The sequence below is a fragment of the Pteronotus mesoamericanus genome, unplaced genomic scaffold (assembly GCF_021234165.1).
Source record: "Pteronotus mesoamericanus isolate MK-2021 breed Mesoamerican mustached bat unplaced genomic scaffold, CSHL_Meso_final scaffold_45, whole genome shotgun sequence".
Taxonomy (NCBI): Eukaryota; Metazoa; Chordata; class Mammalia; order Chiroptera; family Mormoopidae; genus Pteronotus; species Pteronotus mesoamericanus.
Window position 1 is genome coordinate 300,101 of NW_026555317.1, and position 144,179 is coordinate 444,279.

Genomic DNA, 144,179 nt, shown 5'->3' on the forward strand with positions numbered 1-144,179 from the left:
TAAGAGTAAACCCTTGGTCAAGGGACAGATTTTATTGTTCTGGGGTAGGCATAAACTATAATTGACCCAAGAACAGAGATGTGAAGTCTAATGCAGATAGACAACTAAAGAAGGCTCTTTGGTGATGATGATGATGATAATGATGTTGATTGGTTTTTTTGTTTTTTTTTTACTTTCCCAGTGATCAATATGTTTACCCTTGGACATGGTCTTGATTACTATGGCTTCATAGTATTAGGATAATATAGGAACTCCAACCTGTCTTTTCCAAAATTGTTTTGTCTAATCTAGGTTGTTTGTATTTCCATGTACATATTACAGGAAACTTGGAAGTTTTGATAGAAAATGCATTAAAAGTAAACATGGAACATCTCTCCATTTATTTATAACTTCTTTAAAGTTGCTCAGTAACATTTTGTAGTTTTTATGTTCTGTGCTTTGTATGTTAAATGCATTCCATTTCAAATGGATTTTTAAAAATTTATTATCAAGTTGTGTTGCTAAGATTTTGAAATTCAATTTATTTTTGTATATTGACCCTGACTCCTGCAACCTTGATAAATCTGTTTATTGGTTCTAGTAGTTTTTTTTTCCTTTAAGTTTTATACATATGGAATCATGTCAGCTGTAAATAAAGACGATTATGTTTTTTCAAATCCAATCTTTATGTCATCAACTTTTTCCCTCTTACTGCACTGTCTAGAACCTCCAGTAAAATGTTGAATAGAAACGGTAAGTGTGGACATCCTCACTTTGTACCCCCACCACCAGTCCCAATTTAGCAAAGAACATCTTTGACAAAAATGTAAGTTGAGTGTTCCATTTCCTCATTTTTGTAACAAGTTTTATATCACATGATACACTTTGTGTGGAATCAATTTTCTTGCTTGTACTCTCTGCTCAATAAAATCTGCTTTTTCACTTCACACCATGCCTTGATCTAGAATTCTTTCTTGCATGAAGCGAAAAACCTCTTGGCTTGGGGCTCAAGCCCCTACTCGGGACTCACCCCTCTGGCATCAGAAATATGAGGAAGAAAATTCCCATAGATTTTAAATTGAAATTTTATTCATATTTAAGTAATTCAAATTTCTATAGGTCAGAGTAGTATATATATATATATATATATATATATATAATTCTGAGATGTGCAGTTTAGCTGCCTCAATATAAATAGAATGTGTATTCTGACTTTTAAAGAATTTGTATAACCAAACTAAATATTTTTACAAACAATGAATATAGTTAAGTGACTTTTCCCTAAAACAACTATGAGAGCTAAAAAAATATTAATACTTTTCCTCCCATCATTTAAGTTCTTCTGGCTGGGTCAATAACCAAATTCCCAGAGACAGATTAACAGAAGAAAATCAAGGTTTAATACATGCATGGGGAATTCGCATAGACATGATAAATCCATGAAAATTCCCGAAGACAGTGAGGCAACATTGGGTATACAAGATATTGAGAACAAAGGAGAATGGGGAAGGTAAGAGGATATTAGATTTCAGAAATGAGAATGAGTGATCTATAGACAACTAAGGATAGCAGAGCACACTTGGTAGGAAAATCTTTACTGGGTGACTAAGAAACAATGGGACACAGGGGATATTAGCTAATCTGAAATTCTCTTGTTTACCCCACTTAATTAAATTAAACTAAGGCAGCATCCTAAAACCTCCTTCCTAAAGCGGGTTACCCTGTCTGAATCTCTTGGACAAGAAATGGGAGAGGATCAAAGTCTCCGAGTCCTCTGTTTGTTAATAAACAGCTTAAAAGTCAATATCCAAAAAGGCAACTTTAGGGTGACAGCATTTTGGTCTACTAAATAAACCTATCTTTAATTTGCCTCTAGTGTATGGTATATATAAAAATGTCATTACTAATTTGAAAGTGACATTTCTTCTTAACATGTTTCTCCTCCCTCCCGAGGAAATAATAGAATAATAGTGATTAGATTTTTCTAGTATAATTAAGAATAATAAGGGAAAAGTCAAAAAGAAAAATTGTGAAATAAAGAAGTTTATATAACAAGTTATAAAAGGTATTAAATATATCAAAGAATAATATATTCAAATTTGGCTAAAATATACTCTGTCATATTAAAAATGTCTTTCTAAGTAACAAAAGAAATAGTATACTCTCTCATATGAAAAAGAATCACAGGATATTATGAAGAGATAGTCAAAAATGCCTCAAAAATATCAATACCATTTTATTTTAAGGGAAATTTATTTCAAAGCATATGAAAAATTCCCATTTGACATGGGTTTTTTTAGGCTATAAATGGTTAAGCATTCCCAGATAATTTTTACAATGTAACAACTTTTAATATCAACACCGAATAAAGGCCACCCTCCCCCAAACATGTGCCTTTTACCTCAAGGTGAATGTGAAAGAGGCAGGCCAGCTTTCCAACCTGCCCGACCACTCCTGACTTGATAGTTCTCTGCTTAATCAAACCTCCCATTTTGCATGATAGACATCTGGGACCAGCCACAATAGCCAAGGGGCAGGCTGACCTGCACTTGGGAACAGTCCGGCCCTTTATCTAACCCATTGTCCTGACTCACATCTTGAAACCTTTAGACGACAGTCCAGAAGAACAAAGAGACTAACCCCTCCCTTATTCCCTCACGACCCAACACATTTCTTTTAAAAACCCTGTTCCTGGCCTCCCTCCACTGCTGCAGTCTGTTTGGACTCAACCCATCAGATTGCAGTGTCTCCCCTTGAATAAAAGCCCTGAATTGAACTTTTCTACTCCCGGTCCTTTCTGAGCCACCTGAGCTTCCTAACAGAATGATAACCTGGATTTAGATACAATAATCACGATCATACAGCTACTCGTGGTCCAAACTGAGTCTTGTTCTTAGATTTTTAGAAACTCAGACTCGTAACTTAAAATTTCAAATGCCTCCACTGAGTAGTTATACATTTTAAATTTAAAGAGAGAAATGAATGCGAACAAAAATAAATTCCATAAATGGAATAAACATGGTTGGGGACATGGACACAACAGGCTATTTTCAACATTTACATGGGTAAATGTTTCTGTCATTTGGGGGATAGGATCAAAGAACTAGTAGAGCAATGAGAGTCAATACTGGAGGGCCATGGCACTTACACTGAAAATGTTTAGTAAATGATGGAGTTTGATTGTTGATAGTAAAATCGGTTGAACTGTAAGCCCCAATGAATAGTAGCATTATTACAGCTTATTACTCTAATTTCCAGGGATATTTTATTTTTAAAAATGAGAGTTTTAGAAAGTTCAGTGTCTTGAGCTCAAGGATTTTATCCTCAATGTGCAATTGCAGGAACTGTGTCAAAAAATGGATGAAATCCTTTTTAGCATAGATCTTTCCTGATTGCCTCTTAACTACACTTATTTATATGACTTCCTAATCTACGTACAACTAAGATTGCCTTGCTTTGGCTTTTATATGTCAGAGTAAATTTTCTGAATCTTCATTTGGTTCTATTTATGAGCCTACATTAGGCCATTTTTGATGTTTATTATGACAATTCAAATAGTCTATGAAGTAAACTTGATTAAATATAATGTCCACCTTTAATCATGTAGGTGACAAAAGATAAGTTGATGAATGATAAAGCAACTGGAAAATATTGGAGACACAAAAAGTAGCAGATCTGAAAATTTGTTAAATTTAGAGTTATTTCTCTCATTACCATATGAAAACACTTAGCATAAATGGAGGCCTGGTAGCTGTATTCGCATGCAAACCCAGTTTATTGGTGATCCTTTCTCATGAAATAGAATGGCTCTAGGTAAGGCGGGGTGGGGGGGGCGGTGAAAGTTGTGGGTTCAGGGCAAAATAGGGAAAGGGCGGTGAAAGCAAGGGTGGAAAGGCCCTGGCGGCAAGTGCTCCTGAGGCCAAGGCTGGGTGGCCTGAGGCCAGGTGGTCATACAGACAGTCTTTTGTTCTGGGGGCTTACATAGTGGGAGGGATGGAGGTAAAGAACTTACATATTGGTTGACAGGTAAAAGTGGCAGAGCTTTCCTTGGGGAGAGGCAGCAGGAGGGAGAGGGGTAAGGGGTGGCGCGAATACCCAGAGGTCCTTTGGGCACTGTGGGCCCTTTCTAGACTTTCAGGCCTTGGGATCAAAGCACAATTTCAAAGCGTTTCTCTCCTAGATAGTAGAGACAATACATAGGCAACACGTAGAATTCCAAGAACTGCACTCCTCCCATGTTAGCATGGTGTTTTCTCGTGGTTGTTGTAACACCTGGCAATATTATTGGACCAGGCTCAGGACTGCTGGGTTAGTGGGTGAGGCATGTCTCCCTCTTCCTCCCTGCCTCGGTTTGCTATCTATCCTACCTAACAGTTGTTACTTCATCTTGTTAAGAGATTTGTATAAGTAAAACATTGGAAGAAAGTTACTAGTAATTTCCCTTCTATTTCATGATTATTTGTGCAAATTCATTTTGGTAGAGCATTTTTCCTTCCCTTCATTATGCAAACACAGACACACACCAACTACGCTCTAGTAATCACAATTTGTTTTTTACATTTTATTATGAGCTTCCCGTAGCCTAAATGCTCTGAAAAATTAATGTATAAATATTTTTATGGTTTACTGTAAAGTCATTAAGGTGTTAAAGTACTTCAAACTATAGTCCACAGAAGGGCATTTTGAATTTCATATTGTGTTAAACATCACAATACAAAACAGAATGTAACATGGATTTAAAAATGTCAGTGATTTTTATGTAGCATCAGAATTAACCTAAACACGTAAAATTGGCTTTCATGTAATACACAACAAAACAAAAACCTGTTTATTTGTTCCTTCCTTATTATTTAACTTTAGTTCTGGCTCTTTTAAGCACCAATTGATTCACAGTACTAACTAGAGTTAAGGTCATCTGGGCATTTACAATACATAATAAGATATTAAATGTCAGAAGAGATGTTGCTGGAGGAAATAGGATCCTTCTACTGTATTGCAGGACATGCATTTCAGGGATACATGCATAGGAGCATTTGAAGTATAATGGAAACGATTTACTGGAATATAAACAAAGGACTGCTCCAGGTCCACCATGCTCAATGTCTCATCCGTGCCCAAGTGCCTCAGCTTTTTCTCATTTTTGAAGAAATCCAACTTCGGGGGCCACAGGCCTACATTTGTCCCTACCAAGCCCAGGAGAAGGGCCGGGACACAGAGCGCCCTGTGATCAGCCCAGCACCCAAGGCTTCCGTAGCCCCGCAACATCTCTGTTCTCCTCCGGCTTGTAACAGGTACTGTGCTTTGGCTTTCACGGCTGCTGAAGAGAGACACTGAGAGCACCGCGGGCTTTTGTTAAAATTTGATTATATTTCCTTGGGCTAAGGATAGAGTAGGCTTTCTTTTAAGCTATCCAATCCCTTTCTTGGATCTTCTGAGGTTTCACGCCCTTATCCTATATGGTTTTTCTATCAGATTTTCCCAGGCTAGACTTCTCCCCTTTACGGTCACCATTTTGGCTTCTCCTGCACATGCTTCAGCAGAGGAATTTCCCCCTCACTGTTTACCCTCTCCTCCTTAATTTGGGGAAACGGGCTGGTTGTTCCCTGGGGAGATTGGAAAGCTGATCTCGTCTCTCCAGCCTACTTGGTGGTTCCGTTTGGCGGATGATATCGCTGGTCTCCGGAGTGTAAGTGAAGCTGTTGTTTCCTAGTTAATCTGTCTTAATTAGATGTCTGGCTCTTTTTTCTTTTGTTTAGTATCTAACTTCCTACTGTAACAGAGATGATCATTGATAAGATTTATGTCTGCATCGGTATGTGTATTTGAAATTTTCAATTTTTAATTAGGTTTTTTATTTTCTTAGGTTTTTCTATTATTCTTTGCATTCACTTTGTCTTCTGTATATTTTTGGTGTTACTATTGCATGAAATTAATTCAATCATGATTGAATAAGGTAAAAACTAATTATTAAAAATTGACAAGATGCTTTAGGTTAGTTAAATATTTACTTTCATCCTTTACATAATTCTAAAATATTGTAGAAACCCCCAGTTAAATTATGCAACTCCAAGCCTTATCTTTGCCATCAACCTGATGCCCACTACTATTTATATAGATAATGATGCATGAACTATTGGAATGGGACAAATTTTCAGATCAGGTAGATCTGAATTTTATACATTTCTTAACTTGGAGACTCAATTTACTTTCCTCCAAAAAGACTCACTAGATCTTTCATTTTAACCGGTAAAATGAAGAGAATAATTTGATTTCAGCAACATTGAAAAGTACAATAATACTCTGCAAAAAAGGAATGCTGAAAAAATGCAACAATTTAAAACATATGTTGCAGAGTTCAACAACATCAACAACAAAAAATGTACTTGTATATGAGGTGGGTGATTTTCAGGATTACAAGTGAATGGAGTGCTCTCAGACACCATGGGAGACCTTTCCCGTGACTCTATGGGCAACTGAATGTGGAATATAAACTCTGTGAACAGGAGCTGTAAAATTATTAATCAGCAGCAAACAGAGACTCAAAGCCAAGATCTTCAAGCAGGACTAGAAAAACTCTTAGAAAATGGAAGCAGGAATGAAATGTCTTAACCTGGTAAAGGACATCTATAAAATCTACAATTAATGTCATACTTAATGTTAAAAGACTAAATGTTTTCCCTTTAATAGCAGGAACGTGATTTTCACCATGGACGTAGCAATATAGTGAGTTCAAAGCGTGATATGACAAATAAAAAAAATGTACAATGCATACAACATAGAAAAGAAGAAATAAAACTTCATTTATAATCAGCATAATTCCCTATATAGAACTATCCCCAAAAAATATACAGGAAAGACATGAAAACTAATATTTTGTTAGCAAAGTTGTAGGCTACAAAGTTTATATGCAAAATGTTTTATGCTTTCATATATGCATAACAATGAACAATTGGCAGCTGAAATGAAAATTAGTACCATTTAAAATAGCACATAAATTATACTTAAGTATTAAGTCTAGCAAAATATATGTTGTATCTGTATCTTAAATTTCACAAATAACTTGGGCAAAAAAACAAAGATTACCTCAATCAATGGGGAGATATGCGTGTATGTTGTACATGTGTTGGAAAAATCAATATTGTTAAAATGTTAATTCTTCTCAAAATTATTTATAGATTGATCACAATTCCAATTGAAATCAGAAAATGATTTATTCATAGAAATCAGCAAGCTGATTCAAAATTAACGTGGAAAGGTAGAAGAATAAGAATAATCTAAATGATTTTGAAATACTTACAAAGATACAAAACTCTTACTACCCAAATTTAAGACTGACTCTAATTATGATAGTGAATACAATGGTATTGGCTAAAGGAGCTATAACAGCAATGAAACAGAATAGTGTAGGTATATACCCACACATAAGTAGTTAATTGACTTTCCTTATACATACAAAAGAAGTCAAATGAAGAAAAAATATTTTCAGCAAATGATGATGGAACATTTGGATATCCAAATGAAAAACTAAAACAAAAGCTTTAATACCTCACCTCTATAAAAATTAATTTCAAAAAAATTATAGACCTAAAATAATTCCTAGAACACTAAAACTTTTGGAGAAACATAGGGAAAAATCTTTGTAACTTTGAGATGATTAAGTATTTTTTGCATGTAACAACAAACATAGAACTCATAGCTGGAAAAAATATGGCATTGGGTTTCATCAAAATTATAAACTGTTGCTCTTCAAAAGATTATGTTAAGAGAATAAAGACACAAGACATGAGCTGGTAAAAAATATTCTCATTATTTATATGTGATAAAGGAGTTGTAACAAGAAATATAAAGAAATCTCAAAACAATAAAAAATGTTCAAATAAATAAAAAAATGGCAAAATATTTGAAAAAAGCAGCAGAGACCCTATTCAGATGGCAAATAAGCACAGAAAAAGATGCTCAGTATTGTCAGTCATTAGAGAAATGCAAATTAAAACCATGAGATATAATTGTACATATTTTAGAATGGGTAATAAAAAACAACCAAGTCATTAGGGAAATGCAAATTAAAACTATGAGATATAATTGTGCATTTCTTAGAATGGGTAATAAAAAACAACCAACATAAATTTACAAGCAAAAAAAAAAATAATCAAAACACAAGTAAAATAAAACAAAACAAAATTGTCCCACCAAGTACTAGCACGTATGTAGAAGAACTAGAATTCCCATACACTTTTGATGGCAATGTCACATGTTACAGCCATTTGGAAAACACTGTGGTGATTTCTTATCACATTAAATATCAACTAATACCCTAATAGGTAGGCTTGAAATTTTAGCCCCTTTCTCTGAGTGCAGTAACTGGTCAAGTTGGAGTCAGGAAAACATGGGTTTTGCTTGGAAATAAAAATTGTTAAATCTAAGAAGCATAATTCATACTAGATGAAGTAGAATGAATGAATAAGGATTAATCAATGAGCATTTTTAAAAAGCATGAGTCAAGTAATTATATCTATCAAGTACTTGAAAATACATAATTAAAAAATATTAGAATAGTTTAAAAGAGCTCAAATATGAGTACATAGCAGAAGGAACATAGCCAAAGATTGAATTGGTATGCTGTAATGTCAAAATGAGAAGCTGTACTATAGGTATACTAGAGTGCTAACCAGTGTGGCCCAGTTGGTTGGGCATTGTTCCTCAAGGTGAAGGGTGGTTGGTTCAATTCTGATCAGGGCACATGCCTGGGTTATGGGTTTGGTTCCCAACATCAGGGCATGTATGAGGGGCAATCAGTCTATGTTCTTCTCTCACATCAATGTTTCTCCCCTTCTCTCTACCCCTCCCTTCCCGTCTCTCTAAAAATAAATAAAATATTTAAAAATATTAAAACATTTAAAAAAATAAAAATTTAAGGTACATGATAGGAAGATTATAAATCTAAATCTAATAATAAGAAAAATTAAAAAGGAAGATAGATCTGAAACAATGATGGCCATGAATTTTCTAAATGCAAAGAAATATGAAGTAAATGGGGGCAAAATATTCATAGATTGACACTCAAGGGAAAAAAAATTCAAATGTTTATATTTTATAATGAAATGTAAGAACAACAAAATCAAAAGTGAATTTGCTAAAATTTTCTAAAAGGAAAGCAGACAACAAAAACAGTAATTAAAATAACAAAATTTCTTAATAAAAGTTTTAGTGAAAGAAGAAAACAAAGTAGTATTTTTAAAGTTTTCTTTTTAAATAAAGTTTTGAAGGAAATGAGTTGTATCTTATAATTACATCTGGTTTATTGTATTCAAAATGAAAAAATGAAATACAGTATTTCAGATATAAAGAGATGGCCTAAGAACAATGAGAAGGGGAAAAAAAGAAATCTAATAAGGAACTATGCACCAATTTCTCACTATGTTCTCATACATATGCAGAACTAAAATTCCATAAGCTATCAATAAGGGCAGGGAAACAATGAGGTGAGAGTATGCTAAGGGGCATTTTTATTTAGGGAAATATTATAAATATTTAAAAATAGGTAGAGGACAAACACATGTAAGTATGATAATTAGGGGAAACATCAGATGAATAGAGATTAACTGAATTATTTTTAGCCCAGCAATTGCAGTTTATTGTATTTAATTGAAGGCAGTAAAGAAAAAAAAGTAAATTAAAATTTGCAAAATATCAAGCATAAACTAAAAAGGCAGATATATAGCAATACAGAAATAATCCCTAGAAGTTAAATAGAGCATACTTTACCAAAGTGGAGATATTCCTAGAATAGACAATTATATGAGATCCAACATTTTGCAGCTTAAACAAACTGGTTTTAAATGAAAATTATTTAGGAAAAATTAAAATAGAATATTAGAAAAGGAAGCTGAATAACAAATTTAATTTAAGATGAAAACTTTACTTGTGATCATACTATTAAGATAAATAAAATAAAAATGATGAAGACAGTATTGCAATGATGTCTCTAAGATATGGAGAGAAATACATATATTAACATTTAGGTTGTAGTTTCAAATTTATGTTGTAGTTTCAATCATTGTTACAATAAAAGATCAAGCAAAAAAAGGAAAGATGTGTATGTGTGTGTTTGTGTGTGTGTGTATGATGTATATATAAAACAATAAGGTCCTATGAATGGAGGCAGATACAGATGACAGATAGATAGATAGATAGATCGATCGATCTTAAGTGAAATGTAAAAAAAGCACGATCATTTTGAGCCATAAGGATCATTCATAAATTCATCAATGTAACAAATATCAGAGTGTACTCAGAACAACAGATGTTATTTATTTTTATTTTGAATTTATGGAAATGGCATTCTTTGTTGAGAGTATTTATTCTAAGAGTATGACATACACACAACTTTTATAACAAACATTGGCATAAATAATAAGACATGTATTTTGGGAGTCAAAGACTTTCATAAATCTATTTAGGTAACGTAATGGTTTTCTATCTGTATAAGCAAGGTCAGTATTGCCATCCCATCTAATAACAACCTCCTTCCTGAGTTTGCATGGGAACAGTGTGACGGAGCCACCTTCTCCAGGGCTGAGTGAGTAGGCTTCCCTTCTGGCCTCTGCCTGCTCAGGGAAGTAGGTCCTTGAGCAGCGCACAAAGGTCTGAGGCGCGTCTGGGTTTAGGAACGGTCTGCAAATCTTTAGGAGCCCCACCACCAGAGAGAGTCGTGTCACCCTACTGTCACCTCCCTGAGTGCCCATACCTTTCTCTGAGTGTCATCGGGTAGGATGGAGTGGCCAGGCCAGCCCACAGGGACCCTGGAAAATAAACAAACAAAGAAACTCATTCCAGGTTATGACAACTCAATTTTGTCTATGCGTTATTTCATGCAGTATAAATAGAACACACATCACAGGACACATTTTACAACAGTTTCTATACTTTGCTTTATGTAGAATGATAAAAAATATTCAATTACTACATATTAATAACTATTCTGAACTATTAGTCACTTAGCTCGTGAGGGTTATTCTATTAAGTGTGAGTTTATTTTATATAAGCAAACAAAATGCTTATATTTATACAGTAAGAAGGAAAATATACAAAGACAAGGAAGATTATATTCATGTTTCAATTGAATGTGAGTTCTGTCACTGAATGTAGAGGTGGTAAGAGAAATAAATTGTCTATATGCTATGCTAAGAGATGAGCTTTGTTACTCTCAATAAAGCCATAGGAGATCAAATTTAAATGGTTGTTATTACAGATCAAAATGTGCTCATCCATTGCAGGGAATTCACCTAAGATCCAGTAACAGCGAGTTTCTTCTTACAGATTTGCAATTGAAACTAACGAGAGAGAGAGAGAGAGAGAGAGAGAGAGAGAGAGAGAGAGAGAGAGAGAGAGAGAGGAGTCTGATGAGCAGGATAGCACGCAGTTTGATCATGAAGTCTAGAAATTGTATGTAAGAATATTTAGCATTTTGGAGGGGCTTGGTAGTGTTGCACTATATTTGGAGAGTAAGTTCATTGTTCTCAGAGCAAACCTCATGGTTTGAGCTTTGGAGATTGTTTCTGAGACAAGCCAAAGAGAGCAAGGAACCAGAAAGGACATGACAGAGACTAGCATCGGGCAATTACAGGTGCAGTACAAGGAAGGATATTTAAAATTCTGTCTGTGAGGTCAACTCTGCCATTACCTGGTGTGTACCACACAAAGGATGCTGTTGTTATTGTTTCTCAAAGAAGGGCACTTCAGCTTGAAAATTTATCAACCATGTATTAGTACTACAGGTCACAGAGTAGCTCTTTAAAATTCTGGCTTATTAAGAAGAGAGGACGTTTTCATTTATGCAAGTAGATATTTTTGTGGTTTCAACTGGTGCTGATATTATGCGATGTATTGATACTTTATGTGCTCTGTTAGTTGGTGGAATTATTTCCTTGCTTAATAATCAGAAACAAGTGGCTTGCCTTCTGAGTTGAAGGCTAGTGCAGGAATATATATTCTGACTCTTAAAATTTTTTCATGTTCATGTCCCTTTTTTTCCTAACAAAGTGGAAGAAATGACAGCCTCATCTATATTTAGGAAAGAGATTAAACAGCCTCCATAGTCCATTCCAGGATTTACTAACCATATCTGATAAGCATCTTCTTTTAATTAACCCTAATGACAACTCCACTGTCTTCGTTTCAGTGATGCAGAATAACCATTCAGTATCCTTCAGTCTTTGTTTTTCTGATTTAATAATTAAGGTTCTTATAGTTTATTACTGCAGCTTGCAGGGAATATTTTACCCTAAAAATCCAGAGGAAACATTTGCAACTTAATATACAATTTAGAAGTTATTTTTTCTTCAGTGATGCATTTTTAAAGTAATTTAATCTGATTAACTGAGTATATAATTTCAGCTAGTTTTTATAATTTTGTCAGTTAGACTAAAACTAAATCAACTGCATAAAAATGTAACAAGGATTAAAAAACACTTCATCTAAAATGAAAAAATATCAGTTTTATGGTTTGTCCTCGAGAAGCAGAATAAATTAAAGTATTCTAATGACCACTATAAGACACAGAAGAAAGTTGAATAGAAAATTCTAGTCCTTACAAATCAAAAAAATCTAGCAAAATTGAAAATTTAGCTTAAGTTTATATTGTTACTTAAAAATGTAGCATTATTTTGTATAACTGGTATGTTTGCTTTCATTCTCCTATACCCCAGTAGGGGGTTATGAGTAGGTATTTAAACTTTTCACTCAATGAAAAATTAGTGACACCAGTGTAAATATTCCTTTAACCTGAAATCTTTCCCTTTTTGATAAATAGAAATGAAGTTCTCCAACAGAGTTCATCTTTCTTCCCTCTCTTCTCTCGCATCATGGTTCCCGGTTGTCGTGGAAATGAATCTTCTTAGTGACTCTTGGCAGGGAAGAGGAGGTACAAACTCGACCTTTCCCTGTGGGGTTCCAGTGGAGCTGCTGTAGCTCTAACACAAGGCAGCAGCCTCTGCCCACACTGACCCTATTTGTGACATACCAGGTCCTGCCTGGCCTTTGGGTATGCTGTTGATGATTGACTATATGCTAATCTCTTATTATCTCTTTTCAATGTGATTACCACACAGAGCAACCTCCTCTTTCCAACCACAAGTCCCTGACAGTCTTTTCCACATTTCTGTTTTTCGCTGTGGGGATAAAAGGAAAAGACCTGTGCCTCGCATACTGTGAATAGGCCATGGAGGAGAAGCACCATTCTCTCATCTGATGTATTTCACCAATCTCCTTCGCCAAACATGCCCTATTGCTCTGGCACCATTTTAAACACATTATTAAGTGTATATGGGACTTTTCCTAAGACTCGTATCCCACTTACACTCTAGGCAAGGCCAAGAACAATAGGATATTAGCTTAGATATTATACATATATCTGGGTACTTCTAGTAGTTACAATTCCTCACTTCTCCTTTCCACAGTCTCTAGGGGTTAAGAGGTGAAATGTTTGCCTTTATACAATATTAGCACTTAAATGTTTATGTTCACTTATTATCACCTGTCTTCATAGTAGCTTTTCTTAATCCTTACTGTGCAGCAGAATCACCTGGAGGGCCTGATGAGCCAGATGGGTGTGCCCTGCTCTCAGAGCTTCTTCTTGAATAGTTTTGGGAAGCAGCCCAAGGTTTTCCTTTTCTAACATGCTACAGGATAATACTAATGCTACGCTTTGAGAAGCACTGTCTAATGAGAAAAAAATAACATTAAGTTCATAAACTTTGCTTTTTAAAACAACTTTACTGAGGTATAATTGACAAATAAAATTGCATATATTTACTTTATACAATTTGTTGAATTTGAAAATATGCATGTACCCGTAAAACTATTGCCATATCAAGGTAATACACATAGTACCTCCAAAAGTTCCCTTGTGCCCCCCCTTTTTTGGTAATAAAAACATTAAGCATATGATCTATCCTCTTAACATATTTTAAGTCCACAATACAGTCCTGCTAACTACAGCTGTTACAGTAACCAGCCTATGCAGTTCTGAATCAGACATGCGGGCCCAATTGCCCACAACCAAGAATGCCAGAGTTTGGTGAAAATCAAAGGAATTGTTTATTTTAAAGTTATACAGATTTAGAATAATGGTGGAATTCTGCTATCAAGCCCCATGCCCTTTAAAATACCCACAAACACGCGCACACATTCCTGCCTCTCTTTTGCCAAATCAGGCGAGTTTCAGAATATGCTAGTCACAAGTACCATCTTCCAGGAAAACACAAAGCAAAACAAAACAAAACAAAACAAAAGTCTGCAGCTTACTATTCCCCCAGTCTCGGCATTCCTACCTTCTCCCAGGAATCCGTGCTTCCCAGCATCATCGTCATCCATGTTGCTGTATTCCCCAGTTCTTAATCCAAAATGCACCCTTTCAACATGCATGTACAAGAGAGCAAATGCCTTCTGCACCTAGTTTAAATCCTGGCCCAAGCTTCTGGCTTGATCCCATTTCCAGCTCCCCCCACAATCAGATACATTTTGCCAGTCTTCTGGTATCTTACATTCACTCAGCTGTTATTCCCAGGCCAGGCAAGTATCTCCCCTTGACGCACCGGAACCGCCCCCAAGCTCTTGCGCCGGCACTGCAAGCGCACCCCGCCCCAGGTCACAGGTTAAAGTCAGGCCCATCATGCCCGTTGAACAACTCCCTGCTTTCCCTTCCTTGCCCATCCCCTGGCAACTACCATTGCAGTCCCTGCTTCTCTGAGCTTGACTATTTTAGGTTCCTCATATTACTGGAACTGTGTAATATATAAACATTCCTCTTGATAGGTTAATGGTAGCTCAAGGAATTTGTAAAATGTTACAGAAATAATAATAAAAAAAAAAAACACCCAAAGTTTGGCTTTCAAAATTATTGCCTTGCAAGGAGTAAAGATGAAATAATAACGTTGAGGAATTATTCTGTTTCTGAGGTTGGCATTTCATCCTTCCCTTACAGCTTTGAAGCCCATTGATTCAGGGACAGGGAAGCCAGAGGGCAAGAGGATTTTCAAGACAAGAAATATTTCAAAAAAAACATCATTCCATCTAAAAAATGAACAAAAAATAAGATGGAAACTAGCAAACAATACTTACATTACTGAAACTAAGTAAGGGTCACAGACTTATGCTATTTTTTTTAAAGTGGTGGCCAGGGAGAGAGCGAAAGCACAGCAATAATAAAGTTTTTGTTTCTACCTCAGCCTTCCCAGAAGCAGTGAAGAGAAACAATTGAGACGTGATCTCAAAAATGCTTCACATTTGGAGAAAAGCAGACTGAGAAGATGATTAGGCAGCCAATAAGAAAGACCTGAAAATCCCTGGGGAAAAGAAGTCTGTCACAATCACTGCAGAGTTCATCAGGCAGAGACATTTCCATGATTTGGGATTTGTTTTTCCCATTCTGTGAGGAAAATGGGAGAGAGACACTCAGTGTCACTGTGATCTTTCAGAGATAATTATTTCTGCCAAAGCCAGGATGAGTACATAGAAGAGAAACAAGATGTTTTCTGTTTCCCAAATTTTCAGGTTTCCCTTTGTCTTTTTTCCCTTCTTAGGTTGCTGACAGGAAAAAAGTAAAGTTGTGAAACAAGGTTTGAAAAGCTACAGAAGAATAGTGTATTAATTTTGTGTTGCTGTGTAATAAAATTGCCACAACCCTAGCAGTTATATCCAAGTAAATCAGTAAACTTTGGTTCAGTAAATCAAGAGCGTGGACATGCTGTGCTGGGCCTTTTGATCACAGTTGGTCTCACAGTCTGCAAGGCAGATGTTGTCTGGGCTACGTTCTCATCTAGAGGCTCAAATGAGGAAACATCTATTTCCAAAGTCATTCAGTTATCGGCAGATTGATTTCCTTGCTGCTATATGACTGAGGGCTCTAGTTTTTTGCTAGCTGTTGACTGGAGTTAACTTTTAGGTGCCCATAGTCTCATGCCACATGGACTTTCTCAAATGTCCCCTTACTTCATTAAGCCAGTAAGGATTGTTTCCAGCTCCAGTGAACTAAGATAAAATCATACATAACAAACCAAGTAGGAGAGTGACAGCCTCTCACCTTTGTCATTCCATTGGAGGCTAGTCACAGGTCTGTCCAAACTCGCAGGAAAAGAATTTCACCAAGGTATGAGTATGAAGAAGGGAAAATGATTGCAAGTCACATTAGCATATGTTTGCCACAACTAGTTTTGTTAAAAAAGTTTTCAGTACTCCACAAACATTGGGTAAATAATACCAGCCTAAGTGTAGGATCCTAATTTTCTAAAAAAAAATAAAATAAAATAAAATAATTCCACATTGTTTTATCCCTGGTATGAGATTTTTAAAGAAATTGAGAGTCATATCAAGCAATTATAACCATCAAAGGTCCAGCTGAACTTTCCCTTAATTACCCACTCACTCCCCTCTCTCGGACACCACAAAGGTAGATATAGCAAATGATACTTAGCTTCTAACCTGAAGCCCTACCTAAGGAGGAAGAAAACACGACACGCAGTAACATGGAGTGGAAAGAACGAGGTTCAGATACACTATATTGAGGCCAAAAGAAGGTCTAGAAAATCAAGGGTCTGCTCTAAAAAAAAGTCCCCAAAAACAAAACAAAATTTGACATAATGGAGATTTTGCCCTATGGGAGATTTGACAGAGAACACTTGTAGGGTAAAAGAAGTGAAGCAGAGAGACAAAGACTAGAGCAGCACTTCTCAAACTTGAGGAAGCATCTAGAAGCACCAAGGGAACTTGGGAAAACAAGTTTTGAATTTAGTAGGTCTAGAATGGGACATAATAATATGCATTTCTATTAAGTTCCCTCATGATGCCGACACTGCTGATTCAGGAGGGCCGGATTTTGAAAACCTTTAGGCTAGGAGAGGTTTATATTTTTCAGAATTGAATTCTATACTTGAAATAAGACAGATCTAATATCAATTTTCTGTCTCCTATATAAACCTGGTTCTGTAAGCTGTAGGTCATTTGAAATACCATGCTTGCTGTGGGTTCTGTTCTTGGTCATTTTTAAATGTTTTTCACCACATTACATTGAGTATAACAAAGGTACCTGAGTTACTAGAAAGGCTTAAATGAGAATGTATACATGTGTACTTAGTACAATGCCTACCATTCATAGACACTTGTAAGTGCTACTTTATTTACTTTTTACCCCATTGAAAGGATAAACATTATATTGATCTGATGCCAGTAATTACAAACTTTATCCTTCTACAATTGTATCAATATTTAAAACTTAGATATCATGATGTATAAAAAATTTGCTGAAACATTTTCTCTACAGATATGTACCTTTTGCTTAAAACACTTTTTGATGTTCTTTTCTGATTAAATATGTTGGACGGAAGTCCAATTAGCATTATGTGTCAGAAAATGTGTCAGTGTAAGTAAAATGACTTAACGGCCAATTTACCCATTAAGACTTTATGATAAATCTTATTTTGGCTTATCCTTGCTTGTCCATCATCTTTTCTGATACCTTTTCACCGCGATTATGTAATATTCTCTGCCATTTCTCAAACGAAAGTCACATCAGAATCAGCACTACCATCAAGCTGTTATTTTAAAGTAACAAATTAAAAGATAAAAGTTTATAAGGGGTAATACAGCAAAGTAATGAAAGTTTTCCCATGGACATCATTATACCATTGTTTCTTCTGTTCTTGTTTGAGAAAATTGGTTGAGAGTGAAGGCAGTGACGATAAGGAAAGGAGCTTAATGGTGCTTAAGACTTCTAGGAGTCTATAGAATGGGGATAAGGAGACCTGCACCTGCCTTACTGGATTTTTGTGAGGATCAAATAAATTATGTGTACAGAAGCTCTCTGGAAAATGTTAATGTTTGATTTTTAAATAATTACTCCTAGAATGAACAAGGGATTCTCTGTATTCTCCAGGTGGGACTAAAGAATTTCTCAATTTAAAAGACTGATATAACATGCAGAGTAAAAGAAGAAAAAAAAGTCAGAGTAAAAAAAAAAATAGATGCATAGAATTAAAAACATTTAAAAATTGATAAAATGTGAATACAAAGGTAATAATGTAGAATGAACTAACTTAGGCCAAACACATACAATCAAGCTACAATTGTTTATGACTAAACTCTCTAATTTTTTTAAAAAAATGGACTTTTGTAAAGCAAAGTGAATGTGTTCTGTAAGAGACACTTCTCTCATAGAGTGAAGTCCACAGTGAATGGATGGACAAATATAGACCAAGTAAACTAAAGCTAGAAGGAGGACACTGAAGTCACCATACCATCAGAGGAAAGCAGAATTCTAGGTAGCATACATCAAAAAGGAATGAGTCATTTTATACATGAGGAGTGCTATGCATTTGTTTTAGTCTTCTATTGATGCTAAAAGAAATTTCCATAAATTTAGAGTCTTACAACAACCCAGTATATTATCTTACATTTTTGTAAATCAGAATTCTGAAAATGGGTTTTATAAGGCTAAGATCAACATGTCAGCAAGGCTGTGTTCTTCCTGGAAGTTCTAGGGGAGACTCTGTTCTTATGCCTTTTTCAGCCTTTAGGAGTCTTCTGCATTCTTTGAATTTGGCTCCGTCTTCCATCCTCAAAGCCAGCCTAGTAGCATCTTCCCATCTTCTGCTCTGATTTCTATGACTGTTGTTACATCTCCCTCTGCCTCTGAAACATCTGTATCATACCTGGGAATAATCTGTGTTAATGTCTCATTTAACATACTAATACAGTCTTATCTTGGTACTCATCAGCTTCAGAACTTCTCAGACACTGTGCTCGTTGCATTATGACCAGAAAAAAAAAAATGTTTCAGCATTCGGCGCTTACTTGGGACTCATCACACTTGCTAGACCTTGTATGAGTCACACAGCCGCCCTGCAAGAGAAAGTCCTTCATCATTCTATACTCGGTTTCAGAACTCATCTTGCGTTCTGGAATGAATTAATGAAAAGTACCAATGTACCACTGTACTTAATTGCTTCTGTATTATCCCTTCTGCCCTGTAAAGTAACATAGTCACAGGTTCCTGGGGATAAAGATGTAGACATCATTAATGGGCCATTTTTCATGTACCTTAGTGTGATAGATAGAAGCTATTTGAATGTTCCTCTCATTCTCTGCACATATTCTGAAAATCTTGTTCCATACGGACAGTTGTTTTGGAAACTGTCTTAAGTGCTATGGAAAGTCACTTGTTTATATGTTCATAATTGCAGCCACTCTGGGTAAAGGACTCAATTCAAATAAATAAGTAAGTGCTATAAAGTTTTTAATATCAAATGATTAACAACTTTTTATTGATTTGTGAAAAGCAAATGATGGAAATACAAAATGTGGTTCATGAAAAGGCTAAACATCTCAATTCATGGTTCTCATCCATTAATAGAATAAAAACAATAAGTAATTCAAATAGTAAAAATAAGAATAAATAATATTTGCTATGCTATCAATACCAAGGTAATAGAAAGAGGGACAGGCCAGGGCAAGGCCAGGTTGGGGGCGGGCTACCATAGACAGTGTCAACAGCTCAGAAGTAACAGAAATAAAGCCAATGAGAATCACTGAAGTCGTTATTAGTAAAAGTTTTTTGTGCACATACCAAAAGGACAGTTTGCAAACAGGAAGCATTCAAACCAAAACATGAAATGCCCAGGGTGGGGCAGAATAGGTTTACAGGTGTTCATATGAAAAATAATACAATAATTAACAAATAATAATACAAGAATAAACTCTATGTTTTGTGTCATATCTGTAAATGTACTTTTGCCTCATATTTTTAGAGACCAGTTTATACAGTGAGAAACAGTGACTATTTATTTTTTACAGTGATGGGTTATAATATTAAAATTTTCAGTGGTTACCTCCTATCAACTTTGGGAAAAAAGTACAAGACTTTCTTATGATATCCAGAGGCATAAACAAGAAATGACCCAAGTGATTCTTGCAAAATAAGCTATATTAAGCTTTATTTGTCTGACTAAACTGGTTTTGTCTGCTCAGGGAATTTTCAAGGCTGGTCTCTGTTCATTTCAGATTTTTAACAACAGATTTTTAAGATATGGTCTCTCCCAGGAGGTGACATTTGATAAAAGTTCTAAAAATATCTGAGAGAGCAAATCAGGTAAATATATGAATGCTGTGAAGCAAGCATTTTCCAGACATAGTAAACAGCAAAGATAAGGCCATTATGGAGAACAGTCTCGCTTTATTTGAGGAACAGGTAGGCCTGAGTAGCTAACACAATGAGCAACAAATAAATATTAAGGAAGGTCATGAGCAACCTTATAAGGTGTACTTTTTTTCCCCTAGTCTTATAAGGAGCCACAAGGGAGCATTAAGGGAGCACTAAGTGAAAGAGTGTGAAAGAAGTATACCAACTAAGGACCCTAAACACTGTTCTTCTAAAATATTGCAGTATGAGAACAACTCTAAGACAAAGTGTTCTGGGTGAGAATGGAGCTTAAAATTATTATAAATTATATTGGAAAAACTCATAGTTCAGTTTCTTTGAGTGTTTTGTTAGCATTCAAATTCTCGGAAGGTATTGGGAAATTTATGTTAAGCTAATAATGGGGCAGAATGTATCAACAGAACCATTAAGACCAGGATTCTTGTTTCTTACCTATTGATTGGACAATTTGGGTTTAGTCAGAATGGTGGACAGAAATAATTGGGGACTAAGGTCCAGTAAGGTCTACTGTGAAAAACCATTAGTCTTTCAGAAACTTTCACAGGTGAGACACCAGTTACTTTATATTTCAAAAGGATCTTTTTCTTGGATAATTAATTGAAGACATCAGAGTGAAAGAGAGACATTAATTAGGAGACTTCTTTAATGGTCCAACTAAGAAGTAATTGTGGCTTTGGCTAGACAGCACCAAAGCAATGAGTGCAATGGAAGAGCTATCCTTGCTAATTGCTGTTAACTTATATTTCTTTTACAAATAAAACCAAAACTAAAACATATGACCATATGAAAATATTGCTAGGGCCCTCCCAGGACCTTGACAGGGGCTGATAAAAGCACAGGCCCTGGTACTTATAATTTAGTAGTTTTACTGCATATCCTTCTCTGTTGAGAATAGTTTAGTAATGTGGTTGGGATAAAAGCTCAATTAAGTTGAGAAGAGAACATAGGAAAGGAAAAGGAGTAACAAATTCTCTGGAGGACCTTACCTCAGAGGGAGCAAAGCAATGGATTGTTGGTTAGGTGGATGGCGACATTGACATAGTAAGCTTTTGCTTTTTTATAATATGATTGGAAATCAAAAGATATGTTTACATGCTTTTGTAAATGATCCAGTAAAAAAGAAGAATTTGATAAAGTGGTAGAAAAAGACATGTTTTGGGTACCAAACCTTTCACTAGAGGAAGAGGATAGACTGTCATTAAAGAGCAGCAGGTATGTACATTTGTTGCTCTATGAGAGAAGGCAGAGGTACATGGGCTTCATGAAGTCAGGAGGTTGCTGCATGTGGTAGAGTTAAGATGAAGAAGTTCTTTTCAAAATGTTCCCGTTTTCTCAGTAAAACACTCATATTTGAGATAATCTCCTGAGATGTTTGAAGACCAAATGTTATGAAATTGCTCTTTTGAAGACTGACAGAATGAACTGATACAGAAAACATAATAGAACCACTGAAAATATTGAGAGCTTACTAGATGTCTATGGACATAGATTTAAAGTGAGATCTATTGTCTTGGCTTTAGCATTGCTCTGGATAGATTCAGCTGCTTGTGTACAATCCCAGAATTAAAAAAAGAGACAGGTTTAATCATGCTTTAGATTTTACCATGTGAATACATTGGATAAAAATGTGTGAAAGGGAGCTGAGAGAGTATGTGAGGAAAAAATTAGAGAGATGAGCCACAGCCTCTAAGTTGGGTAAAGAGAGGAGTGAATTTTCAAGCAGCTGACGAACAATAAAAAACACAGTAGGAAGTCATCAGTGAGATAAATTTTGAATGTGACTTTATGAATAATCATGATAGATATAGAAGATTGATAGACTGTCAGCATGTCTGTCAAACTTTGTACCTGACAAAAGTCATATGAAATATTCTTCATACTTATCAAGTATTTAAAAAGACATTCATGTATAAGTCATAAAGAAAACCTAAACAAATTGTGAAATTAAAGAATTGGACATTACAGATTCTCTAAAGTAATGCATTAAAATAGAAAAGAAGGAAAAAATTTAAAATACAAAGAATGAACTCCACTGAAATTGTGACTTGTCATTTACAATTGCTTAAAAAGTTTTGAACTTTACCACCACATTTTGAGGGTTATCTTTGCTGTATCCTGAATTTATGTAATTAACTGGATGGGAGGAAAAATGAATGAATGAATGAATGAATGAGACACAACCCCCTGCATTTCCATTTCATTCACCATATTCATTATCAGAGTGCATGTCTGCGACTAAGGCTATGCCAATCAGATATACGTACATATGGAGCTCATTTACTTTGATGTGGGAAAATATTATTTGAGGAAAATCAGGCATGGAGGAGATTATTAATTTTATGGTTATTTTCTACAATCAGAAGCAGCAATGGCAGTTCCAGCTTTGAGACATAGTCTGTATCACGGGAGCCTTATCCCACACCAACACCATTCTAATGAGAGGAGAAACAGCAATCTCTCAAATCAGTTCTGTGATAAAGTTCTAAGAATCGTTCCTTCATAAGTTTAGATTAGAGCTCATTTCTTTATCCATTCCAGTACTTCTATGAGATTTATTTGTTTATATGTCCTTTCCCCTCTAAAACTAGCTAAACTAGATTCTGTTGTTTACAGACAATAATTTTAGCCAATACACCTCTATTTGGACTTTCATACACTTAAAGAGAGTTTCCAGAAAAAACACAGGAGAAAAAACAATAAATATGAAGAAGATAAGAAGATAAGGATAATTAAAATATAGTATATCATAATATATTAGAAAGTGAGCACATTTCTTCTTCAGAGGCAAATGCATAATTTTAAGTACTTTAATTCTTAAAATAAAAAGAACAAAAATCCATATGCCTATTGCTTGTTTTGGAGAACTTTTTTCTCTACAGAATGAGTTGAGAAGTAAAATGAAATAATGTGTGCAAATTATTTTACACATGGTAAGAAAATAAGAGATCATCCAAAAAAAAAATAGCATCTATGACTCTTAGTGAAAATACTAATACCACATGACCATATAAACAAGTTAAACCTAAAAAATTCTTTATTTTTTCATCAACTAATGGAAAGTGAATAGCACACAAAGTAAAATGTATCTATAGTAATATTAGAAAGTAATTTATAGGCATGTAGATGAGATAAGAAAAAAACTACAGAGAAATGTAAATAATTTCTAACAGTTGTAGGATTATAAGACCATTTTCTTCATTCTTTTGTTTTTAATCAATTTTATTAAAGTATAGTTAAATACAATAAAGTGTACAGCGTTTAATATACAGTTCATTGAGTTTTAGCAAATGTATCCATTGATGAAACCACCAGACAATTGAAATAAAGCATATTTCCATAAAATAAGTGTTCAGGCATCTCATTTATTCAAAAACTATTTGATTCTTTCTGTTATTGGATTGTAGAAGTTCTTTAACTGGGTGTTAGTCTTTTGTTAGCAATATTTATTGTGAATATCTCCTCTAGTCTTTGGCTTATTTTAAAAAAATTATTTAGTACTGTCTTTTGAACAGAAATTTTTGTTTTTGATGAGGTCTTATTTATAACATTTAGTTTTATGCTTAGTTTTCTGTCCTAAAAAACCTTTACCAATCTCATGGTTTCATATGTGTTTTTCCTATGTTTTTTTTCTGGACTCTTTATTGTGTTAATGTTTATGTACATGGTTTATCCTCCACTAATATTTCTGTAGGGTGTTAGGGAGGGTGAAGGATTATTCCTTACAACTTCAAACAGAAAAGTTGTTATATCACTATTTGTTGAACAGACTATTCTTTCCCCATTAAATTAAATGTTGATTCTTTTTCTGCTATGCACTTGATATATTTATTTCTCTTTACCTCAATACCACATTGTTTTCATTTTCTTCATATGTCTGTGGGTCATCTGTATGTCCTCTTTGGAGAAGTGTCTATTCAGGTCCTTTACCTAGTTTTTAATTGGATTTTGTCTTCCTGGTGTTGAGTTGTATGAGTTCTTTACATATTTTGGATATTAAACTTGTGTCTAATATATTATTGGCAAATATGTTCTCCCATACAGTCAGTTCCCTTTTCATTTTGATGATAATTTCTTTAGCTATGCAGAAGATTTTCAATTTGATATAGCCCCATTTGTTTATTTTTTTCCTCTCTTTTCCTTGCCCCAAGAGATATATTGGCAAAAATATCATTACATGAGAAATCTGAAATTTTGCTGCCTATATTTTCCCCTAAGATTTTTATGTTATCATGACATATTTAAGTCTTTTATACATTTTAAGTTTATTTTGGTGTATGGTATAAGATGATGGTCTAATTTTATTCTTTCTTTTTTTTTTCCCCACATACTAGTCCAGTTCTCTCAACACCATTTATTAAAGACACACCATTTATTAAAGACTGTCTTTATTCCATTGTATGCTCTTGTCTCTTTTGTCAAATATTAATTGACCATGAAAACATGGGTTTATTTCTGGGCTCTCTATTCTGTTCCATTCACCTGTGTGTCTGTTCTTACATCAGTACTAGACTGTTTTGATTACAGTGGCCTTGTAGTATAATTTGATATCAGGTTTTGTGATGCCTCTAACTTTCTTCTTCTTCAGGGTCTTTTTCCATTCCATATACATTTTTGAAATATTTGTTCTAGATCTGTGATATAAATGCTCAACATTGCCAGCCATCAGAGAGGTGTAAATTAAAACCACAATGGGATATCACCTCACACCTGCTAAAATGGCTATTACTAATAAATCAAGAAACAACAAGTGCTGGCGAAGACATGAAGAAAAGGGAACCCTAGTGCACTAATGGTGGGAATTAAGACTTGCAGCCACTATGGAAAACAGTATGAGATTTCCTCAAAAATTAAAAGTGAAACTGCCTTTTGACATAGTGATTCTACTGCTAGGAATGAATTAGTGCAAGTCCTTTAATTTTGCTGTTTTAAAAATTCTTTGGCTTTTTATATATTTTTCCTATAAATTTTAGATTCACTGTCAATTTCTAAAAAAAAAAAACAACAAAAACCTTTAGGGTTTTGATTGGAAGAGAGTTTAACTTATTAATAAATTTGAGGAGAATTGTTTTTGTAATAGGATTGAGTATTCCAATTCATAAACACAGTATATTTCTTTCTTTATTTAGAGTTCCCTTATTTACCTTCTGTACTGTTTTGTATTTTTCTGTGTTCAGATTTTATACATCTTTTATTAAATTAATTACTAAATGTTTTATGTTCAATACTTATTTAAATGGTAATTAAAAAAATTTCCTTTTCATATTGTTTATTGCTAACATATAGAAATGTAATTGAATTTTTAATACTGACTTCTTGACAGATTCATAAATTCACTTAACAATTCTAGGATTTAAAATTTTTTTTTGTTTTTTCTACTAAAATGATTCCACATTCATATAGAGACAGTTTTAATGTTTTTTCTCTCCTTTTATGATTTATTCATTTCATTTCTTCCTTAAATTATTATATCAGCTAGGGCCTCTAGTATAATATTAAAATGAAAGTGGGGAGAGTAGACATTCTATTTCTTTTCCTGACCTTAAAAAAAGTGTTCTGTCTTTTACACTTACGTGAGGCCCAGTACAAAGTAAAAATATGCCTCATGTTCAAAATTATTATTTCACAATAGTAGTAGCAATAGAGTTTTGTAAATTCTTTTTTATTAAAATATAGTCAATGTACAATATTACATAAGTTTCAGATGCACACATAGTTATTCAACATTCATGTACCTAAGTGATCACCATAATAAGTCTAGTAACCATCTGAAACCATATAAGCATTATTGACTATATTCCCTTTGCCATACATTACATTTCCAAGACTTATTTATATTATAACTGGAAATTTGTATCTCTTATTCTTCATGTTTTTCACTCTTCCTGCCCCTTACTCTCTTCCCCTCTGGCAACCATCAGTTTGTTCTCTATACCATGAATCTGTTTCTGTTTTGTTTTGTTTGTTTGTTTTTTAGGTTCCATATATAAGTGCTGTGTTGGTGGCATTATAGTACAGCCACTATGGAAAACAGTAAGAAGCTTCCTCAAAAAATTAAAAATACAACTACATATTTCACTTCTCAGTATCTTACTAAAGAAAACAAAGACAGTAATTCAAAAAGATAGATGCAACTCCACATTGTTTGCAGCATTATTTACAATAGCCAGATATGGGAGCAACCTAAGTGTCCATTAATAGATGAATGGATAAAGAATATGTTATACAAACACACACAATGGGATATCACTCAATTATACAAAAGAATGAAATCTTGCCCTTTGCAACAACATGGATAGGCCTAGAGGGTATTAGGCTAAATGACGTAAGTCAGACAGAGAAAGACAAATACCATATGATTTCACTTACATGTAATTTCTTTTTTGTGATGGCTGCCTAATTTTGGTATCATGGTTATTCTGGTCTCATAAAAGGAGTTGGGATGAGTTTCCTCTACTTTTTGAAAGAGTGTGCATAAGGTTGGTATAATTTACATGTGAAAAGTTTAATAGAACTCATCAATGAATCAATCCTGGACTGTAATATCTTTGGAGGAAATTTCATAAAATTAATATTGCTATGATTTAACTGCTTTAACAGATATAAGGCTATTCAGGTGTTCTATTTTTCATGATTTCAGACTGGTAAATTGTGTTTTTCAAGGAATTTACACTATTCAATCAAAGAGTCAACCTTTCTCCCAACAGAGCTTTGGCATTCTAATTCTGAAATTCTAAGATCTCTGTTTTTCAGCTTAGATCCCAAAACCCACTCAGCCAAAGGGCTGGAATTAATCTTTTCAGAAGCTGAATTCAGCAGAGATTTGGTTAGAGCTCCCATAATTCAATTTTGGCTTTAGATACTGTGAAGATAAAACCAGGATTTCTCCCCCTTCAGCTGAGCCCTGAGACTAAATACTTCTAGGTTGTTGGGGCCTGAAACTACACGTAATGAAGTCTGCTAGACCTCTTACTATCGGCCAGTTACACAGACACTCCAATAATGGGAGTTCTCTCTCAGCTTCTTAGCTTGCCTCTGTTTACTCTGTAAAATACCCGTGGAAAATAATTACTTATTAGAGAAAGTTATTTTTGCCTATAAGGAAATGATGAAAAACAATGGCAGATTCTTTTTTTTTCCCTGATGATATAAAGAAATTTAGTCATGTACAGGACAGAAACAGAATCAAGATAAATAGTAGTTACTTCACTTTATCACTACTTGTTAAATCATTTCAGAAATCTTTCTTATTGTGAAATCACTAAACATAAAGACAGTGGCAAGAACACATTTAAATGATTTAAAGTAAAAATATCCTACTTAATAAAGATTTATTTTTCATACAGTTGCATATATCTATTTACTTTCATATTTTAACATGACTATACATTTGTATCCAAAAATTTTTTAGACTAATTTATAAAATGATCCTCTATTCCATCTGTTGTAATAAAGTAAATATCAACTTTTATTATGCATTTATAGTAGCTAATGCTTTCTAAATCTTCATGGTGCACAAATTTAAATTTCTCTCTTTAAAATTTTCAATCTACATCTTTCATTATTATGATAGTAATAATGTATTTAATTTTATGAATTCCCATTTTATTAAGATGTTTTATATGATACTAAAACTAGAGTTTTCTGTTTTGCATTCCTTATTAAATTTATGTAATTCTTTACAATGCAAGTTTTCTCTTATGTATCTGAAATAAAAAGAATGTGTGTCTCTACTGTCTTTCCACTTGCTTTCTTTATTATAACTTGTGTGTAGGTTTTGTAAATCTACAGAGACTGGAATAATTAGGCTTCCTGGACAGTTACAATACTAAACTTTCCATAAACTGTTAGTGAAAAGATTGCTTCAGAGCACTTCTTTTATTTTTCTTGTAATTTCACCTTACAGCTTTCTATGAATCCCTCTGTAAATCACATGGGTTCTGCAATTCTTTAGCCCTTGCTGTTTTTCCCCATTGTTTAGTAAAACTGCCAGCCACAGTGTTTCTCAAAATGCAGTGAATAGAGGAAACAATTCCAGGTATGAATACAAAACAGTTTGGGCTCTCAGCACTCTGGATGACCAGGTGGACCTAAGGAATCTTTGATACGTTGTCATGCAGAGTGGGGCCCTTGCCACCATTGTGTGAGGGAAAAACAAGCAGATGGTCCATTCAGCTAAAGCTCCACGTGTTGTAGTTGTCAGCCAGGCCCCAGAAACATCACAGCCAAGGTGATGTAAATTACCATTGTTGCAAATAACCTTGAACATTCTATTATGTGGGAATGTTTATAGGCAAGTGCTGTATTTATTCCATCATAAAGTAATATTAGGTTGACACCTTAAAAATATAGTTAAGTTACTACAAACTTCTAACTTCAATGATATCACATCTTATAATAAAGATGAGAAGTAGAAGAAAAGGTTGTGTTTTCATTAAATTTTATTTATTTATATATAGAGAGAAGGAAAGGGAGGAGAGAAACATTGATGTGTGAGAGAAATATCGATCAGTTTTCTCTTGCGTGATCCCAGCCAAGGATCTGGACCACACAGAGGGCATGTGCCCTGACCGGGAATTGAACCAATGACCTTTTGGTTTGTAGGACAACAGCTAACCCACTGAACCACACCTGTCAGGATGAACAAAAGGTTGTTTTCAAAGTCCAGTAGTTGTTTTTCTATTGGAATTGTAGGATATTGTAGTAGTACAGAGAACAGCAGTCTGCAGTGAGATAAAAATAAGGATTTAATAACAAAGATAGAGTAAGGAAAAGATTTGATGATTGAGTTCTACATTGAACATTTAAATTTATTTCCAATCTGATATTTCTTGCTTTTTGGTGGGCTTCATACTAACCTCTGAGAACATATCCATGTTCTAACCCCTGAAATGTATACCATATATTAAATAAAATGTGATTATGTAAAGGTTCTTGCAGTGGGGAGGTTATCCTGGATTATCTGGGTGGGTCTTAAATTCAATCACTATATCCTTAGAAGAGGGATTCAGAGAGAGATTTAACAAGAAAAAGATGAGAAGGAAATTGACCAGACTGCAAGCTATGAATTCTGACAGCCATCAGAAGCTGCAAGATGCAGGGAACAGATTCTTCTTTAGAGCATCCTGGAGGTGCACACCTCTGCCAATATCTTGATTTCTTTTCAGTGAAACTAATTTCACATTTTTGTCCTCCAGAATTGTGTGAGAGAATAAATTTCTGTTGTTTTAAATTATAAAGTTTGTGGTAAGTTGTTACAGCATTGATAGAAAACTACTACTATTCTTACTATCAATATGGATCTCTCCTTTTGCTGATTTCTCCTTTCTATAAAGTTACAAATAGGCAGAAAGGGTGAGAAAGAGGAAGGATATTGTTATTTGTTAAGTAAAACCCTGTGCCTGTTGCAATGCAAGACAATTAAATTACCTTGTCTCATTCCCTCACTTTCGCTGCACACTTGTTAAAATGACAAAGCAGTGAACATGGAAATACATAGTTCTTCAGATCATTGTGCTAGCATGATGACATCATTAGTATTATTCAATGGCTATTCAGAGCCCCATGCAGGGAATACAATCTGTTGGCCTTTGAGTAAATCTAGCAGAAGAGGAATTATGTTGGCTAGAATGTATTTTAAATTCATTTGAACTTGGAGAATTTTTGGCAAGAAATGATCTTAATCTCCAGTCCTTCACAGTTTCTGCTGCTCAATACTGATTACCACTGCTAACTTCACAAAATCAGATTTCTTCTCTGGTCTCTGAAGACATTTCAGTATGTGATTTTGACCTGAATAATACAGCCCACAGTCCTAAAGATGCCATAACACTTCTTTTATGGTTTGTCCCTAATTGCTAATATCATATCTTTTCCTTCTTATACTTTCTTTATCCTTTGTTTTTCCTATTAAGTAGCTTTTAGTTTATTTTTCAGCTTTATTGAGGTATGATTGGCAAATAAAACTGGTATATATTTAAGGTGTACAAAGTAATGTTTTGACTTATGTATACACTGTGAAATGATTACCATAATCAAACTAATTAACACATTACCTCACAAGGTTACCTTTTTTGTGGCAAAAATAAAGTAAGATCAATCTCCTAGTAAATTTCAAGTATACAAGATATTATTAACTATAGTCACCATGATATACATTCTGTCTTTTATAACCTATCAATCTTATAATTGAAAGTTTGTATATTTTGATCTAAGCCTTCCCAATTCTTCCACCCCACTTCCCTAGTAATGATGATCTTATTCTCTGTTTCTATGTGTTCACTTTTTTTTTATTCCCTATGTAAGTGAGATCATGCTATATTTTTCTTCCTTTATCTGGCTTATTTCAGTAGCATAATATCCTGTAGGTATATCCATGTTGTAGTAGATGGCAGGATTTTCTTTTTGTATGGCTTAATAAAATATATATTTCAATATCACATTTTCTTTATTCATTGATCTGTTAAAAGATATTTACATTGTTTCTAATTCTTGGCTATTGTAAATAATGCCCCAGCAAATATGGAGTTATCTCTTTGATACTGATTTCATTTCCTTTAGTTGTATACCCAGAAGTGGGATTGCTGGATCATATAATAGTCTGATATATAATATATTGTATATTTATTAATAATATTTATACTTTTATTATATAGCAAATAGATATTCATTTATTAATATTTATTTATTACATATTATATATAATATATGTATTTATATATTAAGTTTTATATATATATATATAGTCTGTCCAGAAAAAATCCAGACATTGTTAATATAATGAGAACAGTTTGTGTGACATTGTTGTAACCTGGCAGCCAAGGAGAGTGGACTGAAATGATGACCTCTCTGTACTAGTCAGTGGGAGCAGTAAATGTCCTTGAGTGAGCATGTGTACTGTGTGGCCATTTCATTTAAAATGGCTGAGTGATTAGAGCAATGAATCTGCATTAAATTTTGCATTAAGCTTGAACATTCCTCCACAAAAACTATTTGGATGGTTCAGAAGGTCGCAGCTATGGGAAGCTGGTGATTGGCAGTGTCATTATGACAACACACCCACTCACTCATCACACCTCGTACAGAGTGTTTTGGTGAAATATCAAATCACCCAGGTGACTCAGCCCCTCTAGAGCCCAGATTTGGCACTCTGTGACTTCTGAATTTTCCCAAAAATAAAATCTCCATTGAAAGGGAAGAGATTTCAGATCCTTGATGAGATTCAGGAAAATGTGAAAGGTCAGCTGATGGCAACTGGGAAAACTGCGTGAGGTCCCAAGGTGGTATTTTGAAGGAGAATGAGGCATCATTGTGGTATGTGCAGTGTTTCTTGTATCTTGTATCTTCTTCAATATATGTCTCCATTTTTCATATTACATGGCTGGATACCTTCTGGATACACACACACACAAATGTTTTTTTGTGTATACATATAGATGTAGATGGGCATACACGCACACATACATATATGAATGGTTTCTTTTTCTGGGCTGTTTATTCTGTTACACTGGTCCATGTGCCTATGTTTATGCCAGTACCATACTGTCTTGAGTACTATAGCTTTATAATGTAAATTGAAATTAAAAAGTGATATGTCCCAACCTATGTTATTCTTAGTAAAAATTGCTTTAGCCCTTTGGTGTCTTTTGTGGTTCTATAAAAATTTTAGTTTTATTATTATTTTTTTCTATTTCAATGAGAAATGTCATAAGGATTTTGACAGGGTTTGCACTGGGTGTATGGATTGCCTTGGATAACAAAACCAATTCTTCAGATCTCTGAATGTGGAATATCTTTTCATTTATTCGTTTCTTTTCGATTTTTAAGAAATATTTTGCAGTTTTCAGTGTACAGACGTTTCACCACCTTGGTTAATTCTATTCCTAAGCGTTTTTTTTGTTTGTTTGTTTGTTTTTTACTCAGATGTTATTATAAATGAGATAGTTTTCTTAATTTCTTTCTCAGATACTTCATTGTCTGTGTATAAAAATGCAAGAGATTGTTGTATGTTAATTTTGTGTTTTGCAAATATGTTATTTATCAGTTTTAACAATTTTTTTAGTAAACTCTTTAGAATTTTCTCTATATAATATTGTCATTTGCAAGTAGAGACAATTTTAATTTTTTCTTTCTGATTGGATTTCTTGTTTTTCTTGTTTAATTACTCTGGCTGTGATTTCTAATATTGTGTTGAACAGAAGTGGCAAGAGTGGACATTCTTGTCTTCTTTCCGATTTTAGAGGAAAACCATTCAGCTTTTCTCCATTGAATATGATGTTAGTTGTGGACTTGTCATAGATGGTCTTAATTATTTTGAGTTACATTTCTTCTGTCCCTAAATTGTTGAGAGTATTTATCATAAACAGATATTGATTTTTAAGTGATTGTTCTGCATTTATTGGAATAATTATTTTTTATTTTGCATTGTGTTAATGTAGTATATTACATTTATTGATTTCCATATGCTGAAATATCATTGTATCTCAGGAAGTCCCCCTTAATCATAATGTATGATTCTTTCAATCATACAATCTGTTTTATATGGTTTGCTAGTATTTTACTGGGAATTTTTTAATCTATATTCATCAATGAGACTGACCTATAATATTATTTTTTTGTAGTGTTCTTATCTGACTTTGGGATCAGGATAATGCTCTCCTTGAAATTTGGGTTTGGAAGTGCTTCTTTCCCTTCAGATATTTGGAAGTGCTTGAAAAAATTAGAATTGATTTTTTTTTTTTTTTTTTGTTAGAGTTCATTTGTGTCACCATCAGGTTTTGGGTTTTCTTTGTTGGAAAATTTTTGAGTAGTGTCTGAGTCTTCTTATTGGTTGTTGGTCTGTTTAGACTTTATATTTCTTTACAATATACTCTTGGAAGGTTGTATGGTTATAGGAATTTACCATTTATTCTAGGTTATCTAAATTTTTGGTGTATATTTGCTCATAATTGTCTCTTATGATCTCTTGTGTTTTCATGGTATCACCTATAATGTCTTTTTTTTTCATTTATGATTTTACTTGAGTCCTCTCTCTTTTTTTCTTAGATAATCTAGCTAAAGACTTGTCAATTTTATCTTTTCAAAAAACCAATTCTTAGTTTTGAAAATCGTTTCCACTGTTTTCTGGTTTCTTATTTTTTTGTATTAGTATTAGTTATTTTTTTTCCTTCTGCTAATTTGGGCATAGCTTGTCTTTTTCTCATTCATTGAAATGTAACATTAGGTGGTTTAATTGAGATTTTTTCTTAATGTAGATATTTATTATTATAAACATTATTTTATCTGCTTTCCATAAGTTTTCATATGTTGTGTTTTCATTTTGCTTGTCTCAAAATATTTTCTGACTTTTTATTTTCTCTTTGACACATTGGTTGTTGAGCAGTGTGCTGCTTAACTTCCACAAATTGTGTATTTTCCAGTTTTCTTCCTATTATTGATTTAGTTTAATAACACTCCACAGGAGCACACTCAGGGAGGAGATTGTAAGAGGGGGCAAATGGGAAGCATGTGAAAAGTTTGGAGGCACCTAAGTGCAATTCGGGAGGTTCTTTAGGTGAGACATCCCATGTGGCGTACAGGTGGGGGTCTTGATCACTGGAGTCCATGAAACTTTTAGTAGGATTGGTGGCCTTCTGTTGAGTTTGGAGTTATGATTGATGCTGTGAGTCCCCACTTCTTTTCCGTGGTTCCAGTCTCTCCCAGCCCCTGAGGTTGTTGATCCCCTTGGTATTTTGAGTGAGGTGAGAAAGATGTAGGCTTCTTAGACTTCATTCTGTACAATGAGTGGGTGTTGCCAGGTACTCACTCTTTTCACTTTTCCTCATGAGTAAAGTCGCAGAGCAAGGAGATTCTCTTGGCACTGAGCTGTGCCGCATTAGAGATGGGATAATGCAGGTAAACTAAAACTATTCTTGCTTTCTTTAATGCATCTATTCTTGGGCTTTTGCTCCGATGGTATTCTGGAACTTATCTTCTGGACTCTTGAATTTCCACAAAGCTCTTCTAGTCCATGAGTGGTTGTCAAAACTGAAGTTTTATTGGGGAGGGAGGGTGTGTGTGTGTGTGTGTGTGTGTGTGTGTGTGTGTGTGATTTCAGCATAATGGCTGAAAACTCCTAACCTGTCATCTACTGCCCTCTAGTACTTTCAGTTCAATATTTCTTTTTTGTCTATACAAAACCCACACATTTTTGGCTCTTCTCCACAATATCCAACATATTGCTCCAATGACATAGAATATCTTATTTGCTCCTGATTCCAGTTCATCTCAGGATTCAGTTTAAATTTTATCTGTACTATAAAACCTTACTCTGCCAGCTTTCACCTAACACATGTGTCCCTTTTATATGTTTTCATATAATATATCACTATAATTCTTAGCATTAATATAGTATATAATAATTATATGTAGTAACAAAAACTAGTCAATTAAAATAAGGATTACATATTACTTGAATTACTAACACATGGCATAGTGCCTAAAGTTAGGCATGATATATATTGAAATTGACTGAATAATTTTTATCTACATAAACTCCATATAAATTAGATATGATGTTCACTTTGTATATGGAAATGTTTCTATTTGGGACATGCAGTGCACTAAACTCAGTAAATCTCATGCACTCTTTAGTGACTGATTTGGATTTCTATTTCTAATGGTTAATTGTATATTTTGTGTGGAAATGTAAGCAGTCATCATGGAAATTTACGCTTCTCCAGATCTTTAAAGAAATTGGAACATTCCAACTTCAAAATATCTTCCCTGGGCTTTTAAGTGTCCTCAGGGTAACACAGGGAACTAAGCCATATCCTCCAAGTCGTTGCCCCAGGAGCTGTGGCTGTGGAGAGTGGGAGGAGGAGAGGAGCACTCTGGTAATTTTTATAATCAAGATTTAGAAACAAGTATATACTAAAATTGAAGCCCTGAAGAAATTAGGCTACAAGAGCAAGCAGTTGTGTGGATGACAGGAGATTTAAGTCTATTTAGGGAATTCCCAGAAGTGTAAAACAAAGATGGACTGATGTCTTGTCTCTTGGCAGAGAATGATGGCCACTTAATGTATTTAGGTTTGTCTGAAGAACATCCAGATTAAACACAGTAAAGCATTTTTAGAGTCAGTGTTGTGATACTGGCTACACAATCAATGGCTTCTCTAGTTTTTATACCATTTTTAAAAATTTGATACCAAAAACCTAATGGCTCTTTTAATTATCAGGTTGATTGCTTCATATATATTAATTCTATTTCCAGATCACTTTTATAAGGAAAAGGTCATTCATTTTGTTTTTCACAGAGTGTCTAAAGGTATTAATTTTTCCCCCAAAATAGTGACTCTTTAAATTTTTGTTGTTACATAGTCTTCATAATAAAATGTATATGAGTTGTAAAAAAGTTATTTCGTTTAAGTAATAGTCTGCAGGTCTACATTTCTGTGCATAAAATAAAGAATACCTATATCTGGTCTAGAAATTAGATAAGGGTACATTGTTAAGACACAAAAATTAGTATAATTATTAAGGTAAAATTAAGGTGGAACAAATTGGAGATATAAGCAGTTCATGAGCCAATGTATATTAAAAAATAGGGGGATACTTTACCAGAAATGCAAAAAGTAACCCTAAATTCAGGGTGACAAAGATTTAGATGATTGGGTATCCATGAATGGATAAAGAGTGAAAACAAGCAAAAACAAATTATTCTAAACAGGTTGATTAGAAAAATCCCACAACTAAATTTCATAGTCAAATTTTTCATGTTTACAGAAAATGAAGCAGAAAAAACACTGCAATCATATAATTAAAAAAAAAGATCAATTTACTTACTGAAATAAAGTTAATGTTCAAAATTTTCTACAACATTATGTTAAAAAATGTTGAAAAATATTTACAAGTGCTTTATGGAAACAAGTTCACAAATAGATAAAAAAAATATAAGGCCAGTTTATAATTTTTGTACAGAGTAAAGTATAGAAATTTTTGACGTGCAAGCATTCCACATATCTTCAAGTGATTCTTATGTTGGAAAAATAAATGAGATTATGAGTAAGATATGGTCTAAAAGAAGCAAAATCAGAAATACTGCTTAAAAAATTGTGTTACTATGGTTATAAAATAATACAAATATCAAACTTATTTAAATAAGAAAAATGTATGTCATAAAGATTAGCAGTGTTGATTGAAACATTTAGTTGTTCAGAAAATATGGAAAATTGATAGATAAAATGATAACTAAGCCTGCAAAATATATTTTACTGAAGAATGATACAGTATGATAATCATTATATAATTTTATAGTCTTGGTATTTTGATAAAGAACATTAATTTCAGCTATTTCTTTTTTAAATTCTCACCTGAGGATATTCGTGTTGATTTTAGAGAGAGGAGAAGGGAGGGAGAGAGAGGGGGAGAAGAACATCAATGTGAGAGAGAAACATCGATTGGTTGCCTCCCATATGTCCCTTGTCCAGGGACCAAACCTACAACTAGGCATGTGCGCTGACTGGGAATCGAGCCTGCAACCTTTCATTTTACAGAACCACACCAGAAAGGGCAGATTCAGCTATCCTTACTTCAGGTTCACCACAGTAGAATAACATAAAGTGTATAATATTGGCTTTACTTAAGAATAAAATTCATTTGTCCAAATTGTGTGGTTATAAACTCCCAAAATATTTGTTAGTCAAAGTAGAAATAAAATATGCATATAGAGAACAGAAAATACAAATAAAACAATACTGTACACCTAAAATTATAGAATGGATGACAGCCAGAATAGTAGGCACAAATAATTCATAAAAATAAAATGTTTTAATATTCATCAAAGAGAGTGATAAAATAAAAAATCAAATGATCTAATGAAACTGAAATAAAAAAAACTAAAAATAGATTAATTAGGCCCTGGCTGGGTCTAATCAAATGGCTAATCAAATGGCTAGGTCATTTGATTAGAGCATTGTCCTGATATGCCAAGGTCGTGGCTTTGATTCCTGGTCATGGCACATACAAGAATCAACCAATGAGTGCATAAATAAGTGGAACAACCAATCGATCACACTCTCTTTATCTCCCTTCCTTACTCTCTCTAAAACAAATAAATAAAAAAGATTTAAATGAATGAATTATTTATTAAGAAAAATGTGGAAGGGCCTATGTAAGATTTGATTCTCTTATTCATAAAAAATATTATAGAAATCTTTCAAAAAACTAAGCAAGAAAAAAAATGAGTCAACATTAATCTCAGATCACAACATATGGAACACAACATATTGTACTCCTTTCCCATATCAAGAATTTTCCCTTGCTAGAAAGTTTTCTCTTCTCTACCCTCTTCATATACAATGCAAAAGAGTATATTTCTGAGAAAAAAATGAAATGAAATTTTCCTAGAGTATAAAATATTCCTGCAATGAATCACTCACAGAACCAGATGACTAATTCATTATGTGTCTTCACAATTGTTAGGCTTATAATTTAAATTTATTACATGGTTAATGATTTCATCTTCACATGTTTGCCCAATTTTCTTGTTATTTACATTTTTTCATATTGATTTGTAAGACTAAATACATATTTAGACTGATTGTTTGCCAATTTTATTTATAGCAAGTGTCTTTTCCCAGATTGATAGTTCTTAATTTATATATTTTATGACCAAAAGTTCTTCTTCAAAAAAAACCAAATATATCAGTATTTTCCTTATGATTTTGCTTTTGTTGACTTTAAGCAAACTTTGTTGCCCAAAAGAATGAACAACATTCACCTATACAAATTTTTAAAATGTTCAGTTTTCCTTTTTACATTTAAATATTTTTCCATTGAAAATTGACAAAATAAAATTTATGACAAAGGACACCATTGTGAAATGTCAGAACAACAATAAAGAAAAGGCTTAAATATATTTAGAGAATATTTTTTAAAAGATAAACAAATGACATAAAGGAAACTGCACTAAAAATAGTGTGCAACACCTGAACATCAATTCAGGATGCAAAACAAATTGTGGAGCAATGCTTCAAAATTACTAGAACAAATAATTTTCAATCATTTATTTTTTTCTCATCTAAGCTATCAAATATGTGTTTAGAATAAAGGAATTGACAGGCATTCAAGGACTAAAAACAGTATCTACTGCATACTATTTCTTAGAATGCTGTGGGAACATATGTTTCAACAAGATGAAAGTCTGAATTAAGACAAAGGAGGATATAGAATCCAAGGAACATATTATTTAACACAAAGAAGTGTTGAGAAATCCCAGGATGATTACCATTTATCAGTCTTAGGGAGCAACCAGTACAAATTAGAGAAGGTAAATGAAAGCTGTGAGAGGATGATTTATATCAAAATTCAAAATGAAAACTGTATACTATAACCTTAACATTTATCAAATATATACCCAAGATTTTGTTAGATTGGTTGAAATATTTGGATGTGTTAGCAGTAGGTATGTGGAAAGCTAATCAGATTTCATCCTAAAAAGTTGAAATAGTAAACTTCAATAATTTTTAAAATACAGAAAACACCACAATATGGTCTACTACTTTGTATAGAAATGCATTTTACTCAAGATAAGTATTACTAGTTTAAACAATTTTTCATATTTAGAAGATGGAGGAGTGTATCAGCTCAGGTTCAGCTAGAGAAATAGAACATGAAGGAAATATCTATATTTAGATATGTATGCCTGTGTTTATGTCTATGTTTATGTGTATGTCTATATCTATATCTATAAATCTCTATACTTATATCTCTATCTGTACCCATACCTATATCTCTATACTTATACTCTATATCTACATTTTACGTCTATCTATCACCTATCTGTAATCTATCACCTAGCTATCACCATCTTTCATTTATCATCTATCACTTTTACAGAGATGCATTTCAGGAACTTGGCTTACATTACTGTGGAGGCCAATAAGACAATTCCAAAGTGTGTAGGGGGCTAGTAAGACAAATTCAAAGTACATGAGAAGGGGCAGGTTGGAACTCTTGGCTACTAGCTGAAGCTTCTATTTACAGACAGATTTTTTTTTTTCTTTTTCAGGGAATCCTGAGTGTTCAACTGATTTGACTTATGCCCACCCAAATTATCTAGAATCTTTCTTTACTTAAAATCATTGATTGCAGAATTTCATAACTACACAGTACTCTCAAAGAAACTGTGGGCTGTACGTTAGCCATGTTGACATATAAACTGATAATCATAAGGGAGTAAATATTCAACTGCAATAAGAATTCAATACATAATGGTGGAAACTATTATTTAAGAAATATCTGAATCAGAAAATGTAATGCCCCCCTCAGTAAAGTTGCAGGATAAGTAAATTTATAAAAAAAAAAACCCCACTCATATTTCTTGACATTAATAATAAACTAAGAAAAATTATTAACACAAGTTTATTTATTTAAAATTGCATCAAAAAAATAAATACCTAAGAATAAATTTAACCATGGAGGTGAAAGATCTGTGCATTAAAAACTGTAATACATTGATAAAAGAAATTGAAAAAGACACAAATAAATGGAAAGATATTCTGTGTTCTAGATTAGAAGGATTAGAAGAATTAATGTTGTTAAAATATCCATACTACCTAAAGCAATCTACAGATTTTTTGCAATCTCTGTCAAAATTTCAATGGCATTTTTCACAGATATAGAACAATCTTAAAAACAGTATGAGTAACAAAAGACCCCAACTAGCCAAAGCAAATTTGAGAAAGAACAAAACTTCCTGATTTTAAATTATATATTACAAAGCTACAGCAAATCAAACAGTACAGCATTATCATAAAAACAGACATATAGAGCAATAAAATAGAGAGTACAGAAATAAATCCATTCATATATGGTCAATTAATAAGACAAAGGAGTCAAGAATACATAGTGGGAAAAGATATTGGTGCTGGGAACACTGGAGAGCCCCTGCAAAACAATGGAAAGGGACCACTGTCTTACACCATACACAAACGTAAACTCTAAATGAAATAAAGACTTAGACATGGAACTATCACACTCATAGAGGAAAACATAGGGGTATGCTCCTTGGCATTGGTCTTGGCAGTGATTTTTTGGATTTGACACAAAAGCAAAAACAAACCATTGGTACTGCACCAAACTAAAACATTCTTCATAACAAAGGCAACGCTCAGCAAAATGAAAAAGCAACCTGTTGAATGGGAAAAAATATTTGCAAATCATACACATGATAAAAAATTCCAAAATATATAAAGAACTCATATAGTTAAATAACAAAGAAATAATTTGTAACAATATAGATGGCCTTTGAGGGCATTATGCTAAGTCAGACAGAAAAAGACAAATACTGTATGGTATCACTTACACACAAGGAAATGAGCTGATAGATACAAGGAACAGATTGGTAGTTGCCAGAGGTGAAGGTTGGAGGGTCAGCAAAACGAAAGAAGGTGGTCAAAAGAAACAAACTTCCAGCTGTAAGATAAGTAAGTCCTTGTGATATAATGTATAATGTGGGGACTACAGTTAACAGTACTGTATTATATATTTGAAAGTTGCTGAGAGAGTAGTAGATCTTAAACGTTCTCATAAGAAACACAATTATAACTGTAACGTCGTTTTCTCATCCCCATTCGGGCACCACCTGTAACTTGGCGGCAAGTGGGGGAGCTCCACAGCGAAGAGCGCCGCTCATCCCCTGCCCAGGCAACAACGGCTGCGGCTGCGGAGGCGGAGCGCGGGGGACAGAGCGCGTTGTGGGGAGCACCGCGCTCGGGGATCTCAGGGTTACCGTCCAGGGCCAGCTGAGATTGGATCGGGGATTCTGAATCCCACAGAGCCCGTCCCGGGGTTGTCACGGATGGGGGAATAAACACGAGTCATCGCAAACACTCCTCTGTTTGCCACGAGAGGGGATGTGGCACATCCCTCTAGTGAGGGGGGAGGCCCAGAGCCCCTTTGCTCAAAGGCTTTTATTGAAAGGGTTATCAGTGGGGCTAGGTAACAGGAATGCACAGGTTATCTCATTACATCAGTACGTTAATGTTCACAGAGAATGGGTGATGTTTTGAAGAAAATAAATGGCAAGAACACACCGATTTACATGGGTCCAAGAGGAAACTAGTAAAGGAGAGATGAGTAAACATTAAGGCATAGTAAACACAAGAGTGCCTAAGGGTACAGGGTTAGGGTCTGTGAATATTGTACATTTCCTTCCCAGCATGAGTGTACTAAAGCTTCTGAGGAAAGAACAAAGCATACTTTAAAGAATTTACTTTTAGGCCTGATTGATTTCTCTGGGAACCGCCAGATCTGGTATAGGACTGTCTCTGGTATTGTTTAGAGCCTGAGCCAGGCAAGGGCAGGGGGAGCCGCCAAGAGACAAGACTTCTTTCAGATACAATGAGGACCCCGCCATGCCGAAGCAGAGCCGAGGAGTGTGGGTCGTTTTGCCCTTTCTCCGTGTCCCCCAATTTCTTGTCCGCTGCCAATACCTGATCAATATCTGTCTTAGGTTGTCATCTCAGCACGAGATAACTTACCCATCATAGATTACTGATCATCACATGGCAAAGCAGAGGCAGGAGTTACGCCCCTGCCAGGGCGGGGGGACAGGTTATGTCTCCTCAGGAGCCTGTTTTCTCCTGATTATTTCCAGCCTTGGGGCCCTCCCGCCGGTGAGCGGGTTTACAGTTCCTGAAACCAGACAGGGCGTTTCCCAACACATAACTATGTGTGATAATGAATCTTAGCTAAACTATTATGGTAATCATTTCACAATATATGCATACTTGTATATCCAATTATATTATGCTATATACCTAAAACTAACACAATGTTATATGTCAATTATATCTCATTTAAAAAAAAGGAATACCTGAATAAGCAAATGTAGTGCCCACTTTGCTCAAAGACACTGCAGTGCCTTTGGGTTAGGTTAGACCATCAAACTCACTGTACGTGATGAGGTTTAATGGCTATAAGAAAGAGAGTGGGCAACAACAAATAATGTTGGACATTTGCTTGCCTGTTAGTAGGCATACCTACTGCTCTGCCAAAGCAAGTCCATATTTGGGAGGTATGTGATATAAGAGCCAGAGGGGAGAGTAAGAGGACCACATCATCTCTGGAAAACCAGTGATTTAGACATCCCATCAACATTTTTTTAACCTGGACCCATTCTAATTGCTGAATCAAGATTGCATTTGTGGCTTAAGGCAACCATAAGATGATGTATTCAGATGGAACAGAAAAATCTTAAATATACTTAGTTTTGCATTAACAATTAGGAGAAGATTTGCCCCTGCTATGTAAAATATTTCATTTCTTTGTTTTAAATATTTTTGTTTATGTATGATTGACATGCAACAAAATGCATATTTTAATGCAAAATTTAGTGTTTTGATGTATGTTTACAGCAGTGAAATTATAACCACAATAGAGATAATGAACTTGATAGTGGATAACAAACTCAAAGATTTTTCATGTCCTTTCAGAATTTCTGGACAACCACTGATAAGCTTTCTGTCACTATAGAACCTTTGCATATTCAACATTTTATATGTATAGAGTCATTCAGAATGTATTTTTACCGGGTGTTTTTCACTCAGCATAATATATGGGGGTTCATCTATGTCATTACAAGCATGCATAGTTAATTTTTGTATTGCTGAGCAGCAGTCTATTGTATGAATATTATCATTAATTTTCCCATCCACCTGATAATGAACATTTGGATTTCCAGTTTTTGGTTTTTTTAAATAGAGGTGCTATGAACATTTGTATACAAGTCTTTGTACAGAAAATTGCTTTCATTTATTTAATGATATGTAGGTGTGTAATGGCTAGGTCTTAAGATAGGAAAATAGATAACTTTTTAGAAGGCATCATATGGGACTTCTAGTTGCTCTACATCCCTGCCAACTCTTGATGTGATGCAGTCTTTTTAATTTTAGACATTTTAATAGCTATATTGGAATCTAATTTTGATTTTAACTGGCATTTTCCTAATTGAAAATGATATCAAGGATCTTTGCTTATTTTCCATCCATGTATCTTCTTTTATAAAGTATTTGTTTAATTCTTTGCTTATTTTAAAATAGTTTTTATTTGTTTTCTTATTTTCTTATTATTGAGACTTGAATGTTATTTATGTGTTCCAGATGGAAATATTTTGAATTAATTTTTACATATGGTTTGAAGTATTGATTAAAGTTCATATATTTGCCTATGCATATCCCATTGTTTTGCAATAATGTTGAAAAGATGTTCCATTCTATACTGAATTGCCTTTGAGTCTTTACTTAAAATTAACTAACCATATCTGTGTTTCTGTTCTAGCCATTTTTTCTTTTATAACTGTGATTTAAGTCCATATAATCTTATTTAATGTAGCATTTTAATTAATCTTGAAATGAGGTAATATAAGTCATCAAGTTTGCTTTTTTCAAAGTTGTTTTGGGCAGTCTACATTTAAAACTTCTGTATAAATGTGAGAATCATGTCAATTTCTACAAAATGAAAGCATCTTTTGGATGAAATTTGTAGGTGAAACTGGGGACACAGTATCTTAACAGTACTGATTATTACATGTGTGAAACTTTGTCTTCTTTTACAATTCAAATTACAAATCAAACAACATGACAAGAGCACTCACTATTTTACTGAGTGACTCTAAAGAATAATGCAATTCTATTTTACAATATTAAGTGTAATTCTTCTGGTAAAACATTTATCTCTGTGGCATATTTATGATAATGAATTTCTTGGGATTTATGATAAAATATACAAACACATATATCAGAGAAATTCTATGTATTTCATTTTGTTTCAAGATAGCATACTAAATAAAAGTAAGTGTGTAGGTTCTGTTGTCAGGCCTCTTATGCTTGGAACTTGAGCCCACCCCTTTAATTATCAGCATAATTGAGTGACTCGATTCTAAAGTTCTACCCATTAACATTCTCAAATTGACCTTTTTTAACCTTGATAAAAGGGCTCCAATGCATTTTGTTATAGCACTGAAATATTTTGCATGTGGGAAAACCACCATGATATTTGCATTAGCTTTTACCCCAGTCTTAATTACTTTGAAAATATTGAAAATTTGTAGCATGTGAAGTAACCAGGCTCTGTGAAACTGATGATACCTTTTCAAAACTCTCTTTAATGGTGACTGAGGTTTAGATATGATGCCTAAGGGAGGTTGTATACTAAAAATAAATGATAAATTCAAATGTTTACTTTGGAAAAGTTGCATTTAAGATAACCAAGTAAAATTTTCTGGCCCAGGAAGAATCTTGGAGAATCTTTACCTTTTCTCTGACCTCGATCAGTAGCCGGGTTAGTGAATGAGAGCAGAAGAGGAAGCTTTAATCACTCTTGTAGCTAGGGGCCATTTGAGTTTGTGTTACAACAAATTTTATTCAGCCCCTGCCTTTTAGCAACATTGTATAAGTAACCCAATCACTGTCCTACCCCTGGTACATTTGACAGATACCCTAAAATTGTTCAATCTCGGTTTGCACTTCCTAACGTCTAAGCCCAGCTTCTTTTTCCAATCAATGGCTGGTTAATCAAGGACTAGTTTATGCCTGCCTTCCTGATTGCGTTTCTGGTGTTTTCCCCCAGTTTTAAACTTAAACCTGTATTAGTCTGCTTGGCCTGCTATAGCAAAATGCCATAGACTGGGCAGCTTACACAACAGGAATAACAATCTCTCTTCTTCTTCTTATTAAGCCACTAATCCCATGATGAGGACCTCACACTTATGATCTCCTTTAACCTTAATTACCTTCTTAAGGCCCATTTTACATATACCAGCACATTGGGGTTAAATATTCAGCAGTTCAGTTCCAAGCAAAACCTCTGGAATGATGATTGTAATAAACGAAGGTTGATTTGCCTCGTCCCCTTATACACCTGACAGTGGCAGGCAAGCTGGCTCTTCAGTTCCTTTTGTCTATTCCTGACCTAACAAGACCTACTTTCTTGTATTTGCAGAAGAAAAATACATTCAAACAGTGTATGCTAAGTGTCATTGCAGTATGTTTGAGATAATATTTATATGTCCCAAATGCCATATCACAAATAATGAAACAAAATACATACTAGAATTTGTAGCAGCAAATTACATTGACCTAGTCTCTTTAAAATTGAGAGCTGTTACTTATCAACAGCTTATTAACACTGCTTATTTGACCACTTAACTGCTACCATTATGTAATTTAGTTGCAAAAGATAGAAAGAACAGTTTCTCATAAAGGGTACCATGAGAAATTTTCATCAATATCAAAGAACGTGTTTCTCGTTGTTTTACTCCCAGGACTGAGAATAATTTATCATTCAAATAAAAGACATTTTCACTTAGAGCTATGAAATGCTTCATGTCCCCAAATACCAAAAATTGTGTGATTCAAATAGAAAGTTATCCATTATGGGGTGGGAATCTTTTCTCGTTTTCATGTTTTAGTATGCTTCGTGATTTTACAAATTATAGCTACTGTATTTCACCGTGTATAAGGCACACCCACATTTTAGGAGCCCCCGTTATAATTTACATTATTCGTAGGAATTAGAACTACCCGTAAATAATATGCATCCTTATTTTTCCCTCAAAAATTTGGGCAAACAGGCCCTGACACTAGTGTGGCTCAGCAGATTGAGTGCTGACCCCCGAAGGGTCGCTATTTCAATTCCCAGTCAGGGCACATGGCAGGGTTGTGGACCAGGTTTACAGTTGGGGGCACATGAGAGGCAACCACACATTGATCTTTCTCTCTTTCTCTTTTTCCCTTCCTTCCCCTGTCTCTATAAATAAATACAATCTTAAAAAAAATTGGGGCATACTTACCTGGCAGGGGAGATACCATGATCACGAAGGTGGTTTTCCCAGGGCGAGGCTTATCCATTGCACTCCGGATGTGCTGACCCCTGCAATTTCCCCAAATGTGGGAAACTCGACTGCATAATTTGTGGTAGTGGGGGACTGCGTTCGCGCTCCCCTGCCCCTCAAAAAAAATTGGGGCAAAAAAATGCACATTACACACAGCAAAATACGTATCTATATTTGTACCCTTCTGTTTTTAGGTTGATAATTTCCACTGCATACAAGCCAAAGGACCTTGTTTCTTGCTTATCTTCTTTGTTTGTTCTCCTTAGTTAGACAATATAGCACAGAATTTGCAAGCAGAGACTCAACGTCTGCCTGTGATTCCAGTGTTTACCACTGAACCACAGTGCCTAGTTTTCCTTATCTGTTGAAACTGGAATATTAAAAAGTACCATAAGGCAATGCTGTGAAGATTAAATGAGCTATTATTCATAAAGAGCTTAGACTATTTCCTGGTATGGGCTGAGCAATTAATAAGCATTAGCTATTATTTTTATTGTGCCATAGAATAGAAAAATTACAAATGTGAAATATTTATTGAAATGCTGAATTTACAGAAACAATTATGATTATAATTCTCTCACTAGTTTCACGATCCTTTGGTTATGAAGTTAACAATCTAATGTGTCATAAATGCATTGAGCAGGCACTATTGATTTAATATAATATTTTATTCTTACCTTCAAGCATGGTGTGTTATTTGCTGTTTTCAGTTCAAATTTTTGACTGTGAAAGTTTAGATTTAGTAGACAATTGCAGAGAGCATAGAATGTATCTACAGCAAATAATTTTAGGTATTATAGAAGGACTGTAAAAAGTTTTTACAAAAAAAACCTGAGTAACTCATTGCAGAGATAAGACTTCAGATAACAAAGACAGAATTCAAGAGGAAGCACTGAAGGTAATCAGTGTCACACTTTAACTTTACAAATGGAAAATTGAGGGTCAGCTGTACTGATCATCTAAGATTGGAGAGTCATTGGTGATTAAGTTTGAACTGGTGATCTGTAGTAGAGTTTTCTTTACCTATTTTTGAAGTAGAGACTCAATAAAAAAGTATGGTAGATCATAGTTTCACATGAGCTTTTCCAATTCAGTTATACTGTGTCATTTTCATTGCTAGCTTTCCTTCACTACATTTATGTATTCACAATAAAAGGTTACTAAAATGACATGCTTTACTTAATGATTTATTCTTTATGGCCATTACAATTTTCATTTAAAAACTGTGTGTGTGTGTGTGTGTGTGTTTGTGTGTGTTCATTGTAAGTTGTACCTCAGATGGTAAAGCTAATCTGCAAAGCAAAATAAGCCAGGGGGCGAAAGACAAATACCATATTATCTCACCTATGAGCGGAACCTAACCAACAATACAATGATGCAAGGAAAATAAGACCAGCAACACTGAAAGGAAAAAAAATCAACAGAGACAAGAGGGAAGGAGGGAGGGGGGGCAGGGAAAAGGAAGGGAAGGGGAAAGTCAAGGAACATATAGCAAGGACTCATGAACAAAACTAAAGGGGAAGAGCTGAGGGAGGGAAGGAGGGAGGGGGCAAGGGAAAGTGGTGGGGGGTAGGCAGAGACAAATGTATTTGAAAAAATAAAATAAAATTAAAAAAAAGAAAAAATACGTGATAGATGTGGACAATATTACATTAACTCAAACAAAAAAAAAAACAACAAAAAAACCTAATTTAGATTCTTGAGTGGAATGTGATTTGAATTGGAACACATTGTTCTTTCTTTCCACCTAAACTAAAACACGGATTTAGAGAAAAGCTCACGGAAAGAACCTCTTTTGCCGCTACAGATACATGGTTGCAAGTATTTAGTTCTATATTTTTGCATAATTACAAATAGTTTTTCCCTGATGATACAAGTTAAATTTGCCAGTATGATTGTTAAAAGATTTTTAAGTTTCCCTATCACATATGTAAATTTCAGAAGCTGTGAAATGAATATAAATTAGAACATCTGAAGAGTATATTATGTAAACAAGTCATTAAATGTAACATACAAAATTGCTACTTTCTTTAGGGTTTAACGAAAAGGCCAGGACATTCTCTATAGCTCCTATCTATTACAATAGATAAGTTTATATTCTTCAAAGGAGTTGGAGTCACTGTCTTCTGTTGCAAAGCTAAGTATGGGTTTTTATAATTACTGGCATTACAGATTTATTTTTAATTATTCATAAAAATGATATAAACAATGGAATCCCCAAATGAAAACATGGTGCTAACTTAGAAGTCATTTGTGTCTGTTTCAAGCATCAATAAGATGCCAGTTTTGTTTTTCCTGTCAACTCAGGAATATATCAAATGGATGAGCTATGTATTTTTCAAAGTATATATTTTTTCTAGCAGTGATATTACACATTTTATATATGAGATATATCAATATCAATGTTCCTGTGATGCTTTAATGGGGAACACTTAATAGACTTTTGAAAACATGAACTCATTTGATATATTTAGCAATAATTATTTTCTACTTCGTTGTTGAGATTGGGAAATGTAGAAAAAAGAATGGTGAAGAGTCTAAGCAATCAACTGGATGAAAGTTATTAATAAGCATTTCCCCTTGCCTATTGGTGAAGAATTTCAAATGGGTCAGGTAATTGCCATGAACCATCATCAGCCAATGGGGTAATATGGAGTGTCTGGCACAGATTTTAGGGCATGCTAATCAATTATATGCTGAATATGATGAGATCTGTTTTTTACATTGCACTTTTTTATGTTTTTGATATTTATTTTATTTTTTAATTTAATTTTATTGTTCAAATACATTTTTCTCCATTTACCCACCACCACTTTCCCCTCCCTCCCTCCCTCAAGGAACGTGTATAAAGGGCCCATGGACAAAGCCAAAGTGGGGAAGGTACATTGCATTTTTGTTTTTATTTTTTCATATTGTAAGTATAAATCCCGGTTCTTAAATTAAGGAAAGAAAAACACAGGAAGGTACAGGAGAATAAAGAGAAATAGTGAACAGTAATGATCCCATCACCAAGTTAACTAATCTTAATAGTTTGGCGTATTTTTCTAGTTATTTTTTTAATGTGCAAACTATACTTGTATATTTTGAGTGATTATTTTTACAGAAATTAAATTAGTTTGTGTAATATGCTTAATATAAACATTTTAGTGAAAAATTTATGTTATCACTCTTTAAAAGTTGTGAATTATTGAATAATTTTCCCATAAAAAGGTGAATCATAATCTATTAATAATTTTTCTCTTACTAGAAATTTGTACATTTTAATAGATTTAAAAAACCCCTTCAATGAACATCCATTTATATGATCATTTTGACATTGTGTTTTCTTTGGATAAAGATTTGTATCAATGAAGTTAGGGCCAAAGTGTGTGTGTGCGTGTGCGTGTGTGTGCGTGCACACATAGATTTTGTTTTATATGAGTAAATTTTCTTAAGGAAAGATAAATTTATTTACAATTCCAGAAAATTTGAATGAGAGTTTCTTTATATAAATACCCTCTGTTTACCTTTCATGTATAAAATGTGTCCATGTCTATTTCATTAACTGAATTTACTTTCATAGATAAAATTTAATGATCATGATGCTACAGGGGAGAATATCAACCAGAGAAATGTGATCACCTACACATAGTTGAATAAAGAGCAGGCGGAGAGTGGGGGGTGGGGACTGGGTGGGTGGGGATGGAAGGATTGAGCCAAAAAAGAAAAAAATGTGGAAAAGATAGTTTCTTTAATAAAGTGTTCGGGAAACTGGATGTCTACATGTAAAAAATAAAATTGAAACTTTTCCTTACAGTATGTGTGAAAATTACCTCAAAATGGATTAAGAACTTAAATACAATATCTGAAACTATACAACTCATAGAATAAAGTAGCAGAAAAGTTTCATGTCATTGGTCTTTGCAATGTTATATTTATTTATTTATTTATTTATTTATTTTTTTGGCTATGACATCAAGCACAAGGCAGCAAAGGGAACTATAGATAGTATTATGTCAAGCTAAAAAGCTCTGCACAGCAAAATAAACAATTACTATAATAGATTGAAAAGGCAACATACAGAATGGGAAATATTTGCAACCTATATATCTATTAAGAGATTAATATTCAGAACAAATAAGAAATTTCTTATACTCAATAGCAAGAAAATGAAAAAATAAAACAAAAAATAACAATTTTTAAAAAATGAGCAAAAGACTTGAGTAGACTTTCTTCAGAGAAGACATACAATTGGCCAACAAGTATATCAAAATATGCTCAACATCACTAATCATCAGGGTAATGCAAACCATAACAATGAGATAATCCTGGCAACTGTTAGGATGTATGGACATACTATTATTGTGTAATGAAAAAAAAAGATAACATCTTGGCAAGAATGTGGAGAAATCCGAACGCTTGTACTCTGTTGGTGGGAATGTAAAATGAGGGAGAAATCCGAATGTTTGTACTCTGTTGGTGGGAATGTAAAATGAGTGCAGCTGCTATGGAAAACTGTGGAGATTCCTCAAAAATTATCTAATCATAAGAGGAAGTCACTTAGATTTTTTGCTGTTAAGTATGTTGCTAACTGTAAGGTTTTCTTTGAGTCTTTGTATCAACATGTGGATGTTCTTCACTATTACGTTGGTGAGAATTTTAATTATAAATGGAAGAGGGATTTTGTAAATATTTTTTGCATCTCTTGAGAGTCATATGCTTTTTCTTCATAAATGTGTTAATATGGTAATTTTCATTTATTAATTTTAAGATGTTGAACCAGCCTTGTGTTCCTGGGATAAATCCTATTTGGTCATCATGCATAATGTTCTTTATATATGGCTAGATTTTCTTCATTAATATTTCATTAAGGAATTCTGAAGTAATATTTCTAAAATGTATTGGTTCCTAGTATTTTTCAGATTCTCTTGTAAAATCTTTTCATGTATTTGTACTAGGGCAACACTAATTCTAATCCTTAGTGAATAAGCTATGACAGTTTATGTCTTTTAAGGAACTTACCCATTTCACTTGAAAAATACCAAATTCACTGGCTTGACTGCATTATTAATATTCCATTAGTAATCTTTTAATGTCTTTAAGACCTATAGATATTTCCTTTCATTTTGATGTTAGCAATTGGAGTATTATTTGTCTTAATAGAGATCTATCATTATTGATCAAAGAAGAAATTTAAAATTTAATTGAATTTCTATTGCTTTTCTTCTTATGCTCTTAGTGATTTCTGCTCTTAACCTCTATTATTTTCTTCCTCGTGCCTGCATTGGATTTAATTTGTTGCTTTCTTCCCTTAGCCTTATAAGGTAGAACTTTAGATTAAAATATTTTTCATGTTGTACCACATAAGCATTTGAAGTAAAACTTTTTTCCTAAACACTATTTTCTCTTTCTCACAAATTGTAATATGATGTTTTTATTATTAAATTAAAAATATTTAAAATTTGTCTTGTATAGTGTGTCTGTGTGTGAAGAGCCAGACACAGAGATACACACAGACAATGGAGAAGAAGAGAAAGGACTCCTGACTACATGGAAATTGAATTACCAGCCTTTTGAATTACTTCAAGTGTTCTAGCACCTATTTTATATTCTTCATGCATTGAATTCTCACAACAAAAACAATGACATAGATGCTATAAATACCCATGTTATGTAAATGAATAAAAATAAACTTTCCTAATGTCTCATAACTAGTGACTAGTAGAATGGAAAATTTTATCTGTTTAATCTTCTGGGCAGCCCACTCTTTTAGCCACTGCAGAACAGAGTCTGCTGTTCCTCTCTAAAATTCAAATTCAGGAGTTTCATCAGCTTATGTCTATTTGCAGTCTTTGCTCAATATTTCTATTTTGACATTGGTAGATCCTTAGAGTAGGAAATTTAAATATTATCTCAGGAAAATATTTCTTGATTATACCTTAAGCTGTTATCTTCTGGAAACTATAATATATATTTTTTACCTTTTAGATTAACTCATATATTAATCAGCATTTCAATTTATTTTTGATTTTGAACTGAACTTTGATAGAAATCCTCAAGTTGTTTTCGAATTAACTCATAAAGTTTTCAGGGCTACTCATTTTTATTTTGGATTTTTTTAAGGAAGAAAAAAATGTTTAAGTATAACGGGGTAAATTAGGAGGCGAGATTATTGTAGGAAAAGGCTAACATAAATATCATGATTAAGGAAGTCTAGAAAAGAAGTAATACAAATTCATTATTTGATTTCCATTGAAATATCTAATGAGGGCCACCGTAAGCACACAATAATACAAACTTTAAATGAATGTGATTGGGTCCTATAGGAGGGCATTTCCCTGGGTCTAGCATCATGGACTCAGTATTAAATTATTAAAATCTGATATTTAAAATTGTTGCCACATTGTCTTTGCTCAATACTCTCTATGCTTTGTCTTTTCATTGTTCTCTAATTTCTTCTACTTTACTGAAGTCTGCTTTTTAAAAATCAATATATCCTCCCCTTTGAATTACTGAGGTTTTCTAATGTTCTCTGCCATGATATTTTTTCAATCTTTTCCTCTTGTTTTGACTTTAGAAGATTCCTTAAAGCACTATGATTGTTCCCAGATGAGGAAAATAACATTTTTTTTCTAAAAATACTGTTTTCTTTCTTTTGAAACAAGTAAAAGAAATTCTGAAATTTTTGGTGGAGAATGTAGAGTGAATCCAAGATAGTTTTGTACTAGTCAGTAAGACATGACCACATAGAATTTTTGAATTATAGTATTAGTAAAAATACCTTTTATTTTAATTAAGAAAACATACTTGTGTCCCAGCCTCACTAAAATGAAAAATAGAGTCTGTCTATGCCCATTCTGCACCCACCCATTTTTTAGGGAAGTCCTAGAGAAATTTAGGTATGTGAAAAGATAAAAATAATTTAGGAGACTAAAAATACTAATTATCTATATTTCTTCAGTTTTCCCTAAGCTCACAAGATCTCTTTTTAAAAAATAAGACAATGTTCTTTTGTAAGAAGATTTTACTTTTCTGAAATTAGAATATTTTATCCTGTGTTTTTATCCAACTAATTTAATTCATAGCCATTATAGGAATATTCTTATGAACTCTTCTGTCACTTTAGTATTTTCATCCTTTAATCCTGTTTCAGTTTGGAACCATCAATTATTTTAATATAATTTTAAAAATTATTGAATATTTTTATTAGTAAGTTTATACCGTGATTTTTTTGTTCCAGAAATTACATGTTTCTTCAGAGATCATACCGTTTAATACTGATCTTGTCCTTATTCCTATATTAATGTAGATGTCATGACTAGTATTTAAATGAAGAGTCACCATTTTTATCATTAGTATTAAACAGTATATAGTAACTGTCATCATCATAACTACTTTGTTTATAAAACTTAGATCTTTGCCATTCTTTATATATCATCAGTCTTTTAAATCTATTTTATATAGATTATATATGTACATGTATAAATTACTTGTCATATGTATTTTCCTATAGTAGGTATTCAGGAAATGTAGTATTAAGCACTCCTTAAACTTGGAGATTATTTGTTGATGGATTGACCATATAAGGAATAAGACTTTTATAGTCTATCTCTGTCTGATATTTGTCCCATACACCTGGTATTTGACCTTAAGATCTCTATTCATATTGAGTGAATTGTGGGATATAAGCTAAGTTTGCATGCATACTCCGCAGGGATCTTTTTCTTTGCAGTGTTTTCCTTTTGTTCCTCAAAGCCACTGAATCGAATTTCTATATTTTTTTTCTTTTACTCTTTATTTGTTTGGTCTGGATTTTATACGTAACTTTATTTTTAAACTTACAGCCATAAAGAAATCAGTCTTACTCTATTTGATACTGCTAGATTTGTCCTTGGGTTTTCCGTTTCTGTTGATTTTTGTGTGCGCGTGCCCGCACACACCACCCACCCACACACACACACACACACACACACACACACACACACAAATGAGACATCTCCATTTATCCAATGGCTTCCACTGACATTCCTCTGAAATTAATGATTATAATGGAGCCCAACCATAGTCTCCTCTACTGATATTGTACCATATAGAAACACTGTATCACAGTTGGAGAATCATTTTAATATTTTCTTCCATTTAGATTCTGAATCCAAGTCTAGAAGAAACTATTTAAAGCAGATACTATATGCGGAATTAAAAAAAAAAAAACTACACTGAGAGCTTATCTATTTTAATATATTCCTAAGTCTCTTATCAGTCAGAATTTGGGAAGAGGGAATTTAAATGCTTGCCCTTAAGTTGTCATTTTTCATAAAAGTATAATTTATCTTGTTTTTGATGTCTCCTCATCAAATACAAACATCTATTATTGGTCTGTACCGTGTTACTTCAGTGACAGTCCCAGGAGCTGTTGAGGTTTATGGGACTATTTTATCTCCCTATAAATTGTTTCAGAGCAGTGTGCTTTTTCCTGCATCGAGGCTGTCACTTCTCAGTGCTCTTTGTGTCTCCAGATACCAGTCAATCTCCTCCTACTATTTTTCTGATTCTAATGTGTTGAGGGATTAGAGAACAGATATCAAATTTGTCCTTCTTAGAGTGAGTTTCACAAAGACTCTTCCAGAATAAAGAATATTTTCTTTAACATATAAACTCTTATGTCTATTTCTGGTGGGTTTTTATAAGAATTTTTGTGAAGACTTGGTTTTCTTGGTTGTTGTCACATGAGGTTTTGATCAAGAACTCAGACTTAGTTTGGGGAAATATTATACAGTTCTTAATTATAGTTCATAATGAGCAAACAATAAGGGATATCTGAACTTCATCTGATAAGTACTAAAATAGCAATGACAAAATACTGAAGAAGTTTCTTCAATACTATCATGTCTGAATGAATACTCAAATCTGTAGTAATCGGTAATCAGTAAGGGATCTTTTACACATAAACCATCTTATTTATTTTAATAAACAATCTTATAGTTATTTATAATGCACTGTCATCAGGCCATATTTTGGTAGGGAAGAGGGACATGAAGATAAATAAAATGTATCTATGTTTTATGAACAGCTAAACTGCTAATAGATGCTGTTAGTTAAGGTTCTCCGTAGAAACAGAACCTGTGATGTATATGATCGCAACCCACACTGAGAAGGGCAATCTACTTTAGAGCAATTATGGATTTAATATTACTTTCAACTGGAATTGCCATCAACACACACTCAGAAACAACGTTTAATCTGGGTATCCTGTTGGCAGTCAAGCTGACACACAAAATTAACTACTACAGACACATAGCATTTAGGTACACAGAAGGAAAATTAGCAATGCAAATGGCTTATTGAGAAAGATTAGGCAGGCTCCCGATTAAGATGAAGGAATAAGTAAAATAAACACAGTACTTGCCTCCTCCCACAATCACTTCAAAATTACAACTAAACTACAGAGCAACCATCATTCAGGGCAACCAGAAATCTAGCTCAATTGAAGGCCAAGAATATACAGAAGCAGCCACATGGAGACTGATAGAAAGGGGAAAAATGCAAATGGAGCTGGTCCCACACCCACATGGAGCAGTTAAAAATCAGGAAGGATATCTTGGCTGTGGAGGACTCCTCTGAGGAAAGAGGAGTTCCAGCACCACACCAGGCTCTCCAGCCCAGGGATCCAGTGCTGGGAAGAAAGTCCCCATAACTCCTGGCTGTGAAAACCTGGATTGTGACTGAGACAGAGGGTTACTCAAGTCCCAGGTATTTGTCCTGAAGAACCAGCGCATGATCTTACTTGGAGTCACTCACTCTGAGCTCCAGCATTAGGGCAGCAGCTTGACAGGCAGCAAGGACATATGGGGAGAAACTAAATTGTCTGGCTTCAGGCAAAGGCAGGAAGAGCAGATTTCTCCCATAGTTCAAAAGTACAACAAAAGTGCAACAGAAGCCATTATTCTTTGTTCAGCCCTCCTTCCTGCAGGTGCAACCTTGTGCAATATCTAAGTCTCCATTAACCCAACACTGTTTTCTGCCATGTTAATTTTCTGAGACCCTGCCCAACCCAACATGAAGGCCCACCTAAGCCACTTCCAGTGGCTTTGTCATACAAGCATAGGCGATAATATTGTAAAATCTGTGTGGTATCAGATGGGTAATAGCTTTATTGGGGTGATTCCTTTGTAAGCTATATAAATGTCTAATCACTGAGTTGTGCACCTGAAACATAATATGTATGTCAATTACATACAATATAATTAAAAATTAAGTGACTGTAATTAAAAATTAAAAAATTCCTAGTCGACATGGTGGTATAGGTAAATGCAGTACTCAAATCTTCCCACAATCACATCAAAATTACAACTAAACTATAGAACAATCATCATTCTCAACCATCTGAAATCCAGGTGAACAGAAGTCACGTGACTAAGGATATAAAGAAGAAGCCACATTTAGGCCGGTAGAAGGGGTGAAGAAGTGGATAGGGCTGGTCTCAAACTCACTTGTGTTGGATAAAAATTGGAAGACATATTTTGGCTGTAGAGGTCACCCTGACAAGAGAGAGTCTCTACCCAACACAAGGCCTCCCCAGTCCAGATGTCCAGTATCAGGAAGAGAAATCCCCATATCTTCTGGTTATAAAAGCAGCAGGGATTATAGATGAGTAAGATGGAGGGCTTCAGGAGTCCAAACATTTCTCTTAAAGGGCCAAACTTAACTTGGACTCACACTGAGCTTCAGCACTGGGGCATCAGTTCCAAAGGCACCAGGGACATGGGAGAAACTGAATTGTCTGGCAGCAGTGCAAGGGTTTGAGAGATATCTTTCTCCCAGACACAAGTGCTAGGAGAGGCCATTGTTTCTTTTCTGAGCCTGCTGTATCTGAGTCTCCATTAACCTGGCTAATACTGCTAGCCCTGTCCTGGTGATTCTCTGAAAGCTCTCCCCACCCAATTTGTGAGCCCACCCAAGCTTTTTCCAGTCGCTTTTCCCTACAAATAGTCTGTCTTGGCATATACTTCACACTTTCCTAAAATACCTCAGACAAACAGAATCTGGCCTTGGCTTGCCCAGTGTATCTTACTAAGTGGCCCCAGGTTTGACACTAGCAGCAACTGACCTTGGTTCACAACTTGGCCTCCCCTGAGCACCTACAAACCAAGCACAAGTAGCAACCATCTGTAGATTGCTTTGTACCTCATACTGGGTGCCCAGGCAAGACACAGATGGCAGCTGACACTTCCAGAGAGGCCCCAGAGCCAGCAAACCTGGCAGACAGCTTCACACCATGTCAAAGCACCTCCCAATCACTCCCACAAGTGACACATCAAGGGGCAAATTCAGTGGGCGTGAGAGCCACATGGAAGTCCTGCACTGTGGGGTCAACCTTGGCACAGCTGATCCTCCACAGTGGTTGCAGCCAATCCTTGCAGCACATCAGCTGGGGGCAAATCCCTCACACTAATGTGTCAACAGCAATCAAGGCTCAACTGCAACAAGAAAGTACACAGCCCACACTTGGAGGGGTGAGTTCACCTAGAGTACGTAGCTAGTGTGATCAGCGAGGCTATGTCACTGGACCCTACAGGACACCTTCCACATAAAACCACTCAATCAAACCCAGGAGACTAGCAGCTCTACCTAATACTTAGAAATAAACACAGGGAGGCTGATAAAATTAAGAGATAAAGAAACACGTCCCAAATAAAAGAACAGAACAAAACTCCAGCAAAAAAAACTAAACAAAATGGAGACCAGCAATCTACCAGATACAGAGTTCAAAACACTGGTTATAAGAAGGCTCAATGAATTTAGCAGAACTGTAGATGAACTTAGAAATTCACTAAAGTGACAGGGAACATAAAAATGGAAATAGAACACTAAACAAGCAAACAGAAACAAACTCATAGATACTGTAAGGTAAGTGGAGGCAGGCTAGCTACCTCACCCAGATGCTTGAGTAACTAGTGGGAACAGCTTCTCATAGCCTTGAAGGAGTCTGATAAAGCACTATTCTCATAGCCTTGAGTCTGGGTGAGATAAACTGCCTTAGCCTTGAGTAGGCTCACATGAGCAGCTCATGCTAGGTTACCTCACTTTTTGGCCTGATGCCAGCTTTGTTCCTTCTAGTACTTAAGGAGGCAGGAGCTTTTTCACAGAGGGAGTAAGAAGGGGAGTGAGTAGGGTGCCCTCACAGAGACACGGGCTTGTGGCCTGTGTGACTCCCTCGAATAAAGGCATGTCAAGCATCTACACGGCTCCACGCATTTTCTTCCATCTACCTGAGTCTTGAGTGGACCTGCCCATTCTAGGGGGGCTGCAACACAGATACACAGCTCATTTTGACATTTGAAAGATGGGAGGGGGATTGGAGAGGATGAGTAAAAAATAAATTAAGATGTACAAATCAGTAGTTACAGAACAGTCATGGAGATGTCATATACAACATAGGGAATATAGTCAACAATAGTGTAATAACTGTATGGTGCCTAGGTAGGCACTTGACTTACTGGGGTGAACACTTAGTAAATTATGTAATTTCTAATCTCTGGGGTGTATATCTGAAACTAATATAATATTATATGTCAACTGTAATTGAAAAATAAAGATTATTTAAAATAAAAAAGAAAAAATATTTCAAAACAATAAAATAAATAAAAGGGGCTCAAAGTGTAGTGGAAAAAAAAAAACAACTACAAAACATCAGGTGAAATTACAATAAAGTTGAAAGTAATCCCAAAAGAAACTTTAGGCTCGCTTTTTCTTTTCTCTTAATTTTGTTTCATGTTTAAATACACATATCTTATTAGGAAAGAAAAGAAATTGATTAGAATAAATTAAATCATAAGAAAAGCACTGTAATATATCCCTTAATTCCATTTTTTGGAGTCCCCCCTTGTAGGTTTCAAGTGTACCATTCTGAGATACATTATCTGTATGTCACATTTCATGCCTTCCACCCCAAATCAAATCTGTTACCATATATTTTGACCTAACCCCTTACTACCTCCCCACCCCTTTTTTCTCTACCACCGTACTGTTGTCTGTGTCTGTGAGTTTTTTGTTTGTTTCTCTTGTATGTTTTTTGATGCTTTCAGTTTTATATCCCACGTATGAGTAAAATCATATGGTTCTTGACTTTTTCTGCATGACTTATTTTACTTAGCATGATATTCTCAAGTTGTCACAAATGGCAGTATTCCATCTTTTCTTACAGCTGACTAGAATTTCACTGCATATATTTACCATATCTTCTTTATGCGATCATCTATCAAAGGATACTTCAGTTGTTGGCATGTCTTGGTCACTGCGAATAATGCTGCAATAAACATATGGGTGCATATATTTTTGCAAATAAATGTTTTTAAATTTTTCAGGTAGATATTCAGAAGAGGGATTTTGGGTCATGTGGTAATTCTATTCTTAATTTTTCGAGGGACCTACATATTGTTTTTCAGAGTAGCCGTACCACTTTACATTTCCACCAGCAGTGAATGAGGGTTCCTTTTTCTTCACAACCTCCCCAACACTTGCTATTACTTGTCTCATTGATAATAGCCATTCTAAGAGGTATGTGGTGATATCTCACTGTAGTTTTATTTGCATTTCCCTAATAGCTAGTGAAGCTGAGCATCTTTTCATATATCTGTTGGACAGTTTATATGTTGTTGGGAGAAGTGTCTGCTTGGATCGTTTTTTTTTTTTTGTTTGTTTGTTTGTTTGTTTGGTATTGAGTTGTATGAGTTCTCTATGTATTTTGGATATTAACCCCTTTTCAGAGCTATTGTTTGCAAATATCTTCTCCCATTTGGTTGGTTCCTTTTTGTTTCATTTTTTTTTTTTCTGTACAGGAGCTTTTTAGTTTTATATAGTCTTATTCATTTATTTTTGCCTTTACTTTCCTATTTTATGAATTTGGGGTCAAATTCATAAAATCCTAAGACCAAGGTCCATAAATTTAGTAACATATTTTCTTCTTTTTTAAAAAGATTGTATTTATTTATTTTTAGAGAGAGGGGAAGGGAGGTAGAAAGAGGGGGAGAGAAACATAAACATGTGGTTGTCTCATGCATACCCCCTACAGGGGACCTGGCCTGCAGCCCAGGTATGTGCCCTGACTGGGAATCAAACTGGCAACTGTTCGGGTCGCAGGCTGGCACTCAATCCACTGAGTCACACCAGCCAGGACTCTTTTTTGTAATTATTGTTTCAGGTCTTATGTTTAATTCTTTGATTCATTTTGAGTTAATGTTTGTCTATGAGGAAAAATAATAGTTGAGTTTCTTTGTTTTGCATGTGGCTTTCCAGTTTTCCCAGTACCATTTATTGAAGATTCTTTCCTTCCTTCCTTTCTCTTTCTTTCTTTTTCTTTCTTTCTTTCTTTCTTTCTTTCTTTCTTTCTTTCTTTCTTTCTTTCTTTCTTTCTTTCTTTCTTTCTTTCTTTCTTTCTTTCTTTCTTTCTTTCTTTCTTTCTTTCTTTCTTTCTTTCTTTCTTTCTTTCTTTCTTTCTTTCCTTCTTCTTTCCTTCCTTCCTTCCTTCCTTCCTTCCTTCCTTCCTTCCTTCCTTCTTCTTCCTTCTCCTTCTCTCTTCCTTCCTTCCTTCCTTCCTTCCTTCTTTCTTTCTTTCTTTCTTTCTTTCTTTCTTTCTTTCTTTCTTTCTTTCTTTCTTTCTTTCTTTCTTTCTTTCTCTTCCTTCCTTCCTTCCTTCCTTCCTTCCTTCCTTCCTTCCTTCCTTCCTTCCTTCCTTCCTTCCCTTTCCTTTTCTCTTTTCTTCATTTCTTTGTTTCTTTGCCTTTTTTCTTTTTTTTTCATGTTATGTGTTTGGCTCTTTTGTCAAAAATTATTTACCCTGCTACATGTGGGGTCATTTCATGGCTCTCAGTTATGTTCCATTGGTCTATGTGTCTCTTTTTCTGCCAATACAATGCTGTTTTGACTATTGCTGCTTTTTGGTATAATTTAAAGTCAGAAAGTGTAATATCTGACCTTTGTTCCCTTTTTCTCAGGATTGTTGTGGCAATTCAGGGTCTTTTGTGGTTCTATACAAATGTGATGCTTTTTTATTCTATTTCTTTGAAAAATGCCATTGGAATTTTGATGGGGATTGCATTAAACCTATCAACTGCTTTAAGTAATATGGCCATTTTAACTATGTTAATTCTTCTAATACAGTAACACAAAATATCTTTCCATTTCTTTTTCTGAAATTTCATTTTTAGTATATAAGAAGGCAGTACATTTGTGTACATTGATTTTGTATTTGTTTATTATTTCTATTAGTTTTTTCTTTTTGTGGAGAATTTAGGGTTTTCTATATAAAGAATCACGTCATCTGCAAAAAGTTACTATTTTATTCATTCATTCCCAATTTGGATGGCTTTTGCTGTCATTGTTTTTTTCTGAGTACATTATTTTATTTATTTATTTTTTTAATGTTGTTCTATTATAGTTGTCCCAATTTTTCCCCGTTGCTTTCCCCGTGCCACCTACCTACCCCCTTCTCTCACAGTCAATTCCTGCCCTGTTGTCCATGTCCGTTACTCATTTATGGCTGTTCCTTGACTAGACTCTTCCCCTTCCTTCCACCCTTAATCCCCCTCCTCTCTAATCACTGTCAGTCTGTTCCTTGCTTCCATGCCTTTGGTTTTACTTTGCTCATTTGTTTGTTTTGTTCATCAGATTCCTCTTATGATGAGATCATATGGTATTTGTCTTTAGCTGCTTGGCTTATTTCTTTTAGCATAATACTCTCCAGTTCCATCCATGTGGTTGCAAAAGGTATGGGATCCTTCTTTTTCTTTGTTGCATAGTATTCCATTGTGTAAATGTACCACAATTTTTTGATCCACTCATAGACTGATGGGCACTTAGGCTGTTTTCAGCACTTGAATATTATAAATAACATTGCTATGAATATAAAGGTTGCATAAGTTCTTTTGAATTGGTGTCTTGGGATTCTTAGGCAATAATCCCAGCAATGGAACTGCCAGGTCAAAAGTCAGTTCCATTTTTAGTTTTTTGAGGAAATGCCATTCTTCATTTGAGGAAATGTTTTCTTCAGTGGCTGCACCAGTGTGCATTCCTACCAACAGTGCACCAGGGTTCTCTTTTCTCTGCATCCTCACCAGCACTTATCATTTGTTGATTTGTTAATGATGGCCATTTTGGCTGGTGTGAGGTGGTATCTCATTGTGGTTTTAATTTGCAGCTCTGTAATGGCTACTGATGTTGAGCATCCTTTCATATGTCTATGGTCCCTTTCTGTGTCCTCCTTGGAAAAGTGTCTGTTCAGGTCCTTCGCCCTATTTTTAACTGGTTTGTTTGTCTTCCTGGTGTTGAGTCGTATGATTTCTTTATGTATTTTGGAGATCAAAGTATCATTGGCAAATATGTTTTCCATACTAGTGATTCCTTTTTCATTTTGACGATGTTTTCTTTAGGTGGGCAGAAGTTTTTTAATGTAATATAGTCCCATTTGTTTATTCTTTCCTTAATTTCCTTTGCCCTAGAGGATATGTTGGCCAAAATAGTGCTGTGTGAGATATCTGAATTGAAATAGTAATCAAAAAACTCCCGTCACACAAAAGCCCTGGACCAGATGGCTTTGCAGGTGGATGGCTTTTCTTTCTTTCTCCTGCCTGATTGTTCTGGCTAGGATTTTCAGTACTGTGTTGAAGATGAGTAGTGAGAGTAGTCATCCTTGTCTTGTTCTTGATCTTAGAGGAAAAGCTTTCCGTATTTCACCATGGAGTATAATATTAGCTGAAGGTTTATCATATATGGCCTTTATTATATTGAGGTACTTTTCTTCAATATTCATTTTATTGAGTGTTTAATCATAAATGGATGTTACATCATGGTCAGTTTTTCTGCATCTATTGATATGATCACATGATTTTTATCCTTTATTTTGTTAATGTGGTGTATTACATTGATTGATTTGCTTGCATGTTGAATTATCCTTATGCCCCTAGAATGAACCATCCTAGAATATAAATTGTGTTGGAGAAATTGAGAAGTGGCAGTTCTAATTCTGGTATTATGTGTGACTAGTTTTAAGACAGAAAGATAAAAAAAATTGTGCTAGTGCACAATTTGTGAGGCCTAATTGATATCTTGAAAGATAGGGGAGTTCTCCAGAATCCCTCCCCACAGATACACACACACAGCAATACAAAGGACCACAGTAACAGAGGACCAGGCCTGTAGTTTCCAGGAGTCATTCAGTGAGCCAGGAGATGGGTTTTAGATGGTCAGGAAATGGTATAAGAGTGTCTAGGTGCCAGGTAGGGGCAATAGGGAACCAGGTAGGCTACTGAGGTTGTAAGATAGGTGTGGGGGTGAGAGTAGCCTCAAGAACACAGATCACAAGAGGCCAGTGTGAACCACAGGCTCCAGTAAGGAGGGAGATCCCCTGATGGCACTGCTGTAGAGATTTGAAACTTGGGGTAACAATGCTGTGAGAAAGGTGAACCTATAACTTGTACACTAAGCCAAAACCAGTAAGGAGAAGAAATGACATTGGATTGGGAGACACTGATAGAGTAAAAGCAAATTCTCTCTGAAGGAATAGTTCCCAAAGTTATCATCATTGATCTCTCACAGATATATTTGTAAAAAAGATGACTACAAAAAAGAGAGGACAAGTTATCATAATGGAAAGAAAAAATTCTTACTTTTGAATATGTTGAGAATGAAAGGACAATTAAGTATGGCTATAAAGGAAGTAGATTATATTTATATATAATTATTATACATGTATATGTGTAATAAAATATAATTATAATATTTATACATCTGTATTATACACCCATATTTATATATACATATTCATACACAAATATAATAATTATATATATGTACTTGTGTATTTGTGTGTAGATCAGAAGAGGACAAATTGGAAGGAATGATAGATAAAATGAGAGAAGGAAAAAAAAGGAGGAAAGGGAAAAGGTGAGAGAGATCTCTTGCACTTACAATGACGAAAGTCTTCAGCATTGAATCACTGATGTTCACCATGGGAACAATTACCTTTGAGAGCTTTGCTTTACGTATACTGCTACTTTTAACCTCCAATTTAGTGGAAATCAATGTCTATATATTACCACAAGCTTATGAACTTTGATTCCTTGCTTCTTATTTAATGACAAGTGTGAATAAGTAATTGTTTGTGATTTACTTTTAAAATAAATTAGGATCTATTATTAAATGGATTGACTCTAGGCTCTGGTCCCACGTTGGTCATTTAAGTCATTAAGGTGATTGTTTTGTCGATGGGTGATGATGTAATTAATGAGTTAAGTAGGCTTCATCAATCATATTCAGGAAGTCAATTCCTAATTTTCTCAAAACACAAATTGGATACTCACTTCCTTTTATTCTGTCCTATCTGGTGATGAAAAATTGTTCAGTGTGCCCATGAAAGTAGATGAGGATGCTTTCCTTTTTTTTTTTTTTTTTTTTTAAAGCAGGTTAAGTGATACAGGCAGGCACACAGTTATTATATGGAAAATGATTATAGAATTGATTAAGTCATATCAATCTTAGCATAACTCCTGGAATATTCTCAAATGTGTTTCTTGAAGACAATTATATCACCATTTGTGCAGTCCTGTAGCCAATTGACTATAATAATTATACTGTATTCTGTCATTTGCTGACATGTTGTTCCTATGACTGTTTAATATTTCATGTTTTTATAGAAATCAATGAAGTAAAATGTATGCAAAGAGTTTACAGTATTCTATATTAATTCTTTTATAGCTCTCCATAATCACAAAACTACCTCAGATTTATAAAGGCTCATGGCCTACATTAAAAAAAAAAAAATTGTTGATTTGACACAGGTGAGAGGTATTTAAATGTGATTTGGGAATCAATGTCAATATTTCTCTCCTGTTCCTCATAAAAACATTGCGTCTCCAATTTTTAAAGCTGTGACATATTAGAACTTAATCTGCTAGTTTAATAATAGATATGACAGTTTTTTCTTTAAAGGAGGCTTTGTGACATCTTTTCTTAGACTTCAATGCTTTCCTTAGTTTTATCTATTTCAAAATTGAGAGTGTTTCACAGAATTTTAGAAATTTTAATAAGAAGACATTTAATAGTATGGAAGGATAAAATGGGAACTAAATGTTTACAGATAAGGAAGATTTCTAATGATAGAAAATGAAGTGAGTTGTTAAAAGATGCCCAAAGAAAGCCAGGGAAATCTAGGGAAGAGATGTGCAGTTTAGTCAATGTTTTAGTGGTTTGAGCAATAAAATTATCATAAAAATACCTGTTAATTCTTTATCAAGCCCTTACTATGTGCCAGACACCCCTCTTACATGTTTTATATGAATTAATTCATTTAAGCCAGTATTTCTCAATCTCAGCACTCTTGACATTTTGGGCCAGAAAATTCTTCATTGTGGAGGGTTGTCTTGTGCATTGTAGAAATGTTCAACAGTATTCTAAGCTCCACTCATTAGATGCCAATAGCAACCCCTTCTGTCTACATGTAACACACAAAAATATCTCCAGATATTGCCAAATATCAATGGGGAGCAAAATTTATCACCACTTGAGATCAACTGACTTAAACCATAGAACAAGTTTAAAATATCTATTATTGTTCTTTCTATATAACTTTAATGAAATAGAGATAGAGTCTCAGTTCCTTGCCTAAGATTATCCAGATAGTAGTCATATACCAAAGAATTAAACCCAAGCACTTGAATACCATTACCCATGTTCTTAGGTACTACATCCTATATACTCTCATGTTCTTCTCCAGGAGAGACGAGGATTTATACAAATGAAAAAAGAAATTAACAAAAGGAGGCTTTAATTAAAAATCAATTTGTGATACTTCCTATGCATGTCACACTTACTCTAAGAAGGGAGAAATTAGTGTGGGTAGTGGCTGAGAAAGATTTGAGATGTCACATGGGCTGAACCTGGTTGGGGAAGTTGAGCTGGAACCATATAGGAGACATGGATTTAGAAAACAACTTCTCATTATAGTAATCTTATGTGTAGCTGTTTCCTAGATATTTGTGAGTTGCATGTGCTTTCCTAGGTTTTACACAAGTAAAAAATAAAATGAAAATAACAACCAAAACAATAAAAAATAATCTCAATGTCAAAAGAAGTGGCCCTGTCATATTTGGCTTACCACATAAATTACACTGTCTACTTTTCTTATCACTCACACTATAGTCTGGGGCTCTGAAGATAATGTAAGTAGTGGCATAAATTGTCCTTGATATTTTCCTTTTTTGTTATACTGATTTTTAAAGCTGTTGATACGCTATGTGGGCCATATTTTTTCCAGTCTGAGTAGTTATGAACCCCTGGAGTATCGTAAGTGACTTAAGGTACTCGCTTTTAGTTCCTAAATGACATGCATAGAAAACATTATAGACATTGATGGGTAGTAGTAACACATCTACATAATATTCTGAGAAATTAATTAGTAGGAGCTCCAGTGTCAGTCTACTTTGGGAAGGGATGCAGCCAATCCTTTAGGAATTTGTATTCTAAACATAAAAGGCTTCCTGTACTCGCTTTCAAGTTCAAGAATCTCTATCACTTGCTATTGATAGTGACAGATTTCTGTCTATGGGAAGTATGGAATGAGATCAGAATCAAACTTTACTTCTCTGATTTTCATGCCCTTGGCAATTATGCTGGCAGTTATGAGTAGAATAGAGATTATACACAACTGAAGCGTTAAAGTCAATCTGCATGCCCAAATAGCAAACAAACTTCTTTGCCCCATTTTTTTCTAATTTGGCAATCAAGAGATGTGGGTCCTAATCTCAGTTATACAACTGCCTACCTGGGCCATCCTGAGAACAGACCTGACCTCTCAGAAATGCAGTGTCTTCATCTGTATTATAGGAGTCAGACCGCTGGATTTTTAAATTTCTAAAATGGAATAATGTATGGTTAATGATATCCTTCAGTTTGAAGCCTTGTCTTGCCACTGTTTAAGGTCATTTCTGACTATGAATATATATGTATACATATAAATATGGTACAACTGTATTTGGAGGAAGAGATGATTGTCAATGTGGTTACATGGTATTGTTGAAATCTCTGGTGAAAAAAACACTGAGTCATCAGTCTTTAACAGTATCGAAAACTTCAATCATAATTTTTATGTTTCTTTTTGTTTCTAAGACACTGAAATTTTATGCATTTTTTCTTGGATGCTATAGTTGGGGAGTGGATTTCACTATTATATTATTCCATATTTTCATTCATTAAAAGTCTGGACCTTGAGAGAATAAGAACATTTTCAAGAGCCTATTAAACTCCTCCATAAACAGAATTCTCTAAAACCCAGCCCAAAGCAACCTAAAATGAGGTAGGGATAAAAATAAATATTGAACATGAGCCTGCACCAGCTTTTGATATTGGCTATTTCTCATTATTTTCTAATTCAGTTTCATGTTGGAAGTTAGGATTTCTGTCTTTAGGGAGCCACATTGCCCTAAGGCTGAAGTAGGACCATTGGCCACTAAAGAAACTAAAGTCTGTTGCAAGAATCTAGGACTCCTAATGGGGCTGATGAATCCAGGAAGTAAGGTCATCCTCAGTTTAGTGTGCAAGATAGAGGAAGGGCTAAGGGAACTTGTTTTAAGTAGGCCTTCAAGTCATACTCTATGGGAGGAACCCAGCTAACTGCTTACATTAAACAACTGAGTCTTTTCATGTTAATGGAATATTTCAATTATGCAATAAATTGAACTGTAAAAAGATATACACCCAGCAAAGTATTACTCAGATTTGAAGAAATTAAAACTAATTTTTCATAGTTGCTACAGATATATTTAAAGTAATAAACATTACAAATACACTTATGTACGTTTGAATTATTTCCAAATCTCCTTTTCCTCCAGTAAAGTCATTACTACCTTGATATTTTAATAGTTTTACTGTTCCTCTGTTGCCCATAATTTCTCCACAGTTTAGCAAGAGTAAGCTAAAATACAAATTGATATTGATTTATGTTATTGAAATTTACATTAAAGATATAATTTTGCAAATTTTTGCAATCACTCATTTTTTGAGATTTATTCTTATTTATATGTATGCATCTAATTCAATAATTGTATTTCTGTATAACATTCAGTTGAATGAAGATATTACAATGTATGCATTTAAATATGAGTAGGTATTGAGATTATTTCTAGTTTATTAATTTAGCACATATTTCTGCAAAGAATATACTTGTTCGTGGCTTTTTATTGAAATGTGTAAAGGATTTCTATAAGGAACAAATATCAAAGTGAAATTTCTGGTCATAAGGTAAATGAATTTTAAATTTTAATGTAGGTTTAAAAATCGCTTTCCAGAGTGCTTCTGGCAATTTGCACTTCCTGCAATAGACTATTAAAGTTCTCTCTCTCTCTCTTTCTCTCTCTCTGATCCTTGTCAATAACTGGTGTTATCAAATTTTCAATTTCTCCCAATCTGAGTGATGCAAGATCTTATTTTGATATTCATATCTCATCTTGATATTCCATATATGGTTATATTTGATATTCTTATTGTTAAATTCTTAACAATGATTTTAATGTTTTATTTCTGGATTTAGCTAAGAGCTATTTTACAAAAGAGAATTTGGACTTCCAACAAGATGTGAAGGAGAAGCAAAACATGGCCCATACCCCTGGAGCCCTCCATAGCCTTGGCTGGTCACTGAATTTGGGCTGCATCCCTTCTTGGGGAGCCCGGAGACATGTTAGACTCTGAGGCAGCCCTCCGTGAGGTCCTACGGGGAAGAAAAACGATGGAACACGAGGCTGTGCAAATCACCCTTTGGGGAGATTTTACTGGTCATTTTCATGGCTTGTGTATATAATATAAAAAAGGAAAGCTGCCCTTAACTTTCCTCTCAACTTTTTAAAAAGAAACTTACTTTTCCACATGTAGACCTTCTGTATGCAAAATAGAGACATGATAAAGATGAGTTAGAAAATCACATATTTTGTAAATGCTCTTTTAAAAAAATCACAGAAGAGAAATTCATTTGAAAATAATTCTTGGAAGTGGAATTATTAGACCATTTCTAAAAGAAACACAAGGAGCTGGAGCACAGATGTTGCAGGAGATGGTGCAGAGGGTGGTAAGGAGAAGAGAAGCAGAGTCCATGGCAGGCTGCTCGTATTTAGAAGACATTTTCATATTGTAGTTATTGCTATGCCTATGCATGTACATTTTTTCTCATAACCATATATAGTGAACAAAGTATCTAAAAATATATATCTAATATTTCTAGATATTCTGAAGTGCCTGATATGTGTTAAAAGTAGACATACCAAAATACTGATTTTGTAAGTATCCCTTGTTTAAATTCAAATGAAATATTGTGTTTTGGATATGGATTTCCTTGGAGCTGACATAACACGAATAGGTGTGCGTGCTTAGCTCCAGCTCACATGCTCCCAAATGCTCTTAGTGGCTGGGCAAGTCTCTCTGTAGGTGCCCTCTTTCCTGCAACGGTGGTGGCAACCAGCCTCCTAAACCTTGCCAAGCTGGGACAGAAGATGACAGGTGGGCTTATGCATCTTTGATCTGATCTTAGTGAGTCCAGTGGTTTAATTTTAGGTCTTAATTTGGTACTTTTTACAAAAATTTGTCTCCTTCCTTAATTTGCTGTGTGGGTGTTATAGTCTTTTCTCTAATTGTCAGAAGGAAAATTGAGCCAGGGCTCACAACTGCCATCCTGGCAAGTGAGAATTTGTTACCCCCTCAAAGCAGCCACTCTGAAAGGCCTAAACAGGAAAGGCCAAGGAATGCAGATAAGTGAAGAGACAGTTACAGAGAAAGAGAATTCTCTTAGTTGCACTGCAGAGTAAAGCAAAACAAAACCAAAACAAATCACAAATTTTATGTTTATTTGATGTGGGTTTGGGAGGAATGAGAGAAGTTAAAGAGGCAAAAGCCATTGCTAAGCACTGCAAAACTTCCTGAACAGACTTCAATTATGGCAACAGTTTCATAAAAAGACTGGAAAATAGGAAATTTACATATATCATTCAAGGAAGAACTTTTTGGGGGAATATATCATCCAATAATTTCTAGCATTAGAAAGAGGAGATTTTCCTCAGGTCACAGTTCAACCTAGTAGAGCAGAAGAGGGTAAACATGTTATAGTAGATGCTCCAGGGAGAGTTTTTTTTGTTTTGTTTTGTTTTGTTTTGTTTGTTTGTTTGTTTGTTTTTTTGCAGGATGGGGAATGCAGCGAGAAAGATTTCCACTAGAAATAGACCTCTTCTAGCTCATCAGCCAGCCACAGAATAAAGGTTTGAGAAGTAAGCTCTGCAAAATATCTCTGAGAATTTGGAGGGAATGATACGCAAGTAACATGGTGTCTTCCTGTAGTTTATACATGTAAATAATAACATGTTTGAATGCAGACTTTTTAGTTCACAATCTATTTTTCTGTCAGCATAGTATAGCTGTGCTCCAGACCGATTCTTTTGCTTTGTGTTCGTAACCATTTTATTAAGTTTTTTGTATGTTTGTTTTCCTTTCATTGTTTATTCTTGGCCCTTGCATGATTTATTTCTTTAATCTTGAAATTAAAATAATTCTGTAAGAAATTTTTCACAGAAGCCTCTTTTATTGAGTTTGTCTTATAGAAATTACCTATTTTTTTCAGATAAAAAATTGTTCCCCAATTATTACTTTAAATATATTGTCTCTGTATCTATTCTTTTCTCCCTCAAAATTGTAATGTCCATATATAGAATTTCTTGTCTCTTTACTCTTTCTATATTATATTTCATAAGCATCTCTTTATTCCCTGAGTTTAATTCTGTCTTCTATAGTAGCTATACTCCATTCATTATCTCAATTTTATTTTTTAGTGCTGTATTTATATTTTTATAGCAGAGACATTCTTCGGATTTCAGAGTCATCACATTTTGTAATGACCTTCAGGCGTTGTTGAGAAATATCCTTTAAAAAAAGGGATGGCTACATTTCACAGCAGGGTATCTTGATCTGATACTTTTGATTGTTCACCTTCTTTTGAACTAATAAGCATTTTTAGGAGTCAAGCATTTTTTCCCTCTTTCATTCAAATTGGTTGTGTCCAAAGGATACTACACTCATAAAAACTCTACTTAAGATTTGAAAGTAAAGACGTTTTCATATACACAAGGTCACAGCAGATGTACTACTTTCTATGTAACCTTCTTGAAAAAAACAATATTAGTGTATCTGAGATACAAGAAGTATTTAAGAATAAGAACTTGAAAAGAAAAATATATCTATTAAGTTGTTTTTGTCAAAATAAAGATATGTTTAAAACAAAGAAGATAAGGTTAAGTAACACATGGTAAAATGTAAGTTTCCTGGGCAGTTTGATTATAGACTAAAGGACACACGGTCAGTTATTGCCTTGTTGTTTGTCAATTTCCTATTTGTTTTTTACATAAGTGTTTATTCTATTGTTTTTATATGCAAAAGCTAAATTTTGAGACAAGGATGACTTGCCATATCTTATTTGTTACCTACAAGTTAAAAGTCTCTAAAACCATTAGAATTTTTTAAAAAAATCAGTATTCTAGCATTAAAAAATAAAAGGCAAAACCACCTATTTATGGCCTTTTATGTATTTTTGGTGATTCTTTAGGGAATATGGTTTATTATGTTTTAAAAACAGGATGTGAATTGAGATGGCTTTGAAGTTATATTATTCCCAAGTCTAAGGTCCTCATTATAAAAATGATGTTGATCGCTAAGGAGAGAGCAACAAAAATGATGAAGATGAACACGACCTATACCAGCTACCCTGGGGAAAGTAAAGCAGGGGAATAATAGAATAGCTATCATCAAATATTTAAAAGGGATAATAAATTTATTCTACTGTGTTCCAAAGGGCAGAAGTAAAATTAAAGACTGAAATTACAGCAAGAGTATTTTGTTTAATAAGAGAAAGACATTTGCAACACTTGAACCCTTTGTTGTCAGAGTTGTTGAAGCAGCGGCTAATTGAACATGGGAGAGATTCTGTCGTGGTCTCTGTGAGGTTCTTTGCAGGATCTGTACAGGCCTTTCTCCTCAAAGCTCCTGCAGTGTTTCCACTAAATATCATGTTTAATTTCACCAGAGTTTGAAGGTTAGAGAGCATTTGTTCTATTCCATTCAAATAAACCTTTATAATTAAAGGAGTGTTTGAAATGTGAAATCTGCAGAGTTAAATTTCATTGCATTTCATTTAGTAAAATTAAAATGCCTAGTGACATCCTAGGTAGAGCATTAGCCATATTTAGACTGGTAATTAATGTCTAATTGGACACTAGTACTCAATTTAGTAGTAATGAAATAATAGCTAAAAATATCAACCGGTATTTAAAGAGATATGTGATATATATCCTGAAGCAATTTTCTTAAATGCCAATTATAATTTGACATTTAGAGACTGAGCGATGTGATTGCTGATGAAAGCTGTACCGTGATCCTATGGCATATGGCTATGCATTCTTATTTGAGGGATATAAAAATGTTTTCATAATTCATAGGTATTTTAAAAATAAATATTTTACTTCTGGGAAACTTTTTAAATTAAATATACTTGTATAACAAAGAAATCAAGAGAAATAAATTACTTTTTAAAAACAGATCTGGTATTGTATAAAGAACTTTAAAATAAATTAACTTTTCCCTGAAGCTGAGCACAATTGAAAGTCCTCTGTGTCATGTAACTAGGAAAAGCAGGAGGAAACAACACATTCTGTATAATTATCTTATTTATGCAAGGAATTTGAATTGGAATTTGATTTTTAGTATCAATTATAAAACAGTTATATATTGTCTGTTAAATGTAGACTCATTCTTTAATTGATAATTGAGAAAAATATCTTTGTATAACATTTAATTAATGTATTCAGAATGTATTTTAGAAAGAAATTTCCAATAATATCTCTCAGAGTTGAGCCAAGAAGTAACAGTACATATTTATCTTTCATCTCTCTCTCTCTCTATCTATCTATCATCTATCTTTCCAAATTGATTTATTATGAGGAATTGCCCCAGGTGATCATGGAGGCTGAGAAGTGCTGACATCTGCAGGGTAGGTTAGCAAGCTGGAGAAAAAGGAAGGAAGCTGATGGTGTGTTTTCAGCTTAGAGGCCACAGGCATGAGACCCAAGAAAAAGCCTTTTAGTCAGAAGATAGGAAAAAAACTGATGTCCCAGTTCAAAGATATCTGGCAGACATTTCTCTTACTTAGGGGATTTTTAGTCTTTTTTTTTCTCTTCAAGTCTTCAACTAACTGGCTGAGAACCATCTACATTAGGGCAGGAAATCTGCTTTACTCAGTCCACTGATAAAATGTTAATGTCACCAAAAGACAGCCTCACAGAAAGACCCAGAATAATGTGTGACCAATTAGACACTCCATAGCCTAATCTAGTAGATTAAACTGAACACAGCAGGTAGTATTTACAGTAAAGGCCAAACATAATCATGAAAAACATTTAAATTGATCCAACTAGACTCTCTATGTTACTATATGAACTCCTGTGTATAGTGTGCACCCATGTTTTTGGCCCAAACTTTCAGGAAAAAAATCTTTCATTTTAATTTTTTAATTCAGTTTTTTATTTATTATATTTAAATACTTGTTTTTGTTTTATAAAGGAATTTTAGCATTTATTTTTAACATAGTATGGCACAAGAAATTTTATGTAACAAATAATTACAAAACACAAGAACAGATACAAGTTATTTCAGGTACTACCCATGTATAATGCACATCCTTATTTTTTCCTCAAAAATTTTGGCAAAAAAGTGCTCATTATATACAGCAAAAAACAGTATTAACTCCTCAGTACATATTGTTACAATTATATTGTCTAAAAATGTTTGGACAAATTACTAATGTAAGCTATCACAACCAATTAAAAATTGAAAAATCAAAACCAACTAGACAAACAACAATAAAAAATTCTAAGTGAAGTCAATAGAGGTGATCTGACTTTGAATAATGCTCAAAGTAAGAAGATAAAACAAAACAATACAAAACAAAACAAAAACTGAATCATCATTCCCCTATCTTGTTCTTCTTCATTATCATTATCATTTTGACATAGTCCATTGTATTTAGAAAACCATTATGACATTGTTTTCATAATATTCACTTGTATTAGAGTACTTTTGCTCCCACATATTTCTAGAATTTTAATAAAAATGATGATTGTGTGATCTGTCAAGAACTTAAGCTCTTAAAGAGTACTACACTAGGAAAAATTTTTTAAAAACTATTTGTACTAATTGTTGAGCATATACTTTTTAAATTTTTTTTTTTATTTTTCAAATATATTTGTTTCCATTTTCCTGCCACTACTTTCTCTTGCCTCACCCACCCCCACCTCCCACCCTCAATCCTTCCCCACTTTGCCTTGGTTCATGGGTCCTTTATACATGTTTCTTGATTTGACCCTTTCCCTTCTTTTCTCCATTACCCTCCTCCCTCCTTCTCTCTCATTACTGTGGGTTTGTTTGTCTTTCAATGTTGCTAGTTATATGTTTTTTGCTTATTTGTTTTGTTGATTAGGTTCCACTTATTGGTGAGATCATGTGGTATTTGTCTTTCATCCCCTGGCTTATTTTGCTTAACATGATGCTCTCCAGTTCCATCCATGCTGTTGTGAAGGGTAGTAGCTCTTTCTTTCTTTCTGCTGCATAATATTCCATTGTATAAATATACTGTAGTTTTTTGATCCACTCATTTATTCATGGGCACTTAAGTTGCTTCCAGCATTTGGCTATTGTAAATTGTGCTGCTATGAACATTGGGGTGCATAGGTTCTTTTGAATTGGTGTTTTGGGATTCTTGGTGCATAATCCCAGCAGTAGAATCACTGGGTCAAAAGGCAGTTCCATTTTTAGCTTTTTGAGGACATTCCAAACTGTTTTCCATAGTACCTGCGCAAGTCTGCATTCCCACCAACAGTGTACTCGGGTTCCCTTTTCTCCACAGCCTCTCCAGCACCCGTTGTTTGTTGATCTGCTTATGATGGCTATTCTGACCAGTGTGAAGTGGTATCTTATTGTGGTTTTAATTTGCATTTCTCTGATGGCTAGTGATGGTGAGCATCCTTTCATATGTCTCTGGGCCCTTGTATGTCTTCCTTGGAGAAAGTGTCCAGATACTTTGCCCATTTTTTAATTGGATTGTTTGTCTTCCTGGAGTGGAGTCATGTGACTTCTTTATATATTTTGGAGATCAAACCCTTATACAAGGTATCATTGCCAAATAGCCTATACTTTTGAAAATGATAATTTTAGAATATGAAATCTTGTTTCTCAAAAACCAGACATTGTGCTTCAAGGTTAATACAACTTTGTAGATGAGTTCTTCCCCACTGGATTTATCAGGTAATGTAGAGGAATAATGGCTGTTAACATGCAACGGAGAGGTAAAAAATAATGCTATCACCACATCATTTAGCATTTAAATACATGTAATTTATTTTTACTACTGTTTCATGTGCATTTATTTAGAATACTTAGGAATTATGTACTTTAAAGGGTTTTGGGTGGCCCATACTAAGTTCTATGCTGAGCACATAATAGGCGCTCAATTAACATTGGTCATTTGTTAAGGCTCTAGACGTGTAACTATGACATATCTGTATGTGACTGAATTAATTTAAAAAAAATTCAAACAGTGTCCAACGGTCAATAAATCATACAGACAGTAACATAAATGGCTATGATTTAGCAGACAAACAAGTAAACAATAGAAGACATTACTTGTTCTCTAAATCTGGATATATCTGAAATAAAATCGTGCCTATGGTCCCAGAGGGAATATTTGAACATCACAGTAAGTTGGGATGCTAGAACAGACAATGCATTTCAGTCAGAATTAAGCAAAAATATATGAGTGGAAAACATTCAACAGTAAATATTAGAGAGAATTTAGAGTAATTATTCATGAGAATTTTTAGTAAAATCAAGTTTGAGAAAAATGTAGAATGGATTATAAAATTTTCTGTCAAGAAGAGTAAATTATCTTAGTTAATTTATTATGGAGTCTTGATAATACGAGGCTCTTCTTAAAAACTGTACTGTAGGCTGCATTTCTACCCATCCTGGAGAGGCTATTTGGTTCTTGAGAGAAATTATCTTCAGGAAAAAAACAAAGCAGAGTCTGGAGGAAATATATCCCTTTGATTGTTATCTTTCTTTTCATTATGTCAGAAAACGACACTGCCTTATGCCATCAGTAAAAGAGGAACATGTGCAGGGACTCCTTACTCGTTTTTTTACCTGATGATGAAATGGGGTGTTGGCTAAGAGGGTCCCCAGGCCACCCCACCCTTCCACACACACAAGTCTAGCTTGAGGGTTGGGAAAGGAGCCGCAAAAGGATTGAGAGGTATTTTGCGTATCAATGACAACAGACTAGTCTTCCAGCCTGAGTGGAAAGGTGTGCATGACTTTAACCCATGATGTAACTGACAGGCAGCTCCCCTGCGTACAGAGCCTGTGCGAACGCTTGGAGATGGTTTGCTCTATGCCACAGGGCCAAGCCTGCCAGGGCGAACTATGGCAGCCAAGAAAGACAGAGAATACAGGAGTGATAGGAGCTATAGCTGATTGTGGGAAGAGTCAGAAATGGGGTCACGGAGGAGGTTCCAGGCTGGGATTTAAACTAAAGGCGGGCCACCAGAGGGACAGGGGAACAGTGCGAGATCTTGTGGGAAGAAAAAGGGTGAAAGGACTCTCGCTGGCGGGCTATGAGGAGGTGCCACGTGGTTTTGGATTACGAACTGGAGATAGTAGCAACAGGACTGATGGTGCTGGGAACCTCAGGAGGCCTGCGCAGCTGAGCACGGATTACTGTGAGGAACTGGGAGTCTAGCCAAGCTACAGACTTCTATTTCTTTTCCTGAGATACGGTACCTTGAGTGGCCTGACTGGGCAAAGGGGGAAAGGCAGGACTGTGGGTGATGGTGGATGTTTTAAAGGGACTTTGAGGTTTAAGGGCAACATTTCAACATTACTCTAAACCTGTGTAACTTTTGAATAAATAGTTTCTTTACTTTTCACCAAACTCTGGCATTGAGAGCCATAATTCCCAGCACCTGGCGCAAGGCAACGACAAACCTAGGACAAAAAGACCACTGGAGAGGCGGCTGTGTTTTGGTAACAGTATCTCAGCCCCCGAATAGGGCCATTCTGTAACAATAGGAGAGCGAAATGTGGCTCTTATACAGAAAGTAAAAAGCAGTTTTGATAGCTTTCCAATAAATTTGATTATGGTTACATGATTAAATGGATTTTCAAGGCTTATATGTTGATTTTGGATTTTTTTGCTTAAACTATTCTGCTCATCTATATTTAGAGTCTATATAATGTAAAGAAAAACACCTAAAGGAAAAACCGAGGTACTTAGACTCCCCACCTTGATTTTCTGCTACTTGCAATTTCAGCTTTCTACCTCCATTTCTACTATAGACTGAAGGCTTGTACCTGCCTCTCAAATTTTTTTATGTTAAAACCCTCATCCCCAGTGTGATGGTATTAGGAGGTGGGCTCTGAGGGGTCTTTAGGTCAGGAAGATGGAGCCCTCATGAGTGGGATTAGAGTATGAAAGAGGCCTCAGAGTGGTCGCTAGCCCTTTCTACCACGTGAGAAGTCAGTGAGAAAACTGTCATCAATGAATGAGGAAGTGGGCTCTCACCAGACATTGACTCTGCTGGTGCCTTGATCATAGACTTTTCCAGCCTCCAGAATTTTGAGAAATAAGTTTGCTTTTTAAGCCACCAGCTTGTTATTTTTGTTAAAGCAGTCTGAACAGACTAATTTATTTTCTTATTTATAAAACGAAGACAATAATACCTCTACTATCTATATTGCAAAACTTACATGCTTATGCTTTCTTAGGAGGTAGCATCTCAGGGGAGTAAAAGGGAGGGGGAAAGCAAAGTGAGGCAGAGCAACATTGAAACAAATGTAAGATGATGCCTTTCTGAGCTGGACACACTTCATGAGGCCGTTTGATAGATCAAGTGCATCATGTTCAACAGATCATATATTACCTCCCTCTCAGTCATTAGTTCACTTTGGAGAAAAAAGAGAAATATATTCATCTGCTAAGCCCCTTCCAACTCTTGACTCTGGTCAAATTTTGCCTCATGGCACATTAATTCCAGTATGCTTTCAAGTTGAGTTATTGACTACTCTCATGCAGCTGCTGGAGAATCTAGATCTTATGACTCTTAGTGTAATTTTATCTGAGACTGACAGTGAAGAGATAAGCCACATTCTCCCATTCTAGAAGGCTAGGACCTGGATTCTTGTGCTTGTGTGTCTCCTACGGCAGTAGACACCGTCAGAGCCTAACCCTCTCCTGACAAAGACTCCAAAGACGGGATGTGAGGCTATGGGGGCTCTGGCAGTGGCAGCCAGGGCCTCCTCTTCAACCAAAGGACAAGATCCATGAGTTATGTGAGTCCAAGTAAATTGGGATTATAACTAGAACTGAACCACATATATTAAGAAACAGGGGCTTAAGCTTTCAAAAATTTATCAACCTTTCTTCTTTTGAGGAATATCTAAGAAGGTATACTGTTTCTCTGCTAAGAGCTGGCATCATGAGATCTGAGGGTTTTAAGAGAAAAGTGTTCCTTATCTTTTTCCTATTTCTCTAACATTTTAGGAGGATGTTAGGTAGTCCTGGCAGAACTCATACATTAGCAAAACTGTTAAAAGTTGTCCTAACTTTTCCAGGCAAAAAAAATTAAAGTGAGTATTCTGGCAGCATCGTGTGACATCTAAGCGACAACTCAAGGAATGGTTTAAGTCACCATTTGTGAGCTTTGCGGGGGTGTATCTGCTTCATTTAGAAAAGATTATTTTTAGTTCTGGATTGGGAGTCCTCTAACATTGCTGGGATAGGCTGTAAAAAAATGTTTATCCTAAACATAGGCATTAAGCAGGCTAGACACACCTTCTGATGTATATCTTCTTTTCGTTTGGGTAAGAGAATCCGATTTCCCAGAACCCAACTGAAGCTAAATGATTGTATACATGATTCACTCACCCAGCAAGAATGCACATCTCTGAAACTCTTTGGGTAATAAAGAGGTAGATTTTTACTTGAATGATTTTTAATTGATAATAGGGAATCCACTGAGATAATGAGAGTAAGGAGTCAATCTCAGAAAAGAATGAGAAGAGAAAAGAGTGTTACATTCTTATCACATTTACTAGAAAACCTGGAATTCCTTTCTTCTTCGCTTCCTCTCCCTCCCTTCCTTCTTTTCTCCTTTCTTTCTCTTTGTCAATTATGTTCTTTCAAATCCCTTGAATATATTGTAGAACATCTACACTGAGGGGTAAGGAATTGTAGAAATCACCTAGGCTGGTAAACTCAGCTTCAAATCAAAGTTGCCTCTGAGTAATACCATCTAGTAATAATGGAACCAGATTATTATATTTCTGGGGATAAAATAATGAAAAGTAAATTTTATATTTTTCTTTTAATGATTTTATGTCCTTTCTACTGTATTAGATAAGAAGGCTAGTTATAAATGCTCTGAAAGAAATACTTTCACACAGGGTGAAGAAACAACAGGACATTTCTAGAATTATGGACCTAGGAGCTGAAAAACACTCCAGGAATAGGACTCAAAGCTAGAAATAAATTGTATTGAATTCTTCAAAAGTTTTCAACTGCAACCGGATGAGTTCAAGTTTTCTTTTCTTTTCTTTTTTTCTAAGTAGGGGTCAAAGCTTATCAAATAAAACTTATTTCCTGGAAGGCAGGAATATTGCTGTCAACCGATTAACGTGGGGTGAATCAGCATTTACACAATCTATTTGCTTGAGAAACTGGTGCCTATTTTATATAACTAAACTATTTTTGGAAAAATGAAGCATTGTAAAACTTTTAACAGTATTAATATTTGTAAGTCAATATGTTTAATATATATACATGTATGTGTTAAAATTGGTCCTAGAATTAGAAATATTTAATGTGCTAATGAGAATTTTTTTTGTTAGTATGTTGCAATTAGTTAAAGCTAATTTGAAGCTGCTAAACAGCCTGAGGATATTTTTTGTTTTGTCTTATTTTTCTGTTTCAATTTTGGAGGATGATGTTTCTGGGCACTACAGAACCAAAGTAAAGAATTATGGACATTATATTAATGCATGTTTTTATAAGTTGATTTTATGTTGGAGTACCCATTTTGCACTTCAAGTTTCTGCCTTCCCCATTTTATTTCCTTTCACATAAGTAGAAAATTATCTCACAATTCCAAGAAGAGGTATGTTGTGGCTTGAATTGTGTCCCCCATAAAAAAATATATTTTGAAGCCCTAACCTCCAGTGCCTCAGAATGTTACCTTTTTTAAAGATTGTTTCTTTACAGAATTAAGTAAAAATTTGAATTAGATTGAGCCTTAATAAATTATGACTGGTGTCTTTATAAAAAAAGGGCAGTTTGGGACACATGCGGAGATGAAAGATGATGGGAATTCATAGGTTAACCACATACAAGCCAAGGAATGCCTGAGGCTACCAGAAGGTAAGAGAGAGGCAGAAGGAACCAACGCTACTGACCTTTTGACTATGGACTCCCAGCTCTCACAACTGTGTGACAATACAATTTTGTTGTTTAGCTCACCTAGTTTTAGACACTTAGTTATAGTAGTCCCAGCAATCTAATATAGGATATTATCCAAAATTATTCTCAAGGTGATGTAATTGTGTTCCAGGTGCTCCATAGATAATCCTGAGCTTAACCGTTGTTATTGATACCAAGAAGTTTTGGGAAGGATGATTATTTTGAGAGTTTATTACCACACATAGTGCTCAACCTTTGAGTAGGTATAAACAAAAGTATTTATTTACTCTTTGTAGGCAGTTTTCTCAGTTGAGAAAAAGTCCAACATATGAGAATATAATAATAAAAGAAATAAGATTATAAATATATCATAACGCTTAGGGTAGCTATTTAACTCAGTTTAAAAAAATGAAAAAACATTTCAAGCCAACTATGAAGAGGAATAAATAATAACGAATTAATCCAAAAAGAGTCAGAAAACAAACACAAACAGTCAAAACTAATTTAAAAAATCTAGCAGTTAGGTAGATTTTAATCAGGCATATCCATAATTCCATTAAAGCCTGAAGTGGCTATGAATGTGGTCCAACACAAAATCATAAATTTACTTAAAACATTATGAGGTTTTTTTGTGATTACGTGATGCAATGTCATGTAAAATAAACATGTGTACACTCTTGCTATTTGTACACATGCATGACTTCAGTTTTATGGTGGTGTGTGGCTTCCAATGTGCTATCTTCCAAGGACAGACAGTAGAATCGACACCATCAGATGTTACATGTGCTCATGGTGACTTATTGAGGCAGCGATAATAATATTTCAACCTACCATTAAAATATTAGATGTTTAATATTACTGAGAAGCCAGGTAAACATTCTTATTTGATTATTAAAAGTATTTTCACAACTTGGTAGCACCTACACATGTCACCCACCACGCTTTACAATAGGCCTTCTGGCTCACCCTGCATCTGCAGCTGAGGGGGCTGTGGAAGAGCCTAAACCTTGCTTTCTATTTTCCTGTCCATTGATTTTCATAATAAAAGTAAATATAGTCCCTTATCTATTATTATTTTTTAATCCCAGCATGGCTTTTACAATGCCTTAAAAGAAAAAAGAACCCCCAAAAAGAAAAATTGTGGATAAAGAAATTTCTGATTGTTCAGTGAAAAGTGGTCAGTTGACTACTTTTCTGTCAAGGCAAATAGTAAGGCACCCTGATTAATTTTTAGGGAATTTATGCAAGTTTTCAAAGACTGTATTTTGAAAAGACATTACATGCGAAAACATGCTGCCAAATTCAATGCGAAAGATTGCGTCTTAAGGACAAAATAGTGGAACTGAAAAAAAGGCTGTCTTCTCTACAAAAATTTTTCCACAAAGTTACACCTTGGGCAGATTCCATTGTAAAAGCTAGTTTGTGGCAGCATATTTAATAGCAAAAAAATAAAAACCATTTCCTGATGGTGAGTTTATTAAACAATGTAGAGAAAGCTTGGCAGATATAATTTGGCCTGAAAAAATAGGGGATATTTCTAAAATCAGTTTGTCTCACCAGAATATAGCCAGGGGAATTGAAGAAATTGGAAAATCTATCAACAGAGGTTTGGAAAGTAAAGCTGTTAATTTTAAATGTTATGTTTCGGCTATGGATAATAACACTGATGCTACAGATACAGCTCAATGTGCCATTTTTATTAGAGGTATTGATGATGAATATGATGCCACAGAAGAAATGGCTTCTTTAGTACCTTTAAAAGACACAACTAAATCAACAGCTTTATATGAAGCAGTAAAAAATATGTTAAAGTGATTTTCTTTGTCCATTGTCAACATATCTGGTGTAGTTAGTGACAGTGAAATGGCAATAGTAGGTAAAAGAGAGGGACTTGTAAAATTAACAGAAGATGATGCAATTGCTGCCCAAAACTCATGTTTGATGAACTATCACTGCATAGTACATCAAGAAAATTTATGCACAAAAGCTTTAAAAATGGATAATGTCATGCAAATCATTATCAAGACTGTGAATTTCGCAAGAGCCAATGGACTGAATCATTGCCAATTCCAGAAATTCCTTACAAGTATTGATGCTGACTATAGCAATGTCATTTACTTTTTGCAAGTCAGATGGCTAAGCCAAAACCAAATGTTGAAAAGATTTTATGATTTACTACGTTATTAAGTTGTTTATGGTATCAAAAAACAAATTTGTGCTGAAACTTGATGATGAAAACTGGCTTACAGATTTAGCATTTTCAGTGGGTTTAGCTTCTCATTTAAATGAGTTAAACAGGTGTCTTCAAGGTGAAAAACAACTTATCAATACCATGTTTCAAACCATAACAGTGTTCCAAATGTAACTGAAATTATGGCAAGCTCAAATTAAGGAAAACAATTTTATGTATTTTGGTACATTGGCCAAACAGTCCTGAGAACAGTGAAAAATATGCAGGCTTGCTTTTTGATTTGATGCAAGAATTTGAAAATAGATTTCAAGATTTCCAGGAAAATAATCAATATTTTGCTATATTCCTGCCTCCATTTTCAGTCAGCATAAATATGTTTCCTGCCAATTTTCAAATGGAATGCATAGAACTACAATCTGACATTCAACTTAAAGAAAAATTTGATTGTGTCTCTTTATTGGACTTTTATAGGTCCTATTTTCCCAGAGACGAATATCCCTTGCTTCATAATCATGCCTTATTCACAACATCGCTATCTGGCAGCACCTACATTTGCGAGCAACTATCTTCAAGAATGAAGCACATTAAGAGTGAAATTAGAATGAAAGTATCTGGTGAGCACCTTGAGAATTCAATGAGAAGTGCAACTACTTCTATCAAACCAGATTTTGATGCACTAGTTTCTTAAATACAATGTCAAACATCCCGCTAGTTTTATGTTGCCCTCTTTTCTTTTAATTTTATAATAAAAATTTTTTTAAAATGATATTTTATTATTTAGATACTTACATTTTCTATATTAGTGATCACAAACATGGGACCTGCTAGATGATTTTAAAAGATTATGGAAAGGGCTACTGCTTTATTAAGGTTATTATGTGAGGACTTTTTTGCTTATCTGTGGTGGTGGATATCACGAAAATTATGAATAGACTTTGTTTTTGCTCATCAATTTTCATTAGTGTTTGTGTATTTAATGTATAGCCCAAGACAATTCTTCTTCAAGTGTGGCCTAGAGATGCCAAAAGGTTGGACACCCCTGCATTAAAGTGTACAGTCTAAACAAACTAATAAAATATAGGGGTTTTCAAATTGAATAATAAATATTCAACTGTCTACAATAATAAGTATCTAACTATCTGCTATCTTAAAGAAATCCACTTTAAATATAAATATATAGGTATGTTAAATTAAAAGGATGAAAAATATATCATTCTTACATTAATTTATTTAAAAGCTGAAATATTTATATTAATATAAAAGAAATAGACTTCAGAAGAAAAATATTTCTACAGCTAAAAGGGATTAGTCAACGATAAAAAATCAGTTCCTATGATGCATATCAACAATAATTAATAATACTATACTGAATATTTCAGAACTACTGAGAGAGTAGATATCAAAAGTTCTTACGACAGCCTGGTTAGGTGGCTCAGTTGGTTGGAACGTTGCCCCATACATCAAAAGGTTGTGGGTTTGATCCTTTGTCAAGGTGAATACTGGAGCAACTGATGAATGTTTCCCTCTCTCGTTGATGTTTCTCTCTCTTTTCCCCTTCTTCCCTCTAAAATCAATAAACATATCCTCAAGTGAGGATTTTGAAAAAATTTAAAAAATTCTCATCATAATAAAAAAATTTGTAACTATGTACGATGATGGATGTTAACTGAAAGTATTTTGATGGTAGTTTTCAATATATACAAATATTGAATTATTATATTGTACACCTGATAGTAATATAATGTTGTATATTAGTTATACCTCAACAACAAAAATATACTCATATTATGGTGGGAAAACTAAGGTCCAGAAGAATAAAGTCGCTTGATAAGTTTACTCAGCTAGTAAGTGGTGGAACTATATTTGAAGCCCAGGTTTATCTCTGACTTCAGGCCCAAAGTCTCTCTCTCTCTCTTAGTTAAATAAAGACATACACACACACACACACACACACACACATAATTAAATATATATATTTAAGTTTCACCCAAGGACATTTTTTTTCATTGCTTTTAGAGAAAGAGGTTGAGATAGAGAAAGAAACATTGATGTGAGAGACAAACATGGGCCAGCCTTCCTCACACACCTCAGTTGGAGAATCTAATTCTCAACCCAGGTAACTGCCCTGATTGGGAATTGAACTCATGACATTTCAGTGTATTGGATAATGTTCCAACCAACCAAGTCACACTGGCCAGAGCAGGCCCAAATTCTTAATCTTGACATGATATTGTCAATGAAAAAAAATAAAATAAAATCAATTTTCCATAAAAATCTCCAATGAAACAGTTAACAATGGCATTTCAAAATGCATTATGCAAAACTAATGATTGCAAGGAGAAATATCCTACACCATAGTTATATTTCTATTCACCTTTCATAAATTAATAGAACTAGCACATAAAAAATTAGTATAAATATAGAAGCCCTGAGCAATCCTGTGAGGTATAGAACACTCTACCAACTGCAGCTAAGTACACATTTTTTGTATTAAGTTCATCTGAAATATTCACCAACAGATCATTTTCCAGGTCATTAAAAAAAACTTAACAAATAAAAAATTAAACTTACAAAGCTTTTTTTCCTCAATTAAACAGAAAAATTTTATTTAAAACATAACACCATTTGTTTACTTTCTATTTTGTTTCCCTTGCCTGGGGATATATGTTGGATAAAATATTGCTACAAGCAAAGTCCAAGATTTTATGGCCTATGCTTTCTTCTGGGGATTTTTACAGTTTGGGGGTCTAACATTTAAGTTTTTAATATATTTTGAATTTATTCTTGTGTGTGGTATAAAAGGTGGTCTAGTTTCACTTTCCTGCACATATTTGTCCTGTTTTCCCAGCACCATTTAGTAAATAAACTATTTTAGCCTGCTTATGTGCTTGTTTCCTCTGTCAAATATTAATTGACTATAAAGTTAAGGTTTATTTCTGAGCTCTTTATTCTGTTCTACTGATCTGTATGTCAGTTTTTATGCCAGTAGCATGTTGTTTTGATTACTCTGGCCTTATATTATAGTTTCTTATTAGGTAGCATGATTCCTCCAACTTCATTCTTCTTTATTAGGATTGCTGTAGCTATGTGAGGCTCTGTGTGGTTCCATATAAATTTTTGAAATATTTGTTCTAATTCTGTGAAATATGTCATTGTTGCCTTGACAGGAATTGCATTGAACCTATAGATTGCTTTGGGTGGCATAGATATTTTAACTACATCAAACTAGGAAGTTTTTGCACAGAAAAGGAAACCATCAACAAAATAAAAAGACAACTCCTGGACTGTGAGAGCATGTTGGCCAATAAATCTGATAAGAGGTTAATATCCAAAAATTATAAAGAACTTATAAAACTCAACATGCACACACACACACACACACAAACCCCCCAAACAACCCAGTTTAAAAATGGGCAAAGGACCTGAATAGACACTCCTCCAAAGATGACATACAGATGGCCCATAGACATATGGGAAGATGCTCGATGTCACTAGTCGTCAGAGACATACAAATTAAAACCACAATGAGATATCACCTCATGCTCTCAAAATGACTATCATCAATAAATCAATAAGCAACAATTGTTGGCAAGGAAGGAGAAATGGAGCCCTCATGCACTGTTGGTAGGAATGCAGATTGGGGCAGCTACTATGGAAGATAGTATGGAAATTCCTCAAAAACTTAAAAATGGAACTGCCTTATGATCCAGAGGTTACACTTTTGGAAATATATTCAAAGAAACCCAAAGTACTAATTCAAAAGAACATAAGTGCTCCCATGTTCATTGCAGTATTATTTACAATTGTCAAGATATGGAAGCAGCCCAAATGTCGATCAGTAGATGAGTGGATAAAACAACTATGGGGAATTTACACAATGGTATATTACTCAGCAATAAAAAAGAAATTTTTCCCTTTGCAGCAGCATAGGTGAACCTGGAGAACATACTGCTCAGTGAAATAAACCATTCCGAGAAGACAAATACGGTATGATTTCACTCATATGTGGAACCTAATGAACAAACTGAACTAACAGGTAAAATAGAGAGAGACTCATAGATAGGGAGGAGGTTGACAATTATGCGGAGGGGGGTTAGGGAGTGAGTGGAAGGACCAATCAAAAAGGAAAAAGGACTCATAGACATGGATAACAGTATACTCATTGTGGGGAGTTGAGGCTGTAAGGGAGTTAAACAGTAATGGAAAAAATACAATAAAAATAAAAAATATCTCAAAAATCTCAAATATTTATAATTAAACAACATACCTATAAATACTACTGGTTCACAGAACAAATTAGAAAATATGTCAAATTGAATGAAAGTGAAGGCAAAATATCTTCATTTTGTGTAGTTTTCACTATTGAAAAGTTAGAGGCACAGGAATGGAGATCTCAATTCACTGATCTTAGTTAAGAAACTAGGAAAACAGAAGTAATTTAAACTCAAGGCAACAATAAGGAAGGAATTAAAAAATATTACAGCAGAACTATTGAAATTAAGGGTAGAAAACGATAAAAATCATCAATAAACAAAACCTAATTTGTGGAAAAAAAATGATAGATCTCTTACTATATTGACCAAGACAGAGAAAGCAGAAATGACAAACATTAGAAAGGAAATTGAGCCTGTCACTACTATACAAAGTTAAAGAAGAATGGCAGTGCCCTATAACCAGTGAGCCAAATTTCACATTAAAAACAGATGCGTTCTCTTTTATATAAAATAATTTTATGATTTTTTGTAATTTTTTTCAGAAATCATATTTGTCACAAATCTGATATATGTGTTTTTCAAAAGGTCTTATCTATTAATGTTAGAGTAGTATGTGAAAATCATATATAAGATCATTAATCTTTAGTGTAAGATATCAATATCTTTAGTGTAAGAACACAAAGACTCTCTTCATTTAAGGTCTTTTACATAATGACTGAACAGATCAGGGCAAAGTCCTTTTAGTATATAAGGTGAAAATCCTTATGAACAGCTCTACTTTGTAGGCAAGCATCTTTGACCTGGAATTTATTGTTACTGGAATTTGACCAGTAACAAGCTCTGTTTTGCACTCTCTCCTAAGAGCACACTCTCTGATTGCTGTAAGTTTATATTCAATGATAATGAATGATGTATGAAGGTAGCCTAGAATATTATACATTGTGAAAAAGGAGATATCTTATATACGTATTTTTTTTTTCCAAATTTTACACATTTCCTGGGAGTTTCAGGCATTGTTTTACCTATTCCTATACCGCTGTCTGGCATCTTGAGCTCAGAAAAGTTTCCAAGATTCTGTGAGAAAATTATTTTTCATCTTCCTTTAATTAATCTAACATCCCTAGGAAGCAATGTCTAATAAAAGGGCACTGATAATGGTCATACAACCTATATGAGCATTTTCTGATAATCATTGGCTATTCTGAGTAATAACTGATACCTGTCTAGCTTCCTTAAATTAGCTCCCCCAAAAATGCTCTTCTTCCCATTTCTTATTCATGATGTCAGCTACTTTTATAACAGCTGCATTTGGAATACATTCATCTTGTCATAAAAAGTAAATCTACCATCTATTGCTGAATGTAAGACTGCAAAGAGCTTTGATGGTATTCATAGACCATATCTTGCTTCTTTTGAGATGTCTTTGCCATTAGAAAAATAATGTGACTAGTTTGAAAAGATTCACTGACAAACCTCTAGACTGTTCCTGAAATTTAGTTTATCTCTGTGCTCATATTGATTTTCATAAAGAGAACTGAAATTTGAAGTACTGTTAATACTTGGATTCTTCTGTACTTCTCTAAAAACTATAAACGTTACTCTTAAAAAGTTTTCAAATATTAATTGATGCATTCTGAAAATATATTATCATACATACATTTTAAGTATAGTTTGAAAATAATTCAGGAGAATTGAATCTTAAATCTGATTTTTCTCTGTGTTGCATTTTTACAGTGAGAATGAACACATAAAGCTTTAATCTTTTATATACTTAAAAGACAGTTTTTGTTCCATCAAAATAATAGACAATGGGAAAAGTTTTAGAGCTGTTGTTTTATGTATACTTCTAGAAATATGATATATAAAATTAATATTTTCTTTATCTTCATTATTTTATTCAGCAGACTAATGAATGAAGAACTTAATGTGTAACATTTAAATAAAGATAAAATATAGACCAGCTTATAGATATGAATATAAGTCTTTTCAAATAATGTGTTTTTTTTTGCTCTGTAGAATATCATTCCTTGATGCTCACTCCGAAGAGTGAACTTGAATCTTATAAGATTTTTTTCCCCCATGGTACAATAAAATCATATAAAAACTAAATTCATTATTAAAATAGTTTTATTTTTTATAAAGCTCTAGACATCAATAGATCTATCCTCTCCCATTCAGGGTTAGTATAATCTACTGTGTATTCATTAAAACATATTGCATTGTAAATCAACATAAAAGATTTAAAGTAGATTGGAAAGAATTCAAAATTCTTATTATGTGTCACAAGTCAAAACAAATACATACCTTTTGAAATTTTTAGAAACATAAATGTGTTGTGTCAAATGGGAGATAACTTTATAGGAATTCTAAAGAAAGGGGTAATAGCATGAATATTTTGAAGTCCCTATGCAATTTGATATGTTAGAACATTTGTAACCACAAATGGCTGGTAGATATCCAAGATAATCATCAAGAGAGATAAGTTCAACAACTATAACAGCATAAAAGATAAAACATTATAAAAAAGAGAAAAAGAAAAAAGTCCAAACTGCAATGTGGAGGGAATAAACAAGGCTGTTTATTACTGTCAAACTCTAAGTCATTACCTACAGTCTATCCAGACTGGTACTCTGACATCTTTTTTTTTTGTTGTTGCCTCAGGGATCAGGTGACTTTCATGTTTTTTTTAAAAAAGTTTTATATTAAATTTATAAGATTTTCAAGTTTTATTCTCAAATTATTCTCTCTTTTCTGACTTCCAAAATAGTTTAGTAAGCATACTCCAAAAGGCACGGATCATTAAATCTTCACCTCCCTGAACTTCGGATGTCCAAGATGATGTTTATTATCACTAGAAAATGTGTGGGTGTTACCGCAATCCATTTAATTTAGACCATAATGAAGAAGGGGCTCACTTGCTTTAAGCTTTTATGTACTTATTTTTAGAGAGAAGGGAAGGAAGGGAGAAAGAGAGGAGAAATATTTATGTGAGAGAGAAATATTGATCAGTTGCCTCACATACGTGCCCTGACCAGGGACTTCTGTTATACACCCTGACCAGGAACATGCAATTCAGGCATGTTCCCTGACTGCCAGCGAGACTGGCCCTCTTTCATTTTGCAGCATAATTCCCAACAAAGTGATCCTCACTGGTTAGGCCAAGAAAGGACTCTAAAAAAACATTAAAAAATATTTTTTTATTAATCTCTTTGACTTCCTCTTAGTCATCACCAAACAAATACGAGATACCATTGACTCCTCATTTATCTAATGAAGTAACTGTGTAAATGGTTTCCATCCATTTATAAAAATATACACTTTTTGGATCATGCATCTTTTAACAGGAAATTATTTCTGAGCAATACCTCAATATATGCCCTTTAATTCACCATTTTAAAGGTATTTAAAACGGACATTAAAAGAATGAGACTACCTAAATAGTAGCTCTAATTTTTTCCCCCTCTAATGTATCAGATTGCATACCTTACTTTGTAGACCACTGCTACAAAGTGAACTCCACTGTTAGTGAAGTACTTTGTTTTAAAAATAATGTTGTTTAGTTAGTTGAAATTTTTCAATATGACCCTACCGCTCTTAGAATAAAGACGAGTTTTTAACATAGCAAAAAAGTCCTGCAGTATTTGATCTGGTTCAAATACTTCATTTTTTTTTTGTCGCTCTGCTGTCTCCCAGTACATTTGACCAGTGGTGTCCATCAGTGTCTGATCCTCTCCTGTTCCTATCTATTACAAGGTCTTCATCTATTCTGCATAGCGAAATCACATCCTTTTTGCAATCTATAGGATATATTGAGAAGAGGCGTTAGTGGAGACCAGGGGACTGGGTAGGGCATTTCATAATGCTGGAGAGAGATGGTATTGGCCTGAACTGCAACAGGTGAGAGGGATGAATAGATAGAGAGAGACAGTAGATACTGGAAATATTTAGGATATACTAGAAGTGTCAGAACTTGGTAGTTGGTTGAATATTGGTAGTGAAATGAGTGCTGATTTAAGAATGATTTTATATGTTTGGACTTTGGACCTTTTACTTTGATAGGAAGCATGAGAGGATAAACAGATTTGGAGAGAAAAGATTATGATTAATTTTAGACATTCAGACTAAGATTTTTTAGGCCAATAATCAGTTGTGTGCAAGACAGAAGAGATTCTGGTCCAGATATCTGGATTTCTTAAATAATGAGCAGATGAAAATTGAACCTATTTAAATAGGTGTGATTGTTCCATTTGAATATTTCAAATGACAAAAGAAGAAAGGCAGAGACATAAGAAAATAAAGAGCTCACAAATGAGCTGTGGGGGGGTGTCTAAGACATATGAGCAAAAGTGTCAAAAGTGTGAAAATCCTGAAAAGTATGAAGCATGAAGGTCAAAGGAAGTGTTTTCACAAAGACTAGGGGATGAGGAGACAAATAAATATTATGGAGAGGGCAGGTACCTCTAAAAGAGAGAACATATGCATTGGATAATCTAGAAGGACTTTGTGGTGGCTGTAGCGGGACCATGGGCAGTATAGCTATGGCACAGTCTCCTGTAATCTGGTATGTGCTTGTGTATGTGTTATATATGTACATTCTTTATATATATATAATTAAATGCATCTCATTAAATAGGTGAAAATTAGGGAAGATCAAAATAAATGCAGACCAATAAGGAGATAAAGCTGGAGTAAACTCTGTGCAAAAAAATTTATTAAAGCTATTTTTCTTTTGATGACATGTTACAAATTTGATTCTGAGGTCTCAAAAAAAAAAAAAAGACCCCACATATGATGAAGTATAAGATATATACTGAGTCCCTGAGTATACTCTGTCCTTGAGTTAAAAACATAAAACTATCTCAAGGATAAGATATGTAAATAAGTAATACATATAAATAATAAACTGTTTTAAATATATTTATATTTTATATGTTTATATATTATTATAATAAAAATAAATCATTTAACTTTTTAAAAATTTAATTAGTTAACTTATTTTTGTTCCAGAGACTTCATTTGTTACCTTGTGGTAAACCATAGCAAAAATATTATTTTTCCTTAGACTATTCCTCACTGTTAAACACAAGCTGAAAAAGCAATTTTATAACAATAGGTCAGATATTTTAGTGCAGGTTTGCATCATTCTTAGGCTGACTTTCCCTAAAGGGAAATTTGAAATATAATGATAAATGAATGTACCTCCCATATTGTGAGCCATCTTTTTTTGACATTTTCTGTCTCTTGAGACTTTCACCAAAGGTGTGTAGCTGAGATAGTAGATTATGTTCTATGGCAAGAATCTGAAGTGGTTATGCAAGGTTCGTGATTATAGGTAGATTCATACAAACTAGTGGAAAAAAGAAAGGGCAGAGAGGCAGGCATACGCCTGTGCAAATTCAGGAGCCCAAACAGTGACCACTCTGACTCAGCATAGAATTGGATACAAAGACCATCTCTGGACAGCGTAGTCCTCAGAAATATTTATGGATGATTGAGATCCTAACAATCTATGTCAGAATTTATGCATACTCATTGTAGTCCAGAGATTTTTCACAGAAGACACTATCAATTGCTCACCAAGGATGACCAAATCATTCAATTTCCTATTAAAGGTGAGCAGATAAATTTCTTAGAAAATGTATGTAAGTCTATAATTTAGGCTGTTGGAAAGTTATATCATTGTCAATAACTTTTAAGGTAATGTCTGTTCAAAATGTTGATATTATTATTGAGTTATCTATTTGGGGATCCTATGAGATTTAGCCAATTGCCCAATAAAGCTATTCTTGTTGTAAAAATAAAATTATTGTCATAAGCTTGGAGAAAGTGTTTATCCTTAGTAACAGGCAGGCATGCATACAGTTAATTGAAAATGATATTTGACTTATAAAAGTATAAATTAAAAATAGATGATTCCAAATATATATTTTTTTCACAACACTTAACATTATTATCTGACTTTTCAGAGCACTATAACCATAGACATTATCACTCAGGTGATGTTGAAGTACAGATCTTATAAAAGTACCATTTACCAGCATCATAAAAATGGTTCATAAACTTTAGTCATAACCAGTTCTATTTCATGCAGTTGTAATAGAGAAAATTTAATAAAATTTTCAAAAATCTTATATTTCTCTTGATATATGTCTTTAGCAGGTGAAGATGAAATTAACAGGGTTTAATAATGGAATACCTATGCTGAAAGCTCTCTGATTCTTCTTGAAAAACATGTTTCAATATTTTAAGTTATGTTTATTGAACAGCCATATGTTGGAACACCTGAAACAGATTTAGGACAAGGAATCACTCAAAATCCAATATAATTATATTACTGTTCTCAACAAGCAACTCATGTGGACAAGACACTATATTTCTTAATTCATTGATTCATTAATTCATTCATTAACTTATTCATTTATTCCATAAATAGCTAGAGGTGTTTCTCCTGTGTGTCAGGAACTGGGCTTGGTGGAATTCTGCAGATACAGCAGTTAGAAAAATATTTATTTGCTCTAATAAAGGTTATATCTAATAAATCATTTAAGTGCATGATTTTTGGATGATTTTCACGAGACAGGCATGAAAATGTTTTACACAAATTACATTATAGTTTGCTGGTAAATCCTTGAGTAGATATTATGTATTATGCATGTTTTGTTTCTCAGGATATTGAGATGCAGAGAATTTAAGTAAAATTTGCCCAAATGCACATACCTAGCAAATGTCAGGGCTGGGATGGATATTAAATCTGAGTAGTCAGACTCCAGAGTGTTCACATTTTATCACCTGCCATGTCATTTGATTTGAGGGCAAATCAAATAGAGTCCACAACTCCAGAATATTCTCCCAAAACTTGATTGAGGGAAAATGATGTGACAAGAAATTTTGGAATTAGAGAAAGATCATTGGAGGTTGTTCCTCTGAATCTGGAAGTTTTTCCAGATTCTTCCAGAATTCTTCCTGAAAAACTTCCAGATTCAGAGGAACACTGCCACTTTAGTACTGCACTGCCACTTTAGTAAAGCGCTGCCACTTTAAGGGTGTTATTTAATCCTTTTGAGTTTTAATTCTACTCCCTATTAAAATTTGATAGCAAACTGTTCAAGGCAAGGTTTTGGTAGGTATGTGATGAAATATTATATGTGGCATTAGGTTGCAAATTAATGTCAATTCAATTTAAATTCAATATCATCAAGGAAATTGGGTTCTAATTAGAGTCTCTTTTGGAAAAAGCCATATTAAAATGGGGTCTGCAGAATTTGGAGCACTTGAATGGTGAAAAAAAGCACCAAAGGAGGAAATTGAAAGCTATGTTAGACAAACTTCTTACTTCTTATTTTGCTTAAGGATGAACCTGCAAGTGATGCTTAAAATTGTATAGTCCATTCTGTTACAGATGTCTACAAAACTTCAATTTTAATTAAATTACCCTGCGATCCAACATGGGTCTGATATTTGAAGATTTCTTCTGGGTATATTTCTATTCTTTTTTGATGTTTGGAGTGGATTTCCTATTAGGATGATGTAATATCAATCTTCTATGAAGTTCAGAGATCTATAACATAGCTCGAAGCATTTTTCACCCTACAGGACAAAATTAAAGATGAAAGGGGATAGAAGGAGAAATGCTCATTGAAATATAAATATTTCATCTTTATTAATTATTCAAGTAAGTACAATGAATTTTAAAAACATATGAATTGTGTTATGTAAAATCTTGGTATTTCTGATGTGAATGTTTTTCCTACAATTGATGACTTCTTAAGTTTTTAAAAATTATAATGGAAAATCTGTCATTGATATTATGAGTCTTAATGAGATGAATCAGTGTAGGATATCTTTTTAATTAGCTTAATGCAGTGAAGATTATCTCAGATTACAAAGCTTTTGTAGAAAGTGTCTGAACATTTTATATTGCAGAAATATACTGAAAATGTTTACAGAAAACAATAAAGCACTCACATACATTCCCAGTGCACTATTCTTTCATCTTCTTACAATTGCTTAGTCTTTTTATTACTAAAATTCTTTTGAAGACCTGACAATAACAATAACAAAACACCAATACTCAAAACACTAAACTATAAAACTGATAATCAACATAATTTGAGGAATCGGAATGATGCTCTAGTGAAGGCACCTGTCTTAAAAAGAATAAAATAAACAAACAAGTTTTTGTTTTATTTCTGATGTTGCCCAGAAACTTCTTTTGAAATTATCCCCATCCTGAAATGATTTTGTGAATCACATTTTCCATTGCAGACTCAGAAACCTGGGCTCTGCAACTCTAGAAAATGGAACGGGATTCATCTGTGAGCCAAGAAGATGGTTAGTGTCCTTCTTCCTTTGCTACCATGTATTCATAAACACGTAATTCTCAGAAAAGAATTTGGGAGGGCACATGGACCAAGTAGGAGATGAGTTTAAAATTTTCCTTTTGAGTTATAGCTTCTAAAAATAATAGGCTTTACCAGAGGTAAGGGACAGCAAGAATCCATATAATTTCATGTGTAAAAATGTAGTTTTCCAGGTGATAAAAATATGTTTAGAATACTTTTTCAAACTTTATGATAACCCCATTAATACAAAGTAACTACATATCTTTATTATATGCATATTTATTTATGAATCTTACAGGTATGACTTTATTGCAATATATTATTTACATTTTGAAGCAGGTGCAAATAAATCTTTAAAAATATCTATATATTCTATAATGGAGTAAAACTCTTCAAGAATTTTAGAGGAAATTTGATTTAATTTATTTTGTAATTTGAAATTATTGATTAGATGCTTTGAGATACACTGTCTCCCATGCCTGGTTCTAAGGTAACTGAATTTCTCCACATGGTTTTATTATCTGTCATAACTGAAAATGATAGTCCAGAAAGAGACATAGATCCAAATAGAAATAATACTTCAGTGGTGCTACTTAATAAATCAGGTTATTTTTATTTGTCTCTATCCATTACATAAAACAAAAGTTTCATGTAAAAAAACTGTTTGAAAATCTTCCATAATGATATCAAGGAACTTTTCTTAAAAAGCAAATAAAACACATTGCATTTCTGTGTTGTTAAGAAGTAAGTTTAAAAACCACAATAAAACTTCACTAGAAGGACCTTCACTGAATGATTTTGGATAAATCAGAAATTATTTTTTTGTTAAGTGTGCAAATGTGACTCCTTATAGGTTATACAGTTGCTTTGTTTTTGGGGTAATAAATCATTTAAAACAGATTATCAAGCCTTTGTAACCCTTCATAAAATGGGCTTCTTTTCTTAAAAATAAGTTACTTTCTCATTTGGAACCAAAATGTCACTTTTGACTTAAAAAAACAGATTAGATGAGTGTTTTTATTTGCAAATATATCTTCTAGGAATTAAGTGGTACATAAACTATGAAGGCATGTCAAAAGGACACCAGAGCCAACCTGAATGAATTAAATTAGCTGAATTACATAGTGATTATTGTTGTAAGCAAGAGTCACTGATGAATGCCAAAATCAGTAGGCAAAAATGGCAGGAGAAAAATCATATCTGCACAACCTCAAAATAAATGAATAAAGTAACATTTATCCATTACAAAGGGAAGCTAAGTTTATAGTGGAGAAACTTGGCAGAAATCATCTAAACTAGGTGGTCAAAGTCAACCTCACCTGTAGTAAGACAGATTGACCTTGTGTGTTCATCCTATACTGCACTGAAAAGACACAACATCACTTCTCTGTATTTTTGATAAAAATTCATAATATTATTCTAATCACAAGAAAACATAAGGCTAACCCTTAGTTAGTATTTAATCAATCAATTAATTAACTTAATTAGTTAATTAGTATTAACTAATATTTATTTTAAAATGTCAACATCATGAAGAGCAAAGAAAAACTGAAGGAATATTCTAGATTGGCAGAGACTAAGTAGACATGAAAACTAAATGCAGTGTGAGATCCTAGATTGGATACAGGAACATAAAAATGGTAAAATTGAAAGAAGGTGAAATTCAAATAAGATCTATAGTTAACACTACTGTACTAATGTTTATTCAATTTTTTGATAATTATACTATTGTTATATAAAACACTAATTACAATGATGTTGAGTGAAGGATATACATGAACTCTCTGGATGTTTTTCTCTTACGTGAGTCTAAAATTATTTCCAAATGAATACTTAAAATATATCCTCTAGAACAGGTACATGCGAAAAAAAATGAAACTATACCACCTTCTTACACTATACACAAGAAAAACTCAAAATAGTTGAAAGATTTAAATATAAAATCCCAAACTTTTTATAAAATACTTAGAAGAGAACATAGACAGTAAACTCTAACATTGCTCTTTTTTTAACTTTTATTTTTTAATCTTTACCTGGAGACATTGTCACTTTTTTTTTTTTTTTTTTTTTTTTTAAGCGAGAGAGAAAGAGAGAAAGCAAAGGAGAGAGAAACATCGATGTGAGAGAATTGATGGGTTGACGTCACACACATTCAGACCTGGGATCTATGCTGAGACCCAGGATCGCATGCATCTGGATTGGGGGTCGCATGCACCTGTACCCAGGTGAGGGATGAACCCATAACCCAGGTATGTGCCCTGAACAGGGAAACAAACCTATAACCTTTTGTCTATGAGGTGAAGCTCCAACCATTGAACCACACTGGCCAGGGATGGCATTACTCTTAGTAATATTTTTTTTTCTAATATATCTTCTTAAGAAAGGGAAACAAAAGAAAAAAAGTAAATAAATATGACTATACCAAACTAAAAGCTTCTGCACAAAAAAAGAAAACTATCAACAAAGTAAAAACAACCTACTAAATGGGATAAGACATTTACCAATATATCTCTGGTAAAGGGGTAATATCCAAAATTTATAAAGCACTCATATAACAACAGCAAAAAACAAGCAGTCCAATTTAAAGATGGGCAGAAGACCTATTTTTTAAGAGCACATAGTGATGGCCAACAGACATATTAAAAGATGCTCACCGTCACTAATCATGAGAGAAAGGCAAATTAAAACCACAATGAGATATTACCTCATGCCTGTCATAGTGGTTATCAATAATAAGCCAACAAACAACAAATGTTGGCAAGGACTTGGAGGAAAGAGAACCCTCTTGCATTGTTGGTGAGTTTCAAATTGGTGCAACCAGTATGAAAAACAATGTGAAGATTACTTCAAAAATTAAAAATAGAACTGTCTTATAACCTAGAAATTCCTCTTCTGATAATATATTTTAATAAATCAAAAACACTATTTTGAAAAATGAATCACTATGTTTCTTGCAGTGTTATTTACCATAACAAAGGTATGGAAGCAACTCAAGTTTCTATCAATAGCAACTCAATTGGATAAAGTTGTGGTACTTATGAGGTTTGTGCAGGAAGTATCCAGCCATGTAATATGAGAAATAGAGACATTTATTGAAGAAGATACAAGATAGAAGAAACATTGTTCATAGAACAATGATGTGTCAGTCCCCTTCAAAGTAGACACCTTGGGACATCATATAGTTCTTCCAATCACCATCAGCTTCCTGGTCATATTTTTCTGGATCTCATTGATGGTCTGAAATCTCTTCTCTTTCAAAGGTGATTTTAATTTTGGTAAAAGCCAGAAGTTGCAGGGTGCCAAATCTGGGCTGTAACTGGACTGAGTCACCTGGGTGATTTGATGTTTTGCCAGACTCTGCACGAGACATGATGCATAAGTGGGCATGTTGTCGTGCTGAAACTGCCAGTCACCAGTTGCCATAGCTGAGGCCTTGTGAATCATGTGAATAGTTTCTGTGGAGGAATGGTCAAGCCTAACAAGAAAAATTAATGCAGATTCACTGCTCTACTTGCTCAGTCATTTTGGATGTCATGGCCACACAGTACACATGCTCACTCAAAGGTGTCTACCGCCCCCACTGACTAGTAGAGTGAAGTTGTTCATGTTCACACATACTCATTCCAGTCCAGTCTCCTTGGCTGCCAAGTTACATTGATGTCATGCAAACCACTCTCATTGTATTAATAATGGCTGGACTTTTTCTGGACAGTTTTCATATATACAATGAAATATTACTTGATCATAAAAAAGAATAAAATCTAACCATTTGCCACAACATGGATGGACCTAGAGGACATTATGCTAAGTGAAGTCAGACAGAGAAAGTCAAATGCCATATGATTTTGTCTATATGTGGAATCTAAAGAACAAAAAACAAGTAAACAAACCAGAAACAGACTCATGAGTACAGAGAACAAATGGAGGTTTTGCAAGATGGGAGGAAGTTGGGGGGCTGGGTGAAAAGGTGAAGGGATTAAGAAGCTACACAATAGCCATGGGTATGTAAAGTACAGCATAGAAAATATAGTCAATAATATTGTAATAACTATGTATGGTTTCAGGTGGATACTAGAATAATCAGAGGGATCACTTTGTAAATTATATAATTACCTAACCACGATGCTGTACACATGAAATAAATATAAAATAATATTGAATGTCAACTGTAGTTGACAAAAAGGTGAAATTATATCTTAGACAGACCAATATTCATCAGTGCTAGAGCTTGGTGAGTACATCCTTGTCTATTTTGGTTTGGGCTAGATACATCTGTGTAATATCAAGGTCAAATTAGCATATAAACTTTAAAATATGCCAGTACCTTCTGCAGGCAAAGAACACAGCCACCTGTGTGCCAGGCATTTAAAAATATAAAACCAATATGTGCTTATTATAGATATATTGGAAAGTAGAGAACATATGCAGTAAAAATAAAAAATAATGAACAGTCCTACCACCCAGAGATAACCAATGTTTGCAGAGTTGTCTTGGAGTTGATTGTGTGTATTTGTGCAAGCATGTGTGTGTACATATATTCATCATACTGTTCACAAATTTCTGGTTCCTGCTCTTTTTTAACAGTGCAAAAATGTAAGAATTTAGTCATTAAATGTTCTTTGTGAATCTAAACAGAAGCAAAACAAAGAAAAAAAATCCCGTAGGTAGAATATATGTAGATTCCTGTCAACAGAAAAAAGGAAGGCAAATTTGTATCATGGATCTTTGTTAAATTAAATTTTAAAAGTACAGCTTATTTTAAGAGTGTTTTATGAATTATACTATGCCATATCTGTTGAACTTTGTGCTGTACAGAAGATTTTTATGTTCATCCATATTTCATTTCAGAGTACTATAGAAATTTCCATATTTAGACAATCTTAATTTTATAAACTTACCTATGTGCTGTGATAACCTCTAACACTTTGTACCTTTCTCACTTCTTTATTCTTGTAATATCTTGACTACTAATGAATTTCACATATGTTACCATTTTGTGTTGTTAGCCTAGAACAGTTCTATTAGTTTCAATTCACTCTATTTATAGTTAAAAGTACCCCATTTTTATCATAAAAGTTTTGATATCATTAATGAAATAAATTACTGTTGAGGATGTATTTCCACTGTAAATCTTTCTTTTAGTGCTTATAAAATATAGTTCTTTGTGAAGTCTATTACTGAAATTTATGAATTGAATACCTTAAAGAGAGCCATGTTAGAAACCTTTGTACTTTTCATCTGTAAAGCAAACCTTCCAAAATTCATCATTTGCATTCATACTTGTTCTTCTAGTCTTTAGCTGTGTTTCCTATGACTCTTCTAATAGTATTCACTAAAGAAATAATACATCATCATTTGTCACCACATTATTTTCAGTGTATTATTTCTGCCTCTATTACAATGGCATACAAATCAAGAGTTTACCCAAATATTAAAGTTTTTTGTCTTTTGCTACTTATTATGTAAGAATTTGCAGGAATAGCTTCATGATTTTAACCAAGTTGAGTATCAAGTTAACTTGGAAATTGATGATTGAATTACCAGCTTGATCCTAAGGAGCTGAGTAGGTTGATAGATCCCAACTACTCCAACTGCTTCACATGGCCATAAGTATCTATCTCCAGCCTTGATATATGTTCAGGGAAGGGTCCCTCCTAATGATAAAACAACCTCAGAGGTTTGGTCATCTTCTCTTCAGAATATATGGTCATCATTGCTTCCTAATAATGAGGCAGATGAAGAACTCACACTGGTGGTAGAAGTGTCAGCTTGATCATTTTTCCCATTTCCTCCTGTTAGTATTATTAATATTTATCTTTACCTAGAAGTTTCTGCCATTGCACTCTGGCTATGCTAGTTTCTGTGATATTTCCATATGTGGGAAACTCAACTGCATTATTTGTCACACTAAGACTTTGTTTGCATTTTTCCCTAGAAAGAAGTTTCTTTGGCAGAATGTTTACACATCTTATCTCAGTTTTTGAGATTTGGATTTAACAAGGAGATTGCAAAAATCTATAAATTTATTTGACCATATACTTGTATTCTCTTCTATAAGTTTTATTTTTAAAACCCTCAAAGATGGAAAATTTCCTTTCAGAACATCTTTGTCTTTGCATTCCATTCCTTCTTGTGAACTTCTCGATATTCACAAAAAATGTGAGCAACACTGTCAAATCCCACATCAAATATTAATAAATCTTAATTTATTCCCTACTTTTTAAACAGTAAGTATAAATTGTAATATTGTCTTTAGAACTCCAGTGTAATATCTTTCATACCTCTTTTCCTGAGTACTCATACTCTACTTTGTAGAAAAATGGTTTAGAATGAGTAGTCCAGGAAAGAAGGAGAGCCTCTTTTTGGCAGTAGAAAGAGCACATTTATATATGGCTCATAGTAACTGAGAACTGAATTAAAATCTACACTCATTAAATAGGACTTCAGCAAATTTTGTGAGAATTGATAAACACACCTAGCTTTTAGAGTGCTTACTCCAAGTACGTTAATGTTTCATTTAGTTAATTCTCATAGTTAAGATATATATTTTTATTTATCTCTTTATACAACTAAAGGGGTAAGGAAGTGAAACAGATGAGAAAATCATAAAATAGGGTATTGAGAAAATGGCCAAGATCTGTGGCCCGAGTTCAGATGAGCTCCTGTTGGTAATACTACGTCTGGCTGCTTCTGGAACATTCATGGAGAGATGAAAAGCAGTCAGAGTAAACTAAACTAAATTTGGACACATTTTTCCTTACTAAAGGAAATGAAAAAATATATAACCAATGAAAATATCCTAAAATACAAAAAAAAAGTTAAGGATGATTATTTATGTAAGGAGGTCAATAATAGGGGAATGGGAGGTGAACATTTAATCCATTTATTACCTTCTGCTCAGTTTGATATTTTCATGGAGGTTCCAAATTCTCTTAATTTGAAAAAAAATAAATTTGGGAGAGACAAATAAGGTTGGCTTTTACAGTAAATCTTTTGTTATATAACATAGCTTTGGAAGTGTTAGGAATTAAAATGAGCCATTTAAACATAATTAATAATATTTAGGCAAATTTTCTTTATTTGCTGGTAATATTATTGCCTATATTGTACCAAACAAAAGAGACTTTAAAAATAGGAATTTACAATTTACCAGCATAAGTAATTAGAAATAATTTTTCTAACTAATTATTTTTCTTACATGCCAATGATAATCAGTTACATGTTATGAAGGAAAAAATATCATTCACAGTAGTTGAAAAAATAATTAAAGATGGAAACAATTATAAATACATTTAGCAACAAATCTGTCAAAACTTTTGAAAAACCAAAGAATATTTTACTCAGCTAGGGTCATAAAACAAAGTTAAAAAGTATGGAGAACTAACCAAGCATTGGTTTCAACAATATTGGAATCACTTTACATGTTTGGCACAATCCATTTTATACTTATCTTCTTGCATTTTTGTTTGTTTTCTGCTTTTCCATTGTTCCTTATTGTGGATTTTTTTATATTTATTAACATAGTGCATATTCAATTGCTTCTGTTTAGTAAAGTTTTATCATTTTTATAGCAAGAAAAACTAACACAGATGGTTTAGAAGGATATTCATTTCATTGAATTATATGTTTCAAGACGTCTAAGATAATAGGATTACGCTCCATTTTATAATACATAATGATACGTAGTGTCATTACCATATTGTTACAAAACTTTTCTTTTGGAAAAAGAATAATGATTTGACAAACTGACTAAAAACTCCTTGATGTTTTATAAGTAAGACCAATTAGAAAAGTATACCCACACGCATAAAAGCACAAAAAAAGCACTCTTATCACTCAGAAAACATTGCCTATTTTATTAATGACTATTAGAAATACACTTACAATTACACTTATCATTTAGAAACACAGCTAGCTTAATTGATTAAACAAAGCTCAAAAAAGGGGGACGAAGGGTAAAACACCTAATATATATATTAGATATATATTCGAATATGTACAAATATATATCTAAAAATGATTAAAATTTCAGATAAACTTATAAATGTATAAAGTGATAACTGAGTACAAGCTATGTATAGACATGCATTAAAAAAGACGACAAGCCTTCAAATTAAACCTGGGTTGATCCCTGACCCCATTATTTTTGTCTCCCTACCATTGAATTCCCTGCCATGTGAACACCCTTTTGGAAAGGCTGAAGAGCTCAATAGCCCCTGCTGGTTGTTGACAGGCTTACATTCTGCTGTTCTGGGGACTAAATGTTAGTCCCAAATTCCTTTACCCCTCTCCTCTTATTCTATAGTTCTCTGCACCTCTAGAAACAGTAGCCATCCTAGAGAGGATGCCTTTCCAGAAAAGAGGCCTTTCCAGATAGAAGCAATATTGCAGGTGTGAGCAGTGGGAAGAAATCCCAAGAATATCTTGATTTTGCAAAATGACAGAATCTTCACATTGCAGAGAGTGCTTGAGGGTATAGTTTAAATGTGTTATTTTTAAATTAAAGGTCCCTGACTCATAGACAAAGAGTAGGATGACAGCTAGCGGAGGTGAGGGGGTGAGGGGTTGAGCAAAAAGGAAAAAGGACTCATGGACTTGGACAACCGTGTGCTCACTGCTGCAGGGATGGGTGTATAAGGGGACTAAATGGTAATGGAAAAAATAAAATAAAGATTAAATTTTTAAAAAGTCCCTGGAGTGTTTTTGAGACACCCTTTAGGTGATGGGGATGATTAATAACAGATTTCCTCCAATAACTAAGTCACCAGATTTCACTTGACATTACTAACTCTTTCCCCTCAAAACAGCAAATAAATAGTCTTTTGACTTCATTGCTGTATTTACTAATCTCTACTTTTCTCTTTCCCCACTGTATCTCACACAGTTTTCCTGATGACAACAATTCGTACCGCATGGTGCCCACTTCTGGAGGGCCGCAAGGTCAAAACTGCTTTCCCAATAATACTGAAATGTCTTTTTCACTCATTCTTTCATGTGTGTCGAGAGAGTTATGCAGAGGCTTCATGGCATGAGATATCAAAACCCAGTTAATACAGAAGCAGATAGGAGAATCCAGAAAACAGACATCAAAGAAATTTACAAAAGTGCAAAACAATGTCACTCTTTTCATAGTTAATTGCTTCAGAAGACACAGGCATTTTCACTAAAATAGCTAACTTTTGTTAGTGTATAATGAATTATACGCTTATTTAAAAATGAAATTCAATGTAAATAGTTTTAAAATGTCTGTTTTAATTTGTTATGTGGTAAATAACAATATATGTAACTTATATAAACAAAAGTTCCTTAGAGTTCTCAATAAATTAAAGAGTATTAAGGTATCACCAGATGAAAAAAAAAAACTTGGGAATTACTGCCTTGGGTTATTTCCCACTGCTCCTGAGTGAGAGAAAAACACTTGGAAATGTGTTATAGTCATAGAAGAAATACAGTAATTAATTAATACACATTTACTAATAAAACTTAAATATATGCTTAATCTATTACATTTAGGATCTGTGAGGAGTCATCTTGTTTTATTTTTTTTTACTAGTCTATCCCCAGCAGGGTGTATTATTTTGGTTAATTTGCTTCACATAACTGGTTGTTAACACCCTATTATGTGAAATGAGATTAGTCCTGCCAATTTCAAATACTTTTAAGTAAATAATGAATGTAAAGTCTCTAATGTATGCTTGAGAGATAATAAATGCTCAAAATGAAACTCTGGATGATGGGGTAGAAGTCAGAAGGACGGTGATAGTAAGGAATATGATGGAGATAAAGCAGTAGTAATACCAGTTATTGTTTTAATTTTTTATTTCCTATGTAAGATGCGTAACTCAAAGTACACACATCTTAGATAGAGCTGAAAGACTTTGTACATATGGGGTTACTCCCTTATCATCACCTAGGTTAAAATACAATTTTTTTGTTTTTGTATTTAAGTACAACATTTTGTAGAGTTTCAAATGCCAAAAATTCATTGTAAAATAAATTGTAATACTCAATTTGGTAAATTAATGCAATAAAATGGTAAAAATATGTAATATACAGCAATATTGAACAATGATATAATTAAATATTATTTGTGCAACTAACCCTTTCTGCGCCATTAGGTCTTGATTCAGAAATTAGTTTTATATTAAAAATTAGCTTATTTCCTGACCAGCCTTTGTAAAGTTTTAATTCTTGCTCTTATATTTTATAGCATCCTTCCCTTAATCCAATAGCTTTCTCTTCTGCACTTAAACTATATAATGTAACATGCAATTGACATAGCTGTCATTCTCATTGTGTGTCTTCTCCACTAGAATGAAAGCAAGTTGAACGAGGGCAGAGTAGCTTATTTATGCTTTTGTCCTCAGTACCTAGATGATGTGACTTAGTCATTGCTCATTAAATACTTGCAAATTACATGTTAAAAGGCTGATGTATTTTAAAAATATGGATAACACAATTGTAAACTTATAACCACATTATAATGATAAGTTTTAAAATATTAATATTGTTGAGAAATAAGATAAATAAAAACAGGAGATGACAATTTTCTTTCTTTTTATATATTTGTTTGTTCTGGATTAAAATCAGAGAAAAGCATTAAGAAAAACATGAGAGGGAAAGCAAATAACATGATTTATCCCTGTTGCTGTCTGACCTTAGAATAACTGGTGATAAAAGCCAGTTGGACAATTAATCCATATGATTTGTCAGGTTTACACAATATAGTAATATCTTAACCTCTCAATGCTTCAAGATCAAATATATTTCAGCTGACCTTTTGGAAATTTTTTTTCCTCCATAAGTAAATATCGAAGGACAAGAACTTGACAATTTATGGCCAGTACAGATGGAACTGTTGCTGAATTCTCCTATAGGCTATGAGAAAGCCTAAAATGTACTATGTCAGGAATTTTGATAAATGAATACAGAGATCAAATAGATAAATTTATAAATTAGAACTGCTCTATGAGGTTTTGACATACAATAGGAACTATTTAACAACAGGGGATGGAGAATGTCATGGTGAGAAAAAAACATAGACTTACCGCAAAGGAATAGATCTATGTTATTGTAAAACCCCACCCATTCATTGGTATGTGAGGACGCAGACCCACAAGTCATCTTCTTCTATAGTTTTTTTCCCCATAGATGATAGATACCTATACTTTTATATTAACTCTTAAAATTTTAAAAATTTAACATCTAATTTAAATATAAAGTTACGTTTAGTTAACAATTCACAGAGAAAAAACAAACAAAAAACAAAAATACGTCCTAAACCTCAAATGTGATCAGGGCTACCCGTTTTGACTTCTGGTTGCATTTTCTTTTTTAATCAATGTTTAGTCACACACCCATGTATGTATTAAATGTCCTTTCAGGTGAGCACAGGCTCAAACACAGCACACCATTCTCTACCGTTGTATTATATTATTAAGTAAATATATTCACAGACTTCAATTATTATTTTAGGGGAAATTTTTGTTATTTTTTGCTTTTAATTGCTCTTCATTTCAATAGAGCTCCTAAATTTTTTTTGGCAGCCTCTAACATTTTTGTCAGGTAGCGAATGATACAGTTTCTCTTGAAACAAATTCTTTAAACAAAGTGAAGAATACTACTATCCTAAATTTGTTTTTTTCTGATGTTCAACTTTTATGTCACATTTAAAAAATTAGTACAAACTTACAATTTTGAATCAATTTAATCCCATATTTCTTTGTCTATCTTTATAGAACATCAAGAAAAAGTAATTATATTTCTTATGCATACATTTAAATTCCACTTGAAAACACACATTGCTATCACTTAGTCTATCTGATTCTTTCTCTTTTAATAACAGAGCCAATTTTCTAGCATCTTAATCATTTCCATTGTTTCTTTCTGGATAGTCTCCAAATTATCTGCATTCCTGAACTTGTAGAGCTTACGAAAGAGCATAATCTATAGAAATAATTAAAGCAAGAATTAAGTATTGCTAAATTGTCTTTTGACAGTGATTGTGAAAGTCTATATTTCATAAAAAGGATGTAAAATGCAGTAATTTTTTACTATCCCACACTTGCCCTTCACCTTTAGAGTTACTATCTATTTAAAATAATTTGATACTTTGGAATAGCAGGAGTTCAGAATGTAGAGTACTTAAGTTGAAAATGATGAGGAAAGAGAAATGCTTAAGGTATGGGTGGGGGAAACTCTTTGTCTCTAATAATCAGAGAACTTCTACGAAGCAGAGAGGATCATCCCTGGTCACAGGTCGATGCTTTTCATTCTTGCTTCAACATCTTTTATGTATGATTACTCAGATGTTTATTGTGCACCTTCAATGATGAAAAACTTATTGCCTTCCAAAGCACTCCATTCCCTTCTTAGTTAAATGAAAAGACCAGAAACTTTTTTTTCTCTCATAATTTGTGCCTTTATCTTTCTTCTGGCAAGTAGCACCCAGTGAGTATGGAGCAGTTAGGATTCGAACCCAGGGCTTTATTCTAGAACCCAAAGTTCTTTACCACTGAGTGTTGTTGTATTTTACAAAAATACCACAGTACCTTAGACATCTTCTATACATTCCACAATAGACATGCCAGAAATTAAATAACTCACATAAGCCCAGGCAGACGTTTTACATATATAAGCCTACATAACTATTGGGAAACCTTAGGCTTTCTGGCCTAATCTTGCAATCATATATTATCAGTGTGCCCACAAGAATCAGAGAACTACTTGGGACTTCATAAATTAGTAATCTGGAGACAATTTACTGACATATTAAATCTATCTAATTAAAAAGAGTACCTCTTTTCATCATCCTTATCATAGATTAATCAATGGGGTGATTAATGAAAACAAAATAAATCAAAACTGTGTTGATTTTTTGAGGGTATGAATTGCTTGTTAATTATATGACTTCCTATCAAAATCATTTGATGTTGGGAGATGTAAAATAGGTATATAGTTGAAAGCATAATATTTAATGGGCTCAAATTTATTTTTACACTGTATGCTATAGAAACAAAGACATAGGAAACAAAGTATTTTATCAATATAGATATTTTGTAAACAACCAATATTTTTCTTGATCAATGAAACCTATAAAAGATGTGCATATTGACCCTTTTCTAATTTATAATGTTATTGTTTAATTAAACTGTAGCTTAATATTTGTAATAACAAAGTAAATTAATTCCACTTCATGTAACATTTTGTATAAAATCCTAAAGTACACGACTTTAAAATATATTAAATTTTACATTTAAATTATAAATTAATAATTTAACTTCAGATGTTATTTAAATGAATGTGATTAGTTCCAAAACATTTATTAATATATTAATATATTTCTAAATGAACAATATAAATAATCTGGCCCAATTTAACTCATATTTTACTTTATAAATATTTGAAATAGATTTGTGGTAAAGTATTTCAGGAGAAGAAAAATATATTATTTCCTGGAAAGAAAAACAATGTTTAATAAAAACAAACTGAAATAGCACAAAAAGTGTTATTTGGTCTTGGCAGGCTTTATTCTACTGTGGGTTTCATGCTTTGGGAATAGGTTTCAGGCCACTGTAAAAATATGGTAGGTTATTTCCACCTTTTATTTTTTAATCATATGCAACACTTCAGGTATGAAAATTATTTATCTAAAAATACTAATTGGACTAAACTTCTCTCTGTAACTGTTGTAGAGCAGCCTCTTTTCTTGACGACTTTTTGATGACTACCATTTGTGCCACTATGTATTTTTAAATTATTTTTAAGTAAATGGACAAATTATTATAGATTATTTGTATAATGAAAAGCAGTTAATAATTTAAGTCAATCACCAGAATAATAAGATGGCCATAACTTTCTAATATTGGGAATAAAATGACCCTATATGAAGTGCTTGACTTGTATTTCCTAGTTCACACAGGACACAAAAGTTACCCCTCTCTTGTTTGACCTTGGTAGGTTTACAGTTACATGAATAAACTACAGCAAGTGCCTGGAAGTCAGAGAGCAGCTAATTTGGTTGGCTTCTCATAGCCCACAATTCTCCAGCAGTCAATGATACAATCACAGACATTAGACAACAAGCGAAGCAACTCCTGTTTTGAGGCAGAGAAAAATAAGCTGCCACAAATGCCTCACAACTTTATTATTGCAATTGATCACATTTATGAAGACCTCATAAAGTTGCAAACAGTTATAATACAAAAAGGCAGTTATAATACAAAAAGGCAGTTATAACAATGCAAAATGGTCTATCATCTCCTCTTGATGACAACTTTATTACTGCTGTGGACCAATATTGTACAGGGGAATCTAGTAGCTATAAGTTATTTTGAAGTAAAGCAGCACAGCAGGCTGGAGTATTACTGTGTAAAATTTATTTTTTATGAGACACAATAATTAAATCAAACAGTTACCAAAATGTCTGGGAACAACAGGATCTATTAAGATATCACAATAGGGACATCTTCTTTATGTTCATTGGGAACGGCAATAAACATTACTACCTGGGTATGAAGAAAGGCTCTGTGACTCATCCTTGGATGGCCTACAAGTCACTGTCCAGGTGACTGGCAAGGATGGAATTTAATAATTCTCATGGAGCTCAATAAAGTGTAAAACTTAAGAGCCTCTAGCCACGGAAGGAATTTGGCATTCACCTGTATCTAATTATGATAGGAGGAAAAGTTTTTAATATTACATGCAAAATACTCTCTCTTTATTCTCAAACACTTATAGCTCTTTATTAAAGCAGGTAACAAGCACAAGAAACAAAAATATAATTAATTTCTTTAGAAACTTTCTTACAAAAACTCTGTTATATCAGTGGGTTAACTAGATAATCAGAATGTCACATGTCAGTTTCAAGTATGTTGCTTCCCCTTCAGATCTATGTGCAGGACACACCTTAGAAATTATCAAATTCCTTAGATTGTACTAAATTTGAGTCTCTAGTGCTCTACATCTTCTCTTAACTCTGGAATTATTTACATTTTTTATTACTGACTCAAAAATATTTATTAAATGCTTCCCCCTGGCACCTACTCAGGCCAATGAGTGGCAAAGGCTGTGGATGGTGCTAGCCCCTAAGGTACTTCATTATCCTGGGAAGGTTGCATTTTATTTGCTCACACTTTTGTAATTAAAAAAAAACCCAAACATTTAAATAATTCCTTCTCAATTATTCCATAACTAGAATCTTAACTGATAAATGTGTTTATCTTTTCACATTAGGACTTTGTGTTCTACCTGTCAGATTGAGTGGATTTCTTGTCACATATTCCTTATCCTCAATTTCTTAATCTGGAAATTAAAAAATATAAAAGTGCTAACTAAAGGTTCTGAAGTTAAATGAGATAATACATTTAAAGTACTTATCATACTGCCCAGCGTGTCATAAAGTAAGAGGAGAAGACTTTTCTTTTTAGATGGAAATTTACTCTTGCTGCCTATTCCTTGCATGATCCTTAACATCAAGAGTGTTTGTCATTGTTTTGATCTCTTACTACTTTGGTGAGCTACTCCCATTAAACTTTAAATTTAAAGCCCACCTGCCATTTCACAGTAAGGTATCCTTCTTGTAATATCTGATTAAAATTCTGAATGTTAATGGCCGAAGAAATGAATCTGACCTGGAATTCTAGTACTGATAGATATTTCCGTACATCTGGGTCTATGTCTCTCTCTTTATCCATATTTCTATTTATGACTATATCAATCTATATTTAAAAACTGAATATATAATATTATATTCATATTTAAATAAATAACCTGGAATCCTAAAACTGATATGCACACACACACACACACACATATATTCCATTATTTTTTTGTCTTTTTATTGAATAAAATTAAAAGATTATAATTTTAGCAGTAATTTTTAGGTGTTTAAAATTTTATTATTTTAGCCAAGATCCTTTTTTCTTTCTTCTAAACATTTCTCAATTAGAAAGCTATTGAATTTGCGCATGTATTATGTAATTTTTCACTTTATTGCAATTATTTAAAATTACATATAATTTTGACTAGAGTTTTCATTATTTTTAATATATAATGTTTATTATATTTTTTCCATCACCATTTAGTCCCCTTATATTCCCCTCCCACTAGCAACCACCACCTTGTTGTCTATGTCCATGAGTCCTTTTTCTTTTTGCTCAGACCCTCCACCCCCTAACCTCCCCAACTGTCATCTGTTCTCTGTCATTTAGGACTCTGTTTCTGTTCATAGAAACAACATATTTGTACATCTTTATAATACAGAAAACTCTGTCCTAACATTTCCTTTTGGATTATCTTATATATTGTTTTGTGGTGAATACAGTGAATCTTCAAAATAGTGATACTTCTCTTCATTTATTAGTCTTTATTTTTCCACAGGAAATACTCTGCTTACATTTGGACAATTTCTTTGGTCCAGTTTCTCATCACATGAGTGGCTTGTGTTGAAAATATTGTGTGATATTCCTGTATCTAATCCAATCCAATCTTAGTTTGTCCTAGTGAGCACAAATCTGGTACAGCTTTGTTGAAGTGCCATGTTGTTTGCCTTTCTCAACATGACTCTTAGAGTGTAAACAAACAAGGTGCATGGAAATGGATGTTTCTCAGGCTGCATTATGAACAAGAAAGCTTTCCTGCTCTTTCAATCCTATTTGCAACCCCAATTATACAGACTCATATGTCTCCCTTTGCATGGAGTTCAACCACTAATCTCAGTTTAAGAGGATTTGAGCACTGTGTCCAAAATCACACAGTTAGTGATAAAGCAGTCAATAAAAGCAGTATAATGCATAGGACAGAAAGTAGGTTTTAGGAGTAATAGCATTGGAAAGTTGGTGGAGGAAGAGCAAAGAAAAAGATCCCTTTGGTTACAAAAAAATGTCCTGAAAAAGAGGAAGCCTTATCAGGCCCTCAAAGCCACCCAGGCAAAGCAGGCATTTCTGGAAAAAGAGGAGCAGAAAAAAGGAAAAGATATCAAGTTTAGTGACTAGAGGGGCTCCTACAGGATGCCTGGTGGCAACAACATGAGAAGATGCACCTCAGACTACTTGACATGAAAACTCATGGTTTGGCAGTGCCTGATGAAGAGCCCTTGGCCTTTGTTGTACACATCCAAAGGGTTAATGGAGTTAAATTGTACAGATGACCATTGCAAAGCTTTGTCTGAAGATTTTCAGTGGTGTCTTTGTCAAAGTGGCCCCCGCCCACAGACCGCAAACCATAAAAACACTGCGTATAGTGGAACCTTATGTGAAGTGGGGATATCCAAATACTCAGATTTGTCTGGGAACTTATCTTGAAATATGGACAGGCCAAGTTCAAGGGTAAAATCATCCCTTTGACAGACAACCTGTGATTAAGGAGCACCTGAGGAAGTTTGGTGTCATTAGCTTGGAACACCTCATTCATGAAATTGCCTTCCCGGGGAAGAATTTCCAGGTGATTTCAGGGTTCTTAGGTCCTTTCCAGCTCTCAGTGGCCTGTTGGGATACCAAGAATAGAATGAGCTTCCTTAAGGAAATGGAACGCATCAGTGAGCTCACCGGGCTATAGAGATGAATGCGTCAGTCAGCTCATCTGACAGCTGAACTAAACGCAGATTATCTGAAAGCACAATGCCTGAGAAACATGTGTTATTCAGTATCTTCAAAGAAGGTTATTTCCTGATGTATCTTCAGAAACTGAAGGGGAAGAGTTAGGGAAAAGATGGTGATGTCCATGGCAGGCACTTCCTGTCACAGCCCAGTTCCAAAGGAAAAGTCCAGTGTGTTTTCCACACTGGTCACTGCTGCCGCCTTTGAAATCAGCAAAGGATTCATGTCATGAAGGAGGAGCATTTAGAAGAGCACAAAAAATATAGGCTTTGGAAATATAAAATTATTATATTCTTGCTTTACTATTATTTGATCTATTGCTCAAATGATTCAGTAATCTCTATAGCTCAGTTTTTGTAATTAATAATAAGAAACATTAAAAGTATATTTACCATAAGTGACTATGGTATGTGCCAACTGAAACAATGCACATGAAAATCTGCACAAATGTTTTTTCTAGCACATGCTTTTCTGTCTCATCATACTGCTGTCTCCTTTTTTCATTTATTTATATATAAATTTTAAGTACTACCAGTCTTAAGCAAATAATCACTTAATATTGATATTATTTAAGTCATTGCAATTTAATATATTACCCATCTTAATATTTCTCTTATGGAATAAAGAATAAAATTCTTTATTTTATTTATGATGGATTGTCTGATACATTTAAAATTTTTTTATTTTGGAAAATCTATTCAGTAAAATAATACTCATGATATTGGAACCCTCTCATTTCTCTCACTTTCTCTTATGGCTTTCTTTGATTACTTAATTTTGTTGTAACCTGAATTATTTAATCTCAAAAACTATATTGAAAGAGTATACATTTTTATCATTGATTTTACCAAGCAAAAAGTGATTATTTATGAAAAAAGTATAAATTGCTAGTATTCGGAAAAATATAACATGGGCCCTGACTGGTGTGGCTCAGTGTATTGGGTATCATCCTGAAAACCAAAAGGTTGCCAGTTCGATTCCTGGTCAGGGCACATACTTGGGTTGCAGGCCAGGTGTCTAGCAATCAGTGTTTCTCTTGCACATTGATGTTTCTTTCCCTCACTTTTTCCCAACCTCCACCTCTCTCTAAATAAATAAATACATAAAAGAAAAACCTTTAAAAAAATAACATGGACATACAAATTTTGTTCTATTTTTATTTGAACTTGATAATATAAAATGAACTGAGCATTACCAACTGTACCCATCTTTAAACTGCCGTATGGAAACATGTTAATTGATAAATATTAATAAAAACATAAAAGTTATTAAGTCAAATTACATTTTTTAGAATGTCTTTGTTCTTATTTTGGGAACTAATTATATAAATATTTAACTTTACAATCATTTTGAGGGGTGGCCATTTTTAATCATTGTGATATATCTCGAGTGGCCCTTTCCTGGAGCCTATAGTTTCTTATTTTCATTTATTCTTTTGACATGTTGATTGCATTAGAAAAACAGGTTCACAGATGGGTTCTTGTTTTCATTGTTCATTTTTTTTAAATGAAAGTGACAATATTAAAAATAGAATATTGGAATAATAAGGTGAATATATGCTGCTATTCAAGGTGAGAAGTAGCAATATAGATTGAGGTCTTGTATTCAAATAAATTTCAGTTGGAAAAGAGAAAGTAAAAATATCATTGTTTGCAGATGGCATGATAGCGTACACAGAAAACCCCATAGACTCCATCAAAAACTACTCAACCTAATAAATGAATATGGAAAAACAGGGGGATACAAAGTTAATATTCAGAAATTGAAGGCATTTTTGTACACCAACAATGAAATAGCAGAAGCAGAAATCAGGAAAAAAAATCCCATTTGCTATAACAAAAAGAAAAATAAAAAGTGCCTAGGAATAAACTTAACCAAGGAGATAAAAGGCCTGTACTCAGGAAACTACACAACACCGAAGAAAGAAATTAAGGAAGACCCAAATAAATGGAACATATACCATGTTCATGGATTGGAATAATTAACACCGTCAAAATGTCCATACTATCCAAAGCAATTTATAGATTCAAAGCAATCCCTATTAAAATACCAATGACATATTTCATAGACATAGAACAAACTTTCAAAAAATATATATGGAACCATAAATGACCCTGAATAGCCATAGCAATTTTGAGAAAGAAGAACAAAGTAGGAGGGATCACAATACCTGACATCAAACTATATTACAAGGCCACTGTAATCAAAACAGTCTGATACTGGCATCAGAACACATAGATCAATGGAACAGAATAGAGAGCCTGGAAATAAACCCATGTCTCTATGGTCAATTAATATTTGACAAAGGGGAAGAAGCATAAACTGGAGTAAAAATAGCCTCTTCAACAAATGCTGTTGGGAGAGCTGGACAGCTTCATGCAAAAAATTGAAATTCGACCACCAACTTACACCATACACAAAAATAAACTCAAGATGGATAAAAGATTTAAATATAAGCAGCAACACCATAAAAGTTATACAGGAGAATATAAGCAGGAAACTCTCAGATATCCCACGCAGTAATATTTTCACAGATATGTCCCTTAGAGCAAGGGACATAACAGAAAGAATAAACAAATGGAACTTCATCAAAATAAGAAGCTTCTTCATGGCTAAAGAAAACAGCAATAAAATGAAAAGGGGACCAACTGTATGGGAAAATATATTTGCCAGTGATACCTCAGACAGGGGTTTGGTCACACAAATATATAAAGAACTCACACAACTCCACTCCAGGAAGACAAACAATACAATTAAAAAATGGGCAAAGAACCTGAACATACACTTCTCCACAGAGGACATAAACAGGGCCCAGAGACATATGAAAGGATGCTTATCATCACTAGTCATCAGAGAAATGCAAATTAAAACCACAATGAGATACCACTTCACACTTTATGATGGTCAGAATGGCCATCATAAGCAAATCAACAAACAAGTGCTGGCGAGGTTGTAGAGAAAAGGGAACCCTAGTACACTGTTGGTGGGAATGCAGACTGGTGTAGCCACTGTGGAATTTCCTCAAAAAGCTAAAAGTAGAATTGCCTTTTGACCCAGCGATTCCACTGTTGGGATTATGCCTTAAATCCCAAAACACCAATTCAAAAGAAACTATGCACCCCAATGTTCATAGCAGCACAATTTACATTAGCCAAGTGCTGGAAGCAACCTAAGTGCCCATCAGTAAATGAGTGGATCAAAAAACTATGGTACATTTATACAATGGAATATTATGCAGCAGAAAGAAAGAAAGAGCTATTACTCTTTAAGACAGCGTGGATAGAATTGGAGAGCATTATGCTAAGCGAAATAAGCCAGGAGGTAAAAGACAAATACCATATGATCTCACCTGTAAATGGAATCTAATCAACAAAACGGACAAGCAAGTAAAATATAAACAGCAACATTGAAAGAAAAAAGAAATCGACAGTGGCATCAGGGAGGAGGGAGGGAAAGGAAGGGGAAGGGTCAAGTCAAGGAACATATTTAAAAGACCCATTGATAAAGCTAACGTGGGCAAGGACTGAGGGTGGGAGATGGGGGTGGGTGGGGCAGGGGAAAGTGGTGGTGGGAAAATGGAGACAAATGTATTTGAACAATTAAAAAATAATAAATAAATGAAATTTCATCTTTGACCACTTTTAGCACCAAGGGAGAGTATTTTAGTTTTATTTATTTGACTTCTGAGGTAAGAAATCACTCTTAGGCTTTGAGTAAACAATATATAATTTAATAGTGCAATTATTTCCCCTGACACAAAGTCCTGGGGATGTGCACAGTCAGAACGCAAGATACTGGTTAATTCCGTGACTCCAGAGCTCAGCGCCATTCTCTCTCTGGAGCCCAAATGTGTGTTCAAAGCTTTTTGCTTGTTCAAGTTAGAAGAGGAAAGGTATGGTCTCTGAATTTTCTCCAGACTTTTCATCACTCAGGCCACTTGATGTTTTGAAGCAGAAAGTGGTATACTTGGTGATAAAGATTTACAAAATCCTCTGCATGAGCAGAGGGGCAAGATCTAGTCTGGGCTTCCAAGAATCACTCCCAGAACAATACCCACAATTGGGTTTATCATGGGATTTAGAAGGGGGTACCTAGAAGGGATCTAGAAGCAAAGAACTCCTAGAACTATTGACTTTTAGAACATGCTAGCATAGCCATTACTGCTGCTACTTTCTTTTACTGCTGCCACCAAATGCTGCTAAAAACCGTCTTTCTACTCCCACAAAGTCAGTGACTGGAATGCTGCTATAGAAACTCCCAGAGCCTCTAAAACTCTGCCTTTCCAGAGCGGTTGCCAAAGCAGTGACTAGTTTAATCCCAGAATATTTTTACTTTTTTAAAATTAAAATTGAATGTATATTAGAGATTTCAAATAAATAATAACAAAGCACATGTTGCCTCTTACACTCTACTGTTTTAGCTTGGATTTACTTTTGTTTTTATAAATATATAATGCATAATATAATTCATATATGATTTATATATATAATTAAGAATTTGATGTTGGTTGTCTTTCCAAAAGCACTTTAATGATCTTATTCCACTATATTATGGTAACTCTTGTTATTGAAAACCTGTGATCAGTTTAATTTATTTTCAGATAAAGTTTCTTGACTTTTTTCTCACTGTTAAGATTTTTTTAATCTCCTTTGGATTCTAGATATTCATTATATGACGTCTCAAATATGTTTGTTTCATTTTTGTTCAGAAAATAGTGTATATGGACTCTGAGAATTTATATTTGTAAACAGTTATGGAAAATTTTCAACAATTGAGTCTTTTGAGGTTGCCTACACAATTCTTTCTCATTCTTATGAAACACTGTCTCAACTTGTCAATTTTTATATTACAGTTCTGATCATTTTTCTTTTTTTAATGACTATAGTTTTCTTTCCCAAATGCATTTTATGCTTCTTTTTCCAAATCTTCCCATTGTTTTTTCTCAGCATGTGGTTCCTCTTTTAAGAGTATCAATTATAATTTAAAGTTCATGGAGACAAATGTATTTGAACAATAAAAAGAATAAAAAAATAAAGTACATTTATATCTTATGCTTTTTGCTGCTTTATTATTTGAAGATCTTAGAGCTATGATTCTGTAGTTTGTTATCCCTGACTCTCAAACATAGCAAACTATTTCCTCTTACCTCTTATGATTTTCTACTGTGAACGTGTGTTTTGGTGAGTGGTAGGAGATGAGAGTATTCCATCTGGGCTCAGTTCCTGAAGCACTTGTCCTCATGAGTGGGCTCAATGTCAGCTTCCTTAAAAGCATCCTGGTAATATCACCAACCTGATCACTGTGTTAATTTCTCATCTTTAAGGTTCTGAATGGGTATTGTAAAATCATTCCTGAACATAATGGATGCACCATTGTGGAATTATGCACTTCAAAAGAAATTTGCTTTTTTTCAATGGGAGTCCAGACAGAGATATACAAGCTTCCTTGTCATAATCCAGTGATGGAGAATGAATTTCTATTTTACCATTTCCTCTGGGAAGCATCCAGCTTTGTTCAGTCATCTAAATCCCAGCTCTCAACCTCACACTTGTTAGTAAGAACAAATCCTTTAGGCCACTTAGACACATAATTCCTTCCACTCAGCTTTCCAGGGCAGCCACAGTAATGGCATTTTTACACATACACATGTTACTTTCAGTCACTTCTTTGGTTTTCGTTGTTTTGCTTGTAATATATCTTTTCTAACCTTAGCTATATTTTGAAATATTTTATTATGTATTTCTCTAACATTTTTCATATGACCTTATAAGTTTTTCTATAACTAGTTTTCATCTTGGAATATACCGGACATAAAATCAATGACCGGTTCTAGTATGGAGTATCTCTAAAATTTGCCTTCATATTTTATCGAAATAAATAATATTTCAGAGAGCCATAGCTATCTAATCAATCGATTATTCTTTTTATTCCAGGAAAATAAACTAATTCAATATCTTTAACTTTTTCCATAGACCTAGTTCAACTCACTGTTACCAATATTTGAAACAGTCTCTCCCCCTTTGGAAAGCTGAAACTCACGTTAAGTGGGCATACTTTATGGCAAAATCTAACAAACATCCTTCTGTGCAGGTGAAATGCTAATTACAGCTTGGGTAACAACAGATGGCATTATTTTAACACAGAGAAATGCGGAGAGAGACTCTGATTCTTTCTCAAGAGTAGTGACAGCCTGAGGTTCTTGGCTTAAATGAGACCCTCGTGATTGGAATTCATAAACCCAGACAGGAGAGGGACTCATCCACTGCCAAGTGCATAAAACACCATTAATTACAGTCACATTGCCAAAGGTTAAATAAGCCCCACCTAAGTAAAAATAAAAAACAAAGGACAAATAGTTTATTTAAAAAAATCTATTTAACTATCAGCAACTTTGTCTCAGTAGTGGGAAAATAATAGGGTGAAAAAATGCAGAAATAAACAATGCATTGAATTTGAAAAAAAATAAAAATAAATTGTAAATACATTTAATCCTTTCAGTAACTGCTATTCACTCTACCTTTAAAATGTGGCCAGAGTCTGGCCCTGTCTTAATTCACATTTCTTTCACTGATTTCATCCAAATCATGACCATTCTCACCATTACTATATCAGTAGCCTCCTACCAGTCTCCTTGAAAGTATTGATACTATTCCATAGAGTCTATTTCCAACATACAACCCTTCTTCCTCTTCTAATTTTTAATTTTCAGACATGCAGAAACTAGAGAGAATTTAATAAACTGCCATGTATCCAGCACCAGCCTTCAACAATTACCAACATTTTGCAAGTCTTTTCTACCCCATCTTTCCCCGTGTCCCAGTTCTCCTTTAAATGTGAAGCCAGATCAAGTTACTCGTATGCTCACAACTTTCCCAAAGCTTCCAAGCTCATTGGAAAGAGAAGTCCTAGTCCTTTCAATAGCCCACATTTCTTATATAATCTTTCGTCACTCACCCCTCTCACATCTCACAACTCCCCTCCTCACTCTGCTCCAGCCAGTGGCCTCCACGTTGTTGCTGGAACAAGCTATTCTGCTCCCACATTAGAAATTTGCACCTGTTGCTCACTTGGCCTAAAACCTTCTCTTCTCTCCACTCCCTGCTTCTATATAAACAAATCCCTCCCTTGGCATTTTTTAAAATTGATTTGAGAGAGAGAGGAGGCGGGGGGAGGGTGCACAGAGAGAGAGATGTGAGAGAGAGACTCAATTGTTTGTCTCCTGTATGTGCCCTAACCGGGGATTCAGCCCGCAATCTTTCGATTTATGGGAGGGCATTCCAACCAACTGAGCCATACCTGTCAAGGCATTGTCCTTCAGCATTCTTGAGCCTTTTTTCAAATGCTACTTTTAAGTGAGGAATTTTCTGAACATGTAATTCAAATTTGTAACCCACCTCAAGCTATCTGCCAACAACACTCCTCCTAACTCTCTTGACTATTTTATTTTATATCATAGCACTGTTTTGTTGACTAATGAAGCCTCTATGCAGGTATATAATTAGTGTCTGGTATGTATGTGGTACTCCATAAATATTCTTTGGCTATTAACATCGACGTTTTATTGCAAGTTTCATATGAAGTTGAAATGTTCATCATGTTGTAATCATTGGCATAACATGCTACTTATATAAATTTTTAAAACCCTTTAACATATAGCTGTGTTGCTACTTAAGAGATAAATGAGAATCTTCCTGTTCCTGTCAGCCCCTGCTATTGACAGCATTATAGATGTCTTGAGCAACACAGACTTCTTAGAAGTGTGGTATTTTGTTCAACTTAATGTTGCTAAAATTTATAGTAAGAGGGAAGTATGATGTAATGATAATATTTAACAACTAGCTATCTGGGGGAAACTAAAAGAGGGATAAGTAGCATTACTAATTTCAATTTTGAAAGTATTTATACTTGCTACCATTATAACCAGTATCTAGTTACCAGCATGAAATCCCAGAATGTGGATTTTGAAAGACACGTAGAGTAGTACACTGTTTTAGAGCTTCTCCATCATATGTGTATGATAGATTCAAGGAATCTCAAGAATTGAGATGAGATGTGAGCAAATGATAGGTTGTGAGCTAAATCTGGCTTATCATTTATTTTTATAAATAAAGGTTTTTGAACACTGCCACACCCTTTCATTGATGTATTGTCTGTGTAGCTCACATGCTTCAAAGAAAGAATTGAGTAGTTGTGACATGCTGTATAGCCCACAAAACCCCAAATATCTGCTATCCTTTATAAAAAAAAATTGTGCCAATAATTGGCCTAGATTATAGTAAAGTCATCTTGGTGGGCTTGTTTATTATTTTTGTTTTTAATATAATTTGTTTAATTGTAAGTTAATTGTAAACTTACAATTTACTTTTTACTTATAATTTACTTTTTAAATAGCTGTGTTTAGCTACCAAAACAGAAAATTCCTGAAATGTAATAATTAACTCTCCTAAGTTGGTGCTAGCCAGATCCAACCCACCACTGGGAAGAGGGACTTCTTGAATCCATTTTCTTTAATTACTCATCTCTACTGTCTCAATAATACTTTTGATAAATGCGGCACAATTAAAAATTGCTCAGAATATATATATATATATATATACATATATATATATATATATAAATGTATTCACTTGAATGTTTCATCATATATTTCTATTAAGGCATCTTTAGATATCATTTGGTCAGTTAGTTATTTTGGACACCTAATAGGTGTCCAAAAAATTTTAGCAATGAATAAAATAGGCAGAAGCTGCCCTGGACAGGTAGCTCAGTTGGATGGATCATTGTCTCATACACCAAAAGTTTTCAGGTTTAGTTCCTAGACAGGGCACATACCTAGGTTGTAGGTTCCATTCCATGTTGGATCACATGTGGGAGGCAATCGATCAACAATGTTACTCTCTCAGGGCAATATCTCTCTTTCCCCTACCCTTCTTCTTCACTCTTTATAGTCAATAAATATAACATCTGATGAGGGTTTTAAAAAATAGGCAGAAGCTAAAGAGGTGGCATTTAGACTAAGACTGTCTGATGTGAAGGAGTCGCAAGAAAATGTAAGAATAGAATAGTTCAATCTCAATTAATGGCAAGTGCAAAGGGCCTGAGACAGGAACCAGTTAAAAGTGTTTGAACGCCAGAAGGAAAGCCATAATGACTCTAGTATGATGTGATAAGTAGATTGAGAAAAGAGATGAAGCCTGAAGGGTAAGTAGAAGCCTTGCAGGTAATGAGTTTCAAAATGTTTCTTTGTATAATTAAAAACCACTGAAAAGGCTTTAAACTGGCTATAAACCTAATCTAATTTGCATTTTCATGGCTGTTTGGAAAAGAGCAGTGCAAGCCAAGAGTGATATCAAGAAGACTTTTTAAGAAGGCTGTTGACAAGATGAGAGTGACTTGAGTAAAGCTAAAGCTGTAAAAGTTAAATGGAAATGAAATGCAGTATACATTTAAATACATTTTAAAAGTTGATTAAAATATTTTTCAATGTTTGCCCTTAATTTGCTAAATGTTCACATTATTTTAATTATTAAACAATACCTTATTGTATTCACTTCTCCTCCAAAGTCTCCACCTAAGCATACAGCAGACTTTAATGTGCGCAGTTAAAATTAGGTGTTGTCATTGCCTTCCATTCATGTAAATCCAACCACATTTGGCCCTGCTTGTGTACTTGGCAAATTCTTCCTCCACGGTGTTCTTTTTCAGGCCAGTCTGAGGCAAAAACCTAACAATCTGAATTGTTTGTGTGGAATACAAATAAGTAACTGTTATTACATTACACAGGGAAATTCCCAGCTGGCCTTTTGAGCTACAGGATAAGAACAAAGAAGGAAATTCTCCCTTTCTTTTCTTATGTTGATATAATTATAATGCTAATTTTTTTAGACAAATCTCATTTGTTGAAGGGAAAATCAGAATGTGCATATGTAGCATACATATTTTTCCTTCCCCTATAAAGAAACCAGCTTGCAATTATTCTTGTCTTAAGGACTAATTCTTAAAGAACTCTAGAAGAGAGAGACAACTGCTTTGATTATAGACACTAGGTTATTTTTTTTAATACTACAGTGCAAGAACTGGCATTCCATTTATGCAATTTCCCAGTGCCATCTCCTGTTGGGAAAAGTCCCATTTGGTTTCAGGGACTGTAGGCTCGCTGACAGGCAAGAGGGCTTCACGGCTGGAGCTAATCAAAGAGGCCTTGGGAAAACAGGCCGCTGAGGAGACGAAACCTGTCCCTTGCTTCGCATCCTCCTGCATGACCCTGTGATGGTCGCTTGTCGATGGCGGGTAAGTTCTCTTAGGAGAGACGACCTAAGCCAGACATTGGCCGATATGGGTAGCAAGACAAGGACTTGGGGAGACACAGAGAAAGGGCAAAAAAGTCCACACTCTTCGGCTTAGCTTGGACTTGGCCAGAGTCCTCATTCTGTTTGAAAGAAGTCTTTTTATCTCTTGGTGGCTATGCCCTGCCCACCTGGCTCAGGCTTGAAACAATGCGAAAGGCAGTTACAGCCCTTAACTGGATCGGACTGTTCCCGGGGCACAATCAGTCCTAGAAGTAAGTTCCTCTAAGCATGCTTTCTTCTTCCCTCACAAGAGATGATAACCAGCTCAGACTGGGAAGTAGATTTACATTATTCATAGACCCTGACCTGAGGCAGATCTCTTGTGTTCCTCCGATTATTATCTCCATTCGTTTTCTGTAAACATAGCCTTTTGACATTGATTGATGAGCTTTGCATCATACCCCTGTGCAAAAGGTTCTCAGTAAAGCCTTTGGACATAGGAGCTCAGTGTTTTCTCTCCCCTAGAGGGAAGAGCCGTGTCCCCTCTCCTGGCAAACAGAGAAGTGTTTGCGACAACTCATGTTTATTCCCCACATCTGTGACAACCCCTGGATGGGCTCTGCGGGATTGAAAGCCCCGCTGCCTCCTCAGCAGGCTCCGAACAGTAAGCCTCCGATTCAAGAGCCCCACGCTCCATGGCGCTCCCTACATAGGGTCACTCCCTGAGACAGTCTCTCATCGTTCAACCACCACAGGATTTCTTTCTGTGGGCAATGAACACTTTGCTGAGACAGGTAATGAGTGGAGTAAATTTTAGTGGTTATCCTCCAGGGCCTTAGCTGCTCTTGTATCTTCTCTTTTGGACTCTGAATGACCAATTACCCATACCATCCGGTATCATGACACGGTACTGATCACCAGTTCAGCATGAGTGAGCGCTGGGGAGGCCTGTGTTTGATTTCTAGTTCTGGTGCTTTCTAGCTGCTTAACCTGGTTGTACTACCATTTCCTTCTATCCCACCTCACAGTTTTGTCAAGTATATTAAATTAAATAAAGTTCACACTTTCCCAGATAAATATTTGTATACTTGTTTAGGTAAAAGATATAACAAAGTCAGATATTTCATAGATCCTGTATCTAAAATATAGACAAGCTAAAATATCTTCTTCCAGATAAGAAATATACAACATTCAGAGATAAAAGGGAATGAAAGAGCTAAAATAACATGTCTGGGGAGTGAGAAGGAGTTTAGTTTCCCCTGTAATAATGTCTCTTGACTATAATTCCTTTTTCAGTTCCACTCTGCATATATCCTCCTTTTCAATTTTTTCTTTAACATTACCCCACCAACAGAAATTCCTCATGACTGCTCAATAGCTACTGGGTTCTTCTAGCCCTGTTCTTTACAATAAAATAGCTACTAAACCACTGAGTACTTGAAATGTGGCTACTGCAATTGAAGGGCTGAATTTTTTAAACTGTTTTGTTAAGATATAATTGATAACAGAGACCTGCACACATTAAATGTGTAAAATTTGATGAATTTGGACATATACAAACTAAAGGGTCTGAATTTTTTATTTTATTTAATTTCAAATATTTTAAACCTAACTTTAAAAACCGATATTCAGTTTAGTAACTGGAAAACTTTAAGCTTGGAATCACTTGAGTATGTGAATCTACTTTTTAAAAAAAAAATCCTTCTTAAGTTTTCTTCCCTCTTGTTCATTATTTTTTCTCATTGCTTCCCTGACTAAATAATGTCAAATGATCTTTTTTTGAGTTCACTAGTTCTTTCTTCTGATTAAAGTAGTCAAACTTATAGATATGGAGCAGAATGCTGAGGAAACAAGAAAAGGGAAGTTGTTCAATAGGTAGAAATTTTCTTATGCAAGAAAAACAAATTCTGAGATCTGTTGAATAACATGATGACTATAGTTAACAGTATTGCATTATGCATTTGAATATTTGTAGGGGGTAGACCTCATGTTAATTTCTCTTACCACAACAAAACATACCTAAATGTAGATCACACATTTTAATAAAAATGTAATATGACCAACTCAAATTAAATGAAATTGAGGTGTCCTCTAAATATAAAATTCACACCAGATATTGAAGAGTCAGTAAAAAAAATACAAAATATCTCATTAGTAGTTTTTATGTATTTATTACTCATGTAAATAATAATAGTTTGGATACTTTGTAATAAATCATGTACATTAATGCAATTAATTAATTTATTTTTACTCTTTTCATTGTAATATAACAATGTAAAAATATAGTTACAAAATATAACTATATTTTGACATGCATTATATTTCTATTGTTTTAGCTCTTTGTAAGGGGATAAATGAAGGATTTTATAGTCCATATGTTTAATGGGGTGGATTTTTATGTCATTTGTAATTGAAATAAGAAAGTCAAATGTCTAGTTCAAGCTGGGATCAAAATTTTTTCTATACGTGTTTTGTGGAATCAAACAAACTTCAAATTTGAAGAAAGGTGGGAATTATCTGATTCATTCTCTTATCTAATACAAAAATGTACAGCAACATCAACAATATTCACTTCTTTTTTTTGTAAAAAAAACTCACCCCTGGGAAAATGGCAAGTTCATTAAATTTTATTTTGGGAAATGCTTTATTTATAATAAAATATTTAACTTTTAATTATTGTTCCTTAATCTGAACAAAAATGAAGAATTAATTATTTTTATGTAATATTCCTTTATATAGTTCTCATCCTTCCTTTCTCTAAAACATGCACTGATACTACAGTTTCCACTACAAATTGTATCCCACTGCATTTCTCAGCATGGAGCCTTCTCCCCAGATTTAGCTTATGTGAGCATTTTGATCTTTTGCCCTTGTAAACCTTTTGCAAAGCTATCTGAAAAAATCTTATTTCTGTGTCCTATCCACATTTTTTCTTTCTGGTAGATAAATGAGAGCCTTCCTAACCATCAGCATTTATGGCTTTTTCCTAAGTGGTTCATTTTGTAATCATTGCTGTATGTTGTCTCTGAGACATATTGGTGAATTTCTCTATCTGGTTTTGTGGTCGTTAGTGTGGTCTCTATGGTTCTTTTCCTGTATTTTTCATTGATATTCCCCCAAATGTTTTTAAGCATGATTTCATCATTTTGTTATAGCATACTTCTTCTCTTTTATTTCCCTTTATTTATATATAATTTTTATTATATATATTTTTTCTGTAGATATCATTTGCATGTACATTTTAATAAATTCTAATAGGATTATACCATCCATAAAACTTAGTAACCAATTTTTTTTACTACTTGATGTAGCAAACTACTGTAAAAACTGTTACATGTACACCTACAATATTATTTACTGATTGTGGAACACAAGTATTTAATGTTCAAAATTTAACATTGTAATAAACATTTCACATAATTTATGCACTTTAAAAAATAATTGCCTTAAGATGAATTCTGAAACATAAAATTGATGAGTAAAAGACTTGGGAATTCTTCAGGCAAATGCCCTCTAGAAAAGTTATATCAATGTCTAATCCAATTTGTTGGATGTCAAGGTATGAGGAGCACAATCATATCATCCTTTTACATCTTTACAATTTGTTTGGCAAATGAATATTAACTTGATAACATTAGTTATTAATGATATCAAACATTTTGGTCAAATAATTTTCAGGCATATTGAAGTGTTTTTGGAATTGATTATTGTATGACTACACATTTTTATTAGGGTGCTAGATTTTCTTAATTAAATACTTGATTGTAAATATTTTTATCAGTGATAATTTAAATTTAGATGAAGTGTGTTAATTTAATATTTTGTTAGTGTTATAAAGCTTAACAATTTTACTTGGTACAAACTTGTTTCTCTTTACAAGTTCTAATGTTCATTAGAGTTTAATGAGATAATTAGTAAGAGTCAGTATAGAGAGAGTGTTATTTAATATCCTAGATTAAAAAAATAATAATTTATACAGTGGCCACAATTTATTACACAAGAAATTATCCTTTTCTTGATAACTATACTTTAAACTTGAATAATGATGTTTAGTAAACATCGTAAATTTTTTGTAATATTTTTATCTTTTTACATGCATTTATTAAAATCACATTGCAGTATAATTTAATCTTTATTGTTCTTATAAAATTTATAATACAGTTTTTGGTATACTATTATGTAAAGTCAAATATCCCTTATTTGGATATAATCTACATTAACTAGTCATAATCATCTTCCCTATGCATCGATGCTTAAAGATTATTTGAGGAAGTCAATATACTTCTGCTGTAATTACAGGAACCACATGTTTTAAGTTATTACACAAATTGTGTTCTTGGAAGTCACATGCAATAAATAAATTACAAACAAAGTATAGGACTTGTAATTTCTTCTCTGGATCATATATTTATTTGTAGTGTAAAAGAAATGAATGTCCCATAAAATTATAAACTTGTATACATACAACTAAATGCCTCTTATTTAATGTTTTCTAGTCTGTAAGCCAATTGTGAATATTGAAATATTTTTTAAAGGCAAAAATCAACACTTTTGCAAAAATTGTGTTTTAATACTTGCAATTACCTCTATATATAATGTAATTAACTTTTAGTTATTTACTAGAGTCTCATAAAGATAGACAATAACCTCTTGTTACTTGTCCTTTCTGTTATTTAATATTCACCTTATTACTTTCACTAAGGTCTTGTTTCTTATTTTTATTATTAGAAGAATTAGTGAATGGAAGTGAGAAGTAGCATGATGAGATATAAGGTTAGAGCTAAAAAAATATAGTTTTGTGTAATGTACAGTAGAAAGGTATATTAAAGAAGAGAGGATAGTAATGTTGAATTTCATATGAAGGTAACAAAAATTAAGCCCTAGAAAGACCCTCCCTGTATTTAAGACTTTGATTACTGATCTCCTTGGGTCTAGAATTTGTCACAACTTTAACAATACCGTGAGAATAATCTTTAAAAATACAGATTAGATTATATTAAAACTTCTACCTCAAATTAAATCCTCCTATAGATTTTTCATCTCCTCTGGGACAATGTTTGAACTCCTTAGGGCTACATATATAAAGATGACCTTTACCTGTTCATTTCTCCAACCTTATTCCTGAACATTTCTAATTTATACTTTTCCTCCAGTTCCACCAGAACTATACACAACTTTGTATGTGTAATGTTACTATTAATCTCAGCATATTCTCCCCACTTCTAATCTGCCTTAAAAAACTTACTCTTCAGACCATCCCTGAAAAAATCCCCTTCTGTAAAGCATTCCTGATATCCTCAGGACCTTGCACAGCTAATCACACTATTTTTTTCCTTCCTGTTTACACCTTCTATCCTCATCCTTTTAATTACACTGTATATATCACTCTTTGGTTATATTGGTCTCTCATAACAGACTGTAAATGCTTTTAGAGAAGGAGCTAAGATTTATTAATCTTTGTATCTACAACACTTAGCTCTGTACCTGGCATTTAGTAAGCATCTAATAATTATTTATTAAATGAATAAAAATGAATGAATGAATGAATAAGAAAGTAACTGTTCTAAAGACCTTGAGGGATAAAAATGACTTTTGAAATAATGCAATTTTTATGAATAGCATACACAATTTAGTCTTCAATGTTCCTTTGCCACAAAATTTGATTTAATGTCAAGTGAGGAAAGTAGCTATGGTAGCTTATTTCATTGACTAAGCATTTTGTGGGCCAAAAGAAAACAGATGTGACCATTTAGGAGGGTATTTATCTTACAGAGGGCATTAGGGCTATAGAGAAAATGCTATGAAATCACTCTTTTCAAAGAACACAAAAGTAAATTGACAAGGAGTTTAGTAAGTGGCAATTTTGTAGTTGGCTGTGTTCCTCTAGTTTGTCATTGTCACTGGAGACATTGCCAAACCACAGCTCCATCCCAGGATGAAATTAAATATAATTTGGTTAACTAAAAATATTCAATATTTGCAAATGCACAGAGACACTTATTATAGCTATAGCCCAAGTTAAATCTCTAGGTTGCTTGCATCCCAGTCATAAATAAACAAATGCTTTTATTAATTGTTTTAGTAATAAAATTTATATCACTGTAGATATTAAGCTATACTCCCTAAAAGTAAGTCCTTTTTTTTTTTTTTTTTACTCTAATAATATCATCAACAAAAATTTTAGGGAAGAAAGGTAGTTTCTTCCCTAAAAATAATATTGATATTATAAAACCAAATGTTAATTATGTGAAGAACTAATATAGCAATAGAGAGATATGGATAAAAAGTAAGGAGTTTTTGAGTCTGTTCTCTCTCACTCTTTTTATCATTTTTAACAAGTATCTTAACTAATATCCCTAAGTAGAATCCATAAAAAGTTAAAATGTAAATGCTGAGTTACTTGGATTATCAAATTACCTTTTTCCCCCCGCTCTGGGTTAAAGCTTTTGTGGTGGAGATGAACTCCCAGAATACAGCATTTTTCTTCTTCTCATGAATAACTTCAGGTAAAATGATCTTGCATTTTCTTGGGACTCCTTGCTACCTCTTTGCCAGGAAAAGTGAGAAATAACAATTCTACCTATCCATATGATAAGGTGCAATGCGGGAAGATAATTTACTGAAATATTAATGTGTATGTATTTTTCTCTTCCAGTTGTCTTCCCTTCCTATCAAGGAAATAGATGGACCCTTTTGGTATCATTGCCTGAGGGAGTGGGCAGGTCTGACAGGGCTCAAGGATCATGCTTCCGAGGAGAAGGGAACAGAAGGAGAAATGTAATGGTTGGATGATGCCCCAAATGCACACAGGACTCCTGTTGTAGAACTGTCCTTAGGGGGCATGTTGTCTTTTTACCTAACCCGGGGCTTTAGAATATTACTGGGCAGAATTTTTAATCAGTCCAGGGACTGATGGTGGACACATAAATATTTATAAACACATTTAAGTAGGTAAAAATCACAAATTTCACATATGATGGTGCCTGTGATTGCACACATTGAGAAATCATAATACATACACATTAACTAATGCTATACAAAGTCTGTCTGGAAAAAGTCAAGCCATTGTGAATATAACAAGAACAGTTTGCATGACATTTATATAACCTGGCAGCCAAGGAGAGTGAAGTGTGCATGCTTGAACAATGACTTCACTGTACTAATCAGAGGGGGTGGTAGATGCTGTTGAGTGAGGATGTGTACAGTGAGGCCATCACATTCAAAATGACTGAGTGAGTAGAGCAATGAATCTGCATCAACTTTGGTGTTAAGCTTGAACATTGCTCTACAGAAACTATTGAGATGATTCAGAAGGCCACAGTGATGAGCAACCAGTGTTTGGCAGCTTCATCAAAACAACATGCCTGCTCATGCACCACACTTCATGTAGAGTTTTTGGTGAAACATCAAATCACCCAGGTGACTCAGCCTGCCTACAGCTTAGATATGGTAACTTGTGACTTCTCACTTTTCCCAAAACTAAAATAACCTTTGCAAGGAAAGAGATTTCTGTTCGTTGATGAGATTCAAGAAAATACAACAAGGCAGCTGATGAAAATTGGGAGAACTGTGTGAGGTTTCAAAATGCCAACTGTGAAAGGTCTGAAACATCATTGTCCTATGTGCAATCTTGTGTCTTCTGCAGTAAATGCCTCTATTTTTCATTTTACATGCAGGAATGTTATAGTGGTTAGCTGGCATATAAAAAATTTGTTTTCAAAATTATCCCCTTCTGTCACCATACACTGACATCTCTTTCTTTTGATTGAATCTTTGCCACTTCCCAGGAACTTACAGCTGCCGATAGAGATAGTAAACAGAGTTAAAGAAATATTATACAAATTGAGCACTTTGGGACTTTATTTCATAGAATACAAGAGTTGATGGATGACATTTATTTATAAATAGAAATCCATATAACTCCATGAGACAGTTAATTTCGTAACTGCCAGAGAAATTAATAGTAAGAATACTGATGCTGATACTAATCATTACCTATCTTTGAAGGTGTACATATCTGTCTATGTATCTTTCTATCTATCGTCTACCTATCTACATGTATATTAGTACTACCATTATTAGTCTTGTGATTTGTTCATTTAACTGTTTTAAATAATTCTTAACAGATGGAAATTGTATAAAGTCATTTTTTTTTTAGGATAAAATGTAACTTATCAAGAGTGGTAGGTTTTGATAAGACCAAATTATTTATTTACTTATTTTTTGTCTGGCTGTGTACATCTGGAGCTCTAGACCTTAGGATGAAAATAGTCAGACAAAATTAATTTTGTTCTGATATCAATATTTTCTAAATGCCTTAAGTGACTTTTTATTTTACAAAATGACAAGGTTTTATAGTGATGATAATTAAGTTCATGTTTGGTAAAGATAGTTACTATTTTATTTAACATATATTCGTGTACAGCTTACTGTATTATAGGTGCTAAGTTCCATGAGGGGACTTCACTGGTTAAAGTTACAGATCCTTCTGGCATGGTGTTTAAAGTTTAACAAGAACTATAAATGTAACTATAATCATAAATTTAATCATAAGTAAAAATATATAGCAATTATAAGTGTGACTATCATTATGGCTATAAATATACCTATAATTATATCATTTAGTATTTAAAGCTATTTACAACTACCAGTAAAGAATATGTGTAAGATTCTGGTGTCTGTTATCCCTCATCAGGAATTAGAGATAACCTTTAATAACTGGAAAAGGGAAAATTTTAGTTTGAAAATACTCTGTTTGGAAAAGGAGTTCTTCTCCGAAAAATTGGAAGTCCTCTTGTACATTTTTTAACATGTTGCTCCATGTGTCTGTGTTGGGACATGAGCTTCTTATTTCAGAGTCCTCACTGCCAAGCACAGATAAATATTAGGCCTTGCTGTGTAACTACAAGTGTAACTCTATAAGCTGCTATGTCCGGATCTCTGATCAGAATGTTTTATATTTAAGGCTTTTGTGGTAATAGCATTGTTCTTTTAGTGGGTTTAGTGTTACTACTTCTTGTGTGACGAACTTACATGAGAAAAATCATCTCCTGCTTAAAATCAGAACTGAAAACTATTTCAGTGAATAGCAGAGAACTCCTTCATGTGTAACACTGACAAAAGTTCTCAGCAGTATCAACATGCATGTTATTTTTAATAATGCCTTTATTCCAAGTATTATGAAGTTCACGTGTATCACTTGTTTTCCTAAACACAATCTAATGTGGTTATGACCTCTGACAAAGGCGACAGTCTTCGGGCAAATTTATGAAACATTTACTATGTATATAGGTTCATGTAGGTTGAAAGTCTAGGTTTAACTACCACAGTATAAATATTGTAAGGTATATTTGCTTCCAAGATGAAAACACCAAATAAAATGGGAGGCAGATATATGTAACAACTGAAAGTCCAGAGTTGACAGTAATTAAAGTTAGAAAGAGAAAGTTAATCATAATAATGATACTTTTACATAACATCCTATTTGATGCAAAGAGCAAGAAAGAATATGAAAAATGGCAAGAGGAATACCAAAAGAACAGAAAAGATGGTCACATTGGATAGAGGGCAACATAAGGAAGGTTTAAATAAGTTTCGAGGATAGAACCTATCAAGTAAAAAAGTGATGTGAACAAAATTTGAGGCAGGAAATCAAAATTGTGATCTGGCAGCAAGCAATAGTACTGTTTACATAGGGTTTTATAAGGTGTATGAATAATAGAATCCTGCTTTTAAAAGAGATAATGAGTAAAACATGCCAAATATGGAGGGGGATGGGAAGTAGGTTTATAGTTGTGAGTATGATAAACACTTCATTCTTTTATTAGTTATTATTTTTTCCATAAGATCAACTGTAAACCTTCTTTGCGCATCCCTGTGTTTACCTCTGATTATTTATAGTCTTGAATGCCTGCCTGAAGAATTTGGCTGTCACTCTCTTGGTGAATGGTTTTCAAAGTTTTATTTCCTGGCAGGGGGTCATTTCAAAAGCTTATTTCAAAATTATGCAGAACCACGAACTATCAGAAAGCCAGAGAAGGAACGAAGAAGAGAGGGGTGGGGAGAGGGAGAGAGAAAGTGGGAGCAACTGGTTAAAGCAGCAGTAAGGTACAGAGTCCTGCCTTCTTCTTATCCTCTCTGCAAGTGGCTCTAAGTCTCACTGATGGAACTATATGACTTCATAAAACACAGTTTAGCCCTGGCTGGTGTGGCTCGGTGGATTGAGCACCAACTTACGAACCAAAGGGTTGAGGGTTTGATTCCCAGTCAGGGCACATGCCTGGGTTTCAGGCCAGGTCCCCCGTAGGGGGCACATGAGAAGCAACCACACATTGATGTTTCTCTCCCTCTCTCCCTCTCTTCCCCTCTTTCTCAAAATAAATAAATGAAATCTTTAAAAGAAACACACAGTTTAAAAGTCACTATTCTTGGTAATTAGAAGCTATTGATAATTTTGCATGGAGGCATGTGTGAAAGAAGTGACTGCAATTAATGAAATTAAAACATAGATTTTCTAGGGGCAGCAAAGAAAGGAGAAATTCCCAGTGGACTCCAGAGCTTCCTTCCCATGGGATAATTGCACCTGCTGCTATGGCATAGCTGCCAGGGAGCACCACTTCTCTGACATCTGTTTTTTATAGACAGCAATGCACAAGCTCATTTTGCCCAACTTAATACCTAATTGTACAAAGAAGGAGACTATAATACAAGGTGAATTAATGCAAAGAATATTTAAAGACCTATACGCTTTGGTTTACAAGATGTGCTCGAGTTTTCTGCAGGCGGTGCTTTATTACAAGGGCCTTCTCCTTTGCGGCTCCCAGTCTGTCTCCAAGTAGTGCATTCCATTTTACCACCCACACAAAATGGTACCCATGTGTATGGCTGCCTCCCTCCCAGGACAGAGAGCTCCAAGGGACAGTAAGAGCTCCAGAGGACCAGGAAGCACTGCTCTACTAAATATTGCCCACCGTCTCAGTTTCCACTTCCATCTTCTCTGAGACATTACCATTGAGAATTTAATTTAACATCTGCAGAGAACTGCAGCCTTTAATATTAGTTATTAATAGGTTCATCTTGCAGAGTCCTCACAGACTAATCATCATCTCAACATTCACAAAATTTATTCACCACATAAAATACACATAAATTGGGTCTTGTTATATAGAGGCAGCAGAAGCCATGGAAACACTACTTCAGGAAAGAGGTCAGTGTCCACAGAGATAAGAGACTGAACTAGGGTTGCTGTAGCAGGCACGGGAAGAAAATGATGGGCTGAGTTGCATAGTGAAGGAAAAATGGACAGATTTAAGGATGAATGAGACATGGGTAATAAGAGGTAAACAGATGGATCAGAGACTGCCAACCTTGGTATTTGAAAGTGATTTTACTTTTACAGGTGAGAAAATCAGGAGGGTGAAAAAGTTTGTGTAAATGCTAAGCTTAGTTTTAAGTATGTTGATGATTTGAGATGTTGGTGAGAAGCCCAAGCAAAGATGTCTTTCAAAAAATGATAAATATGGGATTAGATTTAGGGCTGGAGGTGTAGTTTCCTGGGGGTTTCATTTCAGAAAGACATTGAATGACCTCTGCCTGCCTGAATCCTCTAAATAAAAATCTATGACTTATGGTTTCAATCAATTTATAGTGCCTAATTCATAATTTTCATATCTATTTTCCTTACTAAAACATTCAAATTGTAGCTTTGAATATAGAAAGAATGAGTTTTAATTTAGTGCTTGGAAAGAATAAGGGGCATTGACCATTGCATTTTATCTAAAAAGAGCTATATGAACTGAGAAATTGCATGCTTTGGAGATACTAGAGAAAATTGATTTCTGACTCGCTAAGGTGAAGAGCACATTTTGCTAAAAAACATCTTAACAGCAAAGTGGTGGCAAATGCTTTACTCACACTCTCAGCACGTTAAAATCCATCAATGTCAGAGAGCACATTTTTAGAAATTTATTAGGTTCTTGCCAATTCACGTCCCCTTTTAATCAGGGGTTTCTACTTTATTTGTAGATCTAGGACTCAACTTAAATACAATTGGAAATGGTAGAGAACAAGTAATCTCTGACTTAGGATGGTTTTGTTTTGGCATTCAACAACATTCATATCCTGGTACTTGTGATTTTTAGATAGAGTTCTGGCCCATACTTTGATGAAAACTTGAACACAGTAACTGATTGTCTCTTATATGCCTCTTGGATTATTGATTTATGTAATTGGACTTTAACATATTGAATTCTTTTATTTACTGATTTTTTTAGAGAGAGGAGAAAGGAGGGAGAGAGAGAGAGAGAAACATCAATGTACAAGAGAAACATCAATTGGTTGCTCCTTGCACACCCCCAGCCGAAGACCTGACCCACAAACTAGACATGTGCTCTGACTGAGAACTGAACTGGCGACCTCTAGGTTTGCAGACCAGTGCTCAACCCACTGAACCACATCAGCCAGGGCAATATATTAAATTCTTATCATAGTGACTCCTTGATGTATGTTCTTCAAAATTTTGAGATAATAAAACTATATAAATTAGATATTATTTTTTTAGCAGTCATATATACATTATGAACTCTTTACAGAAACTGGACCAGGTTTTGGGTTCACTTGGAGAAAAGCCTTGGCTGTGCTTGGATCTATTCTAAGGTGGTACTTCTTAAATTTTTGTCTTGAGGGAGCAGTTTTTATTTACTTTTGAATCTATCACAGATTGATACTTTTTACAACATACCTTGTACAAGTCCACTCCTGATATGCTTAAATGATGTGGCAAGGTCAGGATGCTGTATACATTTCTAAAAAATTGTTATCAATTTCTATAGTTATTTCATTGTAGACCAGTAGTAAACATTTTTCAAACTATAACAGTCCATAGTTGAATGTTTGAGTCATACTGCATTTAGAATATATACAAATGTATTGAAGTTCTACAATCTTAGGAGTGATTTATTTAAGATGTAATAAATTACATCAGAGATCTCTCAACGCTATGAAGATTGACTATATGATTAAATGCCATTCTTTAGCCTCTTCATTTCCCTCTGAAACCCAAATCTCTGGTATCTTTGAATAAAGTAAAATAATAAATAATAATTACACCTAAAATTATTTACTGGACACTTAGTATACATCAGGGACCAACATAAGTAAATTAGAGACATTATTTAATCCTCACATCCACCTTATGAGGTAAGTAATTTATAGGTGAGAACTTTAGGTGCAGCAATGTTAATTGACTTTTCAAAGTCATTCAACTTTACTACTACCTGGTAAAACCAGCCAAAACATCTGCATTCCACAAAATAAAAATTAATTAGATTATAACTTTGTCATTTTCCAGTCATGAGAATGTACTCTGTGTATTTTATTGAATTCAAAGTCCCCAGTTCTCCAGTAACAAGTTATAGACGCAATTTCTGACCTCTAGGTCATCATGCCATGGCCGTCTACATATTGATTATAGGTGGTAGGCTATGATTCATTCTGCCTACCACCTATAGGTGGTAGGCTATGCCTTCATTCAAACACACAGGACTGCAGAGATGCAAAGGTCTTGTGCACATATCAGTCAGGAACAATCATGGAGCACTGAAGAACATAAAATAAGATTAATCTCTCTTAGATCATATAATTTCTGTTAGATGACAGAAGGAGTTATAAAGTATTTTATGGTAGTCTTGAACCCTGACCATGTACTCTTACTACCCTGAAAATGTGCTGAATACAAGTTCTCCTCTAATAGTTGGTAAAGGGTGAGACCCTTAACTTGCTGAACTTCCCATTACAGGAATTATTCAATAAGTGAGAGAGAGACTTTTATTTTCTGCCTCACACATCTCTAATTATGGAATAAAACTCAGCAGCAGTCTGGACCCCTATGGTAAATAACAAAGTTTTAGCAGTGAAATGCAAATGATGAAAACATTTCACTCCCTAAATTCTGTCAGGGAACACTGGGAAGATATTCACAACTAAAAATGTGTGTATTTGCCAAGGCTGATATTATAGTGCTTGGATTTTCATAGGCTCCCAGAATCACAACATTTTAAACTTGGTGACACTAGTTGCCTGCTTTCCTGGAGACATTTCATAAACACAAGCATTTAGAAGCAACTATGTGTTCAGGTAATTCTACAAGTTACTTTTTAGTTTGTTTAGGGTTTCACAGGATACTCTGAAACTACAGATTCATTCTGTCAGCTTTGCGTGTTTTAAATATGTTACAGGCAGAGGTCCTCTTATATTTATAATAGTTGGTGGCAGGCTTGCAGCTCACTACAAATGTGGCTGGCAGGTGCCACGCTGACATATGCAGTCAATCTGTGAAACACTGGTACAAGGACAAAGCATCCATCATGAGGACATTACTCAATAATTAGCAATCATGGAAAAGCGACTTCGTCTTTTGCATTTTTTTGCTTCCTTCTGGTGTGTGAGTGAATTGGAGGGTGATGATGGGTATGCGGGGGCAACTAATTCTCATCAAAATCCAGTTGCCAGGACACAGGGCAGGAGTGGAGGCAGATAAGCTAATGTGTGCAATTGCATGTGTATTATGATGCTCTTTAATATGGACTCCTATCTTCCTTTCAATGCAAAGGCTCTCCTCATCCTTCTCTGTGCCTCTTTTTTCTTTTTTGCATGTTTGACATCCTTTCTGACGTGGGGCAGCTCAGTTACATTTAGATTTCCAATTACCTTTCACAAAAAATGCAAATGATCTTTAAAAAGTCTTCAAAATAATTACACCCACACACACATAATACAACACAATTTGAAAAGGCTTGTGATCTTATTTGGTTATTTAAAAAATATGTACACAGATATTTAAATTGTTTTTATTTATTGAGTTTAGAAAGAGTGTGGAAAGGGAGAGAGAGAAAGAGACACTGATATGTTCAAGTTATTTTTTAATACATTTTATGGATTATGCTATTACAGCTGTCCTGATTTTTCCCCTTTTCCCTCCATCTAGTACTTCCTCAATTCCCCCCTTAGCTTATGTCCATGGGTCATGCATATAAGTTCTTTGGCTACTCCATTTCCTATACTGTTTTTAACATCCTCCTGTCTATTCTGTACCTATCAATTTGTACTTCTTAATCCCTGCACCATTTCCCCCATTCTTCCTCTTCCTCCTCCCTGAGGATAACCCTCGAAATGATCTCCATATCTATGATTCTACTCCTGTTTTGCTTATTTGCTTAGTTTGTTTTTTTATATTCAGTTGTTGATAGCTGTGAATTTCTTGCCCTTTTAATGTTCATAGTTTTGCTCTTCTTTTTCTTAAATAACTCCCTTTAGCATTTCATATCATAATGTCTTGGTAATGATGAACTCCTTTAGCTTTGCCTCATCTGGGAGGCACTTTAACTGCCTTCCAATTCTAAACGATAGCTTTGCTGGATAGAGTAATCTTGGCTGTAGGTACTTGATTTTCATCACTTAGAATATTTCTTGCCCATCCCTTACAGCCTAGAAAGTTTTTTTTGAGAAATCAGTTGACAATTTTATAGGGACTCCTTTGTAGGTAGCTCTCTGCTTTTCTTTTTTCACTTTTAAGATTCTCTCTTTATCTTTAATCTTTGGCATCTTAATGATGTGTCTTGGTGTGGGCCTCTTTGAATCCATCTTGTTTGGGACTCTGTGCTTCCTGGACTTGTATGTCTATTTCCTTCCCCCAAATAGGGAAGTTTTCTGTCAACATTTTTTTAAATAAGTTTTCAATTTTTTGTTCTTTCTCATCTCCTTCCAGCACCCCTAATTTGAATGTTGGTATGTTTCAAGTTGTCCCAGAGGCTCCTTATCCTATCTTTCTTTGCTTTTTATTTATTTTTTCCTTTCTCTTCTTGCTGTTCTAATTGAATGTTTTTTTCCTTCCTTATGTTCTAAATCATTGATTTGATTCTCGGCTTCATCCGCTTCACAGTTGGTTCCCTGTAAATTTCTCTTTATTTCACCTAGTGTAACCTTCATTTCTGCCTTGGTCTTTTTTTATGCTGTTGAAGTACCTGATGTGTTCTTGAGCATCCTGATAACCAGTGTTTTGAACTCTGCATCTGACAGATTGCTTATCTCCACTTTGTTTAGTTCTTTTTCTGGAGTTTGTTTTGTTCTTTCATTTGGGCCATATTTCTTTGTCTCCTTATTTTGGCAGCCTCCTTGTGTTTGTTTCAATGTATTAGGTGAGCTGCTTTGATTTCTTATCTTAGTAGCATGGACTATTGTAGAAAGACTCACTGGTAGGTTGGATGGGGTGGAGCCTTCAGTAATCACCAGGGCAGGATATCCTGTGTGAACCAGTTTGATGGAGTCTCTGATACGGTGTTGTAGCTCTATGGCTCTGTGTGGGGGATGGTTCAGAAAAAAGACAATGCCACTGCCTGGCCTCTGGAGTTTTGTTCAGGAGGAAGCTGTCCCCTGGCACTCACCTTGATGACAGACAGACACTTCAGTTTCTTGCCTTGCACCACTGGTGCCCTTCCAGTTGCTGTTCCAGTGCTGGCGCTCAGAGGGGGTGAGTTTGCATAAGTCCATTTTGGGCACTGTAAGAAGAGACATCTGAGAACCCCACAGTTTCTTCCACTGTCCCAACCCCCATTGTTTTTTACAGCCAAAAATAATAGGGGCTTACCTTTCTGGCACTGGAACCCTGGGCTGGATGGTCTGGTGTAGGGCTAGGATCTCTTGCTGCCAAGGTATCCCCCCTGATTTTTATCCATTACTTATGTATGTGTGACTGCCCATTCCACGTCTATGTGTCTCTACATCTCCACCCCACTATCCATCTGGATGAATGTGACTTCTTCAATTCATTGGTTGTTGGATTTCCACACAGCTCAATTTTCTAATGAATCTGGGTGTTTTATAGTTTCATTGTAATTTTTGCTCTGGTTGTGAGAGGCCTAAATCTTGACTAAAAGTATGTGTTGTTCCACTTATTTTATGCATTCATTGGTTGATTCTTGTATGTGACATGGGATTGAATCCACACCCTTGATATACTGGGATAACACTCTCACTAACTGAGCTACCCAGCCAGGGCCTGTTCACAGAATTTTGACACTTTTTCAAAATATAAAGTCTATTTCCCTTCCTCTTAAATGTAGGCTATATTTAGTAATTCAGTCTTAAACAATGTGGCAGAAGAGAGACTATGTAATGTCCAACATTAAAACAGAAAAGACATTATGTCTTTCTCTTCCATTTCTTTCCCAGATTACCTGCCACTGCCATGTTAGGAGGATGCACAAGGAGCCCAGTGAAGAAGAATACTCAGCAAAAGCCTTATATGGTAAGGTGCTGAGGCCTCAAGCTAACAACCATGTGGGTTTTAATCTTGGAAGCAAATCTTCCACACTTGTCAAACTCAAATGTCAGCAGCCCTGGCCAACCATGAGAGATCCTGAGTTTGAATCACCTAGTTAGGCCCCTCTTGGATTCTTCACTCTCAGAAAATGTGTGAGAAAATAACTGTTTGTTGTTTAAGCTAAGGTCATTGATTCTGAAGTAATAATTTGTCTTGCAGCAAGAGATAATTAGTACGCCCATACTTCCTTTTACAACTGGGCTGGACAGTGTCTGAGTATTTCTTCTAGTGTGGCTAAGCCATTACAGAACATTTGCCAAAACAAGGAGAGATGCAGAGTGATGGCAACTATCTGACATTAAAACTTGCTGAAATATATATCTTAGGTCCTGCATTCAGTGGCAATTTATTTTGTAAACTATTCTATAATTATTGGTATTTGATGTATCAGTGTAAATGTTAGGAAATGTGTCATTTTTTAAATTTAGCTATTGTGTCTTGAACAGTATGTGTACTACATGTTAGCATTTATTCTAGATATTGTTGATGCAAAGATACAAAAACAAACATCACTGAGCACCTGCTTAGAAAAATTATTTAGTTAAGGTATATAAATCTAGCTGCAGTATTTATCTTTGGAAATGCAAAATACATTTTCTATGGAGTGTACAATGGCTCCTTAAGTAGAAAATTTGAAAGATTTAATCAAAACTGGCTCTCTCTTTTTTTCTGCATGTATGTGTTTATGTGTGTGTACAAAATATTTCTGTTCAGGAATTATCTACTCTTTAGTCATTGTCTGTTTCCTGTAGGTGATATTGGAATGGTTCCAATGTAGGAGCAAGAATGATAAAGCAAAATGAGCAAGAGAGTAGAAGTCCTACATCTCTGCTATTCTGCACTTTCTCTCTCTCTCTCTCTCAACTGTTAGTGCTAAATAAGGAAGTGTACCATTACTCATAATCCCCACTAATGTTCTGATTCTAGGGCTCTGTGTTCATTGAAAAGAAGGGTGCAGTTGTTCATATATTTATGTATTTCAAAGTACCTTCCTTGCTTGCCCCTCGTGTCCATATTGCTTCCCTCATCCTTTCTATTTATATTGACATGTACACTTGCTCCCTATACTTTTCTCCACTCCCAGAAAGAATAAAATGGGGTGGAAGAGTTAACTTTTTATGCAGATATGCCATCCTCAATGACCTTACCCAACAACAACACACAAAATACTTGACATTAATCGTAAATTGGATTTCTGTTCTTCAATTTTCCATTTTTTAAATGATGTCATGTCCCCTATGAGTCAATCAATCACCACTAAAATATTCATTGTGAGTTGTCCTTATTTCTAATACAGTGCTGTGATTTTATATAAAATCCTATCTATGGTTTGTGCAATTTTGTTCTTTTCTATGAATTGTCAGTACTGCTATCGGTGTCCATCATTTTAATAGATGTGTTCTTGAAAACTGTTTCAAATTTACATATTTACCCTCACTGTACATATTTTTACACAGTTGCCATCATACTAGAAAAAATACTTTGCATTCTTTTATCTCATGGTTTTTATCATATCTCCCCCATATTCCATGTAGTCTTAACTATGTTTTATTAGGTGAATAAAATTTGTGTTTCCCTTGAAGTAAATGACCCCTTTCAATCTAGTGACCCAATTCTCAAGAATAAATGAAGATTAAAATATAATGAGGTATAACTGGGTACAAAAAAACCCCACTATATTTATAAACAGAAAAACAAAAATGACTGTCGTATACTTTCTCTATAAGAAAAACCAACAATGTCTCAAGAGAAACCATCAATGCAGATAATTATATGCATAGTAGTTAAGAAAGGGGAATAACAGAGGCCAGGCTGAAGTTATTGTTCTATTTATCGGGCAGATAGAGACCAAGGGAGCAGTCAGTGCACAATGGGTAGGAACCAACAAGTTTGTTAATTATGCCTGAACGCCTCATATACCCGCCTCTGACAAGAAGTGACAAACACTCATTGCTGAGCTATTTTTTTTACTATGGAGAAATTATTTATTTGCTTGACATTGCTCTCACAATGGGGACTTTCTGTTGTTTCACCTTTGCAATATAAAAATTTATTGTTGAATTAAATTCTGTTACTTATTGTGACTGTGTACCAACTTTAACTGCTATTAATCAAAAAGCAGAAAATACAAAGGAATGATTTCAATGCTGTGTTTTTTAGGGATTGAAAAGCAGCAGGAAATCAAATGCACAATTGGAAAGCATAGTAACTAAACAATGATAAGAAAATAAAATATTTTGAGACCTTTTGTGTTAAAAAGTTTTAATAAATTACCCTTTAATTCAGAGCACATGTACTGAATTTGTAATATGTTATTTTGGTTAACAAAAACACAACTTAATTATGCAAAGCTGTGTTACTTCTACAGCTAGCACTACTGGGAAATTTTTTTTAATAGTAAAAAATGTTCCTTATTTTTAATTCTATTACTACTAAGAAGTAATGATTTTATCTAGACTTCTCACTTTATCTCTTGATCACATTGGAATGGAGAAATGGTTGGCTTGGGGGAGGCCTAGATTCTTACAGAACTGGAGTCCACCATTTGCTCACTATGAGTCACATGTACTCTCTGTGGCACTTCAAAAGATATGTCCATAAATTCTTTTAAACACCTTCCAATGAGAAGAGGAATTTATATCCCCTACCTTTGAAAATGCTCAAATTTTGTGATGGTTTTCAGCAATAGAGAAAGCCAATGTAGTTTCTTTGCTGTTTGTTTGAATACTTACCCTTGATGATATTAGTTCGACTGCCCTGTGGTGTTGGCATGTTTTGGTAAAGCCAAAATTAGTCCACCATAAGAGAGACTGCATTGAAAAATCACAGGTAGAGGTTCTAAGATTGCATGAGATGAAAGTGGTGCTTACCATCTTTTTCTGTGCTAGTATTCCATAATTCTAGCTGTCATCTTCACTGGAAATGCAACTGGTTGAGAGACCCCACACTGTAACTGCCTAGCTGAACTCTCTCTGAATTCCTGAGTCACAGAATTTAATAGAGAAGACAGAATGACTACTGTTTTAGTAAGCCACTAAGTTTCAGGGGGGATTTGTTATATAGCAGTAGATAATCAACACTCTCTGAATCTCAACATAACAAGGATGTTTCTTCCTATGTCTCAGGAAGAGTGAGAGTTGCTGGTATGGGTGTAATCATCTGACACAAAGCAGGAACAGAGAAAATTAGAGCAATTATAGTACCAAAATTTTAAACTATAAGGATGCTTGGAAAATAAAACATTTTATATAATCCTCTTATTGTAACAGGGATGAAATTCTCCACAATTGAATTGTTTAGATGAATTTGATTTGTCTAAGTGAAATTGAATCTGTCTCAAACCATAAATGCCTGGATTGGGGAAGTAGTTCAGTCTCAGTCAACATGGGCTTTCTCCTTATTTTGGATAATCCCAGAATCACAGAGAAAGTGCATTGTTCTGAAAGGAGTTCTCCCTCTTGATCAAGAAAGGGCTTGGGCATCCTTACTTTGCTCCTGGGTACGATACATCTTCCTTGAACTCCTTGCTTCTATTTAGCAGACCTACTTAT

General features: G+C 34.2%; 1 non-coding gene and 1 pseudogene across 1 annotated transcript; both read left to right on the forward strand.

Annotated features, from left to right (window-relative positions):
* Positions 1 to 42,129: 42,129 nt before the first annotated feature.
* Positions 42,130 to 112,961, forward strand: LOC129086815 (60S ribosomal protein L7-like 1; annotated as a pseudogene).
* Positions 46,011 to 46,172, forward strand: LOC129086861 (U1 spliceosomal RNA). Its single transcript, XR_008530855.1, has one exon. It is a non-coding gene; the product is annotated as a U1 spliceosomal RNA (small nuclear RNA).
* Positions 112,962 to 144,179: the final 31,218 nt, after the last annotated feature.